Consider the following 124,404-nt stretch of genomic DNA (forward strand, 5'->3'; position numbering starts at 1 on the left):
GACTCTTATTTGAGTCCGTGTCAGACCAAAAGAGTTTCTTTTATATTAATAATAGTATCATTACCTCCCAATGTCCTCAACATTCTTCATTAGCTCTTCCAGCTACATGGGTTTTGTTTCGTTATCAATTTTTGCTTCATAATCATTTTAACACAAATTTCACAATTCTGATATTACTTGTTAGAAATTGAATGAAAGATGACAAGTCCAAAAGAAGAGAAAAAATAATGTTGAATGTCTAGGATTGAGGAATCTTCCTCATCAGAATCCAACCACAACTCATACAAAGGATAATCATCGTCAAATGGTGGAAGTTCATAACTAAAAGCCATTGATGTCACTGAAGCAGTGTTAAAGTTAACAAACAATTATCAATGACTCAAAAGTAATCTCCCCTTGAACAACTAACTCTAAAAGTAGGTAACTTGAGTCGCAATTGATACCTATAATATCAGCTAAATTATGCTCAACCATATCACCATACCTTATCATAGTAATTAGGGACAACTACCTTATAAAAGTTTGAAGCCCATAACTAATATTGTAAAACTCATATAATCAATGGGGTTCCAAGTTTTTAAATGAGAAAATGAAGCTTTTAATACGAGTATTATGCATAATCAGAGTATAAAGTCATATGAAAGCATGGGATACTAAATAAGACTTAAAACATTAAGAAATAAAGGTAAAAATGACATTTTGTAATATTTTAGGAGCATCCGCCATGGCCAAAAATTTGTATGCTACAACAGAGTTCCTCTATTTCATGAGTTGTGGTGCAAGCATCATGATGCACTACACAAAATTAGTGACAATATTTTTTGTTAATTTCAGTCACAAGATCAAAATTTTAGTGTCCCAAATCTTTGTCTTATGGCTTATTAAAGTGATCTAGATATTACAAAAAGCTTATTTAGTATGCTACCTAATGGCATTAATTTATTTTTAAATTATATCTTATCAAAAAGTTGGGCACCCAGAACTTGTAACATCCCAAAAATTCAAATTAAGGCATTAAAATAAACTAAAAATTAATTGGGATTAATGTGGAGTTAAATTTTGGGGATATTATTCTAAGTCATAGTTTTTAAAAATAAATAAATAAGGTTAGGTTAAATTAAATTAAATTAAATTATTGAAGATATCTTTTCTGACTTAACATACTACAATATCTTAAGAGTAAATATGCATTTTTGCCACTGAAATATTCTTCTAAGATAATTAAATCGGAGAGCTCCTCTCCTTGCCGATAACCCCAGAAACATCCGTTAGAAAAAAAACTAACTTGTGCTCAAATATTTTCTAACAGATGTTTCAGGAATTTAATGACAAGGTGGAGAATGTTCTAATTTAATTACGTTAGGAGGCAAAAATGTTTCCACAATACTTTAAGCACTGGACACTCCTTGAAAAATACTCCAATGGCAAAAATGCAAGTTTATCTAATTTCTTAATATTATGAAGATTTTATTTAGCAAAACACCTAAACTTAATTCAATCCTTTAAATTTAGAGAGTCTAGGACAAAAATATAATATAATATATATATATATATAAGGCAAGACTTATATACTTATCCTTATATATTTAATATACTTTCATCCAATCAAATTAAAAATAAACCAATGAAACTCTTAAAATATAACGAAGAAAGTGAATAAACAATTTTTATTTGTGCCAACGTGAGTCATTAGAAAAGGTCTTCTTAAAAATTTGTTGCATTTTTTTTTTAAAGCCACTTGCAAGATTAATGACTCATGCGCTAAATGTACAATAAATTATTTGTAATAACAACTTGTTAATTTTGCAATTTATTACTTTTGTGTATACTAAAAATATAAATATTCTTTTCTTATTTATGACTTATTATTAATGGAAAAGTTTAAAAGTTATTTGGAACACTATATAAATAAAAAATGTTACTATGATATCATAAAAATACAACATAAAATATGTTAATTTGTTAATATGATATCATAAATAAAAAATATGCTAGCATAATATTATAAAAATTAATATAAAATTTTTATTAAATATTAACAGTCATGATCAGGTGTATTTTATTTTTTTACACCAGTGAAAAATATTTGAAATATAAAATTTAAAGTAAAAGACATTGTGTTTTGTAAAAAAAAGGGCGTCAATAAGATTTATCGTCCATATGACAAACTTATGATAAGTTATTTAATAACAACTTGTTATTTTTTTATTGATTTACGAGATTTAGATCTAGTGGAAGATATTGATACTTACAATATGAAGAACTAAAAGTTTGAATTTCTGTTAATAAAATTGTCAAATTTTAATACTCCATTATATTTCAAATATGATTGCTCAAAAAGATTATGAGCATCAAGAAAAATAATAATTTACTATTTCTGTACAAAATAGAGAGACCGTGGCTGTTGAAAAAATCTAGAAACCCCTACAGAGATCCAAAAAATTATATTAAATGTTCTTAAAAAGAAGGAAAAATCTGGAAATGAAAAGAGGCGCACGCAACAAGTTGGAAATTATGGCACCAAGTGACCAACAACGAACAAACCATTGGAATTTAATAAATATGTATAAGGATATTAAAATAATATGCTGTACAAAAAATAGTGATAGAAATTGCCTTTTATTATTAAACAAGGACGCATTGACATATATTATAACCAGTCATTTTTTATTAAAAAAAAAAAGACAAATTCCACCGCACATGGACCATATAAGGGTACTTAAGGATTATACCCTCTAATTTATTTATAAAAACACTTTTAAAATATCTCTATTTATATTCTTTATAAGTCATATATAACTTTTTAAATAATATTTAAAAATATTTTTAATATTACACGTCATAAAAAAAAATAACATAATATTATTTTTTAAATTTATTATAGGAACATATTTAATATTTTATACATTTTTATTTTTTTTTTTTTATATTGATATTAATAAAACTAATAAAAATGATTTATAAAAAAATATTTGAGGAGTACGCTATGGTAGAAACGGTGAAAAAAATGCAATTTATAAAAAGGTACGATTATATCAATAATATGAGAGGGAAAAAAAAGGAATGAAAATGACAATTTAATAGCGGGCCCACAGTCATTGTTGCCTTTTTTAGGTGGCCAATATTTTATTCTCCCCTCTCTTTCCTTTTCGAACGCCCCACAGACAAAAAAGCGTCGAGCCAAATCTGATAAATCAATTTGGATAAGTTTGAAAAAATTTCATAATTAAATTTAAGAGTTTAGAAAATTTTTTTACTCCAAATTTATTGAGGATATTCAATAAATCCAAAGAATTCAGGTTATGAGAGACTTAACCTAATACCCAAATTTTTTAATTATTAATAAAATAATATAAAAATAAGATAAAAATTAAATATAAATTTTTTAAAAATAATATAATATAATATACAATGAAAAATAAAAAAGATAATATTTAATAGTTTGAGTATTCAGATTAACTTGAATAAATCCACAGGTATGAGGGGACTAGAGTCAGACTTAACTATATGAACTTTTTTATGTGTTAAAAATATTTTAAATCTCATTTAAATAAGTTTAGTTAAATTTAGTCCAATTCAAATAAACTTTACCCATTCGAATTACCTGTTCTAGAAACTTAGAGCGTTGGTGCAGTGCCCTTTGAGGGAGGAGTATTATATTTTTAGTGTGATGTGAGAGTTTTGAAGTTTCAGTTTTCAAAACCATATATGAAATAAAATTTTTGTAAGTATATTATTGTTGAGGAATAATAGGTATAAATTGTTTGAGTATTTTATTCAAATTTTTTGTTTATTTGAACAAATTCTAGATTGAAAATGGATATGTAAGGATTATGTAGTGATTAATAAGTTTAGTTAGATTTTCTTAGGATATGATAAAGTTAATGAAGCTATTAAATTATACTCCCTCCGTTTAGCAATTTTTTTAGAAGTTGAATATTAAAAATATAAGATATGTTTAGTCTTTCAAATGTAATTATTACTTTTTTTTAAAGAAAGTGCTCTTATAGAATAAATCCCTTTTATTTTATTTTAAAATAAAATAATTTATTAAATAAGATAAATATAAAAAGATATGGTTAGTTTAAAAATAAATAATTATTTTATTGAGAGTGATAAACATACCTTATATTTTGAAAAAAGAGAAAGCAAGATTATCTAATAAATTATATTTTAAAATTCTTGAGTAACAAGTTAAAAAATTATAAAAATTAAGTTATTTTAAGTTCTCTTTCTATTAAAAAATATAAGATATTTTTTAAGGGTTGGATGTTCAAAAATATAAGGCATTTTTAATCTTTTAAAATGTAATCATTGTCTTTTTTAAAAAGTGCTCCTATTGATGGTGACTTTACATTTATTATAAGATAATTAATAGGAATAAATATAAAAAGATAGAATTAGTTTGAAAGTAAATAAAAATTTTATTAAAAATAAAATTTAATTAAAAATATTTTACATTATTAAACAGAAGGAATAAAATTATAATAATTGAGTTGTTTGACTTAAAATTCAATAGCTTTTATATTTTTGTTCTTTTTTAAAAATTATAATTGCTCTAGATTATATCGAGATGCATGTCGATTTTGTCAAAAGTAATAAACATGATCGCAGATTTAGTGTTTTATTTCTTTTTGTTGGATTATTAGATGATTACGACGTGCATTTGTCGGCACATTGCCTCATTCATTTTCTTTACAGTTTTTAACCCCTGAAAAGATAATTTGTCCCCATTAAATCAACCGTGGACCTACATTGGGTCTACATTTCATAATTTTACATGTGAGATAAATCTAGATTAAAAATACATAACTTTACAACTTTACATTTTCCTACATTTTATTTAAATTTAATTATAAATTCATATACTTCCTCCATTTAAAAATATAAAATATTTTTAATTAAATTTTATTTTTAATAAAGCAGTTACTTACTTTTAGACTAATTCTATCTTTTTATATTTATTTCTATTAAATATTTTATAATAAATATAAAGTCACTATCAATAGAGGCACTTTTAAAAAAAGGTAATGATTGTACTTAAAAGATTAAAAATAGCTTATATTTTTAACATTCAACTCCTCAAAAAATGTCTTATATTTTTGAACGAAGAGAGTTTTTTTTTTCTTATATTTTAAGTCCTTACATTTTTATTCTTTTGCACCTTAGGTCCCATAAATTACTTATAGAGAGACTTAAAATATTAAAAAAAATAAAAAATATAAAATATTGAAAAAATACAAATATCTATAACAAAACTTGAGTAAAGTGTAAGAACTTAAATTTATATTTTTTCATCTAAATTTAAATTCATCTATCAAAAAGTCCCTTTAATTTTTTCCGTTAAAGGAAAATTAGTTGCTAACTTATAAATTCAGCATCTTCTCATATCCTAAATTCATTTGTGGTATAATATTTTTTTTTTAAATTTTAAAAATAATACAATTTAAGTTTGTAAAAGTAAGTTTTAGTAGTTAATTGATCATAAAATAATAAAAAAGTTATAAAAATTACAGAAAAAGACCTAAAAATTACAAATAATGATATAAAAATTGAGGAAAATGATTTGAAAATTTTTATTGGTTATTTTTTATGATTTTTATTTTTTTTAAGTAACTAATGGTTTAAAGTTAACTTTTCTTAACTGAGTCACATTATATCATTTTTAAAAGTTAAAATAAAAAAATTGTATGAAAAAATGTGTTGATGATCTAAGGCCAATTTATTTTTTTAATCCATCTTTTTCTCTGCGGATCTAGCTTTAATTTTTAAATTTGTCATGTAGTCCCAAGTGACATTATTTCTGGATCATGTGGGGCATTACAGGTTATTTTAATTGCACATAATTTTATATTATTGATGATATGTCGATATGAAATGATTTGGGTTGGAAACAGCATGGTCCTGCTTGCTGGACTCCATCACTGAATCTGAAAATGGCGAAGCTTATGCGTGCTGTTCGGTACAGTGCCTATGGCGGAGGACCTTCTGGCTTGAAGGTATCTCTTCTTCTTCTTCTTCATTTTCTCATCACTTCATTCTCTTCTTCTTCTTCTTCTTCATGTTCCTTCGTGTTGATGTATCTGAATAGTTTGCTGATAAACAAAATAATCAAGACTTGATGCTTAAGTGTTTGGTTTCATGCCAGTAAATTGTTAAAACTATGGTTTTGTTGTTACTTGTTCTTCCTAGAATTGTGGTTTTGGTGGTTTTCATCACAAACCAAACATACAAACGCTCTGATTGTTGTTGTTGTTGTTGTTTCATTTCCGATGTGTTTCAGATTCTAATTCAGAAGTAGCTTTCGTGACCTCTCTCTCTCTCTCTATCTCTCTCTCTCTCTCTCGGGATAAAATTCATTTTTCTCTCTAAATATTTTTTTTTTAGATGTTTTGGGCATCTTGTACTAAAGCACAAGATAATATCTCTCATAAATAATTTTTTTTAAAGGCAAAATCATCCTACCATAAAAAAACCCATCATTTTTTCTATTATTTTTCTGAAGTTAAATAGTTGTGGGGCTCCCATGTGTTGTGACAAGAAGGTATTCCGATACATTTTAACCATCTGACAAAAACCAAAGGGTTAGAAAGTGATTAGTGGCAGGAACTTGCCTAATTTTAGCAGCGAAACGGTGGAAAAATGTTTCACGAGGCCTTATTGTTATTGTACATGAGTTCCACAGCCATTCCACTTTAGCAAATAACAAAAAAGATGATAGATCTCTTACAGAAGGGTTATTTTGCTCTTGAGAAATTGTTTAGAGAGGATATTTTATCAACTTTCATTGCATGATACTTAAGGCTCTTGGACCAAAAAAAAAAAGTTTAGAAGAAGAAAATAACTTTTACTATATATTTTATTGATTTAGAATGGCATGTGATTTGATAATGGCTTGAAGTTACATGCCGTTAAGCTACGGGGCTATTTGGCAGTTTTATTCATGTGGCATCGGCTTGGGAAATGAACTTCATTGTTGAAAGTAGTATTAGCACTTGTTTTACTTGTAATTTTGTAATATTTAGATACTCTAATAACGAATATAATATGATTTTGCAGCATGAAGAAGTTGGGATTCCCAGAGCAACAAAGATGAGGTTTTGATAAAAGTGGAAGCTGCCAGTTTGAATCCATTTGACTGGAAAGTTCAGAAAGGCTTTTATCGCCCACTTTTTCCTCGCAAGTTTCCCCACATTCCTGGTATTTTCTCACACTTATTTCGCTTTATCATTTCAGCTTCTCATCCATAATTTAAACTTGACAAAATATAACATAACGGGTATTTTGATTTTTTATTTTGTTTTTAGTTCTATTTTGTTTCGTTGTTATTGATCTCTTTAGTTTGATAGGATTGTAATGTTAATCAAATGCATGTAAAGACTATGAGTTATCATTGACTAATACTCTATTGATTCTCTTTGTTTACATAGTAAAAACATGTTGTCATAAAAATAAATTGACTGGTTATGATTAAAAATAGATTAAAATATATAAAACTTTCTTTCACTTTTGAGGCAGTTGCATGGAGTCTTTTACATTTAAAATTTAAAATTAATCTATTTAATCTTTTTATTCAGCCATGATAGTTAATTTTAAATTTTTAAAGATAAAAGGTTACATACAACTATTTCATAATTTAAGAAAATTTGTATATTTTAACTTTAAAGATAACAAATATAGAGTAAAAATAACTTCATTTTACATTTGGCTTAAACAAGATATGAAAGAAGAAAATAAGATTAAGTGTATGTCAACAAAAGTAATAATATAGTTAATATCAAAATTAACTTATTCGTACCAGCTCATGGTCCTTATATATATATATATAATTACAAGAACAAACAATGCAAAAAAAAAAAAATCAAACTAAAGGACTAGAAATAATAAAATAAAATTATAAGAATTAAAAAGAAAATACAGGAACCAACTATTATATTTTTTTTCTAAAAAATTTATAAAACACACAATTTCATAGATCAAGAATAGGATAGCTCACATCAAAATCCATACAAAGTACGGGGTTTATAAACTTAAATTTTCATAATTAAATCATCAATGTAATGTATAAAATTCGTAGTATATCATATTATTTACAAATTATAAATATGATAATCTTTTTAACATGCATGAAGTTTCTGTTTTTTTCTTCACATATTTTTTCACGAAGCTCCCCGCAGTTTTTTTTTTAAAAAATTCTGAACATGTTTTAGCCAAATTTAAATATTGAAAAAGTGGGCATGATTTTTGGGGAAAAAAATAAAATTATCTCTATTGTACATCTCACAAAGAATAATATCAAATTAATTTAATTTATGCATTGCAAATATTTTAGAACAATTGCTCTGAGGCTATTCCTTGCTGGAACAGGATTGGATGTAACTGGAGAGGTTATTGAGGTTGGCCCAAGTGTTCAAAAGTTCAAGCCGGGTGATTCGGTTGTGTCTTGGATTAACTCCTTTGTAAGTACCCCAAGTCCCTTTGTTGCACTGAAATAATAACTGCACTTCCACATTGCTCTTGCTATACTCCCTCACCATTATAATATAAGATATCTTTTAAAGTATTATTTAATTTAAAATATAGGATATTAAATAATTTTTATAATTATCTTTTTAACTATACCCTTACATCATTTGTCATTTTTTTTTTTGAAAAAATGATACTACAACATTGGAATTTAATGAGGGTATAATTAAAAAGATATAATTTTTTTAAGACATTAATGTTTCGCCTAATTTTTTTAAAAACCGTGAAATAGTTACTAATGCCTTATACTCTCTCTGAACCATAATATAAAGCATAATCTAAAATCGTCACTTAATTAATAATATTGGGAATATGTTTAATATGTATGTTATATATTATATTAAATACATTTATTACTTATTATATTCTACTCAAGTAATTAACGAATGTGTTTAATTAAATAAATAAGTGTTAAATTTATTCTACTTAAGAGTACAACAAAAGAGATATGAAAATTGAAAAAAAAAAAATCAAGATTTTAATTTTTTTTTAAGAAACGTGAATTAGTTAACAAGGATTGGTATTATTGTTTTCTTTCAAGCTAGATTAAAAGATTTATCTTATGGTTCTTGAAATTGATTTATGGTAGAATGGTGGTGGGCTAGCTGAGTTTTGTGTTGCTAAAGAGAGTGTCACAGCATTAAGGCCACAGGAAGTCTCAGCTTCAGAATGTGCAGGCTTACCTGTTGCTGGTCTCACAGCTCACCAGGCAATCATCCAAGCTGGGATCAAACTTGACGGAAGCGATCACTATCGAAAGAACATTCTGATAACTGCTGCATCCGGTGGTGTAGGTCACTATGCAGTTCAACTAGCAAAAATGGGAAACACTCACGTGACAGCCACATGTGGAGCTCGCAACATCGAACTAATCAAAAGCTTAGGAGCTGATGAGGTTATGGACTATAAGACCCCAGATAGTGCTGCATTGAAGAGTCCATCAGGTCAGAAATATGATGTTGTGATACATTGTGCAATGGGGATTCCATGGTCCACTTTTGAGCCTAACTTGAGTACTCATGGGAAGTTATAGATATAACACCTACTCCTAGTGGATTGATGACATTTGTTCTAAAGAAACTTAGCTTTTCCAAGAAGCAACTTGTGCCTATGGTAATGATTCCAAAAGGTGAAAATCTTCAATACCTGGTTGATTTGGTCAAGGGTGGGAAGCTTAAGACTGTGATAGACTCTAAATATCCTCTAAGTAAGGTTGAAGATGCTTGGGCTAAGATTATGGATGGTCATGCTACTGGGAAGATCATTGTGGAGTACTAGATGTGAATTATGGCACTCTGTAATGCAGCAATCACATGTGATGTGATTTGAAGTGCCTGCAAATATTAGAAATAAAATGAACTAAATTGCTGTGGTTTCTTGTTGTGCTGGTCTCTAAGATTGAGTGTATTCTTCTTGTTTTTTTCCCCCAAGAGAAATTGTGTAATGATGTGCTCTTAATTAGGAAATAAAGTGACTTATGCCTTGCAATGGTATTGTTGTTCGAGGCTCTTGAAGCTGGCTATGAATTAATTCAGACTGCAAAAATTTTGGGTTAACTAAATTCCACAACTAAATTGGGATGGCCAGACAATCAATTGTAAAAGTAAACTTTTCTATTATTTAATTTATTGAATAAATAAAAATGGAGATTTTCCAGGGGGTTCAATGCACGGTTTTAACCTCCCAAAAGATCTACTCTCATGTTACATGCACATGGATTTTTTATCCTAATATATGTATAGATGTGCATACATCTTAAATCTCAAATAAGAAGAAAACATCTTTTTCCAATTCCACCGTCAAATTGTTATTTTAAAAATAACTTCTACCGAAATTTTGTTTACAGCAGAACTATCCATCAGTATTGTACAAACTGTGTAAACAAGATATGCAAGCAGGATCTGTATACTGGAATTCAACATCAAAATCAAATGGATATTCAAGATGAATTCAGCATGTAACAAAAGTTCAGAAGAATTTATAGTTTGCACATAGAGCTTCAGGAGATCAATCAAATACGTCGCTTCTTAGGGCGCCGGCATCCGTTATGGGGAATTCGAGTCGTATCTTCAACGCACACAATTGGACTTCTGCCTGCTCGAGAATTAGTAAAGCCATCTCTCCAGCTCTCTATTGCCTGCCTCTTCTTCTTAAAATAAGTAAATCCTTTCACTTTAACAACAACAGATTTCAGTGCCAACCTCCTGGCCATTCGTCCAACTTCTTCAGCTGTAGCTTCAGCAGCATACCTGGCAAGCTTTTGTCCTCCTTTCATGTCTTTCAAACACCCAACTGAGGACTTAAGTTTTACATTTCCTTTAGAGTCCGTCACAGTAACGAAGGTATTGTTACGCAATAGCTTTATATGAACAACATCATGATCATGCTCTAAATTATAGCCAGAAAGTTCAGCAGCCCCCATAACACCCTTACCATCTGTCTCTACAATTCTTCTCACAAAGTCCATAGGCCTGGAACTCGTCTTCGTCTCAGAATCATTCTCACCGAGGAGGTTTACACTTCTTTGAGAGTCCGGATTAAAACCACGGGAAGCATTAAAATTTTTGTCCAAAGTGTTCCACCCAGAATTCATACTTGAAAATCCTCTAACATGTTCTGCAGTTTCAAAAGATCAAGTTATCCACATCAGACAACCAAGTTCAAAACAAACTTTATGTTGTGGATAGATTATTCACTATCAAATATAGCATCACGCGTTTCATTAGGTGTGTAACACACCTTGTTTTCCTAATTTCACACTTTCAGAAATCTAATTTAACTATTACATAAAGGTAAATTGAATGTACTAAGAAGCAGGAAAATCTAAACAGATACAAGACACAATTTAAACAATCTTTTGCAATAACGCTAAAATTAACAGACAATTTTTTTTTTTTGGCAAGAAAAAACGATGTTTAAAAGTAATTTGAACTGTGGTGTCCTATTGGACATAACTGCCCATTCTTCACAGAGGTTAATCCATTCAATCTAGAATTAAATGGCCAATTCAAGCAAATGAAAAATATAAAGGTAGCAAATAAAATCACCCGGTATACTACTCCCAAACCCCTGTTTTCAATTCCTAATACTTTCCCTGACAAAAAAAAAAAAAAAAACAATCTTAATACTTCCAGCAAAAAGAAGTCAGTATTATAATATCATACCAACTAAAGGCCAATACTGAAATGTTTGCAACCATGTCTACAAAATCTGAGTTCTAACCTTCTTCCAAGCCCCCAGATAAAATCATCTTCTCACAAAGGCCATCATTAAATAGAAATCAGAAAGTGAGCTTTTAGAAGAGCAAGGTTCAGCTATTAGCACAAATACCAACTCTTAAATTATCTAATTTCACCAAATCATTTTTCACTTCCTCAACTCTCGGCAGTCACACAAGGGAACTCCCAGCTAATCTATGCCAATATCAAAATTCAGGTAAAAAATTTCCTTTCAGAACACTTGCTATCAACCAAGAAGGAATAAAAATTTACCATTGCTTTGCGGGAACACCGAGAAGCACTTGTACAAGCTTGCAGATTCTGAGGATCCATGAGATCTAAGAGCTCCTAAACTGCCAAAGCTTCGAGCTGAGCAATTGACCTCAAAACGAAAAGGCAGAGACGAAGCAGAAGAGGATCGACTGGCATGGCGAATGAAAGAGAGAAAACGATGCATGTTCCTTCTAGGGCCGTCAGTGTTACTGGTTTGATTCTGGAGAGTTTGTGACACGACGCTTTTCGCTACTCCGTGATTGTTCACGAAATGGGGTCCATGATGGAGCTCCGAATTCAGCCCGGGAATGTCGATGGCCCAATAAAGCCCAAGACAATTAAAACAAGTTAAATTACTTGTGTAGTACCCACAGAAGAATGGAATAATTACACTCAAGTTCCCCATAATACAATTAAATACCATAAAATTTATTAATAACTGAGCATACCAAAATGACAATTAAACAATTTAATTGTATTATGAAAATCTAAACATCACAAATTGCACCCTTAAACCCAGAAGCCATCCATTAAGGGGGAAAAACTTTTGTGGCACATGCTTCACTTTAGTTTAACTTCAGTTTGAGAATTAAAAAAATTTTAAAGTTTAGTAAAACACTTTTGGTAATTACAAAATTTTATATGATTATTAAGGATCAAAAGTTCTTTGCTGGAATTTTGAAACTTTTTTATCCTCAAGTTAAATTAAATAAATATATCAGTTCCAAAGTGTGTTTATCCTAATGACCAATCCGATTCACAAATAAAAGAAATTATAATAATATTTATTTATTGTTTCCTTAAAATTATTTATAAGAAATTAAAAAATTTATAAGATAATATATTCCTCTATATAATGTTTAGTATGACATTAGGAAGGAAATAAGCTGATCAAGAAAAGAAAAAAAAAAGGGAATAAGAATAAATAGAATTAAAATTACTAAAACATTAGTACTACTGTTTGATATAAAAAAATTAAAAAGAGCCATGATGGGTAATTTTAACATACGTCATTGGCTCCTATGAGAAACAATTCTTTTCCATTGGTTTTAATATGAAAATTATTGGACCAAATCAATATCAAATCAAAATAAAATAATAAAATTTATAACTAATCATTTTTTAATAAAACAATAAATTAAAGTCTTATAACCTAAATTATATTCTATATAAAATAATTTTTTTTCAAACAAAACTCTTTTTTATTTTTATTTATCCTTTATATGAACATCCAAAAGATATACTATATGTGAACATTATCTGCCTTTACTCCGTCCCCTATGCTTTGATCTGAAGAAACAAAAAAGAAGTATGGTGTGAAGAAGTATATCATACTATCATTTTTGAAACAGGAATAGTCAACCAAGAGTATATAAACAGTTGAGAGGGGGAGCATCAAAACGGGAATTGGGGGCGATCGCGCAGGAACGCCGGTAATCCCCCAAAAATTCGATCCTTCACGGTGAATCAGAGCATCGTTTGTTCCGGTTCTTGGAGTCCACGGTGTTAGCACTCTGTTCTTCCCAAATTCAGCAGAGTGCAAGCATATCAGAATCATCGCCGAATTTCCTTAGAATTTGCGCTTTGATGGGTACAATCATCTATAAAGCTATGTTGGGTTGACAAAAAAATGGCTAAAGCTGAACCTAGAAGTCGCATCGTCATCGGGCCGTTGGCACAGTTCGACCTTTCCAATCACTCTCGAAGTTCAGTTCGATCACTCGCCATTTTTAGAGAATCCGATTCTCGAACTATATTCTATGTTGGCACTCAGTCTGGAACGGTCCTTTCACTCACTACAGATCTTAACAATGCAGCAACTAGTGCCCCCGCTGCTACAACTGAGTTGGAACTTTCCAAAAACACTTCCTTTTTGAAGAAGCTTTCTTTGCTGAAAAGCGTTTCAGTTGGTGATTCCCCTGTGGATTCCGTATTGGTACTCGGCGACATAGGTAAGCTTTTGTTGCTTTCCGATGGGTCATTGTTTTTGGTCGATTCTGCTCTGACTCAGCCGCCAAAAAGATTGAGTTTTTCGAAGGGCATTTCTTTAGTTACACGGAGAATGCGGAGTAATGAATCAGAAGGTTCAAAGTTTTTAGGGAATATAAATAGCTCTTCAGAACACTCCAGTACAGGTCAACGACTAATGCAAAGATTGGGAGGTGTATCCAGAGCTAATGGTTTGAGAACTAAGGAACCTGAACTCCACGGCGAGGAGAATTATGTTTTTGCTATTGTCATTGGCAAAAAATTAATGCTTGTGGAGCTTCTTTTTGGCCATGGGGCTAGTAGAAGCGACAAAGACATCAATGGGGTGACTGGGTCTCTAGTGATTTTGAAAGAGATTCAGTGTGTTGATGGGATAATGACAATGGTATGGCTCAATGATTCAATTATTGTTGGCACTATCAATGGGTATAACTTGATTTCCTGTGTTACAGGACAAAGTGGTGTAATATTTTCCTCGCCAGATGTATCTCGTCCCCCACGTTTAAAGCTGTTGCTGAAAGAATTGAAAGTTCTTTTGTTGGTTGACAATGTGGGCGTCATTGTTGATGCCCATGGACAGCCAGTGGGTGGTAGTTTGGTCTTCCACGATGGCTTGGATTCTGTAGGAGAGATATCGTCTTATGTGGTTATTGTGAATGGTGGGAAAATGGAATTGTATCATAAAAGATCTAGTACTTGTATTCAGACATTACCATTTGGTGGGGAAGGAATTGGGCGTTGCATTGTTGCCTCTGAGGAAGAAGGGGATGGGGAATTCGTTGCTGTTGCCACAGCCACCAAGGTATGTACTATTATTAATTTGGGGGGTACCGTTTCATCGTTAATGTATATGTTTGTTCTCAGATGGAAGTTTTACGTGTGAAATTTTCACTTTATGTGGATGGGTGGCTTAGTCTTGTCTAATGCTTGATTTCCTGTCAAAGTCTTTGTTATGCACCTTCGCCTATGATGCTTAAGATTAACCAGTTCATGAGAATGATTTTCCATCCAAAAAGGTCATAAACAAAAGTGGGGGATGAAGAATTCCGCCTAGATCTGTAGGAATTAATTAGTTTGTAGAGTTGTGAGTTGGTGGTTTGGTATCAATTAGAGTGTGTTATTGGTCGTCTACGTTGTAGCACCAGCTTAGTTCATTGGCAAACCTCTATCAAAGTAGTACGCTTATTCTTCTTGAAGTTATCCTAAAAAAGAAAACAAATAATCTAATATATTCTTGCAATCTGGGCACTCATACTCAGATGGATATTAGACATGTGTTTCAACATTTAAACAGCTGGAAATACCGAGCCAGAAGCAGACAGTGATCGAATCGAACTATGAGCTTATGCAAATATTCTGGATCTAAGTGCTTTGTTGACACTGATGACCCTTTTTCTATTGATAAATAATATTGAGATTTTGAGATTATTGAGAGTTCCCAACTTCCCATAGTATTTCCCTGCTAGTACTAGTCAATTAGGTCTCAGTGGACTGACAAACCATCTAGATATTTAGGATCCACGGTCAAACATTAATGCTACTGGAAGTGAAGTTGCCACTGCTAATCAATGAAGTTATTTTGATTCAGTCTTTTTCCCCCCTAAAAATTAAAATTGATGTGTATTACTGCTCAACAATGGCTAACTATTTTTGTATGAATATCCAAGATCTTAATATTTCTGCAATTGAGGATTTTTTGCATGTCCAAGATAACCTTTTTCTATTTGGCCTTCGTGCAGTGTTTGTGGTCGATTAAGCTGGGTCAAATCAGGCTTCTGGAAGCCTTGGATTTACTTGATCGAAGTATATATTGAATTATGTTGGTCCATCCTTCATTTTGAATGTTGTTTAAAACTAGTGTCTGGTTGGATAGTACATATAAATGAAGCCTCCAGGCTTAATTGATTGCAAAAAATTATGTATGTTATATCTAGATCACAAATAAATTGAGTTGAATTCATATTATTGTCTGACTGATATAGTATATCGAACTTTTTGGATTATTTTCTTGTTCTATGACTTAACATTCAAATTCTAACTTGTTATTTTATTGGCCATTGTACAAGATCTTCAGTGATTTACTTTTTAACATATTATCAGGTGATTTGCTATCAAAAATTACCTTTGGAAGAACAAATAAAAGACCTTCTTAGGAAAAAGAACTATAATGAAGCCATATCATTGGTTGAGGAGCTTAAGGTTGAAGGTGAAATATCAAAGGATTTTCTATCTTTTGTTCATGCACAAGTGGGATTTCTCTTGCTCTTTGACTTGCATTTTGAGGAAGCAGTTGACCATTTTCTGCTTTCCGAGACAATGCAGCCATCTGAAGTATTTCCATTTATAATGCGAGATCCAAATCGCTGGTCCTTGCTGGTACTTTTTGCTTGAATATCTCACTGCATCTTTTATTGTTTGGATTTAGAGGATAAGCTGAATGTCGTTGAGGTTCAAACTGGTTTTTGTAGGTTCCTCGGAATCGGTATTGGGGTTTGCATCCTCCACCAGCCCCACTTGAAGATGTGGTGGATGATGGCTTGATGACAATCCAAAGGGCTTCTTTCCTGAGGAAAGCAGGTGTCGAAACTATAGTAGATAATGATTTTTTTGTGAATCCTCCGAATAGAGCTGATTTGTTGGAGTCTGCAATCAAGAATATTAGCAGGTTTACATTCTTTGCAGTTGTTATTTATTTCCATCTTTAGGTTGCAGTCACCACAGTCTGTGTCATTGAGACTGAGACGCCTATAAAATGCCCCTTCATACCTAACCTGTAATTCTTTTGAATGTTGAAAAAGAAGGATTTGGGTAGGAGAATAGAAATATATTTGAAATATGCAGGTTTCAGTATAGTAGTATGATAGTGATGCAAAATTTAACAATGATCTCCTTGAAAGCTTTCTCAAAGCTATAGTCACGCCTTGTTATTTTGTGGTGGTTTTGTTAAGCATCTTTATTGATGAATGTCAATTTATCTAGGTATTTGGAGGCTTGTCGAGAAAAGAACTTAACGCAATCAGTGAAGGAGGGAGTTGATACCCTTTTAATGTATCTTTATAGAGCCCTAAATCGTGTTGATGATATGGAAAGGCTGGCATCTTCTACAAACTGGTGTGTTGTGGTATGTGCATGTTATTAATGTTTTGCAATTAGACAAGTCAGAAGTACTACTGCATTGTGTTTATTCCATTGATCCAAAAAGTTTTGAATGAAAATTTTAATTTGGGAAAATAGATTTCTTAGTAAATGGCATAGCTCTTTTGTTTTTTCTTGATGATTTTAAAGGTCTTAATGGATTAAAATATAAGTAAAAGCTAAAAGGAAAGAAAAAAACGCAAAGTTTAAATAATGTGAAATGGTTGCTAAACTAAACAGCTATCCTCATCTGTCGGCCTGTAAGATGATCTAATAATATACATGGGTGGTACAGGAGGAGTTGGAACAAATTTTAGAAGGATCAGGCCACTTGCGTACCCTTGCCTTCCTGTATGCAAGCAAAGGAATGAGCTCAAAGGCTGTGGCTATTTGGCGCATCCTTGCAAGAAATTACTCTTCAGGGCTTTGGAAAGAACCTGCTTTAGAGAATCACCTGCAGAATAATGAAGCAAAAGCTTCTGGTAAGGAAGTTGCTGCGGCTGAAGCTTCAAAAATTCTCAAGGAGTCATCTGATCAAGATTTGATTCTACAACATCTTGGATGGGTATGTGTGGTTTTTAGTAAATATGGTATTTATGCAGGCTGATTTGTTTAACTTCATTATTTAGATAATCATTATATGATTCCGTTTTTTTCCTTTCTGTTTTTGACAATCTTTCATATCAGATTGTAGATATCAGCCAGGTACTTGCAGTTGAAGTTTTAACATCAGACAGACGAGAGATCCAGCTTTCACCTGGTTGGCTTTAACTTTCTTAGCATCTCCAGCCTTGATAGTTTTTGTAACTGTCACTTTTTGTCATTAATGTGGAAGAAAATTTTGAATGCACTGTTAACTGCTGCCTTATTTGTATTTTATACTTGTGGTTCTCCAGTATAAGCCAATTTGGTTTGCTTTACACCAAACAGATCCAAACCACAGACAGTCCCCCCATTTAAGATTTTTTTGGGCAGAGCTTGATGGTGTGAGGCACTATGTGTTTTAATTGTTTGGTGATTAAACTGTAGTGGTGTTATAATATTTTGTCGCATCTGAGGGGTAGTGGCTTTATTAGATATTACATCAGTATTATGGTTATGTCATGTGCCTGAAATTATATGAAAATTTCAGTCGACCTTATGAACATCATGGCTTATTTGTAGTCCTATATTTTATTGAACAAGATGCCTGTATATGCTGGAAAGGAAGAGCATGCAAGGGATTAACTTTCCACCTGTGCATGTGTTATTGTCACATAGACTGTCCTGAAATATATTTGGCGGCATTGTTTTGCAGAACTGATTGTCAATTTTGATGATGTACTTTCCTAAATGCTTCTCCACTATCATAGTAATGGACAGTTTTCACTGCATTCATTGTGCATAGTGTATCTGAGGTATTGATGTATAATTATTTATTTATTGCAGATGCGGTAATTACAGCTATTGATCCACATAAGGTAGACATTTTACAAAGGTATGCTATGTGTCATCTGTTGGCACTTGGCAGTTTGCCCATTTCTTTAAAATTGCTCTTAATCTCTCAGGATTTTTTTTAAAGCTGTAAATCTTCCTCTTTTTAAGGTTGCTTTTCTTTTTCTCTCTAAAAAAGAGTTTTTTATTCAGCTTGGTAATTATTATTATGGTTGCTTAATACCTAATTTTTCCTGTTGTGCTTACTATTTTTAGTCATGTTTCTGTATAGAAAGTAGTAAGTATAAAAGATAGAGAAGCATAAAGGATGGAGGATAATATTTCCTACTCCATTAGCATAAACAAAAATATCAGTACGAAATGATGGTTAAGTAACAAAACTTTCCAATTTGTTCAGTATATGTAAAGGAAATTTCCTGAAGTACCATTAGCAATACCTAGCCTGATGTATAATAAAACTCTATTCCAGCATAAATTTAATGGCCCAATTGGTCCTCTAAGGTTATCTTTTGTCTTGCCATAGTTCTGATCAGAAGCTTAATTCTCTTTGCTTTCTAGTTCTATTATCAATGAGGATGTGGGAGAAACCTTTGAAATGTCATATCATCCTCTGTAAAAGTCTCTTAGAATTATAACCCCCATGCCAATGTTGAACACACAAGCGTAACTTGTTGAATTTGATAGTTTTGTTTTGTTTTTGGCCAATGCATTTGATAGGTGTGTAGGTGAAGTGTCTAGATTACCTGTTGTAGTAGTTAAAAGAGATGAGATGCTAGATTATGGGTTTCATTTGTTTCTTTGAAGTATGTCAGTTTTACTTTGGTTACTCACTCTTAAGTTTCTCGTACAAAATTGTATAGGGTTACCTAGATAAATTTGGTAAACAAATAACATTATGTGTATATTTTTGAAATTATATATATCGAATTATCTCGCACTACTTTTTTTGTAAATTAATATGCATGTTATTTATAATTCCTCCCCATTTTATATTCTTTCTTGCCGAAACTCTGCTTCCTTCTTTCACATGGCTTCCTTGTTATTCTAGGTATCTCCAGTGGTTGATTGAAGAACAGGATTGTAGTGATACTCAGTTGCATACATTGTATGCCCTCTCACTTGCCAAATCAACTATTGAAGCATTTGAGTCTGAAAATTCTGATAGTGGAAATGTGGAGGTTAAAATTTTGGCCACTACAACAAACTCCATATTTCAGAGTCCTGTCAGAGAAAGATTGCAGATATTTTTGCAATCCTCAGACTTATATGATCCAGAAGAAGTTCTTGACTTGATTGAAGGATCAGAATTATGGTTGGAAAAGGTCAATTTGATTCTTTTGACCTCCCTTTCTTGGATTTTGTCTCTCTGATTATGTTGATTTTATTACTAACTATATGTTATGATCATTGCCATTTCTTAAAAGTTTCTTTTCGTTGAGGTACCTTGGATATGTCTTAAGAAGTAAGGGGGAGTGTTAAATTGATCAGGAGTCTCTTATTATCTAGGAGTCTCAAAGTTATCTCCACTTTATTTATACAGATGGAAAGCTATTTTTCTTCAGATTACTTTATAATTTATCTTTATCTTTAAGAACTTATCTTTTAGTTGAAAGAAACTTATTTCTGAATGTTGTAAATAAGGGTGGTGCAATAGCTGTGTGTAGGGTTTTTTTTTTTTCTGGCTTAAATTCTGTGAATCATTCCTTTAATTAAACCCTACATTTCAGTACTTTCTTTTCTTCTGTCTAAAATTTTCCTTTTTTATGATCCTTGCGTTGGGGAAGGGGCTCATCCCCTGAATTTTGTCTGTTTCCTGCCCTGTAGGATGATTTTTTAACTATGTTACAGAAATATAAAATCTGGAAAATAATAAATTTGGATTTTAATGTCAATATATTCTTCAGTTTAACTTCTAAGTTGAAGAAAAAAGAAAGAACAAATTCTTTCTCGCAAGCAAGGAATTTTTTTTTTTTAATTCCAGGTTTTGTTGGCATTTGACCTTTACTTCACTAAACATTTATTTTACTTCAAACAAAATCATAGGACACGTCCCCTTCCCTTTCTTTGTTAAAGATCCAAATGTTGTAGATTTCCTTCATTTCCGATCCAAAAGTAGGAAGAGTGTCCTCCCTTTATGTACAATCATTTCCCCTTTCCTACGAAATGCTAGCCTCAGGGCAAGAGATTTTGAATTTTTAGTTTATTGTGGCTCACTTTACAGGCAATACTATACAGAAGACTTGGGCAAGAGACCTTGGTCCTCCAAATTTTGGCTTTGTAAGATTCAAACTAACTTTGACGTTTCTCTTGTTTTCATATAGATATTCATGAACATATTTTCACCAATTGCTGATAAAGGTTTATGTGTTTTCGTATTGTATTTCTTTGGGTAACATGGGCCTTTTTATGCTTCAAGGGTAGCTGACAGATACTGATCTTAGGCATTCTCCATTAAATGAAAATGCATTTCACTTGGTGATGTTTGGCGGGGCTTGATATATGATGTTTATTTCTGCTTACATTATACATGTGAAATGCTGCTTCTTGCCCCTGGTTTCTTTGTATCTTTGCTTTTTCATAACTGAAAAATGAACACTAAAACTAGGTAAGATCAAACTACAAACGAGTAATAGTAATAGAAATAAATGGAAATATCACACGCAATGAAGCATGTCTTCGTGGAAGTTTCTAATGACTATGTCCAACACTTGCCTTCAAGTTGACTGTCTGCAGTTCAAAATAGATGTGAATAGTTTTGGAATTTCCAGTGAGATACTAAATTATATGTTTGTGTGTTGAATTAATTATGATTGGATGGGAATTCCCACTTTACTTGGGATTCATGAGACTGGATATCTCATGCACCTTCAAAATTTGAGTGTTTAGGATCTTTTTCTTTTATTTTTTTTAAAAGATAATGGGAGGGTTTGTACTCTAAACACTACCCATAACCTATAGAGATGTCATTGCAAACTTTCAAACTAAGAGATTAAAATAAAATTTGAATGAAACTATAAGGACCAAAAATTTAATTTAGCAAAAAATTTATTTCTAGTAACGGAACACTTGAGTGCAAGTGGTTGACAAATATGATCAATCATAAACCTGTATATTTGTATTTACTATTTATGTGTTATGGATCCCAGAAAACTGAAGGACAGTGAAGCTGCAGAGCATTATTGTGCCGAGATTGGCAGAGCTGATGCATACATGCAGTTTGTCTTCCTTTTACCCATTGAATGCTTTCTTAATGTGTAACTTTTTAAAATGTGCACGTCTTATAACAGTCTTTTGCCTTTTCTTTGTTGTTGTAATGACGTCAGGTTGCTTGAAATGTATTTGGATCCTCAAGATGGCAAGGATCCAATGTTCACTGCTGCCGTTCGCCTTCTCCATAATCATGGAGAAGCTCTGGACCCATTGCAAGTTCTAGAGGTATTAAAATTCATTATTTTCCAATAATGTAGAAGAATATTATTCTGAATGTTTTCATTTCATTTTAAATCCTATTGGCCAAAAAACAAAACAAAAAAATATTTGGCAACATGCACGAACAAAAGGAGTGGGAGTGTCTCAGCATCAAGATTGGGGGAATATGTATTTTCTGAGGACAAATGAGATTATTTTATGTAAACCAATAAATAAATGAACCCCTTATAAAAACTACAAGGATTCATCAAGTCATCAGCTCGTGTAGGAATTAGGATGTAAAGGGTTTTAATAGATGTAAAATCACTCGCAGAATTTCACCCACTCATTCTCTGTATTATTAATTTTGGGATTTATGGTCTTAATAAAAGTTTGGCCTTGTGACAGAAACTGTCACCCGATATGCCTCTTCAACTTGCTTCTGAGACTTTGTTAAGAATGTTAAGGGCCCGAGTTCATCACCATCGTCAAGGGCAGGTACTTCCATGTTTTCCCTCTTTGATCAATGGGCTTTTCATTTTCACATGGTGACATGTCTTTCAAGCTTTTCTGATAAAAGAAGGCATATTATCAGGGGGAATAGGGAAAAGATATAACTAGGGGAAGAATCAAAAGTCTTCCAAAATATACAATTTTTTTTTTTTTGGGGAGGGGGGAGAGGAGGGGGAGGACATTGGCATGACAAAGTTGACCAATATTTTTTAGTACAAAAAATGAAAAATAAAAAAGCTGACCAATATTTTTTTATGTTGAAGATTTGCGACCCCTTAAAACAACCATGGGCTGAACACCAAAGTGAGTCAGTAAACACAACCTTGCCCCATTACAAATGCAAGTGTGAAGATTTTCTCTTTGAGCGAAATATGCCAAAGAATCGTGAATCACTGTCTTAAAACTTTATGCGGGAATCATTCAGCAACTGTTTCAGAGGGAATTTTCTTTTTTCTGTAATGATAACACTAGGCCAAAAAAATGGGGGTTTTTGGTCCTTAAAATGGAACTTGGATATGGACGTTGGTATAGTTTATCATCAAGAATGGGTGATCCTCTGTCATGAAGCTTTGCTAATGTGAATTTGGGAGCATTCCCCCAGATTCTGGTTACCGTGACAATTTTGCTAGTTCCTCGTGTTACATGGTATCTAGATCATTCAGCTAGTGTTCTTTTTTCATTTGAAGATTTTCTTAGTATGACTTGCTTGTGGCTTCTCTTAAAGAAGGAAGAAAGGGGAAAAGAAGATAAATATGTAAAGAAAGAGGAATGTACATACAGTTAGCAGCAGAGGAGTCATTTTTCTTAGTCCTCTAGTTTTATATTTTCCATTTGACACGCTTTTGTCTTGTACTTTTGCGGTCAACCAATGTTATGATGCAATAGCTTTGTGACTTCAAGTTTCTTTCCCAGATTGTGCATAGCCTTTCTCGTGCTGTAGACACAGATGCGAGGTTATCAAGATTGGAGGAAAGATCAAGGCATGTACAGATCAATGATGAGAGTCTCTGTGACTCCTGTCATGCACGCCTTGGTACTAAGTTATTTGCAATGTACCCTGATGATACCGTTGTATGCTACAAGGTTTGTGCATTCCTTATCTCATTTACAATCATGCAGCTATGTGTAATTTTAGACGTTGCGTACATGTTTGTGCAACAAGGTAAATGATTGGCCATTGGTTGAGGTGTGTACTTTTAGAGTTGATCAATGATATCCTCAAAAAGGAACTGCTTTTCTACTCTATTGTTGCGTCCATTCTTGAACGTTGGTCCTTGTCGTTTAGTGATACCCATTACTCTAGTGATGTCCGAAACTTGTGACTTCTATCTGAGGTACTGTATAAGAAAAACTTAGTTTCTTATTTGGTGAAAAGACATTTCTTAATTAACAATGCTTATCTTCCTCAACTTGCAAGTTCATTTTTTTTTTAATTTTTTTTTGGGGCATTGGGATGGCATAATGAGATCAATCTGTTATTTTCTCTAATGATGATTGACTTTGGAACAAAAGTGAACAGGAATTAAAGCTTAAATTATAATTTTACGTTCAGGGAGTAGAAGTTTATATATGTATGGAGTTGAAGGGCTTCATTTGTATTATTTTTTCCTCCGTGGACTAAGTTGACTAAATTCTGATTGGTTGTCTGACAAAATTCTTATAACTCTCAATTGACTGTTATGTGGGGGAACATATATTTGAGTTTGTTAGGAACTCTTCTTTGTTAAGCATTGTTTTGTAAGGTTAGATTGTTTAAATCACACTCAAAATCTTTTCCAGTGTTACCGGCGTCAAGGTGAGTCGGTGTCTGTCTCAGGCCGTAATTTTAAGGAGGACATTTTAATTAAACCGGGTTGGCTTGTGGGCCGGTAATCCGGAAACTAAATGCTGATATTATATGCCAAGATTGCTGAAGCAGGAGAGCCAGAGGAATTGCTATTTCATGCCATGACCCAACTCTATTCATCAAATTTTAGCAAGTGGAATCTGCTGGTGAAGAAGATAATTGAGTTCAAGCATCAAGTGTATATCAGCGTGATGCTAAGGATCACATGATGTTGCTGTACATAGATTTGTTTTAAGTTCCTCATTCTGGCAATGGCATTGTAAATTAGTGACGTGGTAAATTGTAAATTTTGGCTTTTAATTTACTACTACATTCTTTCATATTAGTTGATAAATGCATGGTTAGCTTTTATAGTCCCACTAAATTGGAACTGGTCGCTGAGAATGGACACTAGTTGTGTCATGTATAACTGAGAGAATACATGTTTCAGATGATGATCGTGATAGTATTAAAACAAGTCCTTTGGTTACATTGTTGTCCTTGCTCTCCATCTTGTTTCTTTTTGCAAGTTTTGGGAACTTACAAAGAGTCATGGTAGGATTCACAATTGAAAGAGTTGCTATCTTTCTTTCTTTCTTCTTCTTCTTCTTCTTTTGGTGGCCAAAGAGTTGTTTTCTTAAAAGATAATAACGAAAGGAAAATAGAATATTGAAGTGCTTGTGATATGGTTTTGAAGAGGGCCTGGGATACGAACTACAAGAAGGTGCTCATAAGAAGTGACTGTGCTGAGGCTATTCCTTTGATATGTACACTGTTATGAGAGGAATGCTGACAGGGCTATTTTAGCTGAGATTCAATCGTTTCTTCAAAGAAATTGGATGGTGGTGTTAGTTCATATTGATCGCAAGCGGATGCTGAAGCTGATGGCCTCTGGTTTTAGTTATTCCTGCAGTCTTATATATTAGTCACCTTTTAAAAGCATAATCTAATTTATTTTATAAATCATTAGTTGATGGAATAATTGTTTTAAATTAAAATTTTCAAATTATCCTTGAAAAATGAGAGAGAGAGAGACAAAAAAATGATATTATATTTTTTTTTACTTTTTACTCGAAAGTTATATTTAAAATTTCATTTACTTATTCCTTATACTTTTATTGTATTGATATTAATAAGATTAATGAAAATGACTTATAAATAAAACTGAAAGGAGTAATTTATTTTTGCTTGTGCAAATAATAAGAGCTTATTTGGCATTATATTCTAAAAATAGTTTTCTATTCTCAAAAATAAAAAATTTGTTTAGTAATGTATTTTTAAAAAGTATTTTGAAGAAAAAAATCAAATATTATTATGGAGAATAGAAAAACAGAAATAATTTTTAGATGTCCTAAAATTATTGTTTTGGAGAACAAAAGAGGATGCGAGAACACTTGTTTCATTATTTTTTTTATTTTCAAAACATATTTTACAAAATATCACTTCTCACAATAATAAAATAAAAATAATTTTAAATAAGTCCTAAATTTTTACTTATCGTTGGAGCTCCCATAGCCACTAACAATGATAATAACTTATCAAAATCTAAACAAGTTTTTAACTTTTAGTGCTCTAATAGTCGGTTGGAGCTCTGGTGCCACCGTGCCAGCGTAGGTGGGTGGAAGGGTGGACTTTTTTAAAAAAATAAAAAATAAATACAGGAAGGGAATTTTAATAACTGACCAAAAAATTTAATCACATTTTAATCCCTTGATTCTTGCATACTATTTCAAAAATCCATGGTCCTTTCATGAAATTATCTTAGGGTTTTTAACGTTATCTTCAGTCTTCACACACTGAACCATGAGCCGTCTCCCTTCACTTTTTCCTCTTCATCAATTGACCTTGCAAGTGCAAAGAAATAATTTATGTTAGACTCTTTTTTTCTTAAAAAAAACAAAAAGTACAAAAGGGCAAGTTGGACATTTTAAAAGCAAGCAGGGTTAAACCCACACCCTTCTAACAAGCGAAGAGAGTTGGGTGGCTATAGGCTAAATGGCATTTTAGACTACAGTGTCAATCACTAATCCTCCAAAAATTGTTAATCCCAAAAAATTAAATAAATACACTCTTTCGGCTTTCAGTCTTTAATCAAGACACTTTTAACCACCTCACCAAAATCAAGAAGTTAAAGTAATTAATTTTGTTTAAAAATTGAATAAAATTTCAATTTTACCTATGTTTAAATAAAAAAAATTAAAATTTTCATTACATTTTATCTCATTGTTCATAAATTTAAATAGAGATAATATTAAAAAAAATATAATTAATACCTTACCAAATGGTTTATATTAAGTACCTTCAATATCTTTTAGAGTGTGTATAATAAAAATAAGAGAAAGTACAGTAGTTGAGTTTTCATAGAGTATACTATTTTGGGTCACATCTTCATGTGACACACTTGTTCAACATCTCATTATCATTATCTAATCCATCAATCTCTTCTTCATGTAAAAGCACCCTTGTGCCTCATGTTTCTAGATCCAGCCAAATCTTCATCAAACCTTTCTTGTCCTAAACTTTAGTTAAATTTATTTTTGTAGTTTTACATTTTATTCAACAACACTATTTTTTATAGTATTTATTTTTTGGAAAAAAATTAATATTTTATTAATTTTAAATTAATAGAATTTAAAGATTTTTTGAATTCGTATTTTTGAAAATGTTAACTTTTTCACCTTCTTATTAAAAAATTATTCACAATTTGCCTCATTCCCAATATACACTCCTCATTAGTATTGATTAAAGATTATAATTATGATAGATAACTAACAAGTGTTAGTCTTAGTGAAAGAAGTTATGACAGCTTAAACATGAGGTTTCAAGTTTAAATTCATTTGAACGTAGAAAACACTAGAGCTACCTCAATTAAAAATTGTAAATGGTCCCTCTAAAAGCACTTTCACATGAAGTAGCCTGCTAATAATCAATAATTTGTTTTTTTACCAAGAATAATCAATAATTTTTTGAACAATAAATATATCTGTAAGTGTTAAATATGTAAGTTCTAGAAAGAATAAATATTTAGTGTTTTGGAAGATATTTAGAACAAACTAATTTATAATTTTACAAACAAATAAATAAAATTGAAATATAAGATTTTTGTTTTCGAAAAACAAATTAATATTATCCTTAAATCAACTTGTGATAGGGCACCTGATATAGCCAACTTCAATTATAAAGGTTTTTGTGGTTATTAAAATTGATATTGACCTTCAAATCCAAATCAATAATAGCCAATAACTCTCTATAAGAGATTTGTGAGAGGCAAGGACTTTTTGGTCACATTGGGTGGCTTTCAATTATCGACCTTATGCATGCTTCAGGGGACGTACAGTATAATCCATGGAAAAGCATGTTGACAAAAAGAAAAAAAAATATTATAAAATTTAGGTTAAATTGTATAAAATTTTCCTAAATTTTGAGGTATATGCACAAAACTTATCTCACCTTTGAAAGTTTAAAATTTACTTATCTAACATTTTTTTTAACTATAGACTCCTCTACCATTATTTCTTAGGTATCTTACTCATATAAATTGCTACATTATATTAAAAAAAGATACATAATAACTTATGTGGCATTTTATGTAAGCTAATGATAACATTATATAAATTTTATCCATATTTTTTGTTACTAGTTGTGCATATTTTTCTTGTTTTAAAGAATAAATTTTTATTGATGTTTTTTTTTGCATTAATTTTTTTATTGATATGATTCTTTCTCAAATGTGTTAAAAATAATTAAAATATTTTTTATGCCAGATGTTATGAGTATCACATTAATTTAATATGGCAAACTCCATTGAAAAGATAACATAGTTATGTATAATGGTAGGGGGCTTTCGAAAAAAATAAAAAAAATTAGAAAGATAATTTTAAAGATTTAAATATTAGAGGAGTTATACGTAAACTGCATTAAAACTCAAAAATTTATTATATTAAACGGTTTATATATTTTAGCCTGAAATTTATTATATTTATGTTATCATTTAATAATTATTGGATAAGTGCATATGAAGTCTGTCGAATTGAGTTGTCAATAATTATTACTCCATTAATTTAATATTATAAGGTATTTTTTAAAAAAAAAAAGTATTATGTTAAAACACATAAGATATTTTGAATCTTTCATGGTACAATTAATAATGTTTTTTTAAATACCCTTAATTAAATAGTGAAATTAACGAGATTTTCTATTTAAAACATTCTATTAAATAAGAGTTAATATGAAAAGAACATATAATTTTAAAGATAATTAACTAACTTATTGAAAGCATAATTCAATTAAAAGTATTTTATAGTGTCAATGGCCTTATTGTTCAGTGGCATGCAAGCTTTTCTATAAGCAGAATGTCATGAGTACAATTCTATTTATAACTTTTAAGTCATTAATGCTTATCGTTTTAATTAAAAAAGTCTAATAATATTAAATGAGCGAGCCCAATTCTGCCATGGGTGCACAAGTTCCTTTAACAAGATGAAGGACGGCCAAAAAAAAAAAAAAGACTTGCTATAAAATATGTTATTTGATAACATAATACTAACTAGACATATTACAAAGTTTGGAAGATGTATGATTGCAGTGATTTTGATTTATGAATAGTGCAATTTATATTTTTACAAATTTCTTATCCTATGTGTTACAAATTTTATTATATACTATTTTTTATTAATTTAAGGGTCATTTTCGTCTCTCAATTTCTATTTGAAGAGTCATTTTTGCCTCATAATTTAAATATTTTATAATAAAAAATATTAAAAATAAAATGTAGTGTCTACTAATGGGAAGAAAATGATAAGATGATTATGAAAGACATCTTTAAAATTAAAAAATAAAATTGACTCATAATTAGCTTTAAAATTTTTTGTAACATTTCGTATATAGTTTAGATACGAAAATAACCCTTAATTCAAATTTGTTTCATAAATCATGAGCAAAAAATAGATTGAACCCACACAAGTACATATAAGGGGAAAACGTTTTCACTTATTATAGCAGGCTTGTGTCATAAAGGATTAATTTTCAGTTTTTGTGGTTAAAAATGGATTTGGAGCATATTACATAGCCAACTTGGGTTATCAAGATTTGTGTTGCGTGGTTTAAATTGAATTAGCCGTTACTCTCTCTTGATGAAGATCAGGGGCACTTGGCATATTTTCGTTTGTTTTCAACTGTCACCATTCCTTGTCTCAGAATCTGACAGTTTGGAGTCAACTAATGAATGGAAAATTATTGTTAAGAATCTGAAAAAATAATAATATTTATTAGAAAGGATCATAAAAATAATAACTAAGAAAAAATATACATTTCGGTTCCTATACACTTTGCTCATATTTTGCTATATATTTCTGTACTTTTTTTATATTTTGGGTCTCTACACTCTCATTTTCTGATGTTATAAGTCCTTAAATGAACAAAATGAACAAAGTGTAAGGATCTTAAATGAACATAAAATATTAAAAAATAAAAATATAGAGATTCAAAATGCTAAAAAAAGTGTAGGAATATATTGTAAAACACGAGTAAGATACAAGAATCAAAACGTATGTTTTTCCTAATAATTATCTAGAAGGACCAGATATCAAAATATAAATTTTAAAATAAAAAAACTTGACAAAATTTTCCCTAATCAATTTTTTTTTATTTTTTTATCTAACCACATTTCAAATTAAATTGATAGTTACTGACAATGGTAAATAAATAAATAAATAAATATTTTTTTTGAATTACAATGATTTAATTTTTTAAAAGTAATGAATTTAAAATTATATTAAATTAATTATTTTTTAAAATATATTGATTTAATTAAATTTAATACTTTATTTTTTTATTTGCGATTGAAATTTGCACAACTTTATTTTTAAAATATTTTTTTTGTAATTTATGCAGTACTTTACATTAATTTGAAGGCATTATTAACGGCTTTTATATTAAAGTTATAGTAGTCATTACACTTATATATCTTGGTCCTTTAGCATGATTTTATTTTTATGGTCTTTTATAATAAATTTTAGCAGAATACCTCTCTCTAATTTCCCAATAATGAATCAATGAGGACCACACTTTATAATTTCAAAATTTTAAAATATTAAATAATTTTGCACTTTTTATATTCATTCCTTAATTCTTTAGAAAGATAACTACGTGGTCCCACAGAAGGATTTATTTTTCAAAAAATGCCATGAAATGTAAAATAATTTTGAAGTCCTATAGGTCTGAATTGTAAATAAGTTTTGGAGTACATTTATTAAAATGGCCTTACCAAAATGACCATGATGAGAGGCTTTTTAATTTTTAAATAAGGACCTTTTAGTAAATATACACAAAAATTTATTTATAATTAATGCTTGTGGGGTTTAAGAATTATTTTTACATTTTATGAGACTTTTTAGAAATTAAATTTCTTCCGCAAGACATCTTAATGAATTTCCCTAATTCTTAATTTCGAAGGTGCCAAAATTTATGTTGGAAAGATAATGTATATGAGTTGGAATGTTGAATAAATGACCCCAAAATTAATGCAAAAGATTTGACATCCTAAAATGTCATTATTTTTCTTATTTAGTTCTTAAGTGTCATTTACCTGTTATTAGATGATTATAAGGGTACGTATTACTAACATATATTTGTGTTCATTCAAATTTATAAATTTTCAAAATGTCCTAAAATAATAGCAAAAGTGACTTCTTAATTTGAAATTAAAAAAAAAAGTGTTTAGATAGTTAGCTGGTCTTTGACTCTTGGTCACGCGTGCCTCCATAAAACCCTGAAATTCTATCACAAAGTGTTTGGGGAGTAAAAAGCACACAGGCGGGCAACCCAAAAGAAAAAATGATAATAAAATTTTTTAAAAATATATAAATAATAATTCAATCTCTTAAAATATCATAATTTTTTTAAAATTTTTACAAATTTTTCTGTATTAATAAATTTATATAAATTATTAAATTATTCTTGTTAAAAATAAATTATTCATAAATTTTATTTAAACATTCACAACTTTTCTTTTTATATTTACAACAATGTAATAGCAAATAAAAAACTTAACATGCAAAGTTATGATTTTTTGTTACATTATTATAAATATAAAAAGAAAAGTTGTGAATATTTAAACAAAATTTGTGAATCATTTATTTTTAACAAAGGCAATTTGGTAATTTATATAAATTCATTATTAATAAAAAAATTTTAAGAACTTTAGGAAAATTATGATATTTTGAGGGATTAAATTATTTTTTGTATATTTTGAAGGGATTTTGTTGTCATTTTAAAAAAAAAACCACACAAAATGAAAAATTACGTACGCCACAATTAATATTTAATAATTAAATATGTGCGTATGGTTATGGTCCCATGTTTCTTATTTTGGCCTTCTTTTGCATTACTAAAAAAGGCAATCTATATATAGGACGAATTACATTTAATGATCCAAATCTTCAAAGATTGTGGAAGTGTGAATTTGTGTTCTACGTACCGATAAGATTTGAGTACGTGTCAATATAAATACACCGTTGCTAGAGTTGTTATGGACAATACTTGATTGATTAGATGTTGCATAAAAAAGAATTGTTCGCAATTATTTCCTACTAATTGCATCGTCCGGAAAGAGCAGCGTTTCCTCAAAGGCTCAAACATCATATAATATCTAACTTTTAAATCAAATAGTAAATTCCCAAGGTTTATTATTGTCGCCATTTTCTTAAATAGGACTGCACAAATACCAGACTAGATCGGGTTGAATACCAACCTGAAGTCTGGTTTGAATGAAAATTAGGTTAAAATTTTTAGTTCGAAGATCGGTCCAGTCCAGGTGAACCTGATACCTAAACTGGGCTAGACTTGGTCCACCGGGTTACTAGACTAGTCCACTGAACTGGATCATGATTTTTTTTTTATAGGTGATGTGTATATTCTATTTCTCTTAAAACCTCAAAAGAAGGTAATGTCTGATTTTTTTAAAATCTCATAGGAAGATATAGACACTAGCAGCCAAAGAAATTACCAAAAATGCTTCAGAAAGCAAGAGATAATGACTTTTGCAAAGGCATAGATTTTGCAGAACAAATGCTTCAAGAGGTTGAAAAGAAAAACCTCACGTAGAGCACAATGAGAGCTCTATCGCTGTCACCGCTGTTGGACGACTGATCTTGAAGTTCTAGTGGAGGTGTAGTAGCACCCAAGGTTGAATCGATGGAGGAGAAGAGAAGCTCTCTCATCTTGTGCGCGCGCCAATGTTGTAAGCCTGCAGTTGCAATGCATGTTTCTGAGTTCTGAGCGCAGAGTGAGATTAGGGATTTAGGACAAGTAAATAACAAATGGACAAAGAGAGGTGTGAGATCAGAGATGACAATTGCGTGTCTGACTAAAAGTTAAAAATATGTTTGCTTTGTAAATTACAAATAATATATTTAATATTAAAAAATTTGTTCACCTAGACTGGGCCAGACCATATGGTCCAAAACATCAGTCTGTAATCCTGTCTAACCCGATGGTATGGTCTAGCCCGATTAGTCCAGTCCTTTCATTGGGTTATTTTTTTAAGGACCGGGTTTTGTCGGGTTAGACCGGGCAGATCGGGTTTTAAATTTTTTTGCACAGCCCTATCCCTAAATGTAAATGCTTAAAAATAGAGAAAACCAAAAAAAAAAAGAAGATAAAGATGGGGAAAAAATAGAAGGATTGGGTGGTGAGAGCAAACAAGATATTTAATACTATTATAAAACAGGATTTTGTTCAATCCAATCTGACCTGAGAAGGTTCAGTGTTATCCAATCTTGTTAAAAATTGATTCTTTAAGATTGAAAAAAAATCAGACTAATTTTTCAAGTTGAACTAAACAGGAGATTAGATATTTGAATCACTTGATCCAGTTTGGTCTTATTAAATTTATTTAATATGATTGTAATTAATTTACTAATTATTTATAACAATAAATTAAAACTATTAATAATTTAATAAGTTTGGTTCCTGGCATGGTTGTACCCTAAGATTAATAACTTAATAATTTGGACCACTTGGATTTAGTTGAAATATTTTTTTTGTTGTTAAAAATTATTATAAATTTATTATGATTATAAGTATTTTTATTATTTTAATTGAGTTTAATATGTTGAAATGAATTATTGCCTCTCATGGAAAAAAAAGGAAAAAAAGCAAGGTAAGTATTGAACTAATAGGATCAGTCTCTTAATCCTATAAATCAAGTTCGATTCTATTAATTTTTAAATTATTATTGGATAAGATTAAATTATAGATTACCTAACTTAATTTTTTTTATAAAAGAGATAAGATTTCAGGTTAAGCTGAAACTCACTTTCGTCCAGTTTTGTATGTAGCCCGTGGGGGGAACTCGCTGTTCTCTATTAATAATAATATGTCAGGTCCGAGATCGGCGACAACTGAGTTGACCCGAACGACTCTGCTGAAGCCGTTGCGCTGCTATTTCCGTCGTGTAGTTACTTCCGGTAATCTGAGTGGCGCCCCCAAACTCGAAGTTGTTGTGACTGTATGCGGCGTTGCGAGTATTGGCCATGCTGGCCATCTAGATCTTCAAAAGTAATTCGCCCTTATATTATAATAACAATAATAATAATAGGCTTATTATAAAAATCACAACTTACTATATTCCGCAATAATCCTATACCACACACGTTTTGGATCATATCAGACTGGTATAATTATTCTTGTACTGTTCTGTTTATTATTATTATTTTTGTATGGATATAAAATTAGAATTTTGTGCTGGAAAATATTACTCTATATATATATATATATATATATAGATGATCTGGGTGATGGGCTTTGTGTGAAACTTGAAAGTTGAAGAACGACGTTGGTTTTCAATTCATGTGCCTCTGAGTTTGGCTTCTCGAGCTGAAGCGAAACCTGCTCTTCTCTCGGATACCTTCAAATCCAATAATAGCTTTGCAAAATTCCCAGGTTAATCTTCTTTATCACTCATATAGCACTCCTTCTCATGCAAAATACATATGAATATTATATTATAAATATATATATATATATATATATATTGATGATTAAAAAACTGAATTAAATTGGACAGTCGGACTGGCCAAAAAAACCATTTGGAGAATTGAGCCAGATTGGGCTACTTTGGACCGGCGGTAAGATCAAGAACTGAGTTTGGTTTTTAAAAACAGGCTATTCAAAAAATGCTATTTTTTTCTTTTTTTACTTTTTTAAAAAAATGATTAATTTTTTTAATCAATTGATATTATATTGTATCATATGACTTGTTAAGTTGTGATAAACTTAAAATATTTAATTTTATCTTTAAGTTAAGTAGTAATTTCATATTTATTTCTTATATTTAGATTATTAAATACATATATAATTTTTTAATTTAATTATTATGTCACCAGTTTGACCATTAATTTAATCTGATTAGACCATGTAAATTGTAAACCGCTGATCTTTTCAGTTCAATATCTAATCCAATTTTAATTATATATATATATATATATATATATATGGGGACCCCTTTTCTTTTTCGTTTTTTACTTTCATCTATTTACTACGAGAGTGACATGGAAAAATAAATTACCGATCAAATCCATACAAAAACTTGCATGAATGAAAAATAATATTTTCTCAACTATAATAGTTTTATTTAAATTAAATAAATTTTCAACCAATAAAAACTTTTCCCGGCCAAAATAATAATAATAAACACCAATATAACTGTTAGTTTGGTTCCATGAGTAAAAGCATATAAGCTGTTTGAGATTCAAGAATAAATGTTACTCTTTCTATTAAAAAATATAAAATATTTTTAATTGAATCTCACTCTTCAATAAAATAGTTATTTACTTTCAAACCCATCCTATCTTTTCATATTTACCCTTATTAAATATCCTATAATAAATATAAAATCATTATCAATAGGGGTAATTTAAAAAAAAAGTAATGATTACACTTCAAAAGATTAAAAATGCCTTATATTTTTTAACATTCAATTTATTAAAAAATGTCTTATATTTTTTAATAGAGGGAGTGACAAAATTGGTCCGATTAATGGAGATATGACTTAACATAAAAGATTTTGGCGTCTGTGTTCAAATTCTGATCCTAATTTGAGGACATTATTAATATATGATTTACCTAAAATAAAATCTAATTAAAATGTATTTTTTATCCAATGTACTGTTAAATAAGTTCAGAATTAGGGTTTAGTCTTGGCCAGGTTGAGTTAGTTTAAAAGGGCCTGATTTCAAAAGCTCTTTTATGCAATAAATTTTAATTTTTGAAGTTTGGCTCTAATTCATTAGGACTACCTCTATGGGTTTCAGACACTTATCAGCATTTGAATTTGTTTGTTCTATCCTATAAATATACAAGTAACTTATAAAATTTATAATTTTTGGCCAAAAAATTATAAAATTTATAATTTAAATCACTAAATCACAATTTTTATAACTTTATTTTGTTAAAAATTATATAATTTTAAAATACTAATAGACACCATTCTAGCTTTTTTTAAATTCTAAATAAATATTTATCTAAGTGAAATACTTACCTAAAATACAAAATTTCCAATGTCTAAATCCACAAATAAAATAAAAAGAAAAGGGAAGTGCATGTGAGGTTAGATGTAAAACTTCAAAAAAGAACGAAATGAAAACTATGGTTCCATTGTGCGTGTGTGTAACTATGGTTTTAGGTGCTTGATTTTTAGATTTCAATTTTTTGTGTTTAAGATTTAGGGTTTATAAAAAAGATTTCATTTTTCAATTCTTTTTTGGATGAAATTCAATTTTTATTTCTTAAAATAAAAAAGTAAAAAGATTTAAATGAGTTTGCCTCGTTTAAATCCTAAACTCATTAGAATCAGTCTTTTTAAACTTGAACACGATGTTATGCTCTTAAATTGACACGCATAACATTTTATATTTTTTCAAGTCCAAATAAGTTATAAAGAACAACCTCATATATTTAATCTTATATATTTAATATATTTTTATTTAATTATATCAAAACAAGTAAATTTTAATGTGTTAATAATATTGATAATAAAAATTTGTTGTGAAATAATTTATAAAAAATTCACATGTTTTTATTTAATTGAAAATAAACATATCAAATCTAAAAGATTAAATATATAAGTTTTTTTTTGAAAGTTGTGGATTATCAACATAATGGAAAAATTATGAGCCCATTTGATATTGAGCTTATTTGCTTTAGTTTTCTGTTTTTATATTCTTAAAACAATTTTATAAGGTAATTTTTTAAAACAAGTTTTAGATTAGAGCTGCTTCACAGATTCGAATTTAGGGCTCTAAGATAATTTAATTAAACTCTCTCGACTAATTAAACAAAGCACCTATAAACTAAAAACATATATAAAGTGGTGAAGTAAATAGTAAAATAAATGTTTATCTTATCAACATACTTTTCATTAATAAAAAACATAATGTTTTCTATATTTTCTCTATTTTACCTAATAAAAAATAACAAAACATAAAAAAGATGTCCTTGCTTTTTATTTTTTAAAATACTTTTTAATTTTTTGTTTTTCATAGAAAATTTCAAACAGTGTTTTCATTATTTTGTTTTTCAAAACAAACAACAATTATAAAAATAGTGAATCAACCAGGTTTAGAATTTTGTTTTGAAAAAAATAAAAAAATTGTTTAAAAAATGTATTTTTTGTCATCTGTTCTAAAAAAAGTTAAAAATTGTTCAGAAAGACTGAAAAAAAATGGGAAAAAAAAAAAAAACCATCTTCCTCCCATTAATAGTAAGGATTAATAAATTTTCAAGACCTTAAACTATTGTACAAATAACATTTAGATCTTCAATTCTTAAAATATATAAAAACTCCTTTTAACTTTTAAATTCTGAGTATATCAAACCCTACCATTTAGTCTGAGAAAATGGACATTATTTTAAAAGATCAAAATAAATGCTACATCACCCCCACAATTATAAAAATAATATCAATTTTTTCAATTTAACTGCAAGATGTAAAACACTCAAAATTACAAAATTGAGAGGAGTTTTTATATATTTTGAGAGTTTAGAATTTAAAATACTATTAACATAATAGTTTATGATTTATGATACTTATTAATCCTAATAATAATTACGTTAAAGGCTGAGGGTAACAAAAAGGAAGGAATGTGCTCCCCTGTGACTTTTGATTCAGAGGAAGGAAGGGTAGGAAGGAAATATTAAAAAAAAAAAAAAAAGAAAGAAAGAAAATGAGACATTTCTAAAAATAATAAATTTTTTCTATTATTTTTAAGAGTATGTTTTCCAACTTTACATTCCCCTTTCCATGGAAGGGCAACGCCTGTCAACGTCCAACCAACACTCATTCATTCATCTCTGGACTCTCGACTCTGATTGAAGTCTGAAGATATGAACAAAATTTATAGTTTTTGTAGACTGTACTTTAATCGTACGGTTCCAGGCAAAAAAGCGTCAGTACTTAATCCATATGAGTATTAAGAATCGGTAGTTATTCTTGCCTTTCACATTTTTTGTTGTTGCTAGTCACAAATCCGTGCAGTGGAGGGTCTCTCAATTTCCTTATCTCCATTCCCTCCACTTCCTCCATCTCAAACATTGGTTGAAGTGGAGGGAAATGGAGATACCCTCTTAAAAATGCTATCTCCATTCTTGGCTGATTAAATTGAAATCCGCCGCCCACGGTTCTGTTTTAGGTCGTTCTAATTTTGATCAAGGTTTGATTCTCAGGTGGTCTTTCTCTGAAGAGAAAAGGTTGTGGAGGAGGCCGACGAGTTTATTGCAATTTGCAGTCCCCACCACCAGCTTGGTCTGGACGAGCGATTCCCGACGAAGAGACTTGGAAACGGGATTCTCCAAAGCCCATCACTGTCCTGGGATCTACTGGCTCGATCGGAACTCAGGTTGAAGTTTTGTTGATACGCTTGTTGAGCTCAATTTTTCCATCATTAGATTATGTTTTGATACACTTATTGAGCTCAAGTTTTGTTTTGTTTTGTTTTTTTAACCCTTCCTCTTGAATCTTGCAATGTCAAGTGAACATAATGTGTGGTTGATTTTTCTCTGCTTTTTTTACATCTAAGGCATTGTTTCCCTTGTATTTTTATTGCAGACACTGAATATAGTGGCTGAGCATTCTGATAAATTTAATGTTGTAGCCCTTGCAGCTGGTTCGAACATTGCTCTTCTTACTGAACAGGTTAATAAAAGTTATAGAACTTTCAGATGCTTTGTTTCTCTAGCTCTAATCATCGTTAAATCTGAAATTTCATTGCCTTAATTCACTTTGATGTTTTATTAACTCATGATTAACTTGCTACTGTAATTATTGTTAAATTAGACATGCAGGACATGGTCTATTGTCAAAAGAGAGGTTCAATGGCATTTTCGTTCATAAATAGATAGTACATGAAGATAAATACTGGATAAGAAAGAAAAGACTTCAATTTTCAAAACAAAAGTGCATAGTATGTTTATAATTTTGGGTAATATTTGATCTCTAAAAAGAAAATGTTTTGTTCTGTTGATATTGGACAGATTAAGAAGTTTAGGCCTCAACTTGTTGGTCTTGGAAATGAGGCCCTCATTGAAGAACTCAATGAGGCTTTGTCTGATTGTGACCACAAACCTGAGATCATCCCTGGAGAGGAAGGAGTCATTGAGGTGTGCATCTGAACCTGTTCCACATAATTTGGTTTGTGGAGAGTAACATAAGTTATATGGGAAGTTTTATATTGGCAGGCTGCTCGTCATCCTGATGCAGCCACTGTAGTCACAGGAATAGTAGGTTGTGCAGGACTACCTTCACTTCTGTTTTTACCATTTTTAAATTTGCGAATTTATTTTCTATACTATATGTATATGGACTTGGCCATTCCCATTTCAGATATATGATATTGAGGTTCAGTACGCATGAGTTGAAGTTATATTAAAACTATTCATGGAAGTTCACTTAATAGTTTAAGCTTTTAAGTTGATTAAGTCCCTGATATGTATCAGATTTTTATCAAGTGGCTTAGATTCCAATCTTGTCACCTCCTATTCACTTAATTAAGTTTTATTGCAACATATTGTTAGCTTGTGCCTTGCATGCTCATCAATCCTACTGGGCTTTCATGTGAGTACGCATGTGTATAATATTTGCAAGTCTTCACTTATAGCTTAAGCTTTTGAGTTGAATTGGTTTTTGACATTATCTACATCTCTTTTCATAATTATTTTGATGATAAAGTAAAGTGAAAGCTCATTAGCCCTTAGTGTGGATGTACTTATTTTAGTTTTTGGGCATGAATTTATTTTCCAAGTGAAGAATTTTCCGTTGAAGCTTTAAAAGTTTGTTGGTGTTATTCTTTATAGAACACTAATGTTTAAAAATCAAGCTTTGGAGAAGAGAATAACAGAAGCAACAATTGAAGTGTAACAAGAATGCATGTATTGATCATTGTCCTTCTGAATGAAACTAGTCAATTTCTTTCAATGGGCCTCTTTTACTATTTTGCCCCTTATACTTCGTTACAACAGTGAACAAAAATTGATTGCTGGTGAGAAAAGGCATTAAGCTAAGGTTACATAATGAAACTGATATTCCTTGTCATTTTGTTAGCCAACAGTTGCTGCAATAGAAGCAGGGAAGGACATTGCTTTGGCCAACAAAGAGACAATGATTGCTGGAGGGCCTTTTATTCTTCCTCTTGCTCACAAGCATAACATAAAAATTCTTCCCGCTGATTCAGAACATTCTGCCATTTTTCAGGTATGATACCACATTATGTATTTATATATCTTGGATCCTCTACAGGTGTTGAGTGAGTGAGCACATCTCTTATGTGCCTTCTAGATCTGATTTAGATTACTCATATTTTAATTTTTTTTTCCCTACTTGATGCCTTTAGAAATGATTATTTAAATTAAAAAAAGGAATATTAAGGTCTAGACTGTCCAAATCTGATAAAGACAGTCTAGAGATGTCCACACCTAGCGTATCTCTCTTCGAAGTGCCAAGGTTCTGCATTCCTATTTATAGAAAATAACTATGCATGTGCAACAAACTCAATCTCATTGATTACTCATATTGCACTTCCCATATATTTTCATTGCACAAAATCAATTTCTTTAGCTTCCCGTTTCATTTTCTTTTGCTTTATAACTTATGCTTAAAGTCTTCTATTCACAGTGCATCCAGGGGTTGCCAGAAGGGGCACTTAGGCGAATCATTTTAACTGGATCTGGAGGTGCTTTCAGGTGAGGAAATATAATGATTTTCCCCTCAGATGAAACTATTATAGCATGCTAAAATCATCGACTTTGGCAGTTAAACTCAAACTGCTATCTGTATAAATTCTTTGAAGATTATAAACTATTTATAACCCTTCACTTAATAACTTTCAGATTCAATTGGTCCGTGATGGAAATAAACATATTACCTATTGTGATTGATCATAAAAAATTTATCAAGAAAAGGGTTGAGATTCTCCCCATCTTGGTGCAGTTTCTAGGTTCTATGAAATGAATTTGAATTTTGTTATTCATAAATCATAATCCGAATGGCAAGTGACAGAAATTGGCCTGTTGAGAAAATGAAAGAAATCAAAGTTGCTGATGCATTGAAGCATCCCATCTGGACGTTGGGAAGAAAGATTACTATTGATTCTGCTAGCCAATTCAATAAGGTTAGTTCCCGTCTGATGTTCATAATTTTATGAAACCTGATTTCCTATGAATCTATCTAATAATTACATTTAAATCTCTTCTACTTCTTGGCAGGGTCTTGAAGTAATTGAAGCACACTACTTGTTTGGACTTGGATATGATGATATTGAGATCCTCATTCATCCCCAATCTATCATACATTCTCTGATTGAAACTTAGGTTTTACCCTTACACTAATATTTGAAATATTCATGAAAGACTCATTTATTATCAAAACAATGATGTCCTCATCTTGGATGCCATAGTTAACATATCATTGTATTTAAGATTTTCATTTTCATTATGAGAAAGTAAAGTTACAAAAACCATGATACAATTGGTATTATGCAAAACTAAGTAGTGCTAAAAACTCAGGGATATGGGATTCTTATGATATTTTGTGCACTATTCTGGGATTTTATGCCTCTTAAGTTAAATTTGATGTCTCTTGATATCAAAGGTGAAGAATCAAATGGCTTCATACGGTTAAAATTCACATAAATTTGCTGAATGATAGTATAGTACAAGTTATTCTAATTTAAATTGGCAAATGGATGTGGTGAGCATGTGTAGTTCAAATTGAAATATGCTAACATGAAAAAAAAAAAATAGTAATCGGAACACGGAGATATATGGTGAAAACAGTTGCTTTATCTTTTTCTTATATTAATTTTTGATTCAAAAAAAAATGTTTTTCTTATATTAATTTATTTGTTATTTCCAGGATTCATCCGTTATTGCACAACTAGGAGTGCCTGACATGCGCATTCCACTCCTCTATACATTGTCCTGGCCAGATAGAATTTATTGCTCTGAACTCACTTGGCCTCGCCTTGATCTTGCTGAGTACTAATCATTTTCCCTTTTAGCTCATGCATTTCAATTAATCGAACTTTCTTTTGTTCAAACATGGCGTGGTTAACCTAAAACAAAAGGGATAAATAACGGATTTTGATCATTTCATATGAGAAGATAAAATGACGATATAGATCTAGTGTGAGTTATACTCGAGTGGGGGACCTAACAGTGTGCAAGTTTCTTTTACATTTTATATTCTATTTCTATCCTCATTCAGATATTCTCATGTATTCACTCACCTCAGAGGATTCAAGGATCCACGTTCATATGTCATAATCACCTTCAGCTTTCATTGTTCATCCCATGGTGCTTCATTTCTTTTAATTAAAAGGAGTTTTAGAGGAAGTCAAAATTGAGTTATCAATATTCACTACAAATAATCAGATAATTCCCTTTTCATTTCCACTCTGGCTTCTTGCCCAGCTTCATGTTTCATTGTGACTATTAAAAATTCCACATAAAAATATCTTCCATCCACTAAAAGACATAGTGAATCATGAAGTCCATCATGAAAGTGAAAACTTTGATTCAATCCAAATTGGCACACTGAGCAATTTGTTGTTAGGTTTTTTGACATGGCAATATCTGAAATGTGATCCTGCAGGCTTGCTTCACTAACATTCCAAACTTCAGACCCTGTTAAATTCCCATCCTTGAGACTCTGCTATGCCGCTGGACGTGCTGGAGGCACCATGACAGGAATTCTCAGTGCAGCAAACGAGAAAGCTGTGGAGTTGTTTGTTGATGAAAAGTAAGTACTGTTGCATACGTCTTGGTGCATGTGGGTGCGTGCATTTTCCTTGCATATATGCAAGCACGCATATCTGGATTGAATAATTAACTTTTTTTCTCATAGGATCTAATGATCTATCTGTTGAATTAAAAGTCATCTCTATGTTTATCTTACATACCAAATTTTGGAAAAACTAGACGACAATTACCCTAGAATCAAATAGCTGTCATTTATATGTGCAAGAGAACTCTGATGACATGCTAGTTAGGGAAACCTTACAATCTCTGTATTGGGTGAATGGACCCAGCTACGCTCCCTCATGTATGCTAAAGGAAAACACACAAAACAAAAACAACAAGAAGCCTCATTTCACTAGGTAGGATCGGTTACATGGATTGTACGATATCATTGTATTTTATCAACAATCAAATCTCTGTATAATATTAGCAATATCCACGCTAGTTTAGTGGAAATTTATGGAAATGCTAATATCCACACTAGTTTAATGGAAATTAGCAATCTCTGTATGATGCATTAATGTGATTGAATCCAAATATCCTTACTCTTCTACGAGAAGACAATATAAGATTTTAAGGGTATCTAACTCATTTTTCCCATAAAAGACAATTTTTTGGCCAACTTTCATAAAAGGCATTTGATTCAGGGAATTTAGGTCATTTTTTAAGCACAATCCTTACAGAGTGATGAGAACACTTGTAATTATCTTATCTCAATTCACTCTGTCGGTATTGTTAACCTCCACGGTAAACATTTAGTCCTTTTATGTTAACAGGATTAGCTATGTGGATATTTTCAAGATTGTGGAGCTAACATGTGAGGAGCACCAAAAAGAATTAGTAGCATCACCTTCCCTTGAGGAAATCATTCATTATGATGAGTGGGCGAGAAATTATGCTGCTGGTTTGCATAAATCTTTGACTGTTGCTGCATGATGAGATCACTGGCGTGAAGAATCAGGGAATGTGGTTAAGTTGTTATGCCAAAGTGCTGACTGCAGGCATCATTCATCAATATTCAATACTTGTTTTGGCAACCGCTGTGTCATTGTGTTGTATCAACACTTGGAATGAGTAGGTATAATAATAAAAGCATTCCCAATAATAGAAAAGTTAAACCCCCCCCCCCCTTTTTTCTATGAATGCACATTTTTTTGCATAACAAATTTTAGGTGAGTTAGATCATGAGGATTTAAGAAGTAATTATAGCAAGGTTCCAAAAACTGAACTAGATCGAGAATTGGCCTAGCATCTTATTGCAAGAAAAATCTTCTGAGATATAAATTGCATATTTATCAATTAAATCAATTTTAACTGGAAAATAATTTTTTTTATTTGAGAATGATTGTGTATAAAATTATTAAATTAATGATGGGGGTGGGAGGTATAAACAAGAAAAAGTTGAATTGGATACATACCGTATTAAGTAATAACATTTGGAACAATTTTAAAATTTTAAAATTTGATAATAAATTAATATTTTTCTTAGTTTAAATTAGAAGATGAATGGAAGTTCCATCAATAAATAAATCCTCTTGAACTTTCATTTCATTTTCATATTTTCTTCTCTAACCCCCCCTCGCTCTCTTTGTTTTTTTTTTTTGAATGGATCAAATACAAACATATTCCACGCACGCACCAACATACCTATCCCTTGTTTCATAGATGAAAGTGACCCTTGCTTCTGAGAAAAGAGTTACACACATGCTAATCCCTTAATATGGGGATAAAACCCACAACCTTCTTATTTCAAGGATCTGTTAGGCAACATTGGACCAAGAAATTCTTGGCCACCAGCCCTCTTTTTCAACATGTCTGATGTGTCATGGTCATTAGTTTTTTTGATAATTTTTATTATTCTCAAAAAACAATTATCATTCCTCACCATAAAATTTTAAAAAGTGAAAGCCGACCCAGTAGATCAAATTGCACTATCTCCTCCAAGGAAGGGGAGCATGTGGGTTACTGGGTTTGATCCCACCTTTGGAACTGGAAATGTCCAAGTTTGTGTTAGTGGGTGAACTAGTTGCCCTGTTAATTCAATCCCCACAAAAAAAACAAAAAACAAAAAACAAAAGGAAATGCAAAAGAGTAAAAGGGCTGGCTTTGGGCAAAAGAAAAAAAAAAGTTTTGAATGAGATTTAAGCTCCAACAAATAAACTTAATGACAATTTAAAAAAAAAGAATTAATGAAAAAATAAGTTACAAATGTCAATCTAAATAATTATAAATTTAAGGTTCTAATTATAAATAAGATATTTACATTTTAAATGTAACTTTCAATTTGCAGTTAAAATTATTATTTTGCAGATGTATGAATAAATATTTCAACTTATTTTTTTCAAAAATTTTGTTTATCATGACTTAACAATTACTACCTCTAGGCCACAATATAAATTCCTTTTTTAAAGCTTTACTTAATCTAAGATATAGGACATTGAATATATATATATATTATATATATATATATATATATTTTTTTTTTTCATATTATACTCTTACTTTATTGAGTAATTAATAATGATATTTTAAATAAATTAAATGTTACATTTATTATATTCAAAGGCATAATTGAAAATATGTGAAAATTTTTGAAAAATTTAGATTTTTATTTTTAGCTAATTTTTTTAAATTAGTTAACAATAACTTGGATTGTAATTCGAAGGAGTATTAATTTAATTTTTTAAAACTTCACAGTAATTATCCGGGTAACACACCTAGTTAGCTGAGATAATGGTATTGACTGAATTGTACAATTGCAACAAAATAGCAGAAAATGCTATATAGAATACTTACTACTTATACCACACAGCCTGGGCAACCACATTGGATTTTTTTTTTTTTTGACAAATATATCTGACTATTAAAATTTTTATTACAAAAAAGTGTTCATATTATCTTGAACCGGATTATTTAAAAAAGAAAAAAAAAAAGTCTTTATCAGGTTTTCAACACGCCACCATCTCTGTGTGTGTGTGTGTGTGTGTGTGTGTGTTCACGCATCACAAACTATAGTTGAGTTCAATACGTAATCATGGCTATTTCCGTTGATTTGAAATCCATTTTCTTAACCGCGAAGATTCCTCCTTGACTTTCCTTGATCGAGGCAGTTTAGAACCTAGAAAAATACTCTTAGCTCTATAGGAAGCGAAGGCATCATTGAGCAAATCAAGCACACCATGGGAGGCGATTCAGTTTCCTCTCAAGGTAGCGTTCCTGGGTCTCTAAATGTTATGTTCTGATTCTCGGAAAGTGAGGTGTATCAGAGACTCGTTTACAATTTTTCCATCTAGTTTCTGTTCGATTTTTTCATAAGATAATGCAAAACGGAAACGAATCTCATTAAGTGTTTTGTATATTTCCTCCTCACTCTTTATCTATGTTCAGGTTGATGCAAAATATATGAGCTTCTTGTTGTGCGCTCGTTGTCTATATCCTTGCTGATTGTGTACAGGTGAAGATTCTTGTTCAGATGTGGAATTTTCATGGTTTTCTTCCAATTCTCCTAATCTTCCAAGGTACACTCTGATCAGATGCTCATGTTCTTGTTTCAACCATGAATTATCAAACTCCTCTTTAGTTGTGAGCCAAGCAGTGATAATGGCATAGATACAATACGACAGTATATGGTTATAGGGGGCAAAATATGTAATGATTAAGTATTGGCGCTTTTTTATTTGTGAGGTAGAAGATAGGATGGTGTCCCCCTTTTTCACTGTCATTTGGGGATTTGAGGAGAGAATTGAAAGTTTCTCCTAGAGCAGCATATTTATGAAAATGGGTATGGAATAATAGTAGGCGCACTGCATTAATGGTTTAAGGTTGATGTCGATCCTTTTTTTCAACTATGTCCCTTTTATGTTATCTTCTTGTGTTTTAGGGATAATTTGAGCGTGAAGGTTGAAGATGATATAGTGAGTGGGGAAAATGGGTTGGCACAAGTAGAAACCAGGGAAAGAAAGAGTGGGCCTTCTTTTTCTTCTTTTGATTTTGAAGTCAATATCAACAGGAAACATCGCATCTACCAAGAAATCTTGCAGAATTATGATGAATTGAGAATTCATTGCAAGAATTTGAAAGAGGAAAGAGAAAAAATTTTGAGGTATTGATTTGAACTCAAGTTTCTCATGCTTTATCTGTTGTATTCATGTTGTTTTAATATTGCGAGAAGATACCCAAATTGTTTACTATTTCAAGAAATATAATAGTTCACCCATTGAAGTTTATTATGAGAACTTTGGAAAATCTTACTCTGGTCTGAGGGGGAAAATATAAGCATTGACAAGTCAGCATCATGGGAGTGGCATTCATTTTTGTTTCTTGCAATGCTGTAACATATATTCTTGGCAAATGAATGTAAGACCATAGTCACAGGAATCAACATCAGGTCAAATATTTGCATAGTGTACCATTAAGCATACTAAACAGCTAATTCATCGTGTATTTGCACATTTGCTTGTTCAGTATGGGTATCATTATTATTTTAGAATATCTGTCATTTAAAATATGCAGCTCCATGTGCTTCGAATTATGTTAGGCATCCATGCCTCTCTTCATATATGGCTCACCAAGCTAAAATGCTTTACTTTTATTCCCTTTTATTCAATGATTTATATTGTACGGTGAAATTAAGACTAATTTCAAATTTCTGCATTACTTTAAAAAATATGACAAGTACAGTTTAAAGGGATGTTAAAATAATAATGACATGAAATCTCGAAGTTTTCTTACTGATTATGCTGTATATTCTGGTTTAATTGTTACAGCTATAGCCCAGGAGCATGGACAGAGAATGTGGGTGGGTTGAAATTAAGTGATTATGATATACCAAAGACAACATGCCTCATATTGATTGGTCCAAGAGGGTCAGGCAAAAGTAGTCTCATAAATAGAATCTCTAGAGTATTTGAAGATGACAAATGTGCACCAGCAAGAGCACAAGTATCATGTATGATTTTTAATGTGTTATTTAAATTTAAATTTGATTGTTGAAGATGCAATTTGAGGATATTTTTGACTCGGGACAAATGGATAGTGATTTTCCTGAATAATGTCTTGTTAATTTATCTTTTGATGCCAGATAATTCATCTACAGGAGATGGGACGTACTTCCTCCAGGAGTATATGATTCCAAGAGACTCAACTTCTATCTGTTTGTATGATACACGTTGTTTATCTGGTGATCCAAATGATGATGATAGAATTCTATATCAATGGATGACAGAAGGTGTTCGTCATGGAGAGCTTGTTCTCAGGTATGAATACTGAAATTTACGCAGTCTTTTTAAATAACTTCTCTGTTTATATTCAATTCATCTAATGGTAATTTCTTATCAGGAGCACTGATGATCAGGGTTTGAAGGAACTTTTAAAGCATAGGGCTCGCAAGACTGGTTGCTTTTTCAGTAAGAGGATGAAAATTAACTATGTTATATATGTTGTTAACGGCCTTTCAGTTTTGAAATCACTGGAGACTACTGGTGCCTTGGATAGAGGATATACTGATATGGTCGTTTCTTCCTTCAATTGCTCATACCTCTCATTTCAAGGTATCTGTGACTATGATGTATTTTTTTCCTGCATATGCTTCCTGTTACTGTTTATATTTCTTTTTCATGTGTATTGGAACAAATATTTAAAGGGCCTACATGCATATTGAGGTTTGCTTCTACTAATCTATTTTAACATCTAAGAACCTTAGATATATAATGAACCATGAGCATGTTGATGTGTTAAACTTTAATAGTTGAAATGCTAAATTATTAATATATAGCACCTGGCACATGGAAGTTTTGCATTGGTTTTGTTTTTCTTTTGTGCCGTTTCATCATATCATCTTGGTCTGAGACATTTGCTTCTTTTTTGTTTCTTGTATATAATTGGCTGGAACAGATCTGGAAGAATCACTTATTTCGCAGTTTTCACTGCTAAAAATTTGTATGGAGATTTGACATTGCATCTGTAAATGACAATGTCTTTTCATAATTTAAACTTTTATATATATTCTGCAAGTTTGATTACTTCTCAGGCATTTAGTTTTTCTCCTCGTTGACTAGTGTTTACACATCTCTCTGCTTTTCATCATATTTCGCCTTCAACTAATTTAAAATTGTACGGTCAATTAATCTTCTCTAATACTTCCAGATGACAAACCGGTCCTTGTGGTCACGCATGGGGATCTTCTTTCGCTATCTGATCGTGCTCGCGTTCGTGCACGTTTGGTAGAGCTGTTGGGAATTCCGCCAGCACAAATTTTTGATATCCCAGGTAGACTTTCAAGTTTTCATTCATTTCAGTATTCTTTCATGTTAATGTAAAATGTTAACAATTGCTTATTATTCTTGCAGAATGTGATGATCGTGTGACTGAGTTTACGACAATTAAAATGTTGCGTTATACTCTTGAGCACGCTGACAGAAATTATCCTCCAAAAATGAGGGTCATGGATAAGGTTTGTGACTTTTTCCAAAATATTTCGATGATTATAACATAAATTTGATGTCTTTTTTTTTTTTGTTAAAAAAAGTACTTGACCATATAATCGTCTTCCAATATTGGAGTTTGATATATAGACCTTTTTTCTGGAAATAAATAAATAAATTGACCTTTCCAGTGAGGTGACTAAGCCCTTTCATTTTTGAGACAATAATCAATTTTGGAGATATTGGTTCCAATCTAGCAATTATTCCACTGAAGAATCAATTAATGGCCTAATCCTTTTGAAGGAGATTCCAGGCCAAAAAAAATATGCGAGGGAGATTCTATTCATTTTTCACTTCGTTACTAGAAATCGAGGGAGATTCAATGCATTTTTTGCTTATTATTATTCACCATGCTTAGAGAATTCCAAGTGTCTTGGATTTCTATGCGGTCTTTCTCACCCTCTAGTTATTCTGGGATATTTGTTTGTTTTTTTTTTTTCTTTTTCATACATCATACCTTCTTTTTCAAATACTCTAACAACTTAAGGAGATATTTAGCGCACTCTTTACTAATAAAAGAATGGCCTTACTGCACTTGATGCAACAAAACCCAATTTAGTCCCTCTAATATTATCATCAGAAAAAGTTTAACCCATCTAGTGCTAATTTGCTGACTTAAAGGGATAAATAATATATTATTTAATAGCTCAATTCCATGAAGCCAAAAGAATAATTTTATCTTTTTGTCAATTACTTTTTTTCCTTTTTCAAATACTTCAAGTACAATAGTGATGTAGCTGAATTAGAGGACAGATTCATGATACTAGAGGGACTAATTTTCTTTCTTAATGAGAGTGAAACTAAGCCTAAACATTCAAAATGTGAACTCACAAATAAATTTATTCATTGCAGGTTCATAAAGCTTCTCTATCACTATATATGGTTTTGTTGATCCTTGGACTAGGAATCGCCATTGCCCTAGTCTATAACAAGTTCATACATCCTCATCATCTTCATCCTCATGGCTGGAAAATTCATGGCCCTACACATAAGGTTCCTGGAATGCAACCCCAAATAGAATGGCACAAAATTCGGCACATATGGTAGACATGCATTGTGTCCATTTGTACAGAGCTAATCGTGTTCCTCTATTGCATGTGTAGGGTTCACATGATAGTACATTTATGTATAAAGAAGTAACTAAATAAGTTTTCCTGGTCATTTAGGGAGTTAGGTAAGCTATATTAGTAATGGCTTATAAATAATGTGACTTATTAATTTTATGTAGTATATCAATATATGGATATTAGGAAAGATTTTTCTCTATGTTTAAATAAATATAGAGATAATGAAACTTCCGATCCCTTAAGTTTCTCTAAGTTATTAATTTGATCTTTAAAATTTAATCTTTATCAATCATGTCTTCATAGTTTTATAGCCATACGCAATTAGTCCATATGCTTTGAAGGGGAAATAATACCATAAGGATTAATTATGTATAATTCTAAAACTTTAAAAAGCATGATTGATAAAGATTAAACTTAAGAAACTAAGTTGATATAGATATTAAATGGAGTCGATTTAGAATAGATAAAGGAGAGAATGGTTCACTAGAAGACAAGTGAGGCTGGTTACCTGTGAGGACTGGATCTTTTCTTCTTTATCTCTTAAATTTATCCTGCATTTATGTCTCTTCTCATAATATTTCGAAGTGTGTTGTGGTACATATGATCTGCAAGCTTCAGGAAAATGTCCCTGAATTGGAATCACATGCTTGAAATAAAATAAGACGAGCAGAAATTGGATGATGATGATGTTGTAACAAGTGTTTATTAGCACCTAATTTATCAATGTTTATGTCGTTTGCCACTGAATTTTGTTGATGATTTGGTCAATGTTTATTAGCACCTAATTCATCAAGATTCGGATCCTCTCAGAAGTTATCCTTTCAATGTCCCTCAGCGCCAGAAAATTTTAGCTATTGAATCTATCTAATATCTCATATCTTGTCACATCATCTCAAGTTAAAATAATTTAATTTTTAAAAATAATTCTTTCACAATTTATTTGACCATTTTAAATATATTTTTATAGTAATGATTCAAAATGATTTTTTTATTTGCAAAACTTATTTTAGAAAAATTACTCTGCAGATGTGTTTTAAACAGATTTTTTTAAAAAAAAAATAAGTTAAGTCAAAGTTTGAATAAGCCAGATTGTAGATTTGCAAGCTTTTAAGATTGTTCAGACTATTTATAGGGGTTTATTGTCTAGCTTATTTAAACTTTGGTCTAACTAATTTAATAAAATCTACTTTAAAAAATTTGAATGGTAATGAATAAATTTTGAAAATAAAAAATAAAAAATCATTTTAAATCATTAGTATAAAAATATATCTAAAGTGATGAAATAAATTGTGAAAGAATTATTTTTTTAAAATTAAATTATTTTAACATAAGATGACGTGACTATGGATTGAATGGCCAGTATTTCTGCGTTGGGAGATGCTGAGAGGGTACATATCCAATTCATCAAAGTGTCTATATATCCTTTATTCGGATTTGGGTGGCTGATCTTGATATTATTTAGTATAACCATTTTTTAAACGCATTGTAGACACTTGGCAGGGTTCAATAATAACTTTGTACTAACAATTGGAACTAATTTGTGCAATACAGATCTTTTACAATAATAAAATTGAACGGGAATGATTGGCTTAAATGGTTGGACCGGGAATAGGTCTAGCATCCAGTCCAACAATGGAGGTAAAACTAGGAACTAGTCTGAAGGGGCAAAAAGCCCAGAAAAACTATATTTTATGCATTCACACATTATAAGCACCGAAAATGAGAAAGATAACCTGGTGGAGAAATGTGCAAGAATTGTAAATTTTAAAATAATTATATACATTATTACATTGTATAAATATCACACTTCATAAATATTTTATTCTTATTTTTTAAATAGTAAACCATTTATTATTTTTCTCTCTGTTTTTTTTTTGAATACCAATAATAATATTTTTGCTAAATTGAAAAGAAGGTAACATCTAACCTTCTTGCTTTCCAATTTTTATTTTCTAATAAAATGCAATGTAATAATAAAAAATAAAAAATATTTAAAACTCATTTTATAAATTTATCTTTTAAAAATAATATTTTATAGAATATTACTTCTAATCTTATTTGTAAAACTTGTTTATAGTATATTAAAAGAAAGTTTAAAATTTTAAAAAATATACTTAATTACTCCTTTTGATCCAAAATATAAGTAATTTTAAACAATAATTCACATATCAATAAAATTCTTATTATTATAAAAATATTTTTTTACCATTAATTTCAATTTATGATGAATGAAAAGAACTTACAGGCATAATAATCTAAATTAAAGGGGTAAAATAGAATTTTTAAAAAGGTAAAGTAGCAAATTTAGTCATGTAATATTTTTTGAGAAGCATCTAGTCGTTTAAACTATCAGATGATACAAAATAAATCATGAACTTTAAACATGGAGCATCTAATAGCCTACTGTTAACTTCAACTGACGGACGTTATGCGGGGCCCATAATGACACGTGGCTTGATACAAGCACAACACTTCAACATGATAAATGTGCAAATTTAGCCACGAATTATTTTTCAAAAAACACTGGGTAGCCTCTATTATAATAAAAGTATAAAACAGATCATCCAACATCTTTTCCTCAATTTTGACCAAATACCATTTATTTTCATACTTATAAGGCCCACAAAGCAGTAATCTCTCTAATTTCCTTGCCTTGATTCTTAGTATCAATTCAAGAAGAAGAGGTTTAAAGAGTTTTCATCTGAAGACATTCATAAAAATGATGCTAATGAAATAGAAGCTTGATTTTATTATACATGAGAGTCTTGATTCTAATTTAATTTAATCATGAATTATTTTTTCTACTTTGTTAGCGTTGTCTTTGTGAATGTTTTCAGATAAGAACTCTTTGAACCTCTTTTTTTAAAGATGAGATTGAAAATGAAAGTAAGAAGACTGGAGAGATTAATGCATTTTGGGCCTTATAAGTATAAAAATGAAGGTATTTTGGTCAAATTGAGGGGAAGGTGTTAGATGGTCATTTTTTTATAGTAGATGCTAACCAGTGCTCTTCGAAAAATAATTTGTGGCTAAATTTACACCTTTACCATGCTGATGTGTTGTGCTTGTGTCGTGCCATTTGTCATTATGGGTCTCACATAACGTCCACCAGTTGAAGTTAATGGCAAGCTACTAAATGTTCTATTTTTTAAAATTCATGATTTCTTTGTACCATCTGATAGCTTAAGCTACCAGATACTCCTCAAAATATAGTATATGGCCAAATTTACACCTTTACCTTTTTTTTAAAAAAAATACTAAGTTACTTATATTTTAAATCAAGATTAGTTAAGAAAAAAAAGATTATATTTTAAATTACAGGAAATATGTTTTTTTTTTGTGTCACTCTCTAAATTCATGATTGCAGAAAATTTAAATTAGAATTTTGTGCAAACTCAACAGTATCATTTGGTGGTCTTGGGAACAAATAAGGAAGCTTGGCTCCATCGACAAATTTTTGAAATTTTACATTTAATCCTCTGACATTTTTTTGGCCACCACATTCCTTTGACATTATTATTAGGAAAATAATTTTTCTACTCAACAAAAAAAACCTCAGTTAAAATTAATATCTGAAATTTTATTTCATAAATCAATACTCATGCAAATTTTAAAGGGAAAATTACACCCAAACATTATTATATAAGAGAATTTATTACCAAAAGATTTTATAAAATTCATGAAATTATTCCAAATCCCAAATATTGTGCATTTATAATTTCACTAAAGGCATTTACAATTAAACAATAAACATTTATACCCTTAGTCAAGTTGTAAATTCGAAAGATTTAATATTTTATTTGTGAATTTTATAAAATTTTTTAATAATAAATTCTCTTATGCGAGACCGAATGTAATTTTTTCAATTTTAAATGTTAACTTTAATTGATATAATATTGTTTAGTTAATGAATCATCAATATAAAAGTTATAATAAATTATATAAGTTATAAACAGTGCTGCACAATAATTATGAATATTCACCAAGTATAGCATTCATTTTTCATATTTATGCACCAAAATTATGATTAATCATATGATCATGCAATTTTCAAATGTTAATTTTGATTTATATAATATCAACTATACTTTTTTGGATATTTAGTAAGGAGGGTGATACATTTTTACATGTACGCATCAAAATTATAATGAACCTATAATTCAAACTTCAATGAGATTCCATATAATTTTGAATTTTTCTCAAAAATTATATGGCACCATCATGGACCGACTTTTAAGGATAAAAAAAGTAATTGGTCACTCGTTCAACATTTGCTGGAATCAAACCAAAGTATTGACACAATTGCACCAAATATATATATATATATATATATATTGGGACCGTAAAAATTGTGTAGCAAACAAATGGTAAAATTCTCATATCCAACCATGTCTACCATCTCTCTATATGATATGATTATATCCAAACACTAGGGTTAGAATTCCTAACCTGAAACTTGCCACCATAGGAAATGGATGTAACCAAATGTTCCCTATGAATAAAAAATCTCACCCAAAAAGTCACACACACAGCTACAAAATTCCCAGATAAAATAAGGCCACAATCTATCGCTTCTTTTTAATTGAGCTTCTCCTTTCAGCCTCTTTTTCAGCAACCAGAACACAGAACTCATAACCCAGCATTTCATGCATATCAAGATTCAAAGAAAGGCTGAGATTAACCGTTTCCTTGATAATTTCCAAAGTCATATTGAACCCCAAATTGGATAATACTCTAACAGCATTAGCAGTCCTGCATATGTATTTTCTTGTCTCTAATGCCGTAAAATTTTGCTCCTGCCCTTCAGATTGGTTCGCTTGATCGTCTATCATATCGTCTTTGGCTTCAACGTGTTCCCCCACCCATATGAATCCATTACAACCAAGTATCAAATCAATGCCATACTGCTCTATATGATGGATATGCTGCTTCTGCTTCTTCACTAAGTAAGGAGTGACAGTAAGCAGTTGACCTCTCTTAAGCTGACATGCAATGAAAAGCCGTGATAAGTCATGGAGTGATGCTTCAAAACGCAAACTCAACAAATTTCCAGCAATAAGAACATAAGGTGCATTGTTATATGACTGTGAACAACATGTACTTACACCCCCGTGTTTTTGTTTAGTTTTGTGACAGGTTGTTTTCATACACTTGAGGTATAAACAGGCCCTTTGAAGAAACGTGTTTTTATTTCTACAAGCAACAGAGCATGAATCACAAAGCATTTCCACAACTCAATGTTTCCTACTTCCTCAAATTGATTATTTCTTTTGTTTTTCTTTTTCCAGAGGCAACAAAAATCAAACCAAACAGGTATACATTTCTGTCTTTAATGTTCAAAATAAAATCAAAAACTACATACTTTCCCATATTTCTGACTTCTTGCTTGAAGGTGTAAACCATCATGCTGGAAACCACGAACTTCAGCCTAAGGCAAAAATATAACATAAAATAAATTGTTGTCTTTTCATCCGATTCAAAAAAAATTAAATTGTGTAAGATATAATTTTACTTACACAAACAACATCATTCTCTTCAAAAATACTACGCATGTTGAGTTCATCCAGAGCAGTCCGTCGTCTCTAGAAGAGTACACAATAGTCTGACTGAGGTCTCTTTCAAATTTTACATATTTTCTACTTAAGTATTTACATTTCATAAACTTACAAATATTTTTCTGATAAAGAATTACAAGAGATTCCAAAAGGAAGTTATGAAGTACCTGGATGCCATCAGGCAAATTCATAGAAGAAAGCATCAAAGTGGCATCTTGACTGTAATTTATCTCCAATTTCCAACGCTTTTGGGAAACCTACACAAAAATTAATGAAGAAGAAGCCAAAAGAAAACAAGAAGTGCTTTCTGATAAAATTGTGGAAGTCTCACAAATTACAGATTCTAACCACAATTGTGTTGAACCAGCCTACTGTCTTAGCTTAAATAGGAATTATGTCAAAATAGATCAGCATAATCATAACCTCTCGAGCACTTTCACTGTCATTACTAACTTTCAAATGTCACACAATGTTTCACATGGTCAAAAAGCCTCCCTCGTCAACAAGTATACCTCAAATTCATATCAAACACAAAGGATTTAACTTTAAACAAAACTGAAGGAGTAGTCCACAATAGAAAAGAGTAATTTCTGTACCTCAATAACACGCCCTACCACAATGTCTCCAACCTCAGGTTTGTACCTATGAACATTTAATTCCATCATCCAAAGGGGAAAAAAGGAATACAATAACATCTTTTGTTAATGCAAATTCTACGTCCCCAATAAAATTGAACATACCTGGAGCGTAATGCGCGGACATACACAAGCTTGTTAACGCGCTCGACCACGCCGCATACAGTGGCAACAACTTCGCCTTTGAGGTCAGTGGTACCATGTCCCCTGGAGTACAGAAGAAGAAACAGACATAAACGTACATCGAATGTCTTCGAAGGCAAATGTATAGCATTGTTACATCAAAGAAAAAATCTGTGAAAGCCCAATTGAGAGGACAAAGAAGATACTTGAGAAAGCCATCTTCGTGGTTAACCGATATGGAATCAGCTATGGTGACAGAAGCATCAGAATTGACCTTGGAAGATAGAGACTCGAGCTGTTGCAGAGCTTTCTGCAATCGAACCTTCTGAGTTTGGCTCAACGGTAGCTGTAACCCTCTCATCTCCCTTCACAAAATTGGAAGAACGCAAAGCTAACCTTGCACCAGGACCTACGGGCCAAGGGACAGTCTAACGAAGTTAAAACCCTAAACCCTGATATTTCACCTTCAATCTGGCCATCGCAGTTCGCACCCGCCATTGAAGTCTGATATTATTATCATCATCATCATTCATTATCATTTTTTATAACATTATTATTATTATTTTTTCAGTCAAATATTATATTGGGTTTTATTAGATTTTTTATATTCTAGTTTTTCTATATATCTTAAAATTAAAAAAATTTATCTATTTTTTTATTACATCTGTCCTAAATTATAAGATAACTTTAGAGGTATTTTATTATTCTAAAATATAATACAATTTGGTAAAATTAAAATTTCATTAATCATGCTTTTATGATATTATCTTTTTAAGAGGAGAGAGATTTGGAATAATTATAATCAAGCTTTGAGATGATTTGGGCCACGTGGGCCTAGATTTAAGGAGTAATTTGAATTGGCCTATATAAATGGTTTAAATTTAAGTGATTAATTTACGATTCACGAACTACAGAAGAAAGAAAGAAAGAAAGAGTGAAAATAGAAAAGGGCAATAGGAGATTGAGTTTTGGTTTGCTAGGGCATACTTTTAAGGTCAATCTAGAGAGACTTAAGCTTCCACACTTAAGGTAAACATCTTCCTTCATTTCCTTCTTTTCTTCCGCATGTTTTCAGCTTGGGTTTCTCTATGGAGATATTGATTTTGGATCTTGAGGGTCATGGATTCGAACCCAATAGCCCTAAAGGGACTGATGGGAGATATTTAACCTATCTAAACCTAGTTTTGAAAATTTTATAAGGTTATGATTTGGGTTTAAAGTTTTGGAAAAACGCTAGCCACTTTAAGAGAAATTATGGGTTATTGGATGATGTATTAGTTGTTATTTAAGCTAATGAGAGTTAAATAAAATTAATGAAAGTTAATAAACTCATTAGTTGTGAAGTTGAGTTTGTGACTAGGAAGTTAAAGTTATAAAAGTGTGGAGTTTGAAAGTTGTATATAGTATTTAAGTTGATAATTAGTGATAATGGTTATTGTTGATTATAGATTAGTCTTGTCACGTGTTGTTTGAGCTCATTGCAAACTCGAGAAACAAATGGTTTAGGGTAACCTTTAAGTTCTTAGAGGTTTGAAATAATTAGGAGAAACTTTATGTTATGCTATTGTTTGTTAAATTAGTTATGGATGATTTTGTACTTAACAAATATGCTTTTCAAGCTTAGTTTGATGTGTTTATAATTTTAGAAAACAATATGTAAGTGTAGCCTCTCTTTATCAAATAAAACAAGTTCACTTTTGATGAAAATTATTATAATATGAAAATCAAGAAATGAATTGCTTTTAGGAAATATGAGATTTTGAGATAATATATGCATTCTTATGATAGTTTAATATGAGATGTAAATTTGTATGGTGATGCTTTATATATGGTTGTATGATCATATATTGTGTAGGAGGTTGCCCTAGGAGGAGGAGCACTTTATCTTTTACTTAGAATATAACCAACACCATTGGTGGCCTTGATGATTGGTTTTATGTTTGAGTTTTCCTAAATCTCACTTAGAAATAGGTGTAAACATAGGTTTTCTAAACTCTATCCTTAACCTCACCCTAGATTGGGTGAATTGTGCGACTTGTGACACCTTAATGAATTCGAGAAATTGGGAGAATCTATGGTTCGAGAATGAGTATAGCACCTTTGACATGATAACTCTTCATGATTAGTGAATTTGGGTTAATCCATTAACAAGGACTTAGTCTTATCAAATTTATCAGCCTACAAATTTTAGTCAAAATATATGGAGGAGATAAAGAGTTGTTAATCATGCATTTGTAACATCATGCGATGTGATGTGATATTGTGATTTTATGTGACTTGATATTGTACTAAATTTTGGAATGATTCTTTTTAGTCTACTTTGCATACCTTAATTGATTTAACTTACATTTGTGTGATTTAAAGTTTTTCTTGGTTACTAAGTTGTACTCACCCTTATTCTACATATTATAAGCTCTAGCTTAGGCTCTAGCTTCAGGAAAATTAAGGAGAAGGCACTTGAGACATAGGAATTTGTGATTCCTACTATATGTCTATTCCTTTTATTTTATATTTGTGTAACTAATAATGATATATTGTCAACTATGTAACATTCTAAATTTTCTCATTAGTAATTATCAATGTTTTCAAGGGTAATTTGATCGATTTAGATGAATTTTTGATTCAGCGAGATTTATGGGAGTCTAATATGGTTTTTGAATCCTTGGACAGCCTTAGAAGAGAGCTAGGTCGATGTTCAAGCAAGCTATGGCACGAAAGGGAGTTTGAAATTTTGTAGAATTTTCTGTGCCACACATCGTGGCGAGCATGTCAACGCGCCGTGGCGCATGTGCAAAATCTGTACTTATCAGATCACAAATCAGACTCAAAAAATAAAAGAGAGAAAGAAGAAACTCAAAAGTAGCGATGAAGGGAGACTTGTGGCTGCTAAAGCTTGCTTCCAACGTAATTTTGGAGGCCTTTCAAGCTTCATATACATTGGGTAAGCCTTCTTTTCTTCTCCCTCTCCCTTTTTTATGCAAAATCTGGATTAGTGGGGCAATGAGGGCTTTGATTTCGGTTTCCTTGAGTTTAGACCGAACCCATTGATTTATTTAAGGTCTTGAGGAGTTAAATCAAGCCTCTAACCCTAAGTTTATGAGCTTTGTGGTGGTTGAAAATTTTTGGTAAAGGTTTGAACAAACCTTAAGTATAATTTGAGAGTTTTGAGACAATTTGAGACATTAGTTAGCGAATTTGGTGTGTTGGGATGTTTAATAGAATGGTTAGAGTGTTTGGGAATAGTTGATATTGTTAGAAAAGGAATTTGAGTATTTTAGACACTTAAAACCTAGAGAATTTAGAGTTATCCGGAGTGACAATTGATAATTGACACTTGATTGTGTAGATTGAGCGTTGCTCGAGCTATATTGTATGTATAGAACATGTGGAGCTAAAGTTGAATCACGGCAATCCTTTTGTGTATGATAAAGGGTTGAGATAACGGAATAATTTACACTGATTAATTATATTGCTTAATTATTTTTGAGTAGATATGTGGATTTGAACTTGAGATTTAATAACCTTGCATATTGCGAAATGTGATTTTATGCATGAAAATCTATTTTTACAAATGATAAGTATGATGAAAGTTATAAATAAATGAGTTGAGAAATTTAAAATATTTATGTGATATATATGTTGAGTGAGGACATAATCATGTTGGGGGTGAGAGTTCACCCGTAGTAAGGAGTAGTGAAAGTCCATATGACATATACCTCCTTAGTGTCTAATGAGGTATAGTGCTGAATATTTTCTCTTTAGTATCCATGCAGGATATGGTGTTAGAGAGTAATGCTCCTTAGCATCAATGATGCGGTGTTAGAGTAATGACACCCCAATTCATGTGCGATAGGGGGAAACCGTAGTTTGGAAGTAGGATAGGACATCTTTGGCTAGGTGGTCCTATTACTGAAGGTAAGCTTGGATCATTGTGAATGTGCACTTGGTCTAGGAGCCTATGTTTTGGTCGGGGTGATATAGAGGCTCGAATAGTAGAATGATTGTGCTAGTGAAAAAAGATTTATATTGATGAAGAGAATATGTGGTGATATGCTAAATGTATATTTTGAAATTCCATAGTTTTACTCTCTTATGATTGTGCATGTTAATTAATAATAGTGAATTATTTTATTACTGAGATGTTTATCTCACGCCGTAGTTATAGTTTACAGGTGAGGGCTTCGGTAGGGGCAAAGGAAAGGAAGAGGCAATAGAAGAGTGAATATTGTCACTATATATTGCTAGTTTAGGAACACAACATATTTTGGATATCATTTGTATGAAATTATGATAAGTGTGTATATTTTGGTCCAAGATCGATGTTGTGAATTAAGTGTGTGTGCTTGGCCAAGTTACACTTACATGTGATATATATATTTCAAGTGTTTTGTGTGCCAAAATGATCAATTGATTTGTGTGTTGAATTTTATCCGCTCCATTGTGTTATTGTCAAATGGAGATTTGGTGATCATTTTAAACGTGATTGCTTAATTGTGAGATGTGAATGAATTGTTATGTTGCGTGTGATCCATTTGAGGTGGTCAAAGTGTCTCTAGGGCTAATGACATTTAGCATTGTGAGTTGGACACTCTTGAGGTGTGTTTTGAAGTGAAAATGAACCATTTAAAATTTAAGTGTCCATCTTTTAAAAGAATGATTATTTGATTGTAAAATTAAGGCTTTTAGCTAGGGGGCTCAACGAGCTTCGTGTGAACACTTAAACCGCTCAAATTGAACATTGGATGGTGAAAAGGCGCGCTCCAAAAGTTTAGAGGGCTGTCATGATAGTGGGTGCATGCCGTGGTGCGTAGTTGTTGCGCCGCGGTGCAAGAGGCCTTTGAGGGACTTGTCCCTCTATGCTATCTGCCGCGGTGGACAGAGCAAAATTTGCATAAGAATGGCATTTTTAGCCTAATTTTGACGTGGTTTGTTTTCCATGCTTTTGCACTTATTCTAAATTTTTAACCACAGTTTGAGTTCAAATAATATTTTAAAAAGGATTTTCTTGGAATCTCAATATTTTAAACTAATTATCTTTAAACTCTTGAGTTATGGTAACTTCTTTAAAAGATTTTATTTAATTCTATTTAATACAACGATGTGTGAGTGTTGTCTTGATATGTCAAGGCAGATATTACAAATTAGGACAATTATTTTAATTTACTTGCACCAATGCATATGATTTGTGATGAGTGATTGTATTTAGCATCCTAGCCTTATGGTATGTGACGCTAAAGGTAGTCAGGTCCTAAATACTGATGCCAATAGGTCTATGATTACTTTTGATGGCTATAAAAGGTTTGATTACTACTACATTTATGCTACCTTGCCTTCCCTATGGCTTTTGTTGAAATTGGGGTTAAGAAGTAAAAATGAGTTATAAGCTGAATATTTATAATGTGATGCATTGTATAAGTTGTCATACATCCCAAGAATTTGGTTTAGATCGTTTTGGATTTTAGCACTTGGAACACCTTGAAAGTATTTAAGTGTAAAAAATAATTGATTTTGATTCCAGGTGTCCAACTTTTTAATATGATAAACTTTTGAAACAAAAACAGTGCCAATAGCTAATTTATTATTTAAGCTTTCTATAGACTCATAAATCACTCTAATTGGATGTTAGAAAGAGGTCCAAGGCTTGGCAGAAATTCACCCCCTTTGCCGTGCATTTGACACAGAAGGGGTCTCATCACGGCTCATGGTCGCGCTGGCCACGGTGAACAGCCATAGCCTCATCAGCAATGGCTAGTTATCTTAATATCAGCCAATGACTTACGGGACTTGATTTGTATTTCAAAATTTCTTGAGACTTTACAAGGATAAAATGATCCCTCTTGGACTTATTTGTCACTCTCCCTTTGTATTCAAGCCAGTAAAAAGAACACGTTAGAAATATGAATGTCTAACGTTCTAGCATGAAATATCAATTTTTGAATCTTTTTATAATTCAACAATATAAATCAAAGAGAACACAGACTAAAGAGTGGAAGTAACACTAAGAAAACTAGTAGGGTAACAGCAACGATATATATATATATATATATTTGACAACACAAGAATGATATTCAAAACGTAGTAATCACTCATGAAAGAAAAACGATCGGACTATAAACCATCAAAACCATCGCTGCTTGTAAAATGTAAATCACTTGCACAACAACAAAATATCAGAAACTTGTAATCTTTGTTCTGCCGAATATCCATGGAAGGATCTCTTCACAATTATAATCCATGTGTAAGCTGCTGCACTTCTAGCTGACCAGATAATGAACCTTGAAGAATGACTTGGGGGACTCTAAATAGCAGTACACAACCACCAAACCAAATTCATAACAAAGACATGTAAACAGATCAGAAATGGATCCCAAATGAATAACATGTCTAACATATTTACATGTCTCTTTATGATGATGATACTTCTTATGCTACTTATTTTTATTGTAAATGGGATCAACATGTCTCTTTATGATGATGATGATGCTTCTTGTGCTACTTATTTTATTGTAAATGGGTTCTGCCTGACAGTTTAGAACAACGGCTAATTATTCCGAGGGAATTCAAACAAAGAGCAATCATAGCCCTCCGCAAGACGTAGGGCTTGGAATGCCCTGCAAGAACATGCCCTCGCTGAAGAATCGGTTGAGAAATGTCCTAACACAGCGATGGTAGCCGTGCTACTTCCAAACTTCTGAATCCCCCTGGAAATCATACAGGTGTGGCTTGCCTCTACAACTACTATTACATCTCCACCTAACAGTGGTGAAATGGTTTCTGCTATCTGTCTAGTGAGTCTTTCCTGAACTTGAAGCTTGAAACCATAAAAATGTACTATTGACTGCAAAAGGGATTTTCCGATGGTGTTAAATCCTTCTGAGCCGAGATATCCAATATGAACAACACCGTGAAATGGAAGTAAATGATGCTCACACTGAGACCAAAAGGGCAAGTTCATCTCAGAGCACATTTGCTTCTCATTCAAGTTAACCTTCCCATTGACGTTTGAAGAATTCATCCCATTACCAAGGAAACCATGCAGCCTCATCTCCATGTTGCTATTCTGGAAGTTCATCAACCATTTCACAAATCGACTCGGAGTCCCTGTAAGCTCCTTCCTTAATGGATCTTCTCCCAAAGATTTGAGAATCGACACTACTGCAGTGATAGTCACTGAGTTGACCGCTTCAATTTTGGAGGAAGCTTCAGTAGAAAGGGAAGACAGAGAAGGACACCAGCACTGATCAGATGATCCTCTAAACTGTATTTTTTCCCTATCAACGCCTCTAAATTTAAGGAGGTTAAAGAAATCAGCCCATAAATCTGCAGTCTTGTTCTCAAAAACCCCTGAACCTGAGGAAACAAGTATCTTCACCCATCCTCGGTGTTTAGAGTCAAGAAGAACTGATTCTATGTTTGGAAAGTGAATATGGGAACACTGGAGTACAACAGCGACACCGGCAGGCTTTATTTCCTGATGCAAAGCAAAACAGATCTCATCTGCTAGACGCTGAGGCTCTTGGAGTCGTTTTGCAAAAACATCAGTCGCACGGGAGAGCTTGCTTAAACCAACAACCCTATGACCAGAAGAGATATAACCCACATGACACTTGACTTGGAATGGAAGCAAGCAGGACTCACAGTAAGAAAAATGGTCGAGATCTCGAACAAGCACAAGTCCGCCTGCTCCCCCTGCATGTCCAACTCTATCATCCAGACCAGCTTCAGGAAATAGAGCACCCTGAACAATTTCCTTCACCTTTTGTCTGTAACCTGAAGGAAGATCGGAATCCTTAAATTGAATGTTTATTACTTAAGGAAAATAGGATAGTGTTAGACTTGAAAAAAAAAAAAGGGTCATTTGGACATTACTGAAGCTAGATAATGCATGGACCAAGGCCAAGCATTTCCACAAAGATACCTAAAATGTACTAAACAAAGAAGGAAAACATGTCAAACCCCATAACATCAAATTACTGTGAGATCTCGGAAATGGCTCTGCAATTCAGAAATTAACATTGAAGGAAAACCTCCTCATAAATGATAATTACTAATGACAAAAAGTAAAAAAAGAGCTTTGAGAGCAAGCCACATATACCATATTATATCAAAGTGAACCACAAAACTATTAGATACAAAAGAGAGAACTTCACTCTTCCTGCCGTATCACCAAGAATACAGAAAGGAGGAAACATAAAATGACTCTACTAACAACTTTATTAGGATTTAACACAAGCTGACTTATTTCCTCAAAACAAATAAACAAACAGATAATGTGATTAGGGGAAAATATCCTTAACCTCCTATCTGATGCAGCTTCATGATTTAAATATAGAAGTAATTGATCATGAAACTTAGAGCAGACCCCAATAATAAATTATCACTAATTTTTTAGGTGAGATTGAAGATGAAATACATACTCCAAGTAATGTGAAAGTATGGCTCCCTAAAGTAAGAGCAAACACTTAATTAAAAGTTAGAACACAATGCTGCAGAATTGAGCTGGGCTATTAAGATAACAATGCAAGCCATAGCCTATAAACAATTCAAATTCATATAAGTAATTCTCTGACACCACAGAATGCCATGAAACAGCAGCACACCAGAATCAACCAATATCAAACGCCACTGTATGGAACTGAGGAATGCTCAAAAAAAAAAAGATTCAAGTTTGAGGTAATAAGGAACAAATTTGAAAATTTATAACTTATAATCAGGAATTTTTGAGAAAATGAAGAAAATGAGAAAGGTGGGTCCCACAGTGTTGGAATCGTGAGGTGAGTTCCACCAACTTTACAGCTCACAGAGAATGAGTCCAGGTCATATTCATATGAGCTCGACTAGTTTACTAAAAAAGTAAAACTGGGGGAAACTGGGATCCAAAAAATGAGGATCATTCCTATTCATAAATATAAACCATTTCTTGTTCAAAATTTCAAATGAACATGAGTAACGTGAAGGAATCAGCTTCTGCACTGCACTGCGGAACAGAGAAGGCAAGAGAGGACTTGGGTAAGTTCAGCTAACCACAAAAAATGGCTTGACATCCAAATCATAACACCAGGCCAAAAGAAATTCTTTCGCTTCAAAAATAATTTAAAGCACAGATGAGCGGTATAACAGCCGTCACTAGGCAGAAGCTTGGAACAGCAAGCAAGTATTAAAACGAGAAATTCTACTTATAGAAGACAATGATGGTGAAAGTAAAAGTTGTTATAAGATAGTTTCAAATGATTATTCAAGGAAATTAAGATGTTGACCTGTCAACAACCTATTGTTCAGAAAACAGAAAAGTTGTTAACAACCTTTCTAAGGTATAAATCCTAGACGTCACGGCGAAATGCTAAAAGAAGCCTTGTTAAGAGGATAACAGCAATAACACCTAACAGCAAAAACAAACTTCCTCAAAAGATCTGAGTCTTCCAAGCTATAACAAAACGAAAAGAGGTAAAAAAAAAAAATTGTATAGACCACTTTTTATCACTCTTTCCAAACAAATAATTATCTCTTTTACCTTTGCATTCCTCTACAGAAGTAGGGGACAAGTCGCTTTACGGAGATTTTGTTGGGCGCTGAGAATGAAATCACATCTAACACGGCATAAAGTAAGATAACAGCCAATACCAAAGAAGTTTAAGATAGATAGTAGTTGCTAGTTACCTCTGGTTCCTTCACAAAGGGCCTTGGCAACACGAAGTGGTGTCTTTCTGATGCCTTCCCTGTTTATATCTTCCCCGAGACCAAGCAACAGAACTTTCACAGCATCTTCAATGGCAGTTGTGTTCGCCTCCTCTAAACCCAATTCAGCACAACTAGTACTCACAACATTCTCAAGCTCAACATTGAAATGTCCCTCGTCCAAGCAGCCCATTGAAGACCACAAGCGCCAATCCCCAAATACAACCAAATCAACCACCTCCACACCAACCGAATCCCAACAAATTAAATAGAAACTTAGGTAATAAATCTAGATACGACTTGACGGGTAACAGAAAAACAACCGAAAACGAATCAAAAATCTCAGCACGCGAGAGGATAAAAAAACAAATCTCGGGTCCAATAAGCAGGAAAAAATATAAAACGAAGAGGAACGAGAACGAGGTGGAAATGGTATCAAAGTAGAACCACAACCAGAAACGAGAAAGATAACAGGGTTGATAGGAGCAGCTGCGAAACCACAGAGAAAGGGTTGATGTGGAAATGAGTGGATCGTCGTTTAGGAGGAAGATGCGACCAGAAGGAGAATGGGGACCCACAGAGGAGGAAGAGAAAGAAAGAATAGGAAAGTTATCGTTTCTCGCAGGACTGACCCAAAAACACCTTTGTTTTCGCTTGACCCTCGTTATTGCAGAGAGACACACAAGCACACACATATCTCTCTCTATATATACAAGTCCATGGAGGCGGTGGGGTCGCATTCACAGGGTTGGTGGCGGCCAACTGATGCTGAGAACTGCAGCATTTGCACTTGCGTTGCACCGAAATCAATTTTACCCCCCCAGGCGCGAGTAGTTCGTTCCTTCTCTTTTGATATGAAAATTGCTTTCCGACACCAAAATTTCATTTGGAAGAAGTAACAACAAACCTTATTTGAGAATCAACTATAAAATTTTTGGGGGTTGTCATAATGTCAATTTTACATTTTTACCCTTCATTTTGCTTACCAACATATGCATTATATAAAGGAAAGTCCATTATTGTAATTTGCACATTTAAAATTGATTATAAAAAATTAACTAAATATTTTCAATTTTATCAAAATGAATTTTAGAAAATATTATCCAAATATCATCACATTCGATTAATCAATTTTTTTATAATCAATTATTCTTAATTTAAATCCAAACGTAAGAGAATGTCTAATAATATACACCAATATTTAACGTGTGTTAAAATGAAAAATTTGTAATAAAAATTTAATTAAAAATGTGCCTTTTAATTAAAATTTAAAAAAATCATATTTTTTTATTTGTAAATAGAATTGGAAGGATTATAATTATTTTACTGTTTGTTTAACTAGTATCCGAGTTTACCCCACATCAAGTTGAAGGAATTCAATGAAGATCTATATTGATCTTGATTGAATATTGTAAGACTCTTTTTAAGTAACAAGCTCTATTATCAAGATTTAACATTGTTGTATATTTAAAATTTGAACTCCAAAGTCCAAACCATAAGTTAAGCTGAAATAATCTCCTATCAATCTATATGGGTTTTGAAGATTTAAATTTATGTTTCGAGCATAATTTTTAAAAAAATTGTGCAATGCTGCTATTTTTATCTGTAAACTTCGGATATGAAGTCTCACGTCCTTCACTAGCGATCCACTTAACATTGACGGTTATAAAATGAAACCATTGTTACAAAAAATGTTCATAAAAATACAAAAAATACACCAAGATATTATAAAACAGAAAATCATTATATAATAAATATTATAAAATAAAAAATATATTATAAACTAACTTAACAAATGTTAAAAAAAAAAATCCAAGACTTGGTGACCCGTTAGACAATTTCATCCAGTTCCTTAAGTCAAACCATCACATACATGTTCATTTACCTGTTCAATAAGATTTTGGGAGAATGATAAGGAGGTTTTAAAAGAATCAATTAATTTAAATTAAATTTTAAATATTAAATTTTAAGAATTTATAAGCTTAAGTCTCAATTTTACAATTTTGTTGTAACAAATTTGTAACTTGTGTTTCACATTTTAACAGAAGAATAAATTTATTCTTTTTTTGATCATGTTAAAATTTGAATGAAATTATAAAATTAAAAAATAAACTTATAAATTCATAGAATTTGATACTTTGGATTTCATTTGAATCAATTGATCTCTTGGGACCCATTTGTCATTTTTTTCTAAGTTTTTTTAAAAAGAAAAAAAAAGTAATTGGTTCATCTAAAAGAAATTATTCCGCTTCAAAAAGATTGGAAAGAGAAGATGAAATGGACCAATGGTATAACAGCCATCGCCAAATGAATTTTGTTACGGCAAGTATTAAAAAGAGAAATTCTTTTTGTGTGGTGAGAAAAAGAGAAATTATATTACTAGAAAAAGAAGATAGTCAAAGTAAAAGTTGTTTTTATCAAAAAAAAAATCCAAAAAAACAGTCCAAGTAAAAGTTGTTCATAGCCTGTGTCACAAATCATAAGATTGTGCGTACTAGTAAAACACATTAATAATACTTTACTTATTTACTTTTTATAATAGAATTATAAATTTTAAAAAATGACCCCACATGCTACATCATTATACTATAATATAATTTCAATTCTTTCTCAACTTAAAAGATAATATTATAAAAATATTATTAATAAAATTTTATCTTTAAATTATTTATATTTTGAGATAAAAAATTCTTCAAAGTTACAAACCATACACCAGTTTCAATTTTATTTATAAGTTACTTTTAACGTATTTTATTATAAATAAACAAAATTTAAACCTCATTAATTTTATCTAAAATTTTAATAAATTTTTAAATATACTCTTATTAAATATGCACGCTTTTAAAAAAAGGTGCCTAATAACTTTCTTGACATTTAATAGGATAAAAGGATAAAGGTATACTTATAAATCATAGAGATATCCTATAAACATGATCAAACAAATATTTTATATATCCTATAAATAGGATTAAAAGAGTACTTCTTTTAGATTATAATATAAGTCATTGTTAACTAACTTACATTTATAAAATGGGTTTATTAAAATCTTGATTTTTTAAAAATTTTCATATATTTCCAACTGTATCCTTAAGTAGAATAAATATAACATTTAACTTGTTCAAAACACTTTCATTAATTATTTAAGAAGAGCATAATAAGGTAGGGAGATAATTAAAAAGCATCTAAAATTTAGCTAATGCCCAATTTTTTGAGATTAATTGAGGCTTTTAAAAATATCTTATATTGTTCAGATAAAATATTGAAGAAAAACTAATAAGTGTCGTGTTAAAAACCTGCTATTCCATCCAAAAAAAAAATAATAATAAAAGATACATAAAGAAAGAAAGTTGGCTGCAACCTTTATAGAGCATGAATTCTAAACATCCTTTTTTTCCCCAACAATAACACTTGACATCTTTTTTTTTTTTTTTTTTTGCCCCAACAATAAAACACTAGACACCAAAGGTAAAAAAATTTTAAAAATAAAGTAAATGTATAAACTACTTTTACCACTTTCTCCTCACATGTAATCCTTTTTACCCTCTGCAGAAATAGGCGGCTTCTTGCTTAGAATGCAATCTTTTTTTTTTTTTTTTTTTCAATACATGCACAATTCTTTCACCGCATGGAAGTTCTTTTCATGGAAATTTAAGAAAAAAATATATGCAAGTTGTTTTTATGTACTAATATTTCTTTCAATACATGTATGTTTCTTTAATAATTTGCATTTTTTTTTATGAACACCGAAGAAATCTTGTCTACAAGTTGTCTTTTATGTATATAAGCCTTCTTCGACAGTCTCCATGCTTATTCAACGTTTTCGATTTTTTTTAAATATTAACTTTTTTTCAGAAGAAAAAAAATTGTTTCTTTTTCCCAATATTTTCCATGTTTTTGGGAAAACTGTAATTATATTCTGAAATATCCGACATGCTACATGTTTTCATTTCAAGTGGGCGGGTTGGACATTTAACTCTGAAACTTAATTCTCGTATAAACGACCCTGATCTTTAAAAATGATTTGTCTTAATACTAGTCTACTAATAACTAATTAATCACATGCTATCATTGCAATAAAGAATTAAATCTCCCTTTTAACCATTACTATGGTAGAAAAAAAGATAATCATGGTTAAGAGAATTCAAACACAAAATTAAATAGAAACTCTTTTGAAAATGGGATTTCAAGTTTAAATCAAATTTATGAAACCATTTGAGCTCAAAACTCAAAAATCATAGTACTCTAACAAACGAAAGTAAAAAATAAACACCAAGTAGCATCACACATTTAAAAAAAGGCAAACTAGTCATTTTTTTCATTTTGACACCATCCATTGTGGCTGAATGGACATTAGCAATAAAGTGTGGAATAGAAAAGGTGCACCGCGGCATGATGCACATCTGCTACAACGCACACTATATGACAACAACTTGTCATGACAGTATGCTTGTCCCAACTTTCGACTTGCACAACTTTTTCATTTGACATTCGATTAAAGTGATTTAAGTGTTTACATGAAACTTATATTGTGAAAATTTGTTGGCTTTGGTTCCATTTCAAAATTCCTTCAAATGAAGAAGTTGGACATAGGGACCATTTAATCATAATTTTCTATTCTAAACCAACCCAAGTGTCTCAAAACTTTACCACATGCTAATAGCTAACCATGGGCACCAATCCACACATAAAGTATAACATCCTAAAATTTAAAATGAAATTAATTAAATTCATTTATGGGAATTAATTAATTAAGGTTTTTGAGAGTTAATTATAGTGGGTGGATGACCGTTGGATCTATTGGACCCTATATAGCACCTATAATGGAACCCTAAGAGCTATATTGGGCTATCTTATGCCCAAATTAATGGGCTAGTTTAAAGTTTCCGTCACTGTGTCATTTGTTGCGACAAACATGTTAGAAAGTTAAATTTTCAAGACGCAATGTCTACTATAGAAACAAAAAGAAGCTAAGAAAGTGAGCAAGAGGAGGTTAGAGCTATGGTAGAATTAGCTTTAGGTAATAGTTTGAGGTGGTAATGTCCATCTTAGCATTACCATCATTTCACCACTCTCATACATACAAATGTAATTAGGAATTATTAAACTCCAAAGCTTACCTTAATTATAAAAGGGTTAAAAATAAATTTATAAAACTTTGATAACATTTAGGATCCCAAAACCCTTCCAAACATTAGTTTGACCTCAAATTGATAAAGGTTTAACAACGGAAGCATGAAATAATATAAAAATGAATCATACAAGAAAACAGGGCAAAAAGGTCATTTTTGCTCAAACTAACACATATGCCGCAGCTAGTGTACAAAGAGGCAAAGTCTCGCTTTGTGCTATGCATCATGGCATATCATCATGTGCTGTGGCGCACATGATAGCATTTACTATCTGGACAGTTCTCTAAGGGCAAATTTTCAATGTGTGCCATTTTCACATATAATATCCGATTGAAGTGATTCAAATGCTTATACAAAGCTTATTTCACATTCTAACAAATGACATGATTTTTACTTCAATCTAACATTTCATTTAAAAATTAGACACCCAAATGTCAAATGATCACTTTTATGTCATTTACAAGCCATCAAGGGTCTAGACTACTAAACTTATGTCATTAACCCAACCAAGACCTCAACCACATCTAATGGATCAATATGCACTCAATTAAGCAATTATAATAACCACATTTAAACTAAATTTAACCACCTAAACACTCATATCCTTATGGTACAAGGATACATTTCACATATGCACACAATCAATTTCTTTGGCCAAATTCTACATGTCACATCAATTCAAAATTACAATATGAATTTGTTCTAGTATCTTAGCCCTCTTACCATATATAATAGAAACACAAATATTTAAGCTAAGATACCCACAAGATCAAATCACATAAGTGCAACCAAAATGCATATACTTTTCTAGTTAGCAACTTACAAATATATACACAAGTATGTATTCATTACACAATTCAAAATAATAGGTCATTACAATAGCAATTTGACTATTCTTGGCTTGGGTCTTTCCCTTGTCTCCCATATGTCTTTGAACCTAGAAAATAGTAACCACGAGATGAGACAAAGTCCTAGTAACTAAAATAATTCACAACTGTCCATTAATAAGAAAAACTATGAACAAGTGTGTAAAGTAGGATTATAAAACATGTTATAATGAATATAATCGCAATATCACAAGCATTACTATAGTATTCATTCGAACCTCCATATCAACTACTGACTGAATCCGTAGGCTACCACACTAAACTAACCCTAAAATATGTCAATCCAAGCCCACCATTCATAGAAGAATCATTAGGCTAAAGGCATTCTATCCTACTTCACAGCCATAGATTCTCCTTATTACACACATAATAGGGGTGTTATTTATTCCAATGAAGCACCCTTCATATGCTAAGGAGTGTTTTCTCTAACACCACAACCTTTTGGTTGCAAAGAAGATAATATTAGATATATCAAGCGTCCTAAGATGTCAACAAAAAATTATATGGATTTCCTCACTATTTCACCTAGGGTGAACTCCCCACCCTCACTATCATAATCATACTTTTCTCTAAGACAACTGACATGCTTTATCATATTCAAATCTCTTATCAATTAACATTTATTTAGAAATACAATTAATAAATGCATATTATTTTCTCAAAATCATTTTCTTTTCCCACTTTACAAGTTCTAAATCATACTAACATATAATATCACATTTAAATTCACAATTTACTTGTAAATAGTTAAACAAGTCAATAATAATATGAATTATTTAGTTATCTCAACCCTTTAGACACGAGGATTACCCAGGGTAATTATCACTCTTCGCACTTTCAACTAATCAATATACACTTGAGCCTCATCAATATATAAGATTAAACACTATATATCAATTCCTAACTAAACATAAGTACTTAATAGCACAATTAAACTAACATAAAACTTTAACCACTATTATTGGACAATTCCAAGTCTATTCAACTCCATAAGCATCCTACAACTTTCACAAACCCCATAAACATTAATATAAGTTCTCACACTTTAAACCCTTCCATTTGAGGCTAGAATTTAAACAAAGCCTCAAAACTCAATCAACAATCACCAATTTAGTTGTAAATCTTTAATTTAACTTCTATTAACCCTATAACGATAATTAGGCCAGATCTGTATCCGAACCTATAGCCAAGTTCTATCCATCCCTTTAACTTCAATGAGTCTTAGGTGTTGTTTTCATGTTTCTATCCATGGGTTTAATTAATGAAGGGGTTTAATGGAATTAATGATGGATTTAAGCTTACTTAATACTAAGTAACTTAATTAATGCTGATAGGTTAGTTTAATAATGTTGTTTAGGCCAATGGGAGGTTAAATAAGCTAACAAAAATTAGAAATGATGTTGTTTATAGCTAATGACCCTAAGGGGAGTCTTGGGTCCTAACTTTGATAACGAGTTAATTAATGACGATAAGTCATTCATGATGTTTAATGATCCTAATTTTAAATTGACTGCCTTCAGAGTTTTTTATGCTTGTTAGAGGCTCCCTTGAAAATCAAAGTTACTCTTGGTGTGGTAAACTAAGAGTTGAGATATCTTGGAGTTAGATTCTAGTATATTTTTGTTGTTTGCATTTTATGAGCTTGTATAGTATTGCATGTAATATCACCTAAATTACTACATATACTTAACCATATCATAGTAATTAAGGATAACCACTTTAATAACCTTACCATGGTAAATAAAAATTAACCACAATTATAAAGAAATTAACCATAGTAGAGAGGGAAAAGCTTAACTCAAAGTTCTACTATGGTTATTAGAATTGAACATGCCAAAATAAAACAAATATCATATATATTGCCCCTACTAGATTCTACCAAAGTAGAATAGTTTAAAATCGAGTAATTAAATCTAGTATACTTAAAAAAGATTGAAACCCCATATTGATAATTGACATTTTTGGTTTCAATAAAATCCCAAGTTTTAAAATAAGCCAATAGACTTTTCAAGTCATGGAATCATATACAAATTAAATTAAATAATTTATAGAAGCAAGGGATACTGATTGAAACTGGACACATGGAAAATATAGTTAAAAATAGCATTTTTCAACTTTTTAGGACCATTCATCACTGCTAAGCATCTGTGCACCGTGGCATGTGCTCTTCTATGTCATGCACCTTGATGCACTACACAGTTTTAGTGATAGCATTTTATCATCACATTTAGACCTAGGGCCAAGGTTATGATGCATCCCAAACCTCTGTCTAATGATCGATTAAAGTAATATAAAATCCCATCGAAAACTCATTTAGGGAACTATCTAATTCTGGTTTCATTTACAAATTAGATCATATCATAAAGTTAACACCTGGAATTAAAACTACCACATTTCATACTTTCACACTTTCAAGGTGTTCAACCAAAATTGAAGTGCCAAAAGCTCACAAACACACCTAAACCATTTTACAGACTTAAACAACCTATATAGTGCACCAAAATAGACACATACAAAATAATTTACATTTTCACTTGTAACCCCAGTTTTTTAGGAAAATTGAAGGGCATGTATATAGCATGAATTTCCAAAATAAACATTTAACATTCATGGAAATAACCATAAACATATTTGAACCAATATTTTAATCCTATTTTTAAACAATTATTCCTCATACAACATAGCCTAGGGCACAAAAATACATTCATCAATCACAAAGAAGCAATGGTGCAGTATTCAAAATAACGACCCTAGTTGGCAACATCATAACAATTACACATATAATTATCAAAATAAGAGGCCTAAACGTAGGAAAACAAATTTCTAAGCCTTAAGAGCTTTTTCCTTGTCCTATCAAAAGCTAGTTCCTATAAAATGTTAGATAGGAGGTGAGTACAATCAGTTAGTAACCAATGAAACTCTAAATTGTGTACATACACATTAATTAAATAAGGCATGCAAAGCAGGCAACTAAAGTCAATTATGTGCACAATATATATCATAATTGATGAATAATCAAATCACACTTATCCCCTTATTATACTACTGAGTGAATCTGTGGGTTGACAATCAAATAGAGTTATGTCCATATTAATGGACTAACCTAAGTTCACTAATTATAATGAGCTACCTAGCCAAAAGTGCTACGCTAACTCTTGAACCATGAATTCTCCTATTCTCAAATTCCTCAAGTGTCACGAGCCTTACCTTACACCTAATACAGGAAGAATGTTAAGGAATGCTCGATCTAAACTAAATATTAAGGCCACCTATGATGTTAATAACATCCACAAGGACAGAATTATCACTAAACTCCTCCTAGGGCAAACTCTCACCCATGTATGATCGTGCCAAAATCCTCAATGCATAAACAATACACATACTTGATTTCATATCAGGAATTAACTTACCAAAATCTCACATTCATTTCATTATCAAACCACCACTCAAAACTCAAAGTTTTCCACACTTGCAACATTTTTTTCAAATCATAAAAATATCAAATTTAACTTTGAAAATATTTTCAAATTCACACAATAGCTAATAATCATTAAACAAGCATTAACACAAAATAGAATCCCCTAATTACATCAAACCCTTAAGAAATCAAAAGTTTTCCTCTATATAACTTGTCTCTCGAGCTAGATTAAGCTAATTGGTGCTCAACGAGATTAGTTTTACAATTAACAATGATAATTACCACTATTAATTTACCATAAATACTATTTCCAACTTTTTAAATTCACACTTACTTAGGCCTAAATTCCAAACTCTTGCAATTTTATAACATTAATGGGTTGATTAACTCTTATAACTCCATTTAGATCCTAGGCTTAAATAATAATAGTGATAACAACCAATTTTCATTTTCTTACATCCAATAGGTTTTATTCACTCCATAACTCCATTTAGATCCCACAAACTTAAATAAAAACAATTATAACACCCAACAACTCAAAACCTTCATTAAAAGTGTCTAGGGTAGATCAAACTTGAGCACTCATACATATATCCTTAAATAAACCCAACCTTATGTTTAGAAACTTAAAACAACTCCATTGATCCTATTAGAACTAATATGTTTGACCAAAAGGTCTCCATGATAGAAATAAACAACTTCACACCCCCAAAACCTTTCTTTAAACATGCAAGGAGCAAGAGGGAGAGAGTATAAAAGCCGTAACTTGTTGGAAGCAAGCTTAAATCACTCTTAAAATATGAAAAATCAAACCCTAGTCGCCTTTAATACTTCTTTTATGTCTCTCTCTCTCTCTCTCTCTCTCTCTATTCTCGTTCTCCTTCTTTGTTTGCAACTCACGTGTGTGATCTTATTATTCAAATTTTTGACCATCCACCATGGCAATGGCATAGAATGGCCTAGCCTAAATCAAAATCAACAATATTAGGCCCAGTGGGCCTATCATACCTTCGGACGCAATCCAAGGGCTTTTAACCACATTCAAATAGGCCCATTAGCCATATCTAACCATCCTCATATTATAAACACTCAATCTTACTAAATTAGCCTTGATTAATTCATTTAATTCAAGAATTAAAAATTTAGAATGTTATATTGCACGATAAGAGCTAGAACTAGCTTGTGTATGCTTTGCTTGCATTAATGTTTGATTATATGCTTGTTATAAAGTGGATGAATGTCAAAGTTGCATATTATCAAGGCATGTTCTTGTTCGTATGCTTACGTTGAGCATGAGCATGATTATAAGGATAAGTTGAGTATGTCTATAGCTTTTAACATGTTTTTGAGTATGAGTCAAAATGTATGATTATGATAGGTGAGAGTTCATCCAAGTGAGTGTAGGAAATTGTGAAACCCATATAGTGTGGCCTCCATTAAGATTTTCGCATGATAGTTGGCAAAAATTAAATTAAAAGTATTTAGTATTATCCTCATCCTTTGAGAGATGATATGGGCCAAACACATTGCTTAGAATATAAATTTACAACATATATTTTTTAGATAAAGATAATAATTTGTCAATATTCACGGAACAAGTTTATAAGAAATAGAACAAGTTGGTCTTTAAAAAATTAACAACTTTTTTTTTAATATGTGAACAAGTCATGTTCAAAAATTTATGAGTAAATGTTTGATATTAACAACAGAGAGTCTATAATTACAAAAGTTTATGAAAATGCTTCAAAATAAAATTAAAAGTGATTTTTGAATATTTACAAGTGAATGTTTAGATATTAATAATAAGGAGTCCTTAATTAAGAAAAATCCATGAAATATTTGAAAAATAAATTTATAACATATATACTTTTTATTTAGCATAATATAGATAATTATCAATATTGAAGGAAGAAGTTGTAAAAAAAATAAACAAGTTATGTTTTTAAAAATTAATTTTTTGTTATTTATAAACAAGTTATATTTGAATATTCAAGTATTAACAATAATATACCGGCGATTAATAGCAACTTTCATACATGCTGAAAAAAAATATAATATATATAATACATTTTATAATATTTTATAATTATAGTGTTTTGGTGGGGTTTAGTGGTAACATTATTTTCTAACCATCAAAGGGTCAAAGGTTCAAATTTTTCCTTGACACATTTGACCGTTAGTGACAATGACATTTTTTTTTAAAAGGAAATAAAGAGAGAGATAGTGGTGTTTGCATCATTTCACAATGAATTCTTATTGCAATCAAGGTCTTTAAGGCTTGCAAAATAATTTAGACTATACTATATTGAACCCTATTTTTATGAATATGTGTTTTTGTGTGATAATGCCCTTTTAATAATAGGGCTATGAATATATGTGTGCTGTGGGCCTTCAATGATATTGTTCTTTATTAATTACACTTTGGAAGATCTAAAATTCTTATTTTTTTTAATGATGCCTTTAGAAAAATGCCTTATAATGTTTAATATTAAATGGAGGGATTATAAATAAAACAAACACCCCAAGTCACCTATCTAGGTACAAGAGCTCATTGTGACAAATCAAGAAATTTGTGAGTATAATATATTCTAGAAGTTTCTGGAATGATTCGGAGGAGACTTGAGTGATTAGAACAATCAAGAAGGCACTGAAAACTTCTGAAATACACTAGTATGATCCAAAAAGACCTAGATATCTTTAGAGTAATATAAAAAAGTGCAAGATGTATCTAGATTATTCTAGAAATATCTCTCTTATTTATTTCTAAAATTCTTCTCGTAAATATCTAAAGTAGCTAGCTAGATATTACCAAAAATTATTTTAGAGATTCATTATGGACTATTGATTGGATTCATGGTCACCATCCATTAAGGAGGTGGGAAGTTTTTGAAGATAGGAGAAGTCTATAAATACCCCTTCACCCCTCATTTATAACCATCAAGAAAAGTAATAAAACTCTTAAATTCTCTCATTTAATACTCTACTCTCTCATGTGTTCTTAAGAGTTCTAGCCTCTTACCTAATTTTTGGGGATTCGGCTAATTTAGACAAGATTATGGAAATTAATCAAGCTAAGGTTAGCACTGTTCAAGAAAAGGGGAGTTCTAAAAGCCATAATATAATGCTAGCCACTAATTATATTACCCTACCAACTGGCCTTACCTACATTGTATTTTTTTGGGCCAAGTAGCTACATTATATTATGATAACTCACATATATTACACCACTTTTTCTTATTATTATTAACTAAAAATTATGTTATATTACTCAAATTGCATACTTATTGCATTAATTGTGAAAAACTACTGCCTAAATGTAGGATTCTGTGTATTATGGGTATTTTGGGTCATAAAATTAAATTTTTAAGAAAATGTTTGACAAAATTATTCAGATGCATATTTTGTCCAGAAGAAAAATGGTTTAATTATATTTCTCAAAATCTTTTTAGATTGAGAATAATTTATTTCACAAGTTGACTGTTTTGGAAAGTCAAAATTTCGGGTTGACTTGTTTTCTTGCACTTGGGTTAGGTTATTTTTGTGCATGTGTGGACTTACAATTTTTAGGCCATATAGCACGCCCCTAACCTTTTTTATGATGTCAAGATTGGTTTGCATTATTTAATTTGCATCGTGCCACATTCAGGAATTAATTTTAATTGAAATGCAAACTATTATCTATATACTTTAAACTTTGATCTTGTGTGTTACATTTGTTTGTGTAGGGTTACACACCTTAAATTTGACACATGAGGATCATTGGATTGGAATAATAGATGAGTCAAGAGGCAAAACACTTGAGTTTTGTGGTGAAAGTACAAGTCTTGCATGATCTTGCACATATTGTGCCATACTTTAAACCACTCACTCTCTCTCTTAATTTTCCATTACCTTTAGCCTTATTTAATTCAATTTTCAGATCATTTTCATCTAAATTTTCGTCCATCTATCATGGTAAATAATAAGTTACCCTAGCTCATTTTTCATCATTCTTTCTACATTAGAGTTGGGCTCATTCACCCTAGACTTGAATCAAACTACCCTAACTTTATTTTCAACATTCATTCTTCATTCACTCTCATTTTTTAGCTTCCACCATTCTCCATTTTCTCTCCATTATTTTTCATGTTCTTCATCTCCATCTCATCTTTTCTCCTCCATACCTCATGATCCAACCATCAAAATCCTAATCTGACTCCACCATTCTTCTTCTTCCACACTCACTCTTCAAACCTCAAGCTTCATTTTCTTGATTTGGCTTCAAAATTCTCAAGGTATTCATGAGTATGGTTCAACCATGGTGGAATGATTGTGCTCAAATGAGTTTCAAGATGACTAAAAACTAAATCTATAAAGAGTTCTAGGAGGAAAGGATGCTAGAGGAATCTTAAAGTGCCTCAAGAAGGTTAAGGGTTATGACTACTCTCCATTAAACCTAAGTTGATGTAATCTTTTTCTTAAATTAGGAGCATTGTTTATATCATGTTTTTATTGACCAAAATTCATATTTAACTTGTTGGTTTAGTACTTTTTCACTTTATTCCCTTTTGTGTAGTTGCTGAAAATTTTTTTTAATACATTATAATTTATATAAATATATGTTTTATGTGTGTTGAATGTGTCTTATATTGGCTATGCATAAATATGTTTTGTTAGTGTTTGATAAAATTTCATTTATGTAAAATTATGCATTAGACTTACCACATGCCGAGTTGCACATAGAGGAAACCTAAGGAGAATTTTGATCACTTTGCACTTAACTAAAAAATTGATTAGGGACTTGTACAAAATTGTACAAAGACTTGGTTAATTGAATTAGTTAGGAAGACACACTTATAAAAATTGTGGAAGGGGTTTAATTTGATCAAGAGAGTTAAAAATTAACTTAAGCCTAGTTAAAAAGATTAGACAAAGAATCTAACATCCCACAACTCATAGGACTCCACTTTAGAAAGGGTTAAAACACTCCCATTTTCATTTCACTAGTTTAATTAGATTTTTAATTAAATTTGTCCACTTAGTTTAATTAGCTAAAATCAATCAACTCTTAATTAGTTTAGCTCACTAGTTTAGCCTTAATTAACCTTAATTAGCCTCCTTAGTGAAGAATGACTTAGGTTGCTACTAGCTCTATTAGTATTAACTTAGCTATTTTAAGTGTAAGCGACATACGCTCTCATACTATCCTAATTAATAAAAGTAATACTTCCTACAATCTTATTATAAGTAATTTTTGTTACATCATAAAAATTTTAAAATTACGTTATATTATCATAAAAATTTAAAAATTACTTTGATTTATATTTTTAATAAATATCATAAATTTGGAAAAAAGTATACTTTCAAAAAAAATTTAATACTTCATAAACTCTTGAAAAATACTCCCTCTATTTGAAAAATCAAGCATATATTATTATTTTTGTAAAATCTTACGTTTGAATATATATACATTTCATAAAATTTTAATAGTCATTAACTAATAACTTTATGGGTAAAAGAGTAAATTAGCTTCTTAAATTGTAGGTCCAAAAGCATCTAAGACTTTAAATTTATTTTTAATGCAATATTCCCTTTTAACTTTTGAAAATAATGTAATATAGCCCATACCGTTAATAAAAGTTAACTTTAATAATTAGTTGATTAAAAAATAAAAAAAACTTATAAAATTATAGAAAAAGACTAATAAAAATTTCTTAGTCATTTTTTGTAATTTTTTAGATCCTTATTTGTAATTTTTACATCATTTATTGTAATTTTTTGGCCATTTTGTATAAATTTTAAGGTTTTTTTTGTCATTTTCTAAATAACTAATGACAAAAGTTAATTCTGGTTAACAGTGGAGGCCAAATTATACTATTTTTAAATATTGAAGAAAAAACATTGTATTAAAATAAATTTAAAATCCCATACACTCTTATATCTATAGTTTTAGGGCCAATTTGCTCTTTTACATTGATTTTATACTTTAAATGCTTCTAAGAGTATATCGAAATTACTTGCCTCTTTCCTAATAAATAATTATTGATTGCTAGTATTAAAGAAAGGTGAAGTTAGAAAATTTTTAGGATAAATGTATATTTTTGCTTTTGAAATATTCTCCAAAGAACACCTAATATCTTAAATTATTGGTCGGAGCAATTTTGACCTTAAAAGTAATTAAAACGGAGTACTTTTGCTTTTATTGGCAAATTCTCAATATTGACTATTAGAAAAAACTAATTAGAACTCCAACGTTGATTATTAGATAGAAATGGCAAAAATGCTTTGTTTTAATTACTTTAAGGGTAAAACTGTTCTGATCAATAGTTTAAGGGTTGAGTGCTTTTTAGAGAATACTTCAAGAGCAAAAATATACTTTTACCCAAAATTTTAAAATCTTAACAGCCTAATTATTTTTTTTAATTAGTATAATTTAATTTTTTTAATGTAAAACAACTTTTAAATAAATAAAGCAAAAGAGTGCAGCAAAATGAAGTTTAGCTCCCAACTAGGGGCTTGGGAACACGAGAAGAGGGTTAAAGCCGTTCCTAAAAAGAAAAAGAAGATAACAACTTAAATAAATGTATAATTTAATTAGAAACACCCGATATTTAAAACACATGGAGTAACTTAATTTTTGGAAGAAAATGTGATTGTCTGGTGACAATGTCCTCACAATGGAGGACGGATTTAAACTAAGGTGGGTATTATTATTTGCTTGAAAGAATAAAAAAGATTCATCTGTATTCTTTGTTGAGAATTATCTGTTAGAAGCACGGGCTTCAAATAAAAAATTTCATACCAACAATACCCTCGGTAACACGTCCTCATCTACTTGCAGTTTAATTAGTCATAATCTTTTTAGTGATTTATTTTACATTTAAATAAAATCACATTTAAATAAAATCACTTTTTTTAACCAAGATAATCCAAACATCTTTGTTTGGTCAAAAGCACTTTTCATTTAATTGTAATGCCCAATCAATAACGTTGACTTACTTAGGTTTAATTAGTCAAAAACTTCACTGGTTAAAGTATATCACATTACAATTTAACCACAGGTTAAGATACCAAATTATCCAACAACTTTTCTTTTCTAGGAACTTTTAGCCTGATATCCTTGGTCAAACAACAGAATATAAATACCTATTAACTTTATAAAAAAATTAACATTTTTTTAATTTATTAAAATAGTCTGACGTTGACCTATTAAGTTCTAAAGATAGAACTTAATGAATTGGAGAAGGTTAATATTTTTTTAAAAGTTAATAAATACTTATACACACCATTGTTAATTGGGTAAAGTGCAAATTTGGCCACATACTATTTTTCGAGAAGCATCTAGTAGCCTAAACTATTAAATAGTGCAAAATAAATCACGAACTTTTAAAAATTGAGCATTCAGTAGGCCACCATTAACTTCAACTGACAAACATTATGTGAGGCCCACAATGACACGTGGCATGACATGTCAATATAATGTCCACCTTTGCATTACCAGGATAACACTCTTACATGCTGTTGTAATTACTAGGATTAGATAAAATCTCAAGAAAAAATTATCACAACCCAAAGGTTTAAAAAGTAATTAGTTAAAACAATGGGATCCTAAGAAATCCTTTTTAAAATATGTTGTTTACGCTCAAACTGTAGTTCAAAATTAATTAAATATGATAATGAAAGCATGAAAATCAAATAACACTTGAAAACATCTAATACAATTGGAAATTTTTCAAAAATCTGACCTATCCACCCATCGCGGCGGATGGCATAAAAGGACAAGTCTCAAAAAGGCACAGGCACTACGCTATACTGTCACCTACATAATATATAATGCACACTACTTCAAGAATCACAATGCTGTCATGAAGCACTTTGAACTTTCAAGTGTGTTGTTTCACCATCTGACATCCAATTTGAGCGATTCAAGTATCCACATGAAAACTTTGAGCCCTCTAGTTAATGGCACCAGTCTCACACTCAAATAATCATCTATTAAAAAGATAGACACCCAAACTCTTCAAATAAACTAAGTGTGGTTAAGGAATTAATCCTAAAACCAACTTAGGAAACAAACCATTTAAATCACTAAGCAAATATACAATTGAAAGTAAACATTTAAGCCTTAAAAAAAATTTATAGGTTCTACCTATAGCGCGGGAAGCAAGCTAGACGAAAGTAAAATAAAAAAAATGCTGTCATGACAGCATTAAATTGCTGTCATGACAGCCCTCCTAGCCAACTTCTGGGAGGCACCGTTTCGTCATTTGACCTCCGATCGAAGTGATTTTAAAGCTCACACGTCACATTCAAAGGGTACTATAAGTATACCAAATTTCAAAAAGATCCACGGTCAGATTGAAATTAGATTGTTAAAAATTAATTATTTTGCTGTCATGACAGCTAAAAAGCTGTCATGACAGCACTTCCGGACCAACTTCCGGAGTGCACCATTTCATCATCTGACCTCCGATCGGAGTGATTCCAAAGCCCACATGTCACTTTTAAAGAATACTATTAGCATACTAAATTTTGAAAAGATCCAAACGGATTAAATTTTATGCAGGTTACAACATCAATACTGTAGCTGTCATGACAGCAATTTAATGCTGTCATGACAGCACCTCCAGACCAAATTCCGAAGTGCGTCGTTTCTCCGTCCGATATCCGATCGACGTGATTCCAAAGCCCACACGAAGCTTATAAAAGGTTTTACTTGTGACCCAAATTTTAGAGAAATCCAACGGTCGGATTAAGATTTGGACACCCGGATGCAAAAGTGTAGCTTTTTGGTAAAAACCATTTTCAAAATTGTCCAAATCTCATCCTAATGGTCACAAACCTGTGGGAACACTTTGGACACGTCAAATAAGACTAAAAAACACCTGAAAGAACATTCAAATGATGAAAACCCCCATACATCAAAATTTGACCACCCGGGTGCATTTTCCAAAATGGACCCTAAACTCCCAAAATGCACAAATCATACAAGAGTGGTCACAAATCAATCTAAATACCATGTATTTATATAAATACATATGCTAAACATTTTCACTTGGCTCAGAGCTCCTTGTGGGGCCCACGCACCCACTCTCTCTATCCAAGGTGTATGTTTGCCCATAGCACACCATTTGCAATGCAACCACTTTGCATTTGCTTATAAAATCACATATATATCAAAATAAAGATCTGCTTGTAATAGAAACTTGGTCTACTAAGTAAATCCATCAAAACCACACACCATAACCAAGTTTCCTAGCCACAAGTCTGCAAACAGACAAAATTCATACACAAGCACACAATCCACACATATTCACACACACATACATAATCATATCCTACTGGCACCCTAATCTTAAATACATTATAATATATTTGCTCAAAAGAAAGGGGTTGCAGTTCTTTACAAATCACAAGCAAACCCCTAGCTTTGCTCCTTTCCCCGTCCACCACTGGATCCTTCGCCTGGACCTAGAATATTGAAAAGAAAGGGGTGAGACAACCACAGTCTCAGTAACAGTGAAATCTACATTGATTATTACAAAGTAAGCCATAATCAAATAAACGAATAATAAATTCAACATAGTATATAATTTAGCCATTTAAAATGCATGAATGCATGACCTAGGCCGGTATGGCCTTTCATGACCAACAGAATGCCCCTTGGCACTCTTTAACTCGCAGGTAAACCTTATGCCTACTTGTACCTCCACAGGCACAAAACATAATCTAAGGCATGATCTAATCCACCGAACCTCCTATGCCCCTTCGACGTGAATCCTAAGCAGTTAAAGCTAACTCCCTCCTAGAGCCAGCCCAACTTACTTTCCATGTGAGGGCTACCTTGGCCTAGGCACTCAACCTCACACTTCATATGTTAGATTCCCTCCCCCACTGAGAGGTGTCGAACACTCAATACACTAACCACTTTAGTGCACTGAGCCCACAATACGTAAGACAACACTGAGTACTGACAGTGTACCATAGAATATCAAAAATCCACACCTTCTCATTGGTGAACTCCCACCGAGATCATGCCTTTTACTCTTGTCTACCTTTCCTGAGTATTGACCATTCAATACTCTAAAGTAGTATAATATTTATAAATCTCATTTCCATAAAAACATTGTTATTAAATAATTAGAAAACATATTTGCACTATAATCAAAGTAGTACCCCATAACCCCTTATAAAGCACATTTAATCTTTTAAAACATGTAATGCATGATAACTAGTAATATTTATTCAAAAATAGCTAAAACAAAGTAATAAAAAATATAAATTCCCCTGTTACCTCAACCCTTTGGTACCAAAAGGGTTCCCCTTGTACAAAATAGGGCTCGGCTTGTTTCTTACTTCTCAATAAGTTCCACCAACAATTTTCTACAACATATAAGTGATCCACATCACTTATCATGACAAATAGCATTAATGAAGACTATAACTCATACCACACAACTTGGGTCTATGAGCCACAATCCATCCCAATAGTCCATATATTAAACCAACCATTCACATAGTATCACTTAACCACCAAAATCATTTATTAGCCATCATTAGGCTAATTTCCAATTTATATAATTTTTTATCAATTAAAAACCTTCACTTAGTGTCACCAACTTTCACCATTAGCCCTTATAATGAAAACCAAACCTTAATTTAAATCTTATTGGGCTCAAATAGCAAAATTATAACTAAATCAATAAGTTTAAACCATTGAAGAGCAAAAACCCAATTTCTCAGGGTTTAATTTTGTGCCCAAAACACCTCTTTTCATCCAATTATTCACTCAAAACATTAGATTACTATATAGAAACTCAAAACATGCTCCCTAGGATCCAAAGAAACAAAAGCTTACAAGAATAAAGCCTTTGGGATCAAAATCCAAAAATCTCTCTTCCAAAAATTGAAGAAAATCAAGAGAAGAGAAGAGGATTGAAGTAGGGAGTTTACCTATCGTGTAGCCGAGCTCGTAACGGTCGCAAAGACTCCTAGATCCGAGCCTAACTCCCTCTCTTTCTCCTTTCTTCTTCCTCTCTCTCTCTCTCTCTCACGTGTTTCCTTTCTTTTCTTGTTTTCTTTTCTGCGTTTCTGGTTTGTTTTTCCTCTTATAAAAGCTGATCTAAAAGTTTGGAAAAAATACAAGAAATGGCCTAACATTTTTTATTATCGCACAAAAGCCCGGGTCAACTTTGGTAATTTTTTCCATAGTTAAAAATCAAATAAAACTAAACTTTTACTTAGAAAAATTCAAACTCTGGACCTCTATCAAATTATTCTAAATTTTAATTTAATTATAGATATTTTATTTTATTTTATTTTTATAAATTCGAGTCTTAAAATTTCGGGATGTTACACTCTGGAACCATTTTGACCACCTCAAATAGACCACACACAACATAACAAGCCAATCATACCACACAATTAAGCATTTATACTCAAAATGACTACCAAATTCCCAATTCACCATAATACAAAAGGGTGGACAAAACTTAACACACATATCGATTTGGTCATTTTGATGCATAAATCATTTCAAATATATTAATTGTAATTGTATCTTGGCTAAACACACTTATTTAATCGCAAAAACATTAATCTTAGACCAAGATACACACATTTCACATATTCTTATACAAATGATAACAAAACAATGAAATGCTCTTAAGTTGGCATTATATTATAGCAATATTCGTTACAAACCCAAAAAGAGGAAAAACAAGAGCTATACAATAATGCTCTTCACTCTTCAGTCACCCTTTTCTTCCATTTGCCTCTACTGGAGCCCTCGCTTGTAAAATATAGCCATGGGGTCAGATAAACATCTCTGTAATAAAATAATTCACTACTATTAATCAACATGCACAATCATAAGGGAGTAAATCTATTAAGCACCAAAATATACTTTTAGCATATTACAACATAACATTTTTTATAGTAAATGTATATTACCACTTAAGCACATTTAACAATTTCTTTTAATAAACATAAGTCATTTACTACTAGCATGATCATTCTACCATCTGAGGCTCCATATCACCCTGACTGAAACTATAGACTCTTGAACCAAGTGCACATTTATAATGATTTGAGCTCACCTTCAGTGGTAAGATCACCAGACTAAAGATGTCCCATCCCATATCTGGACTATAGTCTCCCCTATCACACATGAACCGGGGTGTTGTTACTCCAACACTAAACTATTGATACTAATGAGCATCATTCCCCAACACCGTATCTCGCATGAATATTAAGGAGACTTTCTCCAACGCTATGCCTCACTAGTCACTGAGAAGATACATGTCATATGGATTTCCACTACTTCTTCCTACGGGTGAACTCCCACCCCTTAACATGATCATGCTCATTCTTGCCACACATTTCATGTCACGCCCCAAAAATAAGGAGTGAACGGTACAAGATGTGAACCACATCATACATCCCGTAAGCCACAAATTCAAGGTTTATTTCCTTTAATTAAAATGTACTTAGTTTTACACTAACATTTTAATACTATTGATACTAATCATTATACTAATTGTTTCAACGTTTTGTAAAAGTTTTGACAGAACCTCCTCTGTAAATAAAATCTCCCAAAAATTTTGTATCACTAAAATTTTCCTTAAACATTATATCAATCAGGAGCTCGGCTCCTTCTAGCCAGTAGACAAAATGTATAATAAACTAAGGACTCTAATTATAAGTTATGTGGAGCACCTAATTATATGTCTCATGACATAGTACATAAATTTCATATTTACATCAATAAGACATATTTACAGAACAAGCCTCCATTCTGTTCTGCAAACATCCATCATTAGTAAGCAAGACGTACAGTGTCAATTATGCTATCTGAGATCAAAAATAATTTTCCAGTGAATAAAGTCCCAACAATAAATAATTTAACATGAATAAAAAGAAAATTTTGAAATAACCATGTAAATTAAAGAGACAATAATTTCCATAAAAATTTATAAACTTCAAAATAAAATGATTCTATAAAATTTTGAATAAAATCTTGAACCATTGAATTATCATAGCAAATGGTAATATCACTTGATTTTTAAGAAGTCACATAAATGAAATAAATACTTGTAAATAAATTACTAAATAAAAATCAATGGGATATAAAATCACCAAATGATCAGATTCATAATTATAGGGACTTATCAGAACAATTAACAAACGTGGACACATAGTCCATGAGGGTAAATAACCCAAATGCGGCTTGTGCCACGAAGACAAATGTGGACACACAGTCCACGAGGATAAGTAACCAAACGCAGTCGAAGCTATGAAACAAACGTAGACACACAATCCACGAGGGTAATGATAACCAAACACGGCTCAAAGCCACAAAATCAAACATGAGTACGATGCTCATGAATAACCATCCCTCCATTCCACGTGCGTTGGCCATCGCACGGGGCTAGCACCTCCTATAAGCACCCTGCTAGCTAGGTGTACCATGGCGCACCAAGGGCTAACGGAACTGCCGTTAACAAGCAGTGTTTTATATAAAGTCCCTTTTTAAAATCATTTCAAACATGCGAGAAAATCATCACTTTCAAGATACAGTTCTCATTCTCAAAATCAAACTCGCATGAATACTTTTAAGCATTAAAACTTGCCAGAATCAAATTTCATATCCGATGCTCATGCTTGCATTTATTAAATAAAAAAAATTTTCAACATCGAACTCGTATGAATTGTTTTTCATAGCAATTCAATAATTTTCAGAATGGAAATCCCATAATTAAAATCCAAACTTGTATTTACTAATAAAATAAAATTATCAAATCTAGTAAAGACAACTTTACAAAAATAAAATACTTTAATCAACAAAATATTCAATAATCACATTGTTGCTATAAAAAGGATTTGTATAAAAATGTAATATTTGAATAAAGGAGATTTTAATGAAATATCAGTTGGAACGCTATCCACTTACCTGAAGTGTGTTTGAGTACCAAAATTAACTTCTTAGAACCTAATCAAACCTTCCTTCTGCTAAATGCCCTATCTAATATAAAAAGAAAATTCAATGGCATAATCAAGTTTGATAAACTCTTTCCAACTCTTGTCAAGTGCAAGCAACAAAACTTAATTGATATTAATATTATATATATATAGCATAATTAATCACTTTAAATTCCAATTTCTCCTATCACCCTTTCTATCAAGCAACTCAAAGGCATTCCCAAATCAAATTTTTAAACATGATCATTTATAATTATTATCCATACAATTTCATAGAATGTAACTTGTCTCCGCACAATTTCATACTCAAAATTCTTCATACGATTCAAATTAAATTCATGAACAATTAATATCCAAACTAAGTATGTACCTATAAGAGTTAATGAAATCTAAAAAATTAAAAAATCATATCTAACCACAACTCTTTCTAATATGCATATTAGCAAACATCTTGCATGTACTATTTTTTTTCTTTTTTTTCCAATTCTCTTCCAATCCCCTCATAATAAGCAATATAATTTTATTAAAACCTCCATCTATCCTTGCCGCAATATGGTTGATCCAAATGATTAAAAGTTTTCCAAAGCATCCTCAATTACATCACAAAGGATTACTTAAGCCAAAGCTAAATTATTTAATGGAGATAAGATCATCTCTTAGACCTTTCAACAAATACCTACTAGGCATTAATTCCAAACTCATTCAATAAAGCTTCCTAACCCCAACTACTTGCCTAATCTTTTTTCTAGCATTGTTAATTATATCATATTCAAATAAAGTTCAGAGCCAAACCATCATCCTCTTGATCTCTATAGTTTCAACTTAAATCAAGTTCCCCTTCAAACTCAATATGTACGATAGTATAAGGGAGGAAGAATAAAATTCACAACCTTAATTATCTCAGCACACGCATGCACAAAACAAGAAGAAGAAATGTTTAAGCTACTCACCTAAATTAATAACAGCAGAAAAGGGAAGGAGAAGAAAGAGACCGACAGAACAGGGGAGAAGACAGCAATAGACCAGCTTTCAAACTCATGAATCGGGCCTCCAAAAATACCAGACTAGTTTTTTGTGTGCTTGCCACCTATGAACAGAAAGAATGGAGAAGAAGGAAGAAGGTATGACCATACCAAAATCAAATGCATATGTGAGGCTTGAAATGAATGATGGCAGAGAAAGGAAAAGGAGAAACTCATGACAGTAGCGACGGACGGCATTCTCTAACACACCCACGCCGATGATGTTACAAAGCTGAACAGGGGAAGGAGGGTGTCCAGTTACTACAGCAACAGAGAAAAGAACAAAAAGACCAGCAGCAACTTCATTCAGCAACTACTGGACCCTCCTCTGTGCACCACCTCTCCGGCGACTTACTTTCCACGCAGACAACACCGACGATAAAAGGAGGAAGGGACTTTGACCCACCACAGCAGCTAGAACAGGAAAGAAGCACAAAACCATATCAGACACTCTCAATCACACTCATGAGTTGAACGGCAACAGAAGGAAGATGGAAAGGACAAATGGAGATGATGGACAGAAATTGTAGGCCTAAAGGTTCGAAGCTTCTGGATCAAAATTTTTTTAGCTCTCTCCCAAAATACAAAGCACGCTAGAACTGAAGGAAAGAAGAAGCTGAAGGTTCTAGATGTCATTTCTCTTTCCTATGCTCTCTCTCTCTCTCTCGATGTTTCTTGAATCAGATCCCCCAAAATGAAAGAAGAAACGTGTGCTCTGCCCTTTATCCTTTTCTCCCTTTATTTATTTAATTTGATAGAAGGGCATCTTAATAATTTTTTCTTAAGCTAAAGGTAAAAGGTAAAATCCCACTCTTGGCCTCATGAAAATTCAAATTTAGGACCTATCAATAATGTAGTTGGCATAAAGTCTACTAAGCCACAATTTTCTCTTGATATATTTGCTCTAAAAATAATAAAAATAAACTTTAAACACCTTTTAATCATTTAATTAATTAATTTTATTTTTATTATTAGTATTTTTTTTTCTGGTCATTACATTTCACACTTATGAAAAATCACTATACTTTTCACATAAGGACTTAAAATTCTTTATCATTTTGAAAGTAGTTTCTAATGCATAAGAAAATCATCTTTCACAAGATACCAAGTTTTCGAAACACATGTAAACAGTTATATTTATTTACTCACAAACAATTAAGCAATATAATCAATTAGTATAAATTATTCTATTATCTTAACCTTTTGTCACACAAAAGGGTTACCGTGGCTCAATGTTAGCTTCACATGCTCTATATGCATGATATAACTCGAGTAATGCAACAGTCCTTACCCCACCTCACTGGCAGTCTTTTAGACTAGGCTAACCCATATCACTGTAGCGAAAGCCAACTTTCCCCAAGATAGTACTTGAGTTATTTCTTACCCTACTAAAGAGGTCTTTTAGAGCCTTCCCAAACTTGAACCTCCAACCTCTACCATCTTAAGCAAGTTGAGGCCAAGTGTGGTACTACTGAACCAATTTGGCTTATTGGCACTAACTTCAGCCTCAACTTCATTAAGTAAGACAAGTTGAAGGATTAAACTTGGGGAGGCTTTCCTTGTGGTATTTATCGTAAGAGAGTAATTCCACATACTATTGTGGGAAAGTCTTGTCTCCTGATGCTCTCTTAGGAGGGGTCATCCCGTGTGGGGTCCAAGGAGAGGTGTGTCCAGCATGGCAAAAGTCCAGGGGGAGAGGCCCTTGGCGAGCTAGGGCTATTACAAGTAACACTCAATCTATACAGTCAAGTGACAATTGTTAATTATCACCCTGGATAAACCCCGAATTTACTAGATTCTAAATACTCATAATGCTCAAATTCCTTATCTAACAATATTAGCCCTCTTAAAACACTCTAATCATCCTATTAAATATTCCAACATAACAAAACCATCATTCAATTCCCCATATTATCTTAAAACCTTCAGATTATGTTTAGGGTTCGTCCAAACCTTTAACAAAAATTTTAAATTACCATAAAACTCATAAACTTAGGGTTAGAGGCTTAATTTAACTCCCCAAGACTTTAATTAAGCCAATGGGTTCAGTCTAAACCTGAAAACAACCAAAAACAAGCCTCGTATACCTCTTAAGTTAGAAATTTCGCATAAAAGAGGGAGAGGGAGAAGAAAGGAAAGCTTATCCAATATATATCAAGCTTGTAAGGCCTCCAAAATCACTTTGAAAGCAAGCCCTAGTAGCCACAAACTCCTCTCTATCGCTTCTCTCACATTCACCCTTTTCTCTCTTCTAATTTTCAGTCTGATTCATAATCTATAAGTGTAAATTTTGCATGTGCGCTGCGTTACATAGCACAGAGAGTCCCATTAAAAATTTAAACTCCCTTCTGTATCATAACAAACATTGACTTAACCTTCTTCTAAGGCCGACCAAGAATTTTAAAACTTTATTTGTCTTTCATAAACATCATTAATTAGTAATTCATCTAATTTGACCAAAATACCCTTAGAAACACTGAAAATTCCAAATTTGAAAACCTAGGATGTTACGGTTAGCATGATAAAGGTGTAAATTTAGCTATGACCTATTTTTTAAAGAGTACTAGGTAGCCTCTACTATAAAAAAAATGACCATCCAACACCTTCCCCTCCATTTTGATCAAACACTATTTATTTTCATACTTATGAAAACCATAAAATATTAATCTCTCCAATCTTCTTACCTTCATTCTTAATCTCAACTCGAGAAAAAGATGTTCAAAGAGTTCTTATCTGAAGACATTCATGAAGATGACACTAATAAGTAGAAGAAATAATTCGTGGCTAAATTAAGCTAGAATTAAGCTTATCTCATGCGTAGTAAAATCAAGCTTATATTCCGTTGACATTGTCCTTATGAATGTCTTCAAATAAGAACTCATTGGACCTCTTCTTCTGGAGTTAATATTGAGAATGAAAGTAAGAAGATTGAAGAGATTAATACTTTGTGGGCCTCATAAGTATAAAAATAGATGGCGTTTGTGTTGTAATTACTGTGTGAGTGTGTCAAAAGATAAATCTCCCATTGCTTGCATGAGAGGAGAGGTCTCAGCAATATTTATGGAAATATTTTTAACAAAATTCAAAAATATTTATTTAAAAGAGTTTTTTAGAAAACCCTTCATTTATCTAACTTTAAATTTAAATTCAAATAATAAACTTATTTTCCTCGACTAGCTTGTCAGAAAACGTTAGCCACAATTTAACTTCCCATTGTTATATCTTAATAGGCCATCTAATTACTACATTCGAATAGGCCTTTTAATTCTTTTACGACATTCAAAACCGTATGCCTTGATGATATTTTATTCCATTCAAATTGTGAAGTAATGATGACTCTTTAAATGGATATGCTCGTATTGATTTTCAATATCCTCAAATGGTGAATTTGTCTTTTTGGTTTTACTTACACATTATTTCTTTAATGGTTACTTATAGAGTTTCATTGAAACTGATGAAATCATGGTGCTGTTCATGAAGCATAAATCATTCTTATAAATAGCCGTGCATGAGAAAAAATGCTAAACTTTTGAGTTTTTGAGCAACTCTCTCTTCCTCTCTTGTGTATTGCTTCTTAAGTTCAATTTTTCCTCTGAATTATTTTTATTATTCTATCACCCTATTCATTTTACAAGAGGGTTTTGCTTAATCCTAGAGAGCTTCAGCAAGTGTACTAGAATTACTCTTAAGGACAGTGTCCTTAGGCACGACTCGAAACAAATTTTACATTGCTATCGCTAATAGTTTGGTCAAAATTAAAGGGAAAGTGTTGGATGGTTTTTTTTTATAGTAGAGGCTACCCAATGCTATTCAAAAAATAATTCGTGGCTAAATTTTCACATTTACCATGCTGACGTGTCGTGCCAATGTCATGCCACATGTCATTATGGGCCTTACATAACGTCTGTTAACTAAAGTTAATGGCAGGCTATTGATGTTTCATTATTTAAAGTTCATGATTTATTTTGCACTATCTAATAGTTCAGGCTACCAGATGGTCCTCAAAAATAGTATATGACTAAATTTTCTACTTTACCCTTGTTAATTTAAGGATATCACAAGTTATTAGAAATTTTTTTTAGATATTTTTACACCTTAACCTTTTAATCAATGGTGTTCATAAATTACTAAGTAGGAGTGACAAATGATAGCGGTTTAGGCTCCTTAAGTATCATTTCAAAGTTTAATTTGTAAAGATGTGTATAGAAGCATTATTTGGGAGAGGACAATCCTTTAAATAACATTCAAATTTCTTAAGAGATCAATCTTATAGCTACTGGGTGTGAAAATATAGGGGAGGATTCTCTCATTTTCCCTTCCCATTCTCTTCCATTCCTTTCCCCTAAAAGTCATTAGATCAAGATTTAAATGGCTCATTTGGAGACCCTAACCAACAAGGTAAAGAAGATGTTCTCATTTGGAGACCCTCATCTGATAGAAATTTCTCCATTAAATCTGCTTACAGAGCCATGAAATTTCATAAGGATCAACACCACTCTCGTATATGGACTAAAATTTAGAAGTAGCCTACATATGAAAAAAAAATAAAATATTTTCTACAGAAAGCTGCCTCAAATTGTCTTCAGATCAATCACATGCAAACATCTATGAATGCTCCCTATCAATGTCTCTATCCATTTGGTTGTAACTTTTCTGATTCTTTAATTCATATTTTACGTGATTGTGAAGAAGCTAAAGAGTTCTGGAAAAAATTAGTTAAATCTAAAAGACTTAATACCTTCTTCTCTTTTAATGTGTGGGATTAGATAATTTAAAATGCAAAGAATGAAGTAGACAACTTAAGAACAAGAAGAACGCCTTGGCAAAAAATTTTTGCACAAGTTTGTTGGAATATTTGGAAAGCTAGATGCAGAAAATTATACTCGACAGATGATGATAGTGCCTTCTCTAACACTCAACAGATAAATAATAATTTGAAGGTTTTATTCAAAATCACCTACTTAGGCAAAAGCAAATTTACATATGACAGAAAATTAAGTCTACCTACGCCCGGATGGGTTAAACTCGACACTAACAGTTCTATTAACATTAATGGTACCATAGCTTGTGGAGGTCTCATCAGAAATGATAGGGGAAATTAGATTAAAGAATTTTTCAAATACCTTAGATATTAACCTAGCAAAGCAACACAACTTATGGGAATATTTGAGAGATTAAATCTTTGTTGAAATGTGAAATTACCAAGAGTCAATATCCATTTTAATTTGATGGAGGCGTTGTCACTCATTAACCATACCTATTCTGAGAGTCACCCTTATTTTGACACTATCAAGAAGATCAGAGATCTTGTTATGAGAGATTGGAGGGTTAGCTTTAAACATGTTCATAAAGAAGCAAACAGTTGCACTGATCTTTTAGCTCACCAGCCTCTGCATGATACCTTTAATATTATGATTTTTAATGTACCATCACATGAATGTAGTAACCTTATAGTTTTGTGACTAGATCTTAGTTTTTTTGCACGGTTTTACCGTAGCCTTGTAATTAAAAAAAAGATTTAAATGGTTTAAATTTTATCTCTTAGAAAATTATTATTAAAATTTTAAATTATTAAAAAATATAAATAATAAAAATCAAACTAGTAAAATTTAATATAAATAACCAAAAAATACAGTAAAAATAAAATAAAATGAAATATTTTATTGTAGATTAAATTTAAACCATCCAAATCAAGATTAAATGATTAGAAATTAGGAAGAGGAGGAGAAGAGGATGGGAAGGAAAATGAGAAGATTCTCTCCTAATACAATACTGTGAGAAACAACAACAACAATAATATTGAATCTTTAATTTCTAACTAGACCTTTGCAACAATACCATGGGCAGCAACAGCATCAACATTGCTAAAACATTTTGAGAAAATACTCATGTATAAAATATAAGGTTAAAAGTCATTTTTGCCCCTATACTTATTTCCTAAGAGCACTGGGTATCCTATGCTCTTTAAGTAAGGCAAATTTACACTTGAACTATTTTTCAGAGGAGCAAAAAACCCCTTCCGTTAATCAACCATCAAATTTTCCTTTTCTGCTGACATCGCATGTGTATGAAGCCCATGCACAGTGACATATAACAGGTGGCATATCCTTTGGTGTTAATTTGCCCTTGAACTCTTTTTTTAAGAGCACTAAACACTCTAAAGTCTTTTTCTTGGAGCTCTAGGTACCCTGAAATCTTGTTAAAATAAAATTGAATAAATATTATTAAAATATTGAGTATGTTAATATTTAATAATTTAAATATTATTATTTAAAACATTAAATCAGTTAGTTTAATATTTTTTATATTTAAATATTATTTTGCTAGTATTTTATAAATTTATAGATAATTTTTTATTTTTTTATATTGATATTTGATCTTCTCTTCAATATAGTATCCAAATTGTTACACCTTTTTTGCTCATTGAAACTTATATTTTTAATATCGGTTAAGTTCCTTAATTTTTTTAGTCAACTAATGATCTTTCTCCAAAATATTATATTACCCAAATTTAATATTATCTGTACATTTTTGTGTTAATAGTAATAATAATATTCAAAATTATTAAATATTAAAATACTTAATATTTTAATAATATTTATTTAATTTTATTTTAACAAGATTTTAAGATATCCAGCACTTCAAAAATAAGACTTTAAGGTGCTTAGTGCTTGTAAAAAAAAGTTCGGGGGCAAATTGGCACCAAAGGTGGGCCCCACACACATGTCAGGTTAACAAAAAATGAAAAAATTGATGGTTGATTAACAGAAGGGGGTTTTTGCTCCTTCGTAAAATAGTTCAAGAGTAAATTTATCCCACTTAAGAGTATAGGGTATCCAACGCTCTTAAGAAATAAATACAAGGGCAAATGTGAACACTATATTTTGTCCGGACATTTTTCAAATTTAATAAAAATAATAATAAATAACTAAAAAATATATAAAAATACAAAAGTGAAATTTAATCTTTTTTTTAGGATTATATTTCCAAAACAAAAAATTTTAATAGGGTTTAGTTTTAACCTAGATAATCTTTTGTTGCTTAAGATCTTATTTCTTTTAATTCATTAAAAATAACCAAAAAATATATAAAAATATAAAAAATAAAATTTAATCCTTTTTAGGATTATGTTTAGAAAAAATAAATAATCTAACAAAATTAAAAAAATCTTGCTTAAATTTAAGAAAAAAATCTCTCCCAAATTATCCTAATTATTCAAAACATTGGAAATTAACTTTTAAAAGTTAACTCTTTTAAATTAACTTTAAAATTAGGTTAACAAAATAAAAAAATAATATAATAATAAAAAATAAATAAAAATTTTAGGGTGGATGAAATGATATATCACCCACCCCAAAACATTACTTTCCACGGCAAAAAATAGAGTCAGATGCAATAGAGATAGTCAAACTAAGGAGCACACACACACACGCAGCCACAGTGAGACCTGAACTAGATGCGATAGAACAAGAAAGAAAGCAAGAGAAGTACTCGGTCAGACATAGAACAAGAAGGAAAGAAGCAAAGCAGCACCGTACGGCGAGACCAGAGGAGACACGACCACACAGATGAAGAAAGAGAGACGGGGAACTAGAGAGAAGGAAGCAAATACAGAGAAAGAAAGTAGAAGGAGCACACATGAAATCAATTACAGAAGCAGAGGAAAGACAGAATAAGCTAAAGATGTAGGAGCTTTCGGCACACACGTAGAAAATGCAGTGAAAGAAAAGGAAAAGCACGAAGGGAGAAGAAGCAACCCATGGCAACGCAGCGGAAGAAGAGGAAAAAGATGAAAGAATGGATGCACGTGATTAGAGAAAAGGGGATGGTGATCTGAGACTAAAGGAGAAATCGGTAAATCATCTTTTCTTCCTACTCTATATAATGCCTGAAACCGAGAGTGAAAAGGGGACCGAGGGGGAGAGTGTGTGTCTTCTGAAAAAAGAATGAGAGAGGAGGAGTTGTTCTTGCTAAAGTAAAAAACTGAGAGGAGAGGGTTGTTCTGGCTGAAAGAAAAGAAACAAAAAGAAAGACAGAAGGAGAGTCCAAGAGAGTGAGTAGTTTTTCTGACAAAAGACTGAGAGAGGAGGCTGTTCTTGCTGAACGCGAGAAGGATCAAAGAATAAGAGGATTTTTGAAGATTCGAGGACTGATATCTCCTTACTGCAATAGGTTTGAGATTTTTTTTGGTGTTTTAAATTCTCGTTCTACCTCCTGATTCCACTTCACATTCTACTCCATGAAATTCGATTTGTTAGGTGATTGTTTTATTCAGATGTATACGGATTGAAAGACTGAACTTATTTTCTCGAATCTTTACTAAGTTTTCTTGTTATAAGCTCGATGATCCCATTCTGTTAGCTGATTACTCTGGGTTTACATGAATTATGCATGTCTGCGGAGTGTGTTTAAGATGCCAACGATAATGTGAAACAAGAAAGTAGGCACATTTGGACGTATGTTGCTGAAATCTAGTCCTTTTAAATATTTGAAATCACTAGTATGCTTGGTTCATGATTTGGCTACCTTGAAGGTTTTTAGGAGGTCATAAACTGTGCTTTTTTGTCTTTTAACAATCAAGATGTCATATGGAAACAATTAGATAATAAAAGTTTCAAGCTTATAGTTTTAACTTAGATAGGTTCGGTTTTAAATAATAAGAAGTGTTTGAACTCATTCTCCCTAAAGGTCAAAGTATACACTTGTCTTACAACATTTTGAGATTTTTTTTTTAATGTTAGGAATTAGCCTTTATGATTAATCTCAGAAGAGCCACTTTATGTTGATTGAACAATATTAGTTGCAGTGGCTTATGTTGTTGGTAACATAAGGAGAATGCATTTTAAATTGCTCTGAGTTGTTTTTTTTTAAGCCATAATTATAAAGATAGTTAGGTAGTTTAACAATTAAATTCACATGAATGTGACCATATGTGTTCAATAGAGATAACTTCATTTGTCTCTAATAAAATTGGTTGTGTGAAAATTGTATAAGTCTCCATAACTGATTAAAATGATTACATATTGTGTAAATCAATAAGATTTTGTAGAGATAACTTCATTTGTCTCTAATATCTTGTACATATTTATATAGGTTTCAATGGCCCATCATTAAATTTAACTCTCTTTCATAACCTAGATTAATAATTTATTTAAGTCTCATGTGAGATTTCAAGAATCTTCATAGAGATTTAAAATAATCACATCATCATGGGGATAATAAGTCCTCGCAAATGCAATGATTCTCAATTTCTATAATAAATAAATGATTTTTGCAAATGATCATATAAAACACAATTTAAAAAATTAATCAAAAAAATTAATGCATTTAAATTGTAATCATATTTACCAATTATATCTTTTAGTCATATGAGGTTTTTGAATCTCTATAGACTTTTAAGGTAATCGTATTATCATATGAGTCAATAAGATTCTGTAAATATAACGATTAAATTTTTAAAATATATATAAATTTTATATTAAATTAATTAAATTTAATTTAATTCTTTTATCATGAGAGATTTTGAAATCTCCATAGATATTTAGAATGATTGCATTATCGTATAAGCCAATAAGGCTCTGCAGGAACTATGATTAAATTCCCAATCATAAAATATAAAAAAATAATTTAAACCCTTTTCTTTTTCAAAAATTCAAAAATTGAGAAAATAATTAAAATTAAATTACTTTTTGGAATTTAAAATACACATAACAAAATTTCAAAAATTATTTTATTTGCAAAATGGTGAATTATTTTTAATTAATTTCTCTTCAAAAAAATATTTTCACCAACTACTTTTAAGCCCGAACTACGTGGACTTTGATTTTCATCATAGGGTACGTAGGCCTCAAAGTCAGATTTTGAGTCAATTCCTCCCTCGTAAATAAATAAATATTTCTCACTTAATTCTTATCATTTTTTAAACACATGAATATAAAAGGAATAATTAAAATAATTATAAAACTATATTAATAGAGCACAATAAACTTCATATAATCGTTCTGACGAACGGGTATTGTGGGGTGCCTAACATCTTTCCCACACTCAACCGACTCCCGAATTTATTTTTTATTTTTGCAGACCATCCTTATCCACCATTAAATGGTTTCCCAAGATTTTCTTCAAAATTTTGGTGGTGACTCCCATTTCTTCAGTCTTCTTTCTAGAGGTTGGAACCTCTACTCTCGTGCCATCCGCATTGCATTTTTCGGGTGCGAGAGCAAAAATAACCTTTAACTTTAAAATATATCCCAATGCTAATATTTACACGCGCACACACATCAATTTCTACAAATGTTGCCCTATTTAAAGTGCTTAGTTACTGTAAACAAATAATAATTAATATATAAAATGTTAAATTGAATAGATATAATCTTCTCTATATAAAAATATAGCACCAAACATTTATATTTAATGTCCATGTCTTAAACAGGATTCCTTCAAGGATACTAATAAGCAATAAAAAATATAACACCCAATTATTATTTAATGTCCTATAAATAAATTTCTAGAATTAAAGTGGATAAAACAAATAGCAACAGAAATTAGATCAATGGGAAGGGATCAATATCCTTGTTAATAAGGTAGCAAGTTAAAAACATTGTGAATTAAAAAAAAAAATGTGTTAGAAGGATAACCCTATTTGGGCCTAAGAAGATCGGTTAATATATATATATATATATATAATATTATTTTTTGATTTACTATATATATAATATTATGATAAGAACACATTATAACCAAAAATGCCTATAAATTTCTTAGAAATAGTTATTTATACGTGACATTCGGAAAATTTGTTGAACTCTCATTATTCCTATCAACAATAAAAATTTTAACATTATCTTCAAGACAAACTCTTTAAGTGATAATATAATTAATAGAAACAGATATATGAGATAAACTAATAATTATGGGGGAGCCAATTTATGTTGGCTATCCAAAGAAAACAAAACATGAAAATTCAGCTTGCGTTAACACGCAACATGCATGCAATGACATTTCTTAATTCTTACTCTTTCGGTTAAAAAATATAAGATATTTTTAATTAAAATTTACCTCCAATAAAATAATTACTTATTTTCAAAACTAATCAGATCTTTTCATATTTATCCTTATTTAATAATTTTTTTATTATAAAATAAGTATAGAATGATTTATTTAATAGGGGCACTTTTGGATAAAAAACAATAATTATACTTTGAAAGATTAAAAATGCCTTATATTTTTTAACTGACCCCTTCAAAAATATATTATATTTTCGAACGGAAAGGGAGGAGTATATGCAATTTTAATATAATTATTCATAAAATATACCTATACTTAATTTTACATCCTCAATAATACTACATACACCCATCCATATATGCATGCATATATCTTGATTTTTTTTTTTATATCTAAAACATGGGTTCTGCATTGAGACCGGAGTTAGTGGTACAACTAATAACCTATAAGCCACACTATTTTTAACCTATCATGTGTAGGCCTTGCTTTAAATTTGTATTGCATATACGCACACATGAATATTTTTTTAACTATGTATATGTATTCTTTTATTAAAAATAATTATATTTAAAATATAATTGAATATTAAATATAAATATCTTTCTTAAGGTTCAAATATTTGGTCGTTAAGTTGTGTAAGATTAACCTTTTTTACTGAACGTGACTCATGTTAGTCACGCGCATAATTATTACTCTCAAGGAATGAATAATCATTAGTCCACATCTACAATAATTTTTTAAACAAATATGAACAATGAAGAAATCATTAATTTTAAAAAATACATACTATCTGACAATTTATTTTATTTTTTATTCATAAATAATTAATTATTATGATAACCAATTATTGATCATCCATAATGCCCATATCATTGACTTTAATCAGGCCATGGATTTGGTAGTTCAGATTTGTTCAAAGATTATGCAATTTTTTATGGATATGATGATAATTTGTTGCATTCTTTCTAAAAAGGGATGAGATCATAAGTTTGTTTCTTTCATCTATAATATGTTGCATTATATAGTTGATAGAAGGATCATATTTTTTTTAAGATTAAGTTTGTTAATTATAATTTTAATCAAGAAAATATTTTATTTTTTGGTAAGTACAAGTAGGCTCTATCGACAATATATATTATCTCTCCTAAGATATTGAGTGTAAAGAGTAGATCTCTCCCAAATCTCAATTAAATTAAATTATTACATAAAAGTTGAGATTTGAATCTTCAACCACTTACTTAAACGACAAGTGCTTTTCCTGCTTACATTAACTTTAATTGGTTGATAAAATATTTTATGCATGAAGTGATTAATTTATTTACTCCTTACTAAATAAGGCATAAATTTAAAACAAAAATAAGAAAATAACTTTGTGTGTAATTTATTTTTGACAAGCTTGTCAAATTATTAAAGATGAAATTCAAGTTTAAAAGTAACATTTTTATTTTCCTCATGATATGAAAGCCAAGATCCAACCAGTTGATTGGACAAGGGAACTAGTCATAGAGGTTGCGTCTGAAGAATTGATGAATTGCCCCAAAAGAAAACGGATCAAAGATCAAAAGCAAAAATCAGGAAATTTTTGGTTTAAGTAGTCCCAATTGGTCAAATTTTTTATGTTTCTAATCTATAATACACCGTTTGGTAAAAAAAAAAAAAAATCTATAATACACCTATGAGGTATTTGGAAAGGAAAACTAAAAAGCCTTTGAGGAGACAAAAGGTATTTTATACATTTATAATCCTTTTTTATTAGGCATAAGTAACTTTTTATTATTGAAGGTAATTTTGTAATAAATTCAGTCAGACATTGAATATAAATATTTTTTTAGGTGGAGATTAGAACTTTGATTTGCCCTAACATATTTATAATCCTTTTATTTCCTTTTTATTTGCAACTTTTGGAGAATTTTTTTTTCCATTTATCTATAATTTCAGAGGTTCAAGGCAATATTTTAATCTTTGATTGGACGTAAAGAAAACAAATTACATTTAATAAAAGTATAAGCAAAAACGCTTTTTTAACTTCACATACTCTTAACTTTATAAAGTATTTTTTAAATTTTTAATCCTTAAACAGTTTGTTTCATTAACAAAAAATACTGATATTAAACTTTTAAATACTGATAAAATATTTTTAAATATTAATATATTAAGTATTTTTTAAATAATATGATTGTCATAAATAATCATCATTTAAGATTAATAGTATAAGGGTTAGAGAATTTAAGTTATGTTATAAAATTAAATGATTAAAATGAAACTTTAAATTAAATTAGAGGATCATTTTATATATTTTTTGGTGTTTATTTAAAATGAAATTTGTTGATATCTATAATTTTCATTCAAATTCTTGAATTTATAATGAAAAGTAAGCTGTTTTAAATTTAAAAAAAAAGGAAAATTCTATGTTTAACATCTAAAATTACCTAAAAGATTATTCTTTATGTAACACGGGTATAAGCATTGACTTTCTAATAGCAAAATTGAGAAAAAAAGACTTAGGAATTTTATTAAAGTATTTTGAGTTTGCTAGTTTGGGTTGAACTTTAGTTGGAGTTAAAACTAAAATAAAAATAAACAATAATAGTCTACTATTAATAATGAAAAATACATTTAAACATCTAAAAGGTATGGTTCAGGTTTGTTTAAGATTAAAAAGAAAACATGAATCAAACTATTGGGTTTTCAAATTTATAAAACCAAATAAAGCGTTGCAAATGATCAGTTTTATTTGATTTTTATTGAATTGATTTTGAGTGGTCAATTTTGTTCGATTTTGCTCACTCTCAACAGACTAGTTGGGCCACATGTAAAATATGAAATATTTGTTAATTATTTTTATTAAAATTAATTCTCAATAAATAGCAAAAAAAAATTGCAGATCTCATGATATATATATTTATATATATTACTAGCCATGTGATGCCCTTGAAAATTATAATCAACAACTAATAATTACAAGCAACTTTGTTCCTTATTAAAAAAGTTACATAAAAGAAGGATTTTTTTGTTTTGTTGGTCAGAACATAAAAGAAGGATTTAATAATATGTTTTTGCTGATCTTACCAAATTCGCAAAAACCATGATGAGTAGTCTTTAAATAATTAAACAATTTCACAAAATCTTTGATCCAAATCAGGAGATTTTGTTGGATCTTTAGAATAATTTAGTAGACAACGTTTTTCTGTTTCTTGTATAAAGAATAAAATAATTTTTTATTATAAAAAATATTGTTATCAAGAAATTAGTAAATACACAAGCAACATATTCAATTTGGGATGGTAGCATCTTACTATTTTATAACCAATTGTTTCATACATAAATAGGAATTATTTCTCTCTTCTTGTTTCCTTCTTTCATTCCATGAAAAAAAATTATCTAGTCATTTATAAAACACTAAAATAGAACTCCTTGATAAAGTTATAAGGGTTAATGAGTAAATAGGACTCTAAATTTTTGCTCAAAAATCACCTTTGATCTTAAACTCTTAAAATATACAAATTAAATCTTAAATTTTTAAATTCATAGCAAAATAAATTCTAATTGCTAACTTTTTTAACATCATTACTATTCACACGGATACTATAACAATTAGGGTTAAATTCATAAAAAAAAATCTTGAACAATACCTACATGCATAGTAACAATGTTAAAAAGTTAACACTCAGAATTTATTTTACTATGAATTTAAAAGTTTAGAGTTTAGTTTGCATATTTTAAGAGTTTAGAATTCAAGGCAATTTTTAAACAAGAGTTCAGGAATTTATTCACTCACTAACCCAAGTCATAATTGTTAAAACAAACAAACCTTGCTTCAAAATCATTTATGATTATTTATTAAAAAAACATTATTTGTGAATTGTGATTTACTTTATCATTTTCATGAAAGATGTAGTTATGATTTTATGCTTTGGCAATGTACTATTAATTTAGGAATTATAAGATCATTTTGTAGATTTAGCTGTGAAATTTCTTTGCTGAAAATTCAAATTGGCCTTACATGTAAAATCAATATTGTTAACACATATGATCCCTTTATCATTCAAATTTGCTGAAAAAATTATGTAAGTACATAATATAATTCACACCAAATCATATTATTTGAGTCATAAATTGGCACCTCATTCTTTAATCTTTAGATTCCAAGCAATATAAAAAATGTGGTTATTATCTATAATTATTTGAAACTATTTATCTAAAATTTATATATTATAACTTGTTATAAAAGCTTAGAGATAATGAAACATTTAGTCCTCAATTTTGCATCAGTTTAGGTCCATGAAGTTTAATATTTATCAATCATGTCTCTAGAGTTTGGTAATATAGAAGGACTAATTGTGTATATTTATGAAACTTTTAAAGACATGATTGATAAAAATTAAATTTCAAGGACCATCTTGATAATTAAGCCAAATTTAAAGAACTAAAAATTTCATTATTTCTAAAAATTTATTACTGTTTGGATATAATAAACATTTTGCAATACAAGTTATAGAGGCTATATATGTTTGCCACGATTCAAGATGTATTGTTCTTTCAAAATCATTGTAGGTTAATACAAATGAATACCTACGCATAATTGTTTATGAAAATAGCTTTTGAAATAATTGAAAAGGTTCTTTTTTAATTCTTGAAAAAGTTATTTATAAAAAGTTAACAATGAGTTAAAATATTGACTAAAACAAGCTACATGAGGTTAATTTTTATATGTAGGAGGTAAAGGTGAGATGAAGTTAAGGTGAATAAAGTTCAACACTGAAAGAGTTCAAACCCTTCTAATGTATCAAAAAGTACAAGTAATACATGAAATTTTCTTTAAATTTCACGCAAAAAGTATACATATTCTAGCTAAGATTTTATATATATGTGTGTGTGTGTGTGTGTGTGTGTGTAAATTTAAAATTTAATCATCAATTAAAACAGTTTAATAAACAACGTTGTTTGTTTCTTGTACAAAGAAGGAAAAGAAGAGTCTATATCATCATAATCAACAAGGAAAAGAAACACACACACACATAACACATGCAACTTGGTATGGCGACAATTTAGTTTTTAAAATATTGTTATGATTTAAAATGTTGACTTAGTGTTGCATTTGTTGGGATGGTGACAATTTCATTTATTACAATATTATTGGTTTAAGTCATTTTGATTATGAAAAATTATCCTTTTAAAGTAATGCGAATTAAATATTCTGAAAATATTTCAAGTAGACCATATAATCATCATTGTTTGAGGATAAGTGGTTTTGAATAAGTTATCATAGGAAAGTTTTTGAGTCTTTTATCAATTGGATTTAGACAGTGACATCTGATATCTTGATTGAAAAAATATGAACAATGAAAATTTGATCTTTTTAAATAAATTAATGAATGAAAGAGAGGGGTGACCTCAAATAAGCTTCATTTTCTTCTCCCTTGCCCATCCTAACCATTCCTTTAAATGAGAAGAAAATTAAGGAGAAGATAAAATTATGACACCTTTAAAATTGTGAAGGAGGGAGACCATGATCTGGCTGTGAACAATGTGGCGGTTGACTTGGCTTGAATAATCCAATTAAATGGATAAGTCTTACATAATTTTTTGGGTTAGGATTCACTTCTATCTCTCAACTATTTTTGGAGGAACGCTGGACACCTTGTATTGATAAGTGGGATAATTTTTCTCTTGAACCATTTTTTCCAATAATAATAAAAAAATTCCTTTCATTAGTCACCTATTAACTTTTCTGTTTTTTGCTCACATGGCATGTGTGTGAGGCTTACACATAGTGACAAGTAAAACTCAGATTATATTCTTTGATACTAATTTATTTTTGAACTCTTTTTCTAAGAATGTTAGGTATGCTGAAGTATTTTACTAGAAGCGTTAGGCACCATAAAGTTTTGTTAAAATAAAATTTAACAAATATTATTAAAATATTAAATATTTTAATATTTAATAATTTAAATATTTTATTTATAAATATTCATCCAAAATTTATTTTTTAAATATTAACAATTTAAATTAGTTTTTCAAAAATTTATAAATGATTTGTAATTTTTTATATACCAATCATGTTTTTAATATTAATTAAATTTTTTAAATTTTTTAGGTCATTTTCTATAATTTTTTAGTCAATTAACAATTTTTTTCCAAAAATTTCTCCATCTAAATGTAATACTCTCTAGATGTTGTAGTGTTAATGGTGAAATAAAAAATATAACGGATCAGGACTAACATGCTAGTAAAAATGCTTATTTGAAAGACATTGCAAGTCCCATTAATGTGTTATAAAACTTCTTTTGTTTTTATTTGTAGAAAAAAAAACTGTATCATATATTATAAGAAAATTAGTTAACTATATTAATTATGTCTAAAAATAAAAAATTAAATTAAAATACCCTTCATTAATTCTTTCTTGTGAGTGTGAATGATGGAATTATAAGTGATAATTTAACAAATTTATAATAAATGCTTATTGCAAAATGTGATTTTATTTATATAAAAAAATGACAGTTTTTTATATAAATAAAAATGCAGGGAATACTTAACAAGAGAATAGTGAAGAGATAAGGGCGAAAATCCCTCTATTAATTTGGAGGTTCATTTTATCTATTAATTTGAAATTTTATTCACTTCATTTTTAATACAAAGTTGCAAAATATTAAAAATATTAAATATTAAATTTGGATAGTTTAATATTTTAGAGGAAGACTATTAGTTGATAAAAAAATTATAAAGAAGAACTTAAAAAAAATCTAAGAAATGTAATTAATATTAAAAATATTATTGATATATAAAAAATCAAAAGTCATCTATAAATTTCTGGAAAAACTTATTTGAGATGTTAATGTTTTGAAAATAATTTATAATTTTTTAATGAATATTAATAAATAATAATATTCAAATCATTAAATATTAAAATATTTAAAATTTTAACAATATTTATTAAATTCTATCAAAGTTGTTGGGGCAAATGAAAGAGCTATTAGAGCTTTCTGGGATGGTGGTGAAGTGGATGATATACAGGTACTTCCTCCATTAAAAAATATAAGATAATTTTAATTGAATTTCACTCTCTAATAAAAGTAGTTACTTGCTTTTTAACGAATTCTATCTTTTTATATTTACCTTTATTTAATTAGGTGTTTCACCCTAAAATAAATATAAAGTGATTTATTCAATAGGAGTACTTTTAAAAAAAATACAATAATTATATTTTAAAAAATTAAAAATGCCTTGCTTTTGTAACGAAGGGAGTATAAGTTATTTGGGTTGCTAAAGCGTGTTCGATCGAATGGGACCGAGGTGGGTGTTGAGAGAGATTGAGACTAAAGATGACTAAAGAAGGAGAAGGAGAAGAGAGAGAAAGTGTGTGTGGATTGGCCACATTTTTTCTTTTCCAAAATGCCAACTAGTAGATAAAAGTTAAAGTAATGGTTAACAAATGGTCAAACTAACAACAGGGCAAAATTATTCCTTTTTTTATTTAAAGTTTGGGGGCATATTTGCTCAAAAAAAGTTTAGAATATTAGGCATTGCTGGAGAAAAAGTTTCAAAGCATATTTTACCCTTTAATTCAATTTTATTTTAACAAAACTTTAAGGTATCAAATGAATGTTTTTAGAAAAAGATTTCAGGATGTCAATGCCTTTGGAGAAAGAGTTTAGAATCAAATAAGCATTAAAGGACATAGTCAAGGTCCTGCATGTCACTGTGCGTCAACCCATGCATATGCCACGTCAGCATAAAATGACAAAATTAACAAGTGAGTAACGGAAATATTTTTTTTGCTCCTCAAAAAAATAGTTTAGAAGAAAAATTTTCTCACTTATTAATATAAGATGTCCATTACTCCTAAAAAAAGGTTCAGAGGTAAAAATTAATCCTAAACCTAATTTTTTTAAGAAATATTATCCTTTTAAAATAATGTGAATTAAATATTCTAAGAATATTTTATGCAGACCATAATCATTGTTTGAGGATGGGTGATTTTGAATAAGTTATCATAGAAAATTTGGTTGAGTCTTTTGTCAATTGGATTTAGAAAGTGACAACTGATATTTTGATTGAAAAAATATGAACAACAATAATTTGATATTATGAAATAATTTAGGGGATGAGATCAAGAAAGGGGTGATATCAAATAAGCTTCATTTTCTTCCCGCCTCACGTTGCCCGTCCTAAATGTATGATGTAGGAAGATTTATTATATATTAAGGCTAGATCAGGTGATAAAAGTATCATGGAGTTTTTATATATATATATATATATATATATATATAATATTTACATACATACATGTGTATGTATATATTAATTATGTGAGAAAATACAAAAGGGCTGGTAGCGACAAGGGAAAGGGGAAGGGTATTTTGGTAGTTCAAGAAATATTAAAGAAGAAATATTTAGAGAAAAACTTATATATTTAAGATGCTTGAGTTCAATTAAATCAATATATGTTAATTTTTTATAGATTATTTGTTCTCTAAATAATTCTTGTTATTGATATTACTAACACATTAAAATACACTTGTTTTAATTTAATTGAATAAAAATATGTCAAGTATAAAAGTCTAAATACATAAGTATCCAAGATTTATACTTCAATAGTTCTCAATATCTCTTTTGCTACTAGCATATAATTTTAAATATATATTTAAAAAAATGCAATTTAATATTCAAGGAGGACATAAAGTTGATGAATTTTTTAAAATTCAACTCACCCAAATTTTTTATCACAAAAAAAAGTTGGTAAATTCAAAATTTATTTAATGAGATATAACAGGAAAGTGTTTTTGAGCCAAAATTGTATATGTATGTTATAATTTAATTACCCACTTCTTTGTCTTGTAATTAACACTAGCATGCCATATAAATTAATTGTTGCTTACTGAGACTCTGCCTCATCTCGTGATTTATAGTATTTATAGGTGAGAATTCCAAAGGTGACCAATCAGAGAGAGCTCCCAAGGTTTGGCTCTGTCGTTGTTCATTGTAAATCCCTCATTAGCTTTATCATACGTTAATGGTTGTATATTGCCACCTAGGACCCACCATGAGTTCACTATACCTTTGGATTCTAATTATATGTATTTGTATTGGATTGTTCATATTATGACTGGATTAATTATATGATACTGAGTATTATTCATGAATTAGTTTGTGAAGGATTTTTTTTTTTTGAATAGTAGGCCATAGGAAAACCATGCTATGTGATATGATGTCTCATATCAACATACAAAAACTTTATACAACCAAAAGGTGAAGTATAAAAAATGTGAACTCTAAAACTTCTGATAAGAGTTTGGTAAGCTAACTCATCAGCGCATTTATTTACTTGTCTAAAAACATGATCAAAAGTAATTATTTGTAAAGGATTTTAATAAATGTTGTTTGGGTTTGTTGTTGATAAGATGTTAGTTAAATTTGTATTTGTGGGGCTCAAACATGCCCAATCCCATATATTGTTTCCCCAAATTCATGATTTCTAAATCCAACAAACCAATCACAAACAAAAATACCCAGTGAGTGGCATAAATAGTCGTGGTTTGGGTTTCTTAAGCGTCATTTTAGAGTTTCATTTCTAAAAATATGCATGGAGAGTAATGTTTGAGAGATGATAACCTCTTAAATGATGTTTATTTCTCGAGGAATTAATCTTATGGTTGCTAGCTGTGAAAATCCCTTGGGGAAAAAATAATCATGCAAACAATATTCCTTCCACCTATGCCCATAATGCAATAATTTCAACAACGCAAAGGCACTAGGTCTCGGTTCCAAGTTCTAAAGACACAAACTATTCAGAATATCCATGAAAAGTGTACAAAAATAACTTAATGCTCAATGACTACTTTTAATCAAAAGTATGCCAAAAAAGGTTCTAATGCCTGGCAATACACATGTTTTAAACAAATCAAAATTCATGAGGTTTTACACCAAAGATGAAAGCCTCAATTTTCATGTGTCTTCCCTGTCGCTCCTACTGATCTCTTGTTGAAAACATCAAAACTACAGTAACCACAGAATAATATACAAACAAGTATACAATGTTGACTATGAATACATAGAGAGAGAAGATCTATAAAGCAAGTGCTCGCATAATTTTTAATGCAAAATACAAGCAACGTAGCCTGCACTGTGCTTTCTTCTCCTTTTGATGCCAGGTCACAAGCAGGTTGGAGCCACCAGAAGTGGATCATACTCAGCCATGCTCTTTCTGAAAGCACACATGCAGCTAGGAAATTATACTATCCTTGGGCCTGAATGAAAATATCCAAGTAGAGCAACCCAAAAAGCTAGACAAGGCACAGAGATATTCAAATTTTTTGACAGAAAATCAATTTAAATGTAGAATTTTGGAACCGATTAGGAAACATAAGTTCAAGAAAAAGGAATGTGATGACAAAGTTGGAAACTAAAGAAAGATAGATATGTTTACTAAAATGGCAAGAAATATATAAATAACCACCCTATTGGTCGTCACCAAGGAATATGGGTAGCTCCAAGTGTCTGTATCTACCCATCTTCTCAGTTACATTTTGTGTCACCTGCACAAGATGAGTCATGTCTTTTGAGCTCGTCAATGGAATTTATTGAGATTCGGCCAACAACTTCCCTCTATATCCTGAAGTGATGGCCTTTCAAAGCTCTCCCAGATGGCCTCAAAGCTCAAGTATTGTTGTCTTGACTGAAGTTAACTCATCCTTCATCTCTCCAATGCTTCAACTCGATTGATGGTTCCGACCATGCCCCAAGAAATTGGTGCTCTGATACCAAAAATGATGAAACCTTAATCAATGGTATTATTCATGCATGTGTAATGATGTCTTCCCTAACAGTGGTATAGAGGAGAGTAATACATCAATTCAGTGCTCAGATGAAAGAAAATAATGCAGAAACAAAGAAAGTTCCTCTGGAACTTGAGAGATCGGAGGACTGTCCTGCATAAATTGATCCTAAACTCGTTTTTGATGCAATGTGACCCTTTAACTATTGAAAATGGTGCAATATTGCCCCGATCTTTAATAAATGTTAACTTTGATTATTAGTTAACCAAAAAATTATGAAAAAGGACTTCAAAAATTACAAAAAAGAATATTAAAAAATTTCTTGGTCATTTTTTATAATTTTTCAGGTCCTTTTCTGTAATTTTTTTGGAGTTATTTTCTGTAATTTTTGATGTCTTTTTTTTTTATAATTTTCTAATTAACTAACAGTTAAAGATAATTTTTACTAATGATAAGGGCAGCATTGCATTGTTTTTAAAAGTTGAAGAAAAACGTTGTATTAAAAATGAATTTAGGATCTCAAACGCTCTATAATTTATTGTTTAAAGATAAAATAGCCCTTTAACTCTATGATAAATTTGCTTGACTCTGACGTCCCTTAACCCATGCAAAAAATATTCTACCCTTCTCCCTAGCCAGTACAATAGTTACAGTGAATTTAATCACCTTCCACCTCACCATCAGTTGCGGTCCATCTCCCCAGCCAGTACATACTTGTGAACCCATTGTTGTCCTTCCTCCAAATAATTATTTCTCTCTTTCAATGCATCTTTCCTCATAAATCATTCTTACTTTCCTCCAACCTCTCTTCAACGGACAAACATAAATGAACAGAATGACTCATGGAAATATAGATTGAAGGTTGGGATCAATCTCACTAGTTGTGGTATTGATTTGTGTCTTTGACTATTAAATATTTGTTTAATCTTTTGGTTTCACAGTTTTCTCTTATCCCTAGTATATTAGGATTTGATTACGTTAGTATTCTATTTGCTTTTCTACTAGATTAGTATTCCATTTCCTTTTCATTCTCTCCTACAGTCAAGCATGAATCTCTGTATCAAAGAATGGACATTATGGAGTGCAAAGCATTCTTCTATCTCCTAATCAATGGAATGAATAAAAATGATGCTGCTAAAAAAATTTTAACATCAGAAGAACAGTATTTAATGATGTTATGCACATTTCAAATTCTGAGATCAATGAATACAAAAACCAATAAACAAACAATACGAGATACAATGTTGTGATCAAGCAATGGACTTCCTAACAATATCATTCATTTCATTAAAATTGATCTAAGATAGTGAAATATATCAAGTCCTAAATTTACTCCAAACCCCATGCTGAAAGCAACCTTTAGCACGAATTTATTTATGAATTGAGTTTTTCCCTTCACCACAAATAAAATGACTCAAAAGCAAAGAAAGACAGTCATTTCTTTCCAGGTTAACAGGGTCTAAATTATATACTGAATTGCCACCATTATATTTATAACAACTGTCAAACCCCCCCAGGAGGCACTCGATTTGAAAGCTGGAACTACAACAGCTTAAAAGACACGGGAATATAAATAAATGAGCTATAGTTTGTAATAGAACAGCATAAACAACTTGTATACGTTAATCTTATTGAACCAGATGAAGAGTGTAGCTTTGCTGCATGTTTGGTTGATGCAAGGTCACATCAATCCAGACAAGGAAAAAAGGGAACTACTGATTACTTCTGAAATCTTATCTTTGTATGACCATTGACAATAGGCAGCTAATCCACATCACATGTTTCTGTGTTTAACTTTAACATATTCTTTTTTTTTTTTTTTTTTGAATGAACTCATGAGATAAAACAGAAAGAGATTAGATCAAAACAACCAGTTACCTTCTATGCCTAAAAAAGAGATTACTCAAGTCTTGAACCAATACTACAACAGTAACAAGCTTGATTCACATAGAGGTTTATCATATTGGTGAATTCCAAGATAACATTCATAAAGCAGTGAAGACATTGGCAAAGCTCTAATGGATCAGAAATACAAACGGTCTTGGCAATGAAGTGACAAAGTTGCACAAATTCAAGCATGTAAGGTAAATGATAATCTAATTCCATATTACTCAATCTAATAGTTCAAATGAGATTCCTTTTTGTCAAGGAAAAATCCCAACACTCAAAATCATATTTAATGGGAGCCAAACATCAAATAGACATTCAAACACAAGATTGAGCAACTAAAATCAACATTAAGCATAATTAATCGATAAAAACAAGCCTAATCCATCATCAGATTCATAATTCCTTTAGGTTTAAGAAGAAATCAGCCACATATAGCTTTGAACATGGCAAATCAGTGAACTATACATCAAAATGAAGAGAAAAAGGAGAAGAAAAGCTTAATTAAAGTGATTTTGGACGAAAACCACTAATCTCCCATGAAACCCATGCTTCTCCAACTCGTCCTTGGTGTTCTCCCTTCATTCCCCACATACAGTAGCTGCTGGAAGTCCAGAATGTTGAGCTCCCCCCTTCAGAACCCTAGAAATATTAGTTTTCTTCAAAGCTGAGCGTTTCACCAACTGACGAACACGCCATGGCATAATTGTGTCACGCTATGATGTAAGACCATTCTGTTGCCTGTCATTGGGTATTACACTCTAGCATCTACAAAGATGCCGTGGCATACTTGCTCACAGGTTTTTCTACCATTATGACTGAATTCATGCTGTGGCATAAGGCAGAGATGTGGTGTAAATTTTAACTTTGCTTTGCCTTCGATCTTTACTTACTTAAAGAGTTTTTGACTTCTAATTTGGATCATCCTACACACAACATAACAACATTCATGCAAATTTAGCTCAAGCAACCAATTCATCTCAATAAAATCCTATCAAGTCTCCTTTCTTATTTTCAAAAGCATTTTTCTTTTATTTTTTAAAATAATGATTTAATTTCCCTCAAAATTAATTAGATACCCCAAATTGATTCCAATATTCCCTAACACATATAAAATATTTGGAGTCATCAGTAACAAACACAAGAATTAAGAGCTGGAAAAAAATCCAACACTCATAATCTTTTACATGAAGTGAAATAAGATAAAAAAAATGTTTGGACTATTCTGCAATGAGATTATGTTTTTGCGTAATAATGGAGATTATTAGGCAAACAGTGACATCTTAAGTGAATAAAAAAAAATTAAGTACAGATTAGGTAATTCAGTTCACACTTCTGCCTAACTTTAACATTTTGAGCCAATTTTAAAACATCTTCGCAGAGAAGAAAAAGATGCAGAAACTCATTAGAAGTAAACATTGATGGATCAAGCAATGCCTGTTGTGGAAATATATTCACTACACATTGCTAGCAAATAAAATAGCGTTATGAAACTCATACTACTTCCTTCTCATGCTATATTTTTACTCTTAGGCTGTAGAGATAGAGGAGTTCAAAATCTTCAAATAAAAACCTAGTAACTTGAATCCTAATTTTTTTAGTGTGAGGTTCTGAATTGTGGGCATATCAAAGACACCATACATAGGCTTTACCATATTAGACTCCAGAAATTTCTTTCAAATTCCCAAACACTAGAATAAGCAAAGAGATCAGTAAAAGAGTTACATGAATTTGGGGAATAGTGATCAGTACAAAAGTTTCCATCACACGTAGAAAGCAAACCATTGCACACGAAGCTAAGGCGACAGCAAGGAAAACAAATAACGAAACAGTGAAGTCAGAATCGATCACCACATAGCAAGTAAAATAACAATAGTGGAAAATAAAAAATTCAAAGAAAAACTGAAATGCTGACAGAACAAAAGAGAATCATAATACACATGGCCATGGGCCATTAAAGGAAGACAAGGAAAGACAGAAAATGAGAGCTTACCGTTAGCTATGTGCATCTTTGTGATCCTAAATTCTTCAAGTGTAATACCCTTTTCTTTTTCAATTGGGTTTACCATATCCACACTGCGAAATCTGTTGCCTATATCATGGAAATAGACAATAGTTATTAGGTGAAACTCGAGGCAACAATTTTGAAACGTTGCCTGGATTAATGCGTATGGGAAATGTGTTCTGTATATTTTCACTGTATGCATATAACATGTTTTACTTCATCTCTTTGTCCCCGTCATGTAGTAAAGAAAAATCAGCCCATTATATTCTTCGATGTAGCATATATTAAATCAGCTTTAGGAAGTGACCTATCCCCAAAAACAAATGTGTTTACCTTGATCTTAGCCTCGATGTATAGTAGTTTGCCCGGCAATTTTCCTCACCCTTCTCTGTTTCATTTGAGCTCTAACCATATCCGCTTCTATTCTTTTACCACAAGAAGCGTAAATATTGGATAAAAGAACATATCGACCGGCGTTATTGGAGTCCAACTCTAAAAGATATTTTGCAGCAAGCTCAGCCATTTCTACATTTGAATGAATTCTAGAGGCACCCAACAGTGCTCCCCATACAGCTGCACCTGGCTTTATTGGCATCTTCTGAATAAAGTCATGGGCTTCACAAAGTCGCCCAGCACGACCCAAGAGATCAACCACGCATGCATAATGTTCAGAAACTGGTCTTATTCCAAAATCTCTACTCATGGAATTGAAGCACTCCCATCCTTCCTGTATCAATCCACCATGACTGCATGCTGACAAAACAGACACAAACGTAATAAGGTCTGGTTGTCGCAACGCCTTCATCTGATCAAATAAGTCCAAAGCTTCTCTAGCGTGGCCGTGTATCCCATAACCTGAAATCATGGTGCTGCATGAGATCTCATTTTTCTCCTGCATTTGGTCAAAAACTCTTCTGGCGTATGCCAGATTTCCACATTTCACGTAGAGATCGACTACAGAAGTTTCAAGAGATACTTGATTTTGGAAACAGTTCCGAATTACAAAACCGTGAATGAAACGTGCTTGCTGGAAACATGCCAACTGTGAACAAGCACAAACTACAGCCAGAAGGGTCACTGAATCAGGATTGATTTTTAACAAGATCATCTGTCTAAAGAGCCCCAAGGCCTCCAACGGCATACTAGCCCCAGCATAAGATTCAATCATTGATGTCCAGCATACCAAATCCTTATCAATTATCCCATCAAATAATGCCCGAGCAACATCCATCCTCCCGCATCTCGCATACATTCTCATGGTAGCATTCTGTATTAATCTATCCAAGTCAAGCTCATTGTCCATCACGAACCTCCTAACATGGTCAGCTTCCTTTTCTGTGTGCACACAAGCCATAGCGTTCAAGATGGAAGCTCTGTTTGGCACAATTCCATTGGCTAACATCTGCGAAAACAAGAATTGCCCTTGGCGGTAGCACCCATTCTGGGCGTATGCGCCAATAATTGAACTCCAAGAGACAACATTCTTGTCGAGCAAATCATCAAAACAACCGGCGTGCAATGTCATGACGGCCACACTTGCCATACAAAGTCAACAAAGAGTTAGCCACGGTCACATCAGAACCATACCCAAATTGCACCACATCAGCATGAACTCGAATACCGAACCGATAATCTCGTAGATAAGCACAGGCCTTCAGAACAAACGGGAAGGTGAAATTGTCTGGTTGGAGGTGGGGAAGTTGTCGCATTTGCGTGTAGAGTTCCAAAGAACGGTGATGGAGGGAATTGTCGAGGAAGCCACGTATCATGACGTTCCAGAGGAAGACATCGGGCGAGGAAGAGTGAGAAGCAAGAGAGAATAAGGTGGAAGCGAGTGAGATGGAGCCGAGAGAGAGTAGTGAGCGATAAGTTTAGTGGAGAAGAAGAGGTTGAAGCAAAGGTGGGACCTGAGCATGCAAGCATGAACACATTTCAGGGATTGGATGTTGCTACTTTGCTTGATCAAAGAAATGCAATTCTCTGCATGCACCGCCCTTGCTTCCATATTTGTGGGTGAAGGAGATTCACCACACAAGCCCTATTTCATCTGGTTTTGGCCTTGGGGATTATTAAGGGAAACCAAGGTGCCTGTTTGAACTGCATTGAAGCAAATGGCTAGTTCTCCACTAACTGGAAATGGACTCTCACAGCCACAGGTCAAGGGGCTTTTGATATATATATATAATTATACACACACACATATATATGTAGAGAGAGAGAGAGAGGAGTGAAGGAATGCCATAGGCAACGATTAGCATGATATTTCCTTGAGATATGGGAAGCATTAATTACATTTTTTCAAATTAAGTTTATCTAAAACATGCTTTTGATCATTTGACATTAAAAAAGTAAAATCGGTCTCTTCCTAACAAATTACTCCAGTAATTTTATTTATAAATTATTTTTAATATATTTTATCAAAATTTAAAAAAATTTAAAATTCATTAATTTTATTTAAAATTTAATAAATTTTTAAATTTACTACCTAAATGTATTTACTCTAACAATACATGTTCGTTCTTCAAAATTTAATATAGGATAAAAAATTTATAATTAAAATTTATTGACATGATTTAAATAAAATAAAATAAAATTTTTTACACTACCTATAAAATTGGACCAAAGGAAACAATTATGTTATGACATATCATTCTTATTTTTAAATATGGAATAGGACCCATGCCAATGACCTAATGATTTTTTGATGCATCTTCTTTTTTCTCTTTTGGGGCCGGTTGATGCATCACTCTTATTTTCTCATTCAAATAATTTCTGCAATAATTTTCAATAGTTCTTCAAAAGTCTTCAATGTACTTCAATTATCATACATATTTTTTCAAAAGTCTTCAACATATATATAACAACCCAAGTGTGTAGATATAAATTTAATTAATTAATTAATAAAAAAATTATGATAAAATAGTTAAATATTTTATATTTTTGGGGTAATTATAATAAAGTGAATGGTAATTTGGTGAGAATATTTCTGGATCTCTATTAGCAGGTTTAGAGTTTAATATGGTTGATGTTAAAAAACTTATTTTATTTTTGTTCTAACATTATAAATTATAAAAAAGAAAAGAAAAGAAGAAAGAATATAATATTAAAAAAATCAATAACACACGGTGGGCAGCAGGCATTAATTCTCATCCTTTTCCCTTCTTGCACATTCTCAAAATTTCAGTTTGAAAGAGAGACAGAACACGAGAGAAATCATCTTTATTTCCCAACTTTATTCTTCTTCTTCCAATCGCTTTTGTTAGTCACCAGTGGCAGTGGTTCATCCGTTGATGCTGTTAAGGATCTGTTTTAGTGGTTTCTCTTTTCCTTGCTTCTTGTTGTCACTTTGCTCTTTTCCTTCTTTGATCGCTGTAGCAGCATTGAAGGCTTCCCTTGCCAATTGATTCATGCTTGTTTGGTGGTTCAGCACTTGTTTCTCCATCTTCCCTTACCTTGACTTGGGGTGGGTATGCTTGAAATCTCTACTCCTCATTTTTTTTTTAGTGTGCTGCTGCTGCCCACTTGTGTGTGTGAGTGTGTTGCATGAGTTGTAAAATTTGATTTTTCTTCCTACTCATGTGTGATGCGTGAATTAGGAAGTGGATAGAATTTAATTAAGCTAGAAATTTAATTTTAAAGTTTATACTTTGTTAGGTAATTTCACTAGAGCTATTTTGATTATTATAAGAGGAAGAAGGTGGGTATAGAATCACTCTCTTCTTAAGCCTAAATTGATCTCTGATAAGAAGTTTGATTTGTATTGTATAATTGTGATATTAAAATTGTTGGGGCAAAAGATTTAAGGTTAAGAAGTTTAAATGGACTGCTTTAGAAATTTATACATATTGGGTGACAGAGAGAATTTGTTCATCTAGTAAAAATCTATTAAAATTCAATTATGTTTGGTAGAATCAGTAGAAGAAGAAAAAATTGATTGCAATTGTAAGAAAGAAATTTTAGAAACAGGGTGACATATCAAGTAAGTAAATAATGTTCCATAATAAAAAGAAGTGATAGTATTTCTTTTGGCTCATTCATTCAATCATTTATCTATATATATTCATTATTCAAGTTTAATTATGTATGTATTTCCATGGTATTTTACTTTCTTAAAAAAAATATTGTGTATGCATGGACCGGACAAATGGTGGATGAAAAAGTTATTTATACTTCACAAATTAAAGGAAAATTTTGAGCTATAAAGATTGTTGGATTTCATACATGACATAAATGTTTTATAGGACTGAATACAGAACACTTTGTTAATGACAGTTTCGTTAGCCCTTGACGCGTCATGTCACACCTAACTAGCAGAGTACATTAGAGGTGCTAGCTCCATGTGTCGACCAACACACGTGGAAGGGAGGATGGAATTTTGTGGATATAATCAACGCCTGTTATTCATGAGCTTCATGCTTGCCCTGTTTTTCGTGACTTCTAGTCACGCCAGATGTTACTTACCCTCATAAACTATATGTCCACGCCTATTATTCATTCTGTTTAGATCCTAACAAAAAAGAAATCTTTCAAATTGTATTTCTCGTTCGTAAAAATTGTATTTTTATGATTTGTTTTATATAAAGAATATATCCCTAACTTAATGATTACGATTCTCTATTCTCTTTTTCTATTTTGTTACTCAGTTACCAAGGATAAATTGTATGATAATTTTCTAATACCATTGATAATTAAATTAATCTCTGGTTTCCTATTATATATGTTTACGATTATTATTTTTATTTATAATATTATTTGGAAACATTATTTATTAAAAAATTTTGGTATTTAAATAGTAGAAGTAGATCTGTTCTTCAGTAGACCTCGTGGGATTCCTTAAGACAAGAAGTATTTTTTGTTGCTCTATTTACATTGTGGATTAATGTAAATATTTAAGTGTTTTGTTTTTTTCTCTAGAATTGCTCCACAAATCCTATAGGTAGAATCCTTATTTAAAATGTTCTAGATTATATATATATCTATTGTATCGGAGTAAAACTTTAAATGTTGTTTGGATATTCTTTTGACAGGTTGTAGAGATTTCAGGTAGTTTAACTTACAGGAGAGATTTTGTTTAAATTTCTATAATAAGTTTAAATATTTTGTTAATACTAATAGTTGTTTAATACAAATGATGATTATAGGATGAGATTGAGCAATTATTATGTTAGATATTTTATAGATTTAGGCTTATAGAATATGAATTTTTTTATATTCCACCCACTCACACTTTAAAAGTTCATGTGACAATATCTTTAAGAAATTTGTTTTCCAAATAATTTTTAATACCTCTCACGTTTTTATCAAAATCTTCGATAACTTTTAAGAGTTTTCAATTTTCTTCAAGAATCTTCATTGATCTTCAAAAATCTTCAGCATATATTCAAGCAAAATTTCTTCAAGTAGCTTCAATTATCTTTCACATTTTTTCAAAATTCTTCAATAATCTTCAACCTATTTTCACACGAAAAAATTCTTCAAGTAACTTCAATTATCTCTCACCTTTCTTGAAAATATGTTGACAATTTTTGAAAAAAAAAGTATGATAGATTAATAATTGAAGTTAGTTTGGGTGAATTTCCTTTTTATGAATGCTTGGCTTTAAAAGAAGGTTTGACTGTTCCCAAAAAAAAAAAGTGATAGCATACCTTTTTTTTTCTTTTTGAACAAATTAAAAGTCAATATTTGATTAAGATAAAATGATAGAACATAAAACCCTACAAACTAAACCGCTAAAATATAAAACAAGGAAAACAGTGATAAGAGGAAGTAAACAGTTATAGACCCAACAAATAATCACTCATAGAATCCATGAGTATTGACTATGACAAGCAAAGATTCAGAGCAACTATAAGAAGCAATCCCAAAGGAATGCAATATACTTGAAGGAAAATTAGCTTATGATATTGATGCAACATGCCAGAACGTAATGGATTAATAACGATTGAGACAGTGCAAGGGGAAACGACATTTATCTTCTTCATCCTCTGACTTGGAAAAATTTGTAGCAATCCAAAAAGGTCTTAAACCAAAATAGAGATTCAACCTGTTTGAAGTGACCTTATATGTGCCTTGTTGCCAATCCATCCATCATCTATGATAACAAACAGGTGCATGTGGGATTAGATTGTGAACCTCTATACAAATATTATAAACAAAATAAAAATTATGAATTATAGAATTTTTTATACAAAAAATATTGCCAAGAGTCTCTTGATTCTATGCTATCTCATCTCCTTGAAAGGAGGAGATTATGTGTGGATTCCATACCTTATGTGGTTAAGGGTGGGTGGTTTTGAGTGTGTGCTACCCTAAGCACTCTTCTCTATGGGAAAGGAATAAAAAAAATGATAATAAAATCCCTTAAATTATATAAATGATAATTTAATTATTCGAAATGCTATAATTTTACTGAAATCTCTAGAAATTTCTTGTCATTAAATTTTAAATTGAAAAGATTATTTTATCCTTATTGACAAATTATGATTCCTCATTCAATTCTTGCGACTCTTTGAATAAAAATTGTGATTATTTAAATAAAAGTTATGAACGTGGTTTGTTATCTCAAGAACTTATTTTTCAATAGTAAAATTACATTTGACAAATTATAATTTTTTATTCATTCTTGGAATTCACAGAATAAAAGTTGTTATTTCTTGATCAAAAGTTGTGATTGAGATTTATTTTTGAAAAAATTAATTTTTTAGTCCTCAACTTTTAAGTCATTTGTAATCAGACTCTCAACTTTTGAATCACTTACAAATTAGTCCATTAACTTTTATTAATTTTTTTTATATTAGCTTATTCTCACATCAATGAGTAAGAGGAAGGTATTTTAAATAATATGAGTATTTTTTATCCCTCTTATTTGATAAGAAATTTTTTCAAAAAAATTAAAAAATAAGGATCGAGTTATAGGTGAATCAAAAGTTGAGGACTAAGTAGCAGTGAGTTATAATTGAGAGACTGAGTCGTAGTGAGTCATAGTTGAGGGATTAAGTTACAAGTGAGTTAAAATTGAAGGATTAAAAGATTAATTTTTTCTCTTTATTTTTCAATAACAGAAATTAGATTTGATAAGTTGTAATTTTTTTATTCAACTCTTATAATTTAAAAATAAAAATTGTGATTCCTTAAATAAAAATTGTGATTGGAGTTTGTTATTTTCAGTAAAGTTAAAATAATTTTTTATTTTAAAATTTATTGACACAAAGGTCTTTAAAAACTTATTTAAATTATGATATTTTAAGAATTAAACTATCATTTATATAATTTTAAAAAAATTTTATTTATTTTTTTCAAAAGAATAGGTACGTAAGGGGATTGAATTCTCTCTTGGTAATATTTGCGATTTTCTACACTTACATTTCTTTAGGCTCCAGTTTCTAACAAAATTTGCTACCTATTTTAATGGAGCAGGCAAAAGTACAGGAAGTAAGAATAGAAGAAAATATATTGCCATATGTACGCGTGTGAGGTGAATTTGTATTTGATACTCCCTCAGTTTTCTATTTTATAAAAAAAAATTATACCACATAATTTAAAAAAAATTAATTAATTCTATTAAGTATGTGAAAAAAATTAAATTATAATACCCTTTATAATTATGTTAATAAAGCCTTCATCAACTTTTTCTTATAATTATAAATAATAAAATTATGAAAAATAATTAAAAAAATTTGAAATAAATCTCTATTGAAAAATATAATTTTTATTTTATTAAAAATAAATTTTTTTTTATAAATAAAAAAAGGAGGGAGTACATTTCAAAAATAAACAAACAAATAAATAAATAAATAATATATTTTTTTAATAAAAATACCTAGTGCAGTCCATGAGTCCAGTCCGTTCTTTTTTTTTGTTTTGCCTTTTCACTTTGCCTTGCCTTTGCCTTCCTTCGTTGCTCCGCCTTGCCGCTGAACAAGTTGCCAGATTCAACACGACAGTACTTCCCCAATCCATATGTCTTTACAAGGATCCGATCATCTCCGTCGGCTTTGCTGCCGTCACCGTCACCACCATCACCTCCACCACCACTTGCACGGTGTGCCTTCTTACTGTGCGCCTTCCACAACCATTACTTTCACTGTCACTGTCACCGTTACCGACAAGGATCCAATATTGTAACTCCTCCTCCTCTTCTTCAAAATCCAGAGTCTCTCGTTCCCTTCC

General features: G+C 30.9%; 7 protein-coding genes and 1 pseudogene across 9 annotated transcripts; 4 read left to right on the forward strand and 4 right to left on the reverse strand.

The window, feature by feature from the left end:
* The first annotated feature begins 5,936 nt into the window (after positions 1 to 5,936).
* LOC129291492 (quinone-oxidoreductase homolog, chloroplastic-like) lies at positions 5,937 to 10,014 on the forward strand (annotated as a pseudogene).
* Positions 10,015 to 10,440: 426 nt separating this feature from the next.
* Positions 10,441 to 12,423, reverse strand: LOC129290043 (probable ribosomal protein S11, mitochondrial). The gene is made up of 2 exons (XM_054926760.1): positions 12,018 to 12,423; positions 10,441 to 11,142 (listed from the first exon to the last, which is right to left on the reverse strand). Exons 1-2 carry the CDS (start codon positions 12,421 to 12,423, stop codon positions 10,538 to 10,540), a joined length of 1,011 nt encoding a protein of 336 aa, XP_054782735.1. The 3' UTR covers positions 10,441 to 10,537.
* Positions 12,424 to 13,305: 882 nt separating this feature from the next.
* On the forward strand, positions 13,306 to 24,811 carry LOC129290568 (vacuolar sorting protein 3). Of its 2 annotated transcripts, none has more exons than XM_054927367.1 (14): positions 13,306 to 14,808; positions 16,107 to 16,382; positions 16,475 to 16,671; positions 16,986 to 17,127; positions 17,437 to 17,706; positions 17,829 to 17,901; positions 18,570 to 18,618; positions 19,624 to 19,897; positions 20,797 to 20,852; positions 21,722 to 21,790; positions 21,899 to 22,010; positions 22,392 to 22,481; positions 23,409 to 23,579; positions 24,473 to 24,811. In XM_054927367.1, exons 1-14 carry the CDS (start codon positions 13,648 to 13,650, stop codon positions 24,503 to 24,505), a joined length of 2,973 nt encoding a protein of 990 aa, XP_054783342.1. In that variant the 5' UTR covers positions 13,306 to 13,647; the 3' UTR covers positions 24,506 to 24,811. The 2 variants fall into 2 exon arrangements, with proteins under 2 accessions (XP_054783342.1, XP_054783341.1); XM_054927366.1 differs by having other exon boundaries at positions 13,310 to 14,808; positions 24,276 to 24,811.
* A 12,822-nt stretch (positions 24,812 to 37,633) lies between these two features.
* On the forward strand, positions 37,634 to 43,757 carry LOC129291167 (1-deoxy-D-xylulose 5-phosphate reductoisomerase-like). Its single transcript, XM_054928387.1, is given in 11 exon segments — positions 37,634 to 37,800; positions 38,044 to 38,216; positions 38,472 to 38,512; positions 38,851 to 38,976; positions 39,917 to 40,066; positions 40,487 to 40,554; positions 40,871 to 40,982; positions 41,077 to 41,181; positions 41,726 to 41,847; positions 42,464 to 42,610; positions 43,386 to 43,757. Coding segments are annotated over 11 exon segments (1,221 nt in total). The 5' UTR covers positions 37,634 to 37,783; the 3' UTR covers positions 43,546 to 43,757.
* A 1,890-nt stretch (positions 43,758 to 45,647) lies between these two features.
* LOC129290306 (uncharacterized) lies at positions 45,648 to 50,345 on the forward strand. 2 transcript variants are annotated; one of them, XM_054927043.1, is made up of 9 exons: positions 45,648 to 45,816; positions 46,064 to 46,127; positions 46,490 to 46,711; positions 47,376 to 47,557; positions 47,690 to 47,864; positions 47,947 to 48,158; positions 48,754 to 48,876; positions 48,957 to 49,060; positions 49,944 to 50,345. In XM_054927043.1, the coding sequence occupies exons 1-9, from the start codon at positions 45,789 to 45,791 to the stop codon at positions 50,136 to 50,138; spliced, it is 1,305 nt and encodes a 434-aa protein (XP_054783018.1). In that variant the 5' UTR covers positions 45,648 to 45,788; the 3' UTR covers positions 50,139 to 50,345. The 2 variants fall into 2 exon arrangements, with proteins under 2 accessions (XP_054783018.1, XP_054783019.1); XM_054927044.1 differs by having other exon boundaries at positions 46,619 to 46,711.
* A 4,162-nt stretch (positions 50,346 to 54,507) lies between these two features.
* On the reverse strand, positions 54,508 to 56,973 carry LOC129291340 (exosome complex component RRP4 homolog). Its single transcript, XM_054928633.1, has 7 exons — positions 56,678 to 56,973; positions 56,454 to 56,555; positions 56,310 to 56,355; positions 55,881 to 55,970; positions 55,675 to 55,740; positions 55,521 to 55,586; positions 54,508 to 55,140 (listed from the first exon to the last, which is right to left on the reverse strand). The coding sequence occupies exons 1-7, from the start codon at positions 56,830 to 56,832 to the stop codon at positions 54,724 to 54,726; spliced, it is 942 nt and encodes a 313-aa protein (XP_054784608.1). The 5' UTR covers positions 56,833 to 56,973; the 3' UTR covers positions 54,508 to 54,723.
* A 5,560-nt stretch (positions 56,974 to 62,533) lies between these two features.
* Positions 62,534 to 66,869, reverse strand: LOC129291258 (GTP cyclohydrolase 1). The gene is made up of 2 exons (XM_054928530.1): positions 66,129 to 66,869; positions 62,534 to 64,241 (listed from the first exon to the last, which is right to left on the reverse strand). Exons 1-2 carry the CDS (start codon positions 66,337 to 66,339, stop codon positions 63,013 to 63,015), a joined length of 1,440 nt encoding a protein of 479 aa, XP_054784505.1. The 5' UTR covers positions 66,340 to 66,869; the 3' UTR covers positions 62,534 to 63,012.
* A 44,452-nt stretch (positions 66,870 to 111,321) lies between these two features.
* On the reverse strand, positions 111,322 to 118,004 carry LOC129290044 (pentatricopeptide repeat-containing protein At3g12770-like). The gene is made up of 4 exons (XM_054926761.1): positions 117,823 to 118,004; positions 116,569 to 117,770; positions 116,224 to 116,322; positions 111,322 to 112,322 (listed from the first exon to the last, which is right to left on the reverse strand). The coding sequence occupies exons 1-2, from the start codon at positions 118,002 to 118,004 to the stop codon at positions 116,576 to 116,578; spliced, it is 1,377 nt and encodes a 458-aa protein (XP_054782736.1). The 3' UTR covers positions 111,322 to 112,322; positions 116,224 to 116,322; positions 116,569 to 116,575.
* Positions 118,005 to 124,404: the final 6,400 nt, after the last annotated feature.

Source organism: Prosopis cineraria, unplaced genomic scaffold, assembly GCF_029017545.1.
Source record: "Prosopis cineraria cultivar Desert tree isolate PC_DT_omini unplaced genomic scaffold, ASM2901754v1 PC13, whole genome shotgun sequence".
In the NCBI taxonomy this organism is placed as follows: domain Eukaryota; kingdom Viridiplantae; phylum Streptophyta; class Magnoliopsida; order Fabales; family Fabaceae; genus Prosopis; species Prosopis cineraria.

Bases quoted from the DNA above. Each gene is read 5' to 3' on its own strand.
- LOC129290043 (XM_054926760.1), bottom strand. From the start codon at position 12,423: ATGGGGAACTTGAGTGTAATTATTCCATTCTTCTGTGGGTACTACACA. The intron at 11,143-12,017 runs GTAAATTTTTAT...TTGAAACTGCAG, and splicing joins GGTGTTCCCGCAAAGCAATG to AACATGTTAGAGGATTTTCA.
- LOC129290568 (XM_054927366.1), top strand. From the start codon at position 13,648: ATGGCTAAAGCTGAACCTAGAAGTCGCATCGTCATCGGGCCGTTGGCA. The intron at 17,128-17,436 runs GTATGTGCATGT...TGGGTGGTACAG, and splicing joins CTACAAACTGGTGTGTTGTG to GAGGAGTTGGAACAAATTTT. The intron at 23,580-24,275 runs GTTTGTGCATTC...AATCTTTTCCAG, and splicing joins ATACCGTTGTATGCTACAAG to TGTTACCGGCGTCAAGGTGA.
- LOC129290306 (XM_054927043.1), top strand. From the start codon at position 45,789: ATGGGAGGCGATTCAGTTTCCTCTCAAG. The intron at 45,817-46,063 runs GTAGCGTTCCTG...GATTGTGTACAG, and splicing joins CGATTCAGTTTCCTCTCAAG to GTGAAGATTCTTGTTCAGAT. The intron at 46,712-47,375 runs GTATTGATTTGA...TAATTGTTACAG, and splicing joins GAAAGAGAAAAAATTTTGAG to CTATAGCCCAGGAGCATGGA.
- LOC129291340 (XM_054928633.1), bottom strand. From the start codon at position 56,832: ATGAGAGGGTTACAGCTACCGTTGAGCCAAACTCAGAAGGTTCGATTG. The intron at 56,356-56,453 runs GTATGTTCAATT...AAATGTTCATAG, and splicing joins GTCCGCGCATTACGCTCCAG to GTACAAACCTGAGGTTGGAG. The intron at 55,971-56,309 runs GTACAGAAATTA...ATTTTTGTGTAG, and splicing joins TGGTAGGGCGTGTTATTGAG to GTTTCCCAAAAGCGTTGGAA.
- LOC129291258 (XM_054928530.1), bottom strand. From the start codon at position 66,339: ATGGGCTGCTTGGACGAGGGACATTTCAATGTTGAGCTTGAGAATGTT. The intron at 64,242-66,128 runs GTAACTAGCAAC...ATCTTCCTTCAG, and splicing joins CCTTTGTGAAGGAACCAGAG to GTTACAGACAAAAGGTGAAG.
- LOC129290044 (XM_054926761.1), bottom strand. From the start codon at position 118,004: ATGATACGTGGCTTCCTCGACAATTCCCTCCATCACCGTTCTTTGGAA. The intron at 117,771-117,822 runs GTATGGTTCTGA...TTGTATGGCAAG, and splicing joins GCTGATGTGGTGCAATTTGG to TGTGGCCGTCATGACATTGC.